This window comes from Monodon monoceros, unplaced genomic scaffold, assembly GCF_005190385.1.
Source record: "Monodon monoceros isolate NGI ecotype Baffin Bay Population unplaced genomic scaffold, NGI_Narwhal_1 Super_Scaffold_15, whole genome shotgun sequence".
NCBI lineage: Eukaryota > Metazoa > Chordata > Mammalia > Artiodactyla > Monodontidae > Monodon > Monodon monoceros.
The window spans coordinates 79,466,264-79,572,226 of record NW_021703771.1 but is presented as its reverse complement, the minus strand read 5'-3'; the positions used below and the strand labels follow the sequence as shown (position 1 = coordinate 79,572,226).

Here is a 105,963-nt window from a genome sequence, read left to right as displayed (position 1 = left end):
TGAGAGCATTGTGCTAAATTAAATAAGCCAGACAGAGAAAGACAAATACTGCATAGTATCACTTATATGTGGAATCTGGAAAAAAAAAAAAAAAAAAGTCAAACACATAGAAACAGAAAGAGTGGTTGCCAGGGCCTCGGTGAGGGGCGGGATGGGAAGTGGGGAGAGGTTCATAAAAGGGTACAAAAACTTTAAAGTTGAATAAGGTCTGAGGATCTAATGTAAAACATGGTGAAATGGTGGCTATTGTTGATAACACTACATTCTATTGTATAACTGAAATTAGCAGAGTATAAAACTTAAATGTTCTTATCAAAAAAAGAAAAAATGTGTGAGGTGATTGATGTGTTAGTTAACTAGATGGGAAGTATTCTTCCACAATATATACATATATCAAATCATCACAATGTACACTTTAAATATCTTAGTTTTATATACCTCAATGAAGCTAAATTTTTAAAAGTTTAATTAAAAAAATTTAACACATTGATAGCTTCTAAGAATTGTATTCTGTTTATTCTCCCTCAAGTCCATTTCTCCTCTATTTCAGGTAATTCATTACATTTCACTCAAGCAGGACCTTTTTCAGTAGTTTTGACTTCTCCTCCCCACATATGATTAATTACCAAATGCTGTCCACTCTACTCCAAAGGTCCCAGAATGCTTTTCCATTTCTACTGCTCAGACTCCAGTTCAGATTTTCACATTTGGCCTGGACTGTAATACCCTCCTAATTGGTTCCTCATCCTAATGATAAAACAGAACTGTAATTCAGTGAACACATTTTGAGTACTTACACACCAAGTGTTGCTTTATATAAGAATACAAGGTAGCTTTATTAGCCAAATTTCAGAGATAGAAAAACCAAGCATTAAAAAAAAATTCATAAAACTGGCCCAAAGTCTCAAAGCTAGTGAGAGTTAAGGTTAAACCCAGGTTTTATTTTAAAACCTATGCATGTGCATTGCAATATAGTCACAGAAAGTTTCACACATTAACTTTAAAAACTGACGAAAAGGGACTTCCCTGGTGGCACAGTGGTTAAGAATCCGCCTGCCAATGCAGGGGACACAGGTTCGAGCCCTGGTCTGGGAAGATCCCACATGCCGCGGAGCAACTAAGCCCGTGCGCCACAACTACTGAGCCTGCGCTCTAAAGTCTGCGAGCCACAGCTACTGAAGGCCGTGTGCCTAGAGCCTGTGCTCCGCCACAAGAGAAGCCACCGCAATGAGAAGCCCATGCACCACAACAAAGAATAGCCCCTGCTCGCTCCAACTAGAGAAAGCCCGCATGCAGCAACGAAGACCCAACACAGCCAAAAATAAATAAATAAATTTATAAAAATAAAAAAAGAATACAAGGTTGAAATATCTTCAGAAATAAGAAAATATTCAGTGACTTAGATTTTATAAAGTGCCAAAAACAGCTTCTCAAAAGAAGGCTGAAATTAGATTAGCTACATCCAAAGATAATTAGTGAACTGGAAGAGAGATCAGAAAAATTTATCCAGAATGCAGCACAGAGAGACAAAAAAGATGGAAAATACAGAAGACTAAGGATATTGTCAAGTAAGATGATAACAAATTCTATGTTTCATTTGAGTACCAAAAGGAGAAGAAAAAAGCATGTCCCAGAGGCAATATTTGAAGAGATAATGGTTAAAAAGTTTCCCAAACTGATGAAAGGCACAAATCCACAGATTCAAAAATTCAACTAATTCAAAGCAGAGCAAATAAAAATAAATTCACATCTATACACAGCACAGTGAAACGGCAGAAAAGCCAACACAAGAGGAAAACCTTAAAAGTAGTCAGAGTAAAAAAAGTGTAAAGGAATGACAGTTAAGATTGCTACTGTTGAGAAGTCATCAGTCAATGGAAGCTAGAAGAACACCTGCAGTATTGCCAAAAACCACTCCCACCCTAGAATAATACATTCAGTAAAAATAATAAGTCATTTAAAATATTAAAATAAAATAGATATTTTATATAAATTAAAACTGTACCACCAGCAGACCTTCATTAATGGAAATGTTAAGGGATGTACTTCAGGTAGAAGGTAAATGAATGATCTAGCCAGAGATGCTGAGATTCAAGAAATGTAGAGTGAAAAAAGAGGCAACTATTTGGATAAAATAAATGAACACTGATTGTATAAAACAATAATAATGTCTTGAGTAGGTGTTAAAATATGTAAAATTAAAATATACAGTAACTACAGTTGGGATGGTATAAATGGAGTTAAAGTTTTCCAAAGGCATCACATTATTCAGGAGGAAGGTAAAAATAATGATTAAATTCTGAAAGTATAATGTTAATAATATATGTTGTAATTTCTAAAATAACCAATAAAAATGTAACCAACAAAAATAGGGTATAATGACTTCCAAATTAGGAGAGGACAAAAAGAGGAATGACAAAAATTCAAAAGAAGGCATGAAAAGACGGGAAAAGAAACAAGAAACAGATAGTAAAAAGAGAAAGCGTAAGATTGGATGTTAAATTTAAGCCCCAATATAGCAATTATTACATTAAATGTAATGGACTAAATACCCTAGTTAGAAGATAAATATGCCAGGCTAGATAATAAAACAACACTCAGTTATATGCTGTTTATAAGAGACCATCTGAAGCATGAGGGCACCAAGAGATTCAAAATAAAAACTATAGACACAGTTTACTTTCCTGGTGAACTCTACCAAAAATTTAAGGAGGAAATAATTTCAATGTTATCATATTCTTTCAGTTAATAGAAAAGAGTGTACTCCCCAACTCTTGAGGTTAGTGTAACTTTGATACCTAAACCATACAAAGTCAGCAGAAAAAAGAGAAAGTTACAGGCCAATCTCAATAATATAGTTGCAAAAATCCTAAACAAAAATATTGACAAAGTGCAGCAATATTTTAAAAGGTAATCTGTCCAAGTTGGATTTATACCAAGAATGCAAGGTTGTTCAGCATTGGAGAATTGATCAGTGTAATTTGCCATATTAACAAACAAAAGGAGAAAAAAAATCAATCATTTCAGTACACGTAGAAAATGTCTTTGATAAAATTTAACCACCATTCATGAAAAAGATAAATTTAGTAATCCAGAAAGAGAACTTCCTTAATATAGTAAAGGGTGTCTAAAGAACAAAAAACAATAAACATCATACTTAATGGCAAAAATATTAACATTTTCTCTTAGAGAAGAAGAGTAACACAAGAACGCCTATTACCAATGTTTTTATTTAACGTTGTACTAAATGTCCTAGCCAGCTCTGTAAGGCGAGAAAAAGACATAAAAGTTACAAGGATGGGAAAGGAAGAAACAAAACTCATTATTTGCAGGTAACTGTCTACAAAGAAAATCCAAAGAATCCACATACACCATATTTTATCAATTTAAAGATACATTAAATACATTTAACATCTCTGTGGGTGGGCTACATCTCACAATAGTTGAGTCATAATTAAGTTGGAAGCCTTCTGGCTTAGTCTGTTCAGGCTGCTATAACAAACCACCACAGACTGGGTGGCTTATAAACAACAAACATTTATTTCTCACAGTTCTGGAGGCTGGAGGTCCAACAACAAGACAGCAGCATCGTCACGTTCTGGTGAGGGCCCTCTTCCTGTTTCACAGCTGGGACCTTCTCACTGTGTCCTCACATGGTGAAAGGGGTGAGGGATCTCATGGGGTCTCTTTTAATAAGAACACTAATCCCACTCCTTAGGGCTCTATCCTCATGACTTAGAACGTCCCAAAGGCTCCACCTCCTAATACTATCATCTTTAGGGGTTAAGTTTTCAGCATATGAGTTTTGGGAGGAAACAAACATTCAGACCATAGCCCTTTCTTAAGACCTATGTGGGAAAAGAATCCAAAAAAAGAGTGGATATATGTATAACTCATTCACTTTGCTATACAGGAGAAACTAACACAACACTGTAAAACAACTATACTCCAATAAAAATTTAAAAAAATAGCATGTAAATGTGTATCTCATAATTGATGGTATATTGAAATACAGTAAATTGTTAGATTTTTATGACAGTTTATATAAAAGCAAGGTTGTTTGATGCAGTCAATACACAAACTTTTATATTTAAGTATACTAGCAAAAAATAGCAAATGAATTTTAAAGTAAGAATTATTGTTAACTGTTAGATAAAACCATGGTATTAAGGTTATAAAAGAAAATGTTATTTAGAGGTAAGAAAGTATTTAGGAGTCAAATATCATGATAGCAGAATTTTTAAAAAAATTTCAGCAAAGGAAAAAAATAAACCAAATATAGCAAAATGTTAAATTACTATTAAATCCTGGTGATGGATATATGAGAGTTCAAATTATTCACTCTGATTTCATGTATGTTTGAAAAATTTTATAAGTTAAAAACTTTGAGAAACATTAATGAAATACTTAAGTGGAGAAATATACCATGTTCTTAGATTGAAGGGTCAATACTGTAAAGATGTCCATTCTATTTCATGAAGTCCCAGTAAAAAATTCCAATAGGTTTTAGTTTTTAAATAGGACTTGATGAATTGATTCCAAAATTTTTATATGAAAATGCTAAGGATCAAGAATAGAAGGGCTTGTTTTACCAGATATCAAAGAAATAATACAACATGATATTGACACAGAGATTGACAGGTAGACCAGTGGCACAAGAACAGAGAGCCCAGGAAGCAGAGACTCTGTAATGGCAGTGTGAGCAGCTAAGGAAACCTCTCCCCCAGAGAAAGAGATCTATTAAACTAGTCAAGGGTAGCAAAGGCAATCATTCAAATGTCTAAAGATTGATCAAAAGACTTACAACAAATTGAGAAGCCTTTTATTCAACAAAATCTAAGGATTCTCAGTAAGAACAATGGGAGGCCGCTGTATTAGAGTTAGAACTAGAGCCTGCACCCCTCCCCTGACAGAAGTGCCTTCCAGAAAGACCTGTTCCGTTGGGGGACGGTGGAACGAACACGTTGTATGTCACACACCACACACTTTTTTCCCCTACAACTAAAAAACATTTTTATTTTGTATTCATGAAACCACTAGAAAACTCAATCCGGCACGTGACCATGGAGCAAAAACCTCAATAAATTTCAGAAAGCAGATGTTTATCTAGGCCATGTTCTCAGGTCATAATCCAATAAAATTAGGAGGAAACAATTTTAAAATGCCAAACAAACTCTTAACTATCGGAAAATTGCACAGTCTCCCTTGAATCAAAGAGAAACTAAAAGCAAATTACAGTCTAGAGATTAATGAAAAAGACTATTTCATGCTAATATGTGTAGGGTGCAGTTAAAGTTACAACCAGGGGAAAATATATAACTTTAAATGTCTTTATTGTTAAGCAAGACTAAAAATAATGAAACCCAGTGCTAGCTTTAATTAAGCAATTAGGAAAATAACAAAACTAAACAAAAAGTAGAAAAGGATGCAAATTAAAGATAAGCTGAAGTTAATGAAAAATGTTTTAAAAACCGACATAACAAAATAAACAATATAAAGGATATACAAATACCAATGCTGTTATTTGAAAATGTCAATAAAAACTGGGTAACACCTAGAGAAACCCAATTAAGAAGGAGAGAGCAATGGTTTGTTATTTAATAAATGGTATAGTATAACTATCACTGAGGAGGATGTTGGACCGCCCTCTGGACTCTGACCCTCCGTGACAGGCTGCATCCCCTGTACGGACACCATTCCTCTGAAATTCTTTTCCACCGGCTCATTCTTTCCATGTACATAAATCTACTTTGCTACATGTCATATTCTTAATCCTCTTCTCTCAAATCTCCCCTGGCCCTCTGTTCACAAGTAATCACTCTCTCATTTGTACTCTCCTACCTCATCGAGATAGAGCTGATTATATAACTGCAAACAGTTTGCCCTGTATGAGAATGAGTTTCAATCCATGACCTTGGGAAAGGAAGGTACTGTAACCAGCCCTTTCCTTCTTCCCCATCCAAGTCCCAGGCACTCAGATTAAATGAATTCAATATAGTCCTTACTGGTCAGGAAGGACTGGGCATCTTTATGATGTGGAGATTGTCAGTATATTCTTATTCCTGAAAGGCATCAGAGAATATTTATGACCTAAATTTTGTCTATTAATTAGCTAAGGACAAACCTAGACAGAACTGGAAGATTGTTTACTCCTTTCTCCAGTCTTCTATGAAGTAATGTACTCAAGCCACCCCAGCAATCTAAGTTTGCTATAAGATCCTATAGAAAATGAATCCCAGCATCTCTCAACATTATAGCACAAAGTTATTATATATGTTATGGCTGTGGTCCCTGCTAGCAGCCTTCAACTCATAAATTCTGAACCAAATTATTACTTTTATGTTGCTTCAACTTAATTTGATGGTTGAAAAAAGAAACAAAACCAAAAACTCAGAGGAATAACTAGTAAATTGCATTTCATCCAGAATAAAAGGCTAGCCAAGGAAGATATCCCAAGGTTCTCTTCATATCTGAAAAGAAATAAGCCACATTAAAAAAAAAAAGATAGAACATTTAATAAGTTTTTTCTTTACAATTTCAGTACAAATTATCACTTCAAATAAACATTAGGGTTTTTATTCATTGCTAGTCATCCAGTAAGATCCAATAAGTAATTTCTGCAGTCCTTTCTAATAGAATTACTTCATTATAAAGCAAATGTTTTAATACATTACCTTGCTCATACACAGGTCAGGAGAATTTTAAGTGTCGTGAACTTCAACAACTTTAAACTTTTACAGGACTTTCTTGGGCAGATGTCCTTGTTTCAATAATTTACTGGAACAAATTTTTTTAAATTGGCAAGAAGTCCAGGAAGATTATACTGTAAAAAGGGAATCTAATTGGGGTCAGGGAGACAATGCCGAATTGTAAAGTCTGTGCCTAAAATACTGTGGTGAACTGTAACACCTTACACAACAGTAATGAAATGAACTGCAAGGTCACAATAAAACGGCTGGTGTGGGAACATCAAAGAAAGATTAAAAATAAAAACCACGGAATGAAATCCCCAGGATGGCAGCTGCTCATTGTCGAGATTATTCAACCAACTCTACTGCTAACCTAGGAAAGATACCCACTGTTAAGCACTGATTTAAAAAATAAGGCAATTCCAATTGTCCTTTTTTTAAAAAAAAAAAAGTGAATGTTAGTACAAGAACCTTACATATTATCAACTCAAAATCCAGTCTCTGTTATTCATTAAACCTCAACAGCCATGAGCAAATAATATTCATTTCTTAATGTTAAACTACTTATAATTTTTCCTGTGACCTGCCTCAATACAGTTCTGTGTGTTAATACTTACTGTCAGATTCTTAACAACTATTTGTGTGATGAACACCTATCTGAAATGAAATTCTGTTCAGTGTAGCATTTATTGGCTATTCACTATCTAGAACAAAGAAGAAACCTGAAAATTAACCACTGGAAGCAACTTTTGTGGTGCTTACTTTCCCCCTGCTTTTCTGACTCACTGTTACATAGATATGCCTTCAAATTCACCTCCTTTTTAGTAGGAAAAGAGGTTATGGAGAAAAGAGTGTTTAAATTAAGAAATCTTCAGTTCCATTCCCAACTATGCCCTTTAGAAATGACGCGAATCCTGGTAAATGATTTACCTTTCCAGAGCCTCTTACCCATCTTGCTTCCTTTCTCCTCCTAACGCTTTCAAGGATCACGCTGTTTACTTCTTGCATTTCTCAGAGAGGTAAAAATGATATAAAGCATGTAAGTGCTAGAGAAGCTGTCCCAATCAGCTAAGGCTAAAAACACCATCTTTTACTACTGGTTAACTACTCGTGTTATCTATTTATCTCTATGGGTCACTAATATCTTTTTCTTTTATTAGTTTTCAGATGAAATGAGATACAGTTCTGTTTTCGTATAATCTGTAATGTATCTTGATAGTAGCAATGAGAGTTAATTCTGAAATCCCAGAGGTCTGATCAGTAAAAGGAGCCTGCCTGCCATCCTAACCATTAGCTTTGAGTACAGGAATTCGCTGGTCACATTAGGGATAACACAGAACCATTGCTGTATGATTCTATGACATGAAAGACTCCTAAACATAGTATGTGGCACACTGAGATTTTGCCAGTAAATTTCTTATCAGCAAAATTATGATATCTGCTCCAAATGAGTTCTAGGCCTTGTAACATTCTTTTAAAAATGTAAAGCAGTATGGTGATGTCTTTTTTAAAGACTGAATAGGTAAGAAGTGGTGTTGGAAACGTAGAGGAAAACAAAACCTAATAAAAATGTAGATAAGCTAACTCAGAATATCCTGAGGTTTCTTATATATGGGGACACGTGGTAACTTTCCTTCCTGAAGCCACAGCTAGGTAGACCAGACTAAAACAGATATTCTTCAAATTATAATAATGAAAATCAGTACTCGTATGTACCAGTATGAGTTTTCACATTTTGTGCTTTTTCTGAATATGGAATATAAGGAGAAAAAGAAAGCCATGAGGTTTTATTTAATAGGGAACAGACAGTGTGTAAAAACTGGTAGCACACCAGAGCTCAGGACTGTAGCAATTTACGGGACATGCAAAGTCTAAGACATGGTACAGGAGACTTAGGCAGTTGGAGCTCAGGTGAAGCTAATGGTATATGCTCCGGAACCAAAGCAGGGAATGACACCATCTCCCCCAGGACGCCCACATAATCACGGCTAATATACACGTACATAAATAAACACAGGGGCTCCCAGGAATGTACAGTCTAATCTTTTGGTTGACCTATTTGCTGCTTCCTACTCTGATATCTTTTTTAACCTGGTGTCGGCGGCCAGGTACAGCTCTTAATGGTCCCAACCACCTTTTAGTGGAATCCTTACATTATGCATCAACCTTCAGGTGGGTCACCAAAAGGTTATTCCAAGTCTGTAAAATACAAACAATATTTAAAAACAAACTCACCACATACAAACATAACTTGAACAACCGTTTAAAATTCAATGGGAGGGAACCTCTTGAGCATTATCGGCTAGATTCTCTTTCCTAAAATCCGTATACTGAATCTACCCGGAGGTTTCTCACACCCTGAGAGGAAACTTAACATGCTCAAGTCTGGAATAAAACATATTTTGGTGGCTGAATAATAATCTTACTGAATAAGAGACGCAATTTTTGTAAACTACACAAGAGTATCAATGTTTTTTCAGTGTGCCTTTAACTAGATGTCTCTTTCAACTGGGGAGTTGAGACCAATGGGCTTTCCCCTGTTAAGGTGAGGCCAGGGGGAGAAGGCACACATCCTGTGGGAGAGCTGCTGTCGGAGTTTCCCAGTCATGATTTCGCCAGTGGGTCAAACACCTGCAGCACCGTCCTCTTGTCCTTGTCACTGGTTGTCACCCAGTGACCGAAGTCTTTTTCTCTGTGCTCCAGTGGCGGCTCCTGGGCAGGTGAGGCACTGACTTGCTGGGGGGCTGCGTGTGCTCTTCCGAGGTTCCTGTTCCCTGAGTCCAGGGGGTCAGGGCTCTTGGGAAGCCAGGAATTATTCAACAGGTTACGGTGGTGGAGAAGGCTCCAGAAGGGGTCCTGATAATCACCGAGGAGGGGGGCGGCCTCCGACTTCGTGTCCTTGGTGCCATCAGCCTCAGGGCTTGCAGGTGATGAAGGGCCAAGGAAAGGCGGCTGGGGGAAGAGCGCGCCCCCAGCAGGCAGGGGTGCGGGCGGACAGTCGCTGCTGGGGCTGCTGCAGGGGGGCCCCTGGAGAAGCTGATCGTTGCTCTGCAGCACCTGCAGGTGCAAGGCCGCCGGCGCCGACTTCTTCCTCCGAGGGGGCACCTGGGGCACGAGGGGCGGGGCCTCCGGAGGGGGCGGGGCGGCCGCGGTCGGGGCCTCGTCCGGCGCTGGCTTCCTGGAGGCAGCGGCACCTTTCCCGGGCTGAAGTGTTCTCGGTTTGGGAACGGGAGGGGCTGTTGCTAGAGGAGGGGTGTCAAGGTTCGTCTCCGGGGGCCCGATTGTAAAATGGACAGCTTGATGCCCAAACTGTTCTTCTGGTGACGCGGGCTAAGAAAAGGCACGACAAAGAGCGTCAATAAGCAGCCCGCCCCCGGGAGCTGGGAATCAGAGCACACAGACGCTGTCCACAGGCGAACAGAGCAGGGGACAAGCGGACATTCTAGCAAATTCGGGATTTGAGAATGTCTGGGATGCGGGAGTGTGACCAGGCAGGAAGGAGCATGGGAGAAACACACGTATCAAGGAGGACCAGCAGGTCCGATGAAATATGAGTGGGAGCTTTCAAACCAGGGCCACCGTGAACAATCTGAAACAAGTTTCTGTTACCTAGGAAACGGGGTGATGCTCTTCCTTTATTAACAGCGAACCTCTCTGAAAACTTTTCTTCGAGGCCGCAGCTTTGATAATTCAGTCTGTACCATACTAAGATGAAGTAGCTTATGTCACGGCATTAAGCTAACAGAAGGACTAATGGGTATACTTGCTCCTTGAATCTTTGATATTTAAGTATAGAAGAATGGAAAATTTCATACAGGAACTTCACTTCCTTGGTTCTGACTCAAAAGGATCACAAAGAAAACAACTGCATGAGGCCAGAGGAAGCTTTTGTACACACACGGCTGTCGGTAGCTTAAGCATCCACATTTCCGTAGTTCCGCTGGTTCTTTAGAAAACCAGCTGCAGACACAACCCTTTCTCCGACGGCCTTTAACTGCAGCTCCTGTGCAGTGGGTGGGGAAACTGAATCCGTTTCTACCCCTGGCTTTGAAGACAAAGCGAGAATAGAGAAGAGGAGGAAAGAGGCGTGCTGTGCAAGGAGGCGTGGAAAATAGGCAGATGCACGGGCAGACGCGCGACAGCGAGCAATCCAGAAAACACAGAGCAGGCTCTGTAAGAACCACGCGCCCAAACCACGCTCATGCTTTCTACAGGTGGCAAAGCAGCCATTCTGTAATGACCAGCTGAGGGATTACCGGGTGTCCGTGACTAGCACACTGAGCTCACACGGAAGATCCAGATGCCTCTAGAGGTGCCAGTCTTTGGGCTGCTACTGTCCTGACAAACTCATGTCTTTGAAGCAGCAAGCAAGGCTGAGAAGCTTGAGAGCGAGAGCAAAAAACAATCTGCAAGAAAAGTGGCAAGAAAAGCTGTCGAGCCTCCAGGGTCCGGGGCCGCACAAGCGCTTGTCAACATGGCCAATCCAGGAACCAGTGATTGTTTTTCTAATGCAAATAAAAGTCTGTACAAGTCAAACCGATGGCATAGGACACAGACCACACACCAATGGGAATCACTGGGACACTTGGAATAAAGCACCCCACGGTGGTTCGGTTTGGGAACTGAAATGGAACATTTGGGCAGCGCGATACCGCCAAGCTGTTCCTGTCTTGGTGAGAAATTCCCAATGTTTCTGCTCAGCTTGAGCCAAGAAGCAGCAGGAATGCGAAGAAGAAAGCGATTGCTGGGCATTTTCCTCAAGGATGGATCTGTGTCTGGGACTCATGAACATGTATAAAGAGACCAGACCCATCGGAGACGGAATTCTTATCTAACAAGACATTTGAACAACCCAGGAGCAACAGGCTTGTGCAACCAGGTTCTTACCTTTCCTGTCCTCCTCAAGGTTGGCTTCTTGATGGCAGGAACTCTGGGTGCGGGCCGACGGGGCAGGAGTGGGGCCACCCCCGCTGTGGGCTCTGGTTTGGAAGATCCCTGGTCCGTCAAGGCTGTGGCGTTTAGGGCTTCTCCCGGGGTGCCTGAAACATACAATTGCACGGCTAAAGTGTAAAGGACAAGGCATCGAATTATCCTTATTCTAAGGCTAATTTACTAATGCAATGTATTTCTTTGCTATCTAAAAATAAATCTTTCAAGGTTGTCAGGACCAACCAGCTAGGTTTGGCCCCCAGCTTCTCATTCCCACCTTCTCAACAGGGATGGTGATGTAGGGTCTGTGGAGGGGAGGAGCAGTGAGGCCCTGACATCACGTGCAAAGTTTAACGTGTCCCTGTGTTTCTCAGGGTAGATGATGCAAAACTCAAAATCTCAGCAGGGCCCATGACCAAGAAAATGTTAAGTTGGGACCCTGGGTACATTTCAAACCTCAAACCTCTGCATCTATAGACTTTAAAAAAAAAACAAAAAACCTTTACTGCAATATAATTCACATACCGTAAAATCTACGCTTTTTAAGGATATAATTTGGTGGTTATTAGTGTAGTCACAAAGTTGTACAACTATCACCACTATCTAATCACCGGAATATCTTCCATCACCCCAAAAAGAAACCCCGCACATTCCCATAGCAGTCACTCCCCACACCCTCCTCTCTCCAGCCTCTGGAAACCACTATAACTTTCTCTCTGTATAGATTTGACTACTCTGGACACTGAACATAAATGGAATCACACAATACGTGGCCTTTTGTGTTTGGTTTCTTTCACTTAGCACACTATTTTCATGATTCACCCATGATATAGCATGTGTTAGTACTTCATTCTTTTTCTGGCTGAATAATATTCCATGGTATGGATATACCCCATTTTATCCATCATCAGTTGATGGACACTTGGGTTGTTACATCCATGCAATTTGAGTTATTGTTTTTAATAAAAAAGAAACCACGGTGTTATCCTACAACAGTGTTTCTCAATCTCTTAATCCATGCCCTCCTTAAATGTTGTTTGGGAATTCCAAATAAACTAGATACCTGCGCTATAAGCAAATCAGGCAACTGTAACTGCACCTGGCTTTTCAGAGGGCATAATTTTCCCTCTGCAAAAGAGATTCTAGTATAAAATCGCAACAAAAAACCAAAAAATGTTAATAACCAGTGATTTTGAATGCACAGAGGAGACTCCAAGTTAAAACATGGTTAACATGGGTTAGGTGAAGTAACAGCAACAAAAAATTAACAGGCAGTATGGCAGAGAAGAGGTCCCTGCCTGACAGTGTCCCTGCCTGAGAGAATCTACAATTGCTGGCGATTTAAAAAAACAGATGTTTTGCCTGAAAGAGGACGCCTACCTACCTGTCTCTTTTTACAGAGCCAGCAGAATGAGTTAGTGCCTGGGGCACCAACCTCTTTTAAAACTCCTTTTTGTTTATTTCAGTCTCTCCTTGTTTATTTCAGTCTCTCCCTCAAGTGCTGCCTAATAATCTTGGGATTATTTTTACATACTTACTGAATTTTAAATATATAGTTTTAAATGGACAATAAGTCTTAGTAGCTGAATTTTATAAAATGTTGCTCAAGGGTACTTTCATTGAATACTGCCTCCAGAAAAAAGAGTGTTTTTCTCTTCTAGGCCCCTTTTAGTAGCAAGATGAAAAGAAAAGCAGAATTGGCAGGAGAGCCCCAGGGGAACACCCACCTCCTCTGGCTTCCAGGAGACATCGGATTGCTGCTTCCGCCTCCTGAGCGTTGGTAGTTTTGATCTGCTTGACGTTATAAGGCTTACTTATCCCAGTCCTAGCTTTGGGCTTGAGGACAAAATCAGGAAAAAAAGCATATTAGCACAGGTAGGAAACAGCCTCACCTGGTGAGTTCTCTGCCTACCGATCTGTACAGGAGCGTGAAGTTGACAGAGCTCCCTCAGACGGTGATTAAAACACAACTTCAACCCAAACCGCACCCCTCAAGCCTCTTCCCCCAACTCCCCCGCCCAGCACTCACATATCAAGCGTGGGGGGAACACAATAAAGTTTAGGCGACCCTCGTCTCCTAAACTGGACGATTCCAGGATTTTGCAACGTGAACAAACCATCCTCTATCCTTATTTCAATAATCAGGTAAAAGCCAGAAAACACAGTCAGAAGCTACTCCTTCCATGGTCCAGCAGAGTCATTAAAACACTTTTCCAGATGTTTTCTCAAAAGTGCTCTTTCTACCTCTTCGCTTTTCTGCCGCCTCTTAACTGAGACCTCTGGGTCGCCTTTGATAACCTGCTTTCATTACTACAAACCACTGAGGTCGAGTCAACCGCCTACTCCTGCAGTGACCGTGACCATCGGCTGGCCCAGCTCTACACACTCTCCGGGGACACGTTAGCTTCCACCCAGCCCCCCCCGCTGCACCTCCCCCCTCCCTCACCTCTAGTCCATTGACCTTCACCTACCGTCTTCTTTAGGTCTCACAGCCACCCTCCAGAACTCTACACAACTGTTATGATTAGTAATGTCCCTACTGCGTTATTTAGGCCCCATTAGATCTCTTTTTAGCCTCTTCTCTCAAGACAACTGATCTGAACTTCTCTTATTTCCCCTTCTGTCAGCCCCTGCTCTATACACCAAGGTCAAAGGCAAGCATCGGAGGGGAGAGAAGCAGGTGGGTCTGGAAACCAACAGTCCCTCCCTGAAGGGGCACTTGGGAGTTTTCATCAAACGTGATTTTCTCTCTCATGCTCTGTATGACCATTTAAAAACCCTATAAAGGGCCTGGTACCAAGTTATGGGGCTTGGGGATGAATGGTGGACAGGCAGAGGGTTAAAGAGACAGACATATATATATTCACTGAAAAGAGGTGATCCTGCATAATGTTAGGGGCTAAGGATGAATCACGGGGCAAATCTCTTGGGTTTGAAATGCTGACCCTTTTCGCTATGATGTGAATACAGGAGAACTCACTGCTTGCTGAGGTGCTCCTGGCAGAAGTTTTGCTGTCTGCAAAATCGAATACTGCCCATGGGTGCCAGAGGAGATGGACACATCCGAGGCTGACTTTTTCACCATTAGACCAGCTGTAAAGACCAAGGAGGGCAGAGTCTCAATCTCAGTGAAGTCGCAGCTGCTTCGATGCAAATTCCCAGCCAACTGAGAGCAAGGTCACAGTTAGGGTCTGAGTACATCCATGGCCTTTGGGGATTCAGAGGCGCTACTCAGTTTCTCTTGTGATTCTCTAATAACTTGGGCTTATTAATGTAGATTCTCTGGAGAAGCACTGTTTGAATGAAAATTTTAATCTAACATCCTGGAGGAGTTAAATCTGATATAAACTCTGATCCATCATTTTTAAGTCGTTTAAAATACACTACTATTATTAGGACCAAATTTTTAAAAGACTTTGTGGGCAAAATCTAACAAAAAAAATCCCAAAGCAGGGGAATAAGCTAAATAATACCTGCAGCCATTAACAAGTCATGTTTCAGAACAACAGTTAATTCAGAGACATTAGATGAAACACAAATGACCAAACAAAATGGACACTAATTCTGTAAAAAAAAAAAATGAAAAATTGTGTATAGAGGACTTCCCTGGTGGTGCAGTGGTTGAGAGTCTGCCTGCCAATGCAGGGTACACGGGTTCAAGCCCTGCTCCGGAAGATCCCACATGCCGCAGAGCAACGAAGCCCGTGCGCCACAACTACTGAGCCCGCGCGTCTAGAGCCCGTGCTCTGCAACAAGAGAAGCCACCGCAATGAGAAGCCCGCGCACCGCAACAAACAGTAGCCCCTGCTCACCGCAACCAGAGAAAGCCCACGCGCAGCAACAAAGAGCCAACGCAGCCAGAAATTAATTAATTAATTTTTAAAAATTGTGTGTAGATATAGATATATCTAATTGGAAAAAGGATGGAAATCTTTTGGTTAACAACTATTATCTCTAGGTAAGTAAAATTAAAACTTTTATTGTTTAGATTTATCTCTTTGTAAATCTCTACAATAATATGACATAAATTTGTTTTTTATTTATTTAATATTTTCTTTTCTGAGTATCAACTCAGAAAAGTAAAAAAATACGCTTAACGAGTCATGTGTTTCTGGCTTGCCGTTGATTACTATCGTGATGTAAGCCAAGATGAACCCAACTCTGAAAGTACAGTCTTAGAAAAATGTTTACTGTCACACTGGGGGGGCGGGGGAGGGGGAGAAGTGAACAGTGGAGGTAAACAGAAACTGATCAAAAGCATGACATGACTATTTCAGATTGCCAAGGAATGTCTCAGGGACAAAGCACTGCTTTTTTTGAGGAGCCAGGAAGAAAAGTGCTATCCTGAGACCCGGCTAGGAAGTGCTGCTCTCAGTAGGCTCGGGCTCACAGACGGGACGCTCCTGCTTAGAGGTGGGCGTGTGGTCACCTTATAGGTCAGAGCACCTGGGCTTGAGTCCTCATATGCAGAGAGACGGTGGGCAGCAGTCCAGGAGAGAAGACGCGGAAAGAAGCCATGGCGGGTGGCGGAGGAAGGAGCTCAAAATGTCCCTAGCTTGTCTGTGGCCCCAATTTTTCCATCCCATAAGGTTTCAAACTGAAAGCAGCTTAAAGCAAAAGCACAGCTACGGGAGGACGAAGAACAGCTTTATAAAGGACTCACGTGATTTGCCGTGAGAAACATAGCTATCTCTGATATCAAACTTGCCATGGATTTAAGACAAAAAGGAGCCCGAGAAGGGGAAAAAAGCACTGTGGAAACTCAAAGGCTAGATTTAGAGCCGTTTGTGCAGTAGCAGGAAGTACGCAATTATTCCCAGCAGGCATTGTGGTGAGCGGAAAGCAAGCGAAGTCTTACTTGGAGGGGGGGGTCTCTGCGGTGGGTGAGGTGCCCGAGGCCTACTGGGAACCGACAGAGACCGACTTGGAGAGCGGTGGCGGAAGTCCCCAACTGCTTCCAGCTCCTGCGTTAACACCACCAGGTCAGCATCATCTGGAGGACATGGCAGGGCGTGAGTCAGATGAGTCAGACTCAGGTCTGCAGGGACCCGGCAGTGGCAGGAACTCCTCCCACAGGACAGCTTCAGGGTCCCTCTCTGCTGGCATGGGGGACGGGGGGAGGGTACCCAATGCCTGCTTGGAACATTCAGTGAACCGTGGACAAGGTGTGCTGTCCAGACACGAGAGACACTGAAATATTTTCAAGTGTAGGCATGCTTCCTTCTGAAATAATCCACGAGACTTCCACACAGAGTAGACACTTGAAAACCAGAGCCCCTCACTCTTAATACCTCATTCTGAAACAGGACAAGAGTTCTGGACTTGAGAATATTTTCACTTCTCTGCCAGCAGGGCAGCCTGCCAATCCCTTGCCAAGGCCCAGCATGGAGTGGCCCTGCTCATTCAAGCCCCAAATCCTACAGCCCATGCCAGCTACTGCCCAAGCATTCGCCGTCCTGACTCGCCCTGCAAAATCCTTCTAAGGCTAAGAGGGGTGTGGGGAGGTGACGGCTTCTGTTTTATTACACGTACATTTGTTACATTTAAATTCAGGACGATTGTAGGTCTTCTCTCCCACACTACAACACACTCTGATTCATTTTATTTTGGCTTATACACCCCATCCCTCAAATCCAATACGCAACCTCATGTGTCTCTGGCGTTCTGTTGGGGACAGGCAGGATTTCTCCTTCTGAAGGGAGTGCCTGAACGCCCTATAGCACTGAGATGTTCCCTTGACGTCCACCAGGGGGCAAGGCTGCTCACATGTGAGAGCCCCATGCTGCTCTATTAATTCTTCATTCCAAGGGGCGCATCTGCCCAGCCCTTGAGAGGATGCCTGAATGATGGCCACCCTGGAGAAGAGGACTGCTTCTTGTCTCAAGAGCACATCCCTCCGGCCACTTTGACTCCAGGGCAGGAGCCCTCTGGACGTGCAATGTGCAGAACCCCCTGCATTTGCTGATGGACCCAGCCCCCAAACCTGGATATGTGTTCCCAATCACCTGCGGAGCTTCATGAGTTGCCAGATTTCCAGGGTCCCAGCCCACACCTGCCAAACCCACATCTCTGTGACGGGGCTCAGCAACTTGTTAAGTTTAAAAGCCCCCTCTGGTTCAATGCAGCCAGGCTACTGACCGGGTTTGGGACCAAATACAGTCAAAAAGGCTTGGGGGGTTCTTTGTACCTGTCCCAGTGAAGTACCTTTCCTGGGAAGCATCTTACTGTCAACTCTGTTCTCTGTTCTCAGCCACAGCTCAAAGGGTCCTGACACGTGGCTAAGCCCCTGCACCTGCTCTCCTCCAAGGGGGAGACACAATGTCCAGCAGCTGGAAGGCACTCGTGGCTGTGGCTGAAACCGAGCTGAAGAGTCTGACGTGGAATATGAACTACTCTAATGACCTAGGGACCTGGAGTTCGATCCCAATGCCTTTCAGTCCCTCTTAAGTCTAAAATGACATAATGATGCTAAGGTGTACTATTACTGTATAATAATATAATGTTATATGAATATAACCAGACACCAGCAACTCAGGACATAGATATTGAATATGCCTCTTACGGGATTGAATCAGAAAAGTTTTGGAGAGGGAAAAAGAATCACAAACGTAAAACCGGTTCAGAGCTACGACAACTTAAATTGCACAGAGGAAACTAATGATCATGAATCCGGTACGCTATGGGGTACCAGTTGTTGGAAAAAAATTAAATCACTAGAGGAAATCAGTGTGGCGGCAGCTGGATTCCTTCTCAGAGCCCAGTTTTCACCCCTTGCTGTGACCTCTTTTACCCCTTTGTTCGTGGGCCATGCATACTTGATGGCGGCATTATGAGATGTCTGGCTGCTGAGACAGTGATCGCTACACCAGAGGTGATTTAGAAAAGGAAGGTCCAAGCTACCTCTGTAGGTTGGATGCTGCTTCTTTTTGGTGAGTGCCGGTGACCGGCTGGGAGGCGCCACTGCCACGGAGCTGGGGGCGTCGGCGAGCTCGTCTCCGCCCGCTTCACTATCTGAGACCACGGGCTGGCTCAGCTCATCCACCAAATAGTCCTCGTCGTCTTCGAGAATATCCCCTTGGAGAAGGAAATGTCACAGCAAACAGTTAGGGGGAAAGGGCCTAGTCTTTTATCTGTGGGTCTGTTTCAACACCGAGGCCTATGGCTTGCGTCAGGACACCTGAGGCCTAGCTGCCCGCGGCCCAGGGCACCCACGTGGCAGCAGGGCTGGGACCCCAGTTCCACGGATGCCTGAGACACAGGACAAGCCCACAGCCCTGACATCTCCAGACTGTCTTCAGTGTAATTTTAGACGCCTCCCATCTTACTTGTCATTGCGTGCACCACTCCTACGTGTGAATGCCACCCAGCTCTGGCATGGAGACTCAGCCTGAACTTAAGCATCCTCTCGGACCTTCCCGAGGGCGGGTCTTAGAACGGATCCTGGGGCTCTCGTGTCGGCTGCTGGGAGAACGTCTCGCCTGCCCGCCTCACCCCACGCACCGGGAAGTCCTGACTCACCTTCTGACTCATAGTCCAGACTCGTGAAGTCGAAGTTTTCCTCCAGCAGACAGGAGTTGGCGGTGGGGGACGCGGCGGCCACGCTGTCTCGCTTTCCAATGATCTCCTCTTGCAAACCTTGCAGCCAGTCCTTGGTCTTCGGTCGAATCTTCACAGCTCTGCCTTTCACCTGTGAGGACAGAGAGGCCGCCTGTGAATGAGCGCAGACGTCAGACCCTCTGACCCCAAAGTGCTTCTCGCTCCAACGCATGCATCGGGAGCCTGGCCCACCTTCACTTTTGCCAAGGAAGGCCGAGGGTCTAGACCTCAGGCAGGCCCAGCACAGCTCACGTTTGGCCCGAAGAAAAGTTGAACTGTCACTTTTCATTCCACGTGAACTTAAAACCAGGATATTATCAAAACGGAAACTACCTATGAGCTGCATGTCCCAAACCACGTGCTCTGAAGAGAAGGCTCACAACACTCCCATGGGAGGGTGCGAGCGCAGACAGACCCAGTAACACGGCGGGGCTGTGCTCCCAAACCTGCTCTTTCTCCCCAGTTCTGCGAGGAGCCAGGGCTGGAGAGTAGACACCTCGCCGAAGCTACCAGAATCAGATGCCGGCATGAAGAGGCCCAGCTCCCGCCCTCCTGTGGCGTCTACACCCGCAGACCCGGCCACGTGAAAGCACAAGAAGGACACGGGGACAAGCAGCCCCGCTCCCCGGGTGACCAAGCACAACTCACCTTCATTCCGTCCACATCCAGGACGCTGAGCGCCGAGTGACTGTCTGCAAAAGTCACCAGCATCTGCCCTTGGTTGATCCTGGGAGAAATGAGATTTGCCAGGTCAGCCCCGGGAGCGCGCCCTCCAGCGAGGCACGCACCAGCCCCGCCATGCGCGCACCAGCCCCGCCATGCGCGCACCAGCCCCACCATGCGCGCGTCCCTACCTGACAAGCAGGATCGTCCCGTAACTGCCCAAGGTCTGCATGAGCTCCGTGCGCACGTCCTCGGGAAATTCGTTTTTCTCTTCGGAGGTTGGCGACTGAAGGTTGACGACGACGGTGGCGTCCCTGGGGCCCTGGAAAGAGGACACTTCCTGGAACACCCTGTCCCGAGCACCCACATCGACTTCTTGCACTTCCACCTCCACGATGGCCAGCACGGGTCTGCGTCAGACACGGAGGGAAGACGGGTCACCGTTAACTCGGGACAAGACATCCCCCAGCCCCGGCTCCGTCCCGACGCCACTGTCAACAGTAAACCTACACCATGACACAGCCTGTGTACGTGGCCCCCTCCCCATGCCACGGTCCCCGGAACTAAGCTCTCCGGTCCCGGGGTTTCAGTCTGTCTTTCCCCAACCTTATTCTCTCGGCATTTCTATCTAAGGATGATGTGAGAGAAAACCACACCGGCCATGAGCAAAGCTTCTTTACGTGCAACTCCAGGACTGCCGAGAATGCAGAGAAGAGGGGATTCTCCCTGGGCTAGGGGTTCAAGCTTTTTGGGGGGCTGTTTGGCAACTTGTGTTAGGAAACTCAAAAATGTTCATCTTTCGACCAACGACTCTCAATTCTAGAACTTTGTTCTAAGGAAATGACCAGACGGTCAGACAAAGATTTATACACGAGGTTGATCATTACAGCACTGCCGATGGAAGGGACAAAGGGGAAACAATCTAACTGTCCCAGGATAGGGAATGCGTTAGGTTGCAATGCAGCCACACGACCATATGCCATGCACTCATTACGAATAATGTTGTAGAAATCTATCTGACATACACAGAAAAACAGATCAGCAGGAAATAATGCAAACCTTGTTGTAATTTTTATACAGGGATGGGTTTACTCTACAAAAAATTTAGAAAATCCTTTCTTACGAAGATTATGTAATCTTATTGAAGACGTTTACAATATTAGGTGGAAACAAAGCATAATACAAAATAGCATAGAATATGGTGGCAACCTTTAAAACCAGGGAACATTGAAAAAATTAAGAGATATGGGTGGTAAATCAGTCGTATCCCCCCAAATTCATATTACTATTATTAGATTTTTTTTTTGCCTCTAGAAGCAAGAAAAAAGAAGACGGAGAAAAATCTGACACAGGAATATGGCTGAGGGTTTTTTTAAAACTTTTTGTGGGAGAAAAACTTTCCCGAGGAGCCTCATGTGTTAGAAGCGGAGCATCTCTGATGAAAGTGGGTACGGACACGGGAAGGCAGCCTCACTGACTCAGCAATGAAAAGGGACCAGTTACTGACACACCAGCAACTGGAAGAAGCTCCAGAGAAAAAAGCCGGTCCCCCAATTCTGCTCCATTTTATAACATTCTTGAAATGACAAAATGCTGGAAAAGGAGAAAAGACGAGTGGTTGACAGGGGTTAGGAAGGAGTGTGGGAGGGAGGGAAACGAGGGTCCCCGTGGTGACAGACGTTCTGTCCCGACCATATCGAAGTCAACGTCTGGGTGTGACGCTGCGCTGTAGATTACAGGGTCTTACCGCTGTGGGGAGCTGGGTAAAGTGTGCACAGGATCCCTACATTATTCCCTATAACTGCATGCGAGTCTGTAACTACCTCACAGTCAAAAGCTTAATTAAAAAAATTAATGTAGCAAGTAAGAAAGCAGATGCTAACAGTTCACATAACATAGTCCTCATTTTCTCATCCACATTTAAACATCTACAAGCTTGCGTGCACATGGGCACACACTACACACAGGTTAATGTTTCGGTGCAAAATGTACGTGGAAAATGCACTGGAAAGACACATAACGAACTGTCACCAGACATGGTCTCAGGGCATGGGACTATGGATGATTTGTCTGTGTATATTTCCCCTAATTGTCAAGAACCAAGATGTTCTGGTTTTGTAATTAGAAAAATCAATAAATGTCTAAGATGTGTCTCAAACCAGGATGCTCAGATCCGCACTGCCCAGTCTTCCCAGCTAAGTAAATGCTACTTCATCCTTGTAGCTGCTCAGGCCAAAAACTCTGGAGTCAATCCTCACCTCGTCTCTCTCACACCCCACATCCACTCCATCAGCCAGTTCTGCTGGCTCCACTTTCAAAACCTATCCAGAACCCACCACTGCTCACCATGGCAACCCACGACCACCCTGGCCCAAAGCCACCCCATCCCTAGCTTCCTCCCTGCCTCCCTCCTTCCATGCTGGCCCCGCTGGAGTTTCTTCAGGTGACTCTGTTCTAACCTGGCCACACAATGCCACCGCGCTCAGAGTGAAGCCCAATGTCCTTTTCATGGCCCACAGGGTTCCACGCAGGCTGACTCTTGTTCATCTCACCTCGTTTCCTATGACTCTTCCCCTCACTCTTCTCTCTCCAGCCTCTCTCTTCTCCGAACTCCTAAATGTTCACTCCACACTCCCGCTCTGGAATGCTCTCTCCCTGATACCCACATGGCTCCCACTCTCATTTCCTTCAGGTCTCGGCTCCAAGGTCACCAGAGGCACCTTCCCTGAACACTGGGTATGTAATAGCACCAACCCCTTGACTGACCCCGGCCACTACTGTTTTTTTTCATTCATGGCACTTCTGTTTCTTGTCTGTCTGTCCTCACTAGAAAATTCCTTGAGAGCATGGTATCATCTGTTTTGTTCACTGCTTTTCCTCAGTGCCAGGAACAGGGCCTATATATCAATATAAGGCCCCCCAATAAATACTGGTTAAATGAATGCTTCTAAATATACTCACTGAACTAGCAAACCTGAAAGTCATACATCTGTAGACTTCCCCACGCTCATTTCTAGGTATGTATTTGCAACAGCAGCTTTCTCAAGAAATCAGAAGCATGGAAAGATTTCGACCTAGTGACTGACCAACTGCTCACCACCAACTCTCCTTCTTAATTTCTTTCCTTGTAAAAGTTGAAAGTGACATGATAGTTTTGGCAGCAGCCTTGGGAAGGTCAAATGCCATCTTCTGTCTTTAAAGACGTTCTACAAGAATAACCTCCCTCTGTGGCCAGTCCCGGTGCATGCCGAGCTGACAGACCTCTGCTGCTGTGTTCCATCCTTAATCCACAAGGCACTAGGGCCAAAGCAACAGCTCAGAGCATCCAAAACCCTGAATGCAACACTGTAAAACCCTATGGTGTTTGTAACAATGAAACATTGGAAAAAATATTCATCGGTAGATGAATGGGCAAATCGCGTGGATATATTTAGTGGAATACCGGACAGCGGTTACAAATGGAAGAGTCAGATCTCTACTAATGACGTGACTGTATCTCAAAAATGGTAAGTAACAAAAAAAGCAAGTTGCACAATGACATAATGTATCAGAATTTAAAAGACATAAAATACCACAGGTTGTGTCTTCGCAATTTTCATAATAGATGTTACCTGTGACATGGAGCAGTGACAAAGTGTTAACAGTGATTAATTCTTAGTGGCAAGTACACAGCTACTTGTCATACTGTTCTTTGCTCTTTACTGTGTGTCACACACGCACACACACGCATTCGGATAGGGAAGGCAGGTCCGTTCTCTGCGGGGAGCAGCTGACCCCGCCTTCCTCAGCAGAGGATGTGCCCAGGGCAGCCAGGACCATACCTGTGGTCAGACGCTTGCAGCTCTGCTCGGCCGTAATACTTGAGGGCACCAGGAGACCAGGCGTGTCCGACTTTGGTGTCAGCGTCCAGATCATTGTCTAGAAGGTTGAGTTCTCCAGCTACTCACGGGGATTCCAATCAAGAGACACACATACAACACAAAATTGTATCAACATTCGTGAGTGCCGATTACAGACACGTGCACCAGGGAGCCGCGTCATGGACCACCTCCTGTCTCAGACTCAGTCGTTCTAACCCCCTGGGCTTGAAACCCTGTCAAAGTGGCCTTGGGGCCTGGGGTAAAAACTCCTCCCCAGCGGGCCAACTGGGTGAGAACACAGAAACCGCTGCTGCGGGGATTTTGCCTCAGGCCCATGGGAAACAGGAGATGTGCAGCTCTTTGTACAGCAGGAGATGCAGAGACTAAGAACCTGAAGGCATCCAGCCTCTTGCACAGATGTCCACAAAAGTGATCTGAACAAAAACGCGTCTTCTCAATCTGCAGGTGAGATTTCGGGGCCTTGAAATCTCAGCATCCGTCTCCCCAGAAAAGCTTAGTTGTTTATGTATTAGTTTATAGGCATTCGAATTTTAAACAAACTGCACCTCCTAGCTGGGTATCAATAATTGTTCAAAACATGATAGACCACTAATTGATTAAAAAACAAAACCTCTCATCTTTCCTGTGTCTCGCTCATATTTGATTTGGAATTGGGGCTTTAAGCAGATAGAGTTCGGCTGAACAAAATGGGCTGGAGAAAAGGCATGAGTGTGAGAGGCAGAAGCGCCAGAGAGGAAGAGCTGTAGCCTCTCCTCACCCCTGCCGGGAACAAAAGGTGGCAGGGTGGTGTAGGGGGACAGCCGTGAGGCAGGGATTGGGGGGGACAGCTGTGAGGCAGGGTTTGGGGGAGCCAGGAGCAACTCCCAAAGCTTAGGGCTAACATCTGGGATGACTTTTGAGTAGTTCTGGGTTATCCAGAGAATTGTTATTTATATAACAAAGAGCGCTGGACTAAAGAAAAGTGATCTTCCTTCTATGGTACTGATCACTTGCCCTCTTCCAGCTCTGAAAGCGCACACATCTCAGGCACCTGTTCTGTCAAAAGGATGCCTCTTCCTCCACCACAGGACCCTGTCCGTCCAGGCCGGGGTGCGGCATTTGTCACTTGTGTCGTAGGCAGCAGAGCCAACGTCATACTTGTAGGTGGGTCCAAAGTCAATGGTGCCTTCATGAAAGTCTTTAAAAATCTGTTGGGAGAAGTCACAGGACCCTCTTAGTTCTCCTAGATCATGTACATTACATGCAAATAGAAGGCACGTTCCAGAGTGTTTTTTATTCCTGAAGTAACAGAAGCTACATCATATTTGCAAATATGTCAAAAACTGGACATATGTGTGTCTTTTAATTGGCAAAAAAAATGATGATTATCACTTTGTTCTGCTGACTTACACACCACTGGGTCTCCCACCACCTCAGCACCCGATCTGTCACACGCCTGCTTGTCAACGCCCGGGTGACACTGACAGGCACAGGCCGAGGGGAACGCCTGGCCCAGCCCCGGCAAGGCCTTGATCCATATTTGTTAACAAAACCAATTGGGTAAAAAGCAGCCCAGAACTGAAGTCCGGCCCTCCTCCGTCTTCACTTAGCCCTGGTCCAGCCCTGATGCTGCGGGAAGACCCAGGAACAGACATTCACTCAGCGTCCGAGGGGAAGTGTGAGGAGAATATTGGCAGGAGGAAGGGAGAGAGACCCTTTGCAGGAAGGAGTGGCATGGCTACTCTGCCCTCTGGCCACCCCCAGCGACCCGTGTCACTGAGGGGGGACGACAGAAAACCTCGAGGAACATCCAGGTCTCACTGCAGGAGGAGCCTTAACCTCCCTGCCTGCACCATCTAACCCGCTGCATTTTCACCAGGTAGATGGAACTTAGCTGTGCCTCCCTCCCCTCAGCCTGTCCTGCTAGGAAGCAAACAGGCACCAAAACAACAAACAGTTTCAGGTGGGAGAGAAGATAAGTTTTGAGTCATGTGGAGGCCAGCCAGTGTGACCCTGAAGAACTGAGGACAGATTCTAGAGTTGAATCTTCCCTATTACATCATGGCCTAAGGAGGCGCTAAAAGACCACACCAGGTCAGGGAGGGGAAGTCTCATGGGAAGCGTGGCAGTCTTGGGCTCTGTCATGCCTCTGTTTACTGACTGTGTGACCTTGGACACGGTGTTTGACCTTGGCCTCAGTCTTCTTATCTATAAAATGGGTGTGATACCTAATCTGTAGGATGGTCTTGAGCATTATGTGTACAAATTGGTGCGTAAAGTGTATTAGATCTTGTTAGTGTATTAAATTAACTTATTTGTTAGTATGTTCACTAACAAGAAACAGAGATATCACCAAAATAAAATGTTTTGAGCAGAATCTAGCGTGTCACTTGCTGGTTTAGTGTACCTGACACACAGCCGTCCCTATGAGCATCACCCTGAGTACAGGGCACGTGGACTGCGTACATCACACCCACCAGCCTCACCGGCCATGTGCTCAGATGCTGACATGGGGCTGTCTGAAGCAGCTTGGACTCAAACTGAGCACAGCTGGACCAGGGCTCGGCTTGTGCGAAGGAGGAAGGGACAGCTGGCCCCCACTCCAACCACAGAGCTTGGGCAGAGAGGCTCCTGTCACCCTGAGCTCCTGTGGTGGCTTACGTGTGTCCAGTGTCCTTTCATAGAGCAATGGCCCCTCTGGGCATGAGAAGACACAGACCCTGACCGTGGCCACCGAAAGGAGGAACAGGACGTGAGTGTGGATGGACACTCACGTTTCTCTAACTTCTTACGCCAGACACCTTTTTTTACCATTATCAGAATCAGTTAAATTCACGCATGAAGCTTAATTCGCGAATGCTAGCGTGTACATTTAGCAGAAGCTATTCCATGTTGGAGCAGGTGTTAAAAACTATTTTAAAAGCACAACTTACTTTTCCACTTGATTTCTGTAGCTGTAGCTGATCAAATTCCAGGAGCTTCTTCCAGTCTTGGCGTTTAACAAAATAGAAGACTTCTTCGTAAGTGAGATCAATGCGGTAGTTGAAATCGCCGCACCAAAACACGTAATCGTGAGAAAAAATGTTTCTTCCCTAAGTCATAAACAAACAAAAAAAAATGCTGATTCGGCCCATTGCAAGGAAGGTGGGAGAAGGGAGAAAAATAAACTCACCGTACAGATGATAGCAGATGTGTTTTTCTTAAAATGTTACTTAAGAAGAAAAGTCTGCTAGAGCATCTCATTTTTCACTAATCCCATAAACTTACTGAGGGACTTTCACATGGCTTAATTTTCAAATTTTAAATAGTGTTTTCGAGTGGTTTGGAGAAAGCTCCAACTCTAACAGAGGAAGCATGACTACCAACATTGGTATTTACTCTGCCGAGTGGATCTCAGCCATCAGGATGTACCCCTGCTTTGTTATGTCTGTATCCTAAGACGAATTGCCCAAACATTCAGTGTTACGAGAATGAGGTTTAAGAAAATAAGCATAAATGCTCAGGACACGCAACTTCGTGAAACCTGGTCGATTTCATACACTTTCATCCTGTGACCCTCCACCTCTCTCTCTCCCCCTCCCCCATCTTGCCCAGGGCAGCCCTGGACAGCTGTGGCATCTTCCCCTCCCTTCCCCAGGAATCACAACAACAGTAGCAGCACGATATCAGCTGTCTACAATGCTGGGCTCTGTTCTGGGGCGCACTGTTCTCCCAGCAGCCCTGTGAAGCACACACTAATGGCTCTCTTACAGATTAAAAAAAGAAGTTCAGAACCTTTGCTGAAGGTTACACGGCTAAGTACATGATAAAGATAAGACATGAACTCAGATCTGCCAAGCTCCAAAATCTGTTTCCGCTATACAAATGTTGGAATTATCACAGCCAAATAAAATAAATGTGCAGAGCATCACTGCCTTATAGAACACTCTGTAGCGATGGAAGTGTTCTCTACCCGTGCTGTGCAGAACAGGAGCCACCAGCCACATCTAGCCATCGAACACTTGAAATGTGGCCAGTGTGACCGACGGATTTTTAGTTTTATTTAATGTTAGTTATTTTACATTTAAATAGCTACTTGTGGCTAGTGGCTACTCTACTGAACAGGTACAGAGTATTAACTTATAGGTACCGTCAATATTTCTGTTGAAAAAAGCTATAGTATAAACTCTTTTTAATTATTTTAAATGTGTCCCATGTTTGCTACTTTGAAACAGCACTTTTTAAGTGAGAAGGGTTGGACTTTTCTTTTTTAACCACATAGACCCAGAAAGAAAATATTAGCCCTACATAATCTGGAAAACTACAATTGCAAATTTCCCAACTCATTTATTTTATAATCCAAGAAATAAAACCTCCAAGAAGGATTACAGCACTTCTTAATGAAAACTAAGGAATTTTTGCCTTGAGGGCAGTCCAGCGAACAGGGTGTCAGTTTTAAGGGATCTGGCCTCACATAGAAGAGCTCCGTGACCCAGCCAACCTTGTCTCAGGCACGGGCAGGATGTGTGGCAGGAACAGCTAAAGTCTACCCTCACTGCTGGGAAAAAGGTGTCTGCACCAGGGTGAAGGTGTGCGGGACCATCATCTTTGCACAGAAAGGAAAAACATTCAAATCTGAATTCAAAAAGATCCCCCATCTTCAGAATGAAAGCCTCTGGACCACCACTAGAGGGCGGCACGACGCATGGTATTGGCAACCGCGAGACCGTACCGGGACCCAGAGCTCCTGAGTCAAGAATTCACTGGTTTCAAAAACGTGTATTCTCTTCTGAGCCACAACAGAATGTATGTGTGAGTCTCAAGAAAACCTAGTCTTTTACTGGTTGGATTCAAATGTTCTTCACCAACTTGGACAAAGCGTGGACGCACTGGTTTTCTTTCCCCATTGCATACAGTTGAATTAGAATAAGAAAACGCAGGGCACGTCGGGACATGCAGGAAACGCACAGAGATACAGGAGGCAGAACACTCCTGGGCCGGACTCCCTGCTCACCGCTACTGCAGCACCCCTGGTCATCTCCCTGCCACCAGTGCTGAGCCCCCGGGGGCAGGGACCCTCCTACGGTCGCATCGCCACCGCCTGCCCATATCAGCAGCTCAGAATACCGTGTGTGGGGCGGACCCGAGCAGGGGCCTCGCTGCTCACCATCGGGAAGCTCAGCCTCTGGGTGATCTCCCTGTAGTCCTCGTTCCTCTCCTTCACCTGGGACTGCCCGGCCGTCAGGTGGCTGCAGACGAAGCAGAAGTTGCTGCTGTGGAACTGGAAGCGGATGGCCACGGCGCCCTTGTTCCCCGCCTTTCCCCCCATGCCCGTCTTCACTGTGTCAATCGCCACGTCCCTGGAACAGAGAATGCACACGCGGGGGGCCTCTCAGTGGCTCCGAAGGCAAAGCATGAGCAGCTTTGCTACAGAGAAGATCCGGGCGGCAGCGCGAGGCTTGCGGATCTGAGAGCCTCAAAGGCCTCGGCTCAGAGGCTGGCTCATCCCATCTTCAGCGGCCAGGCCGCACAGGGACAGCGCGACTGCCATCAGCTCCGCATCACTCCTGACCCTCCTCTCATCGTGGGCAGCTGCCCCGTGGGAGGGGCTGGAGCATCCTCTCCACGGCCCCAGCTCCGAGGTGCTCACATGAGCACCCCACAAAGCAGCGGAATCACCTCCACCCCGGCCCTCCGCTGCCGGTCTCGCTGCTGCGGTAGAAGCAGCATGGAGTTCCCCGCCCCCAACCCCATCCCACACGGCTCTTCTGCAAAGTACAGGGGGTGCCATCAGGTAATCAACACATTTGAAAAAACAGGAACCATCCAGTTCTCTATGCTGGGCTGGGCGGTGGTTTCCAAGCAGACGCCTGGCATTAAAATGCCAGCTTACAACGCACACAGGTGAGTGCGTAGGTCCACGGGACCAGGGGCCGAAGCAACTGTCACCCAACAGACAAGGGATGGGGATAACCTGCCACAGTGTGCGAGCCTGAGGCTAAAGGGACACAGGTGTTGGGACCTTAGCTGGCACCTGGGAAATCCGGAGCCCCTCGGCATCACTCCCTTTCTCATGTTGTATCTCTGACCTCGACCCTAACCTCTCCTCTACTCTGACCGTAACTGACTTTTACCCACTCACTGTGGACACTGCCAGACTGTCGCAGCAAACAGTTGGGGCACAAAGACTTTAACATTTCCCAGAGGCCACAGAAGAGGATTATGAGCACAGAGCACAGTCTTGCTCTCCAAGTATCTCTCTGTCTGGTGCAGGCAAAGACAAAGACCAGAGGACGTTCCAACAACATGAATGAGACCAGGGAGCAATGCGTGCTCCTCCCAAACCTTAAAATCCCCATGCACGCACACACACACAGACACGCGCACACACACACACAGACGGGCTTTCCTAAAAGACACGCTTTTCCTAAGCTTTTCCCCTTTCTGACATTCACAAAACTGTCACTTTGGAGACCCAATAATGGGGTGACAGTGGTAGAGGCTTTCTGCCCACACATCTTATTTAGAATTCTTTTAAAAAGAGACAAAAGAATTGGCATTTCCTGATGAGTTACCCAGCTCTTGGTCAGAGGTTTCCTGTCTAACATTTCAGCAAGGAATCCCCTTCCTTGTGCAAAACTGAGCCTGGGTAACAACGATCATGAAACAGTCTTTCTAAAAGGGTCCAGCTTCCTGAGCTAGAAGGTTCCCACTGTGGCTTTTTAAATGCTAGACAATATTCTATTCGCTTGGTTTTTCCTTGGGGGTTTTGTTACATTTATCTAAAATAATGGCAGGTCCTGATTCCTGTTGCAGGAAGGGGGTGGGGGGAAGGAAGTCAGAATCAAACAATCCTGTGTTCCCCCAGATGTTCGTAAGCGAAATGTTCTTACCTGATGAAGGGGACGTGGTACGGACGTACAAAGATATAAAGACAGATGCCCACCAGCTGTGCCGAAGTCAAGAGAATGTACCTATGAGAGCGTGAGATGGCTTTCTGAAGCTGCTCACCCCACATCTTCCTGTTGGTGGTACTGGAGAAAAGAAGGATGCTGTTCAGTGTGAGCTGGAAGCAGGCTCTCCCACCTATAAACTCCTCTAGCCCTTAGTTGGGTCTTTATTGACGTCATGCTGCCTGCGCTCCTGCACTAGTGCCATGTGAGCCTTAATTCCTGCAATGGGCTATCCGCATAGTTCTGGTTGTGTTGTACACTTCAAACATGTGCCCCCCCAACCCCTGCCCCCTGAACCCCAGCACAGGGCCTTGCTCGTAAGACCTCCATAGAACCAGGTTTTATTATTTGTTCAGAAAGTACCTTGAAACGGACTAGGAAAGAAAGAGTCCTGCTGACCTCACACCAAATGTTAAATCCAGTGGTTTTCTTTCCTTTGTTTCTTTCTTACACTCACACACAGGAAACGTGAGTCAGCCCCCGCCCAGCCCGGCCCATGCCCTCGGGGCTCACACATGCCAGCTCGCAGCGTGAATCAGCCTGGACACGTGGCCGAGGCAGCAGCACCCATGGAGTACTGAGCCTATCCCACCCTTCCTTCTATTTCCTTCATCAGCAAAGAGAGAGGAAGGGAGAGGCGTATGTCCGTGAGGTCGTGGTGGGAGCACAGTCAGAATGCAGAGGCTCCCGGCTCAGGATCCCACCCCACCGTGCCTGGCCGCCTACCTGGCATTGACGATATTCCCTGCGCTCAGTTCCACCATCTCTTCAAACCCCACGGCAAATATGTCAGCTGGGCTGCTGCCAGCTGCAGAGCAAGCAGAAGACGAGGGAAGTCAGACCCACGGAGGCCTGTGCTGGCCCACGGCCTGGGTGACCCCTCCAGACCCTGTGGTGAGCTCCACGCGCCAACCTCCTTCCAGCTCCCACTGTGCCCACGGCTCTTCCCTGGCTACATCCTGGGCGTGTCACTAACCTCCCCAAACTCTGCTGCTTGCTCTGCAAAAGGGACGGTAGTGGCCACCTCGCAGGGTGGTCGTAAGGCGTAAATCAGAGAGCACGTGTAGAGTGCCTGGACCGATAACTTCCACACGCAGCAGGCACCGCCCCCCCCCAACCAGACCCTAAGTTGCCAGGGGGCAGAACTGGCTCATACTTGTTTGTGTCCCTCAGTGCTTTTCACAGCGCTGGGCCAGCCTTGCTGGGATCATGTCTGACCGTGGTCCTGTCCCAGGGCACTGTTGTCCTGGTGGTCAGAGAAGGGGACATCCAGCCCTGCTTGGGACCCACTCTGATGAAATCTGCCCCAGAAATGCCTGGTTTACAGGAAGCACAGCGAGCAGAAGTGTTGCTCATCCGTTCTCTCTTTGTCCCCTTTAACAGGGAGTCTTAGGTTAATAGAAGCCCCGCAGCCACCTGCTGCCTGCCTCCCGGTGTGTCCTGACGCTCAGCTGCCTGAGGCATCCCAGTGACTCGGAACAAGGCCCTTGAGCTATGCTGCCCCCAAGCCCCTGCCACATGCGGACAGCGCACAGAGGGCGGGGACGGGGCTCTGGACAGCTGTCGATCAAGGTACGTAAGCAGAGCTGACCCCGCCCTCCACCGCACATCAACAGGCAGGGAACCGGACCACAAGTCTTTCCAGAGTCCAAGCGAGTGGGAGAAAGCGAAACCCCTACGTAAATGCTGACTGGAGATAAAGTACATGTTCGAATCCTGAGACCTCAGGCCATTAAACGTTACCTTGCACGGTATAAGACAAAAGGTGAGGTGTCAACCTTGGAATTGTTTTATTCTTAAAAGTTACACAGGGAACTCCCTGGCAGTCCAGTGGTTAGGACTCCACACTTTCGCTGCCAAGGGCCTGGGTTCGATCCCTGGTCGGGGAACTAAGATCCCGCAAGCCGCGGCCAAAAAAAAAAAACCAACCGTGTCTGTGATCTAACCTTCCACAGAGCTTTCTATACATTCCAAGGAGCGAGAAGGCCAAATACCCAACTTGCCAAGTCCACCTGCGGACGAGGCGAGACGGCGGCCGGGGGTCTGCACCTGTCGCCCTGTCCCGGCCACACTCACCCTGGGATCCAGAGACTCCGGAAGACACGGGCGCGTCCAGCAGCCACTCAGCCAGCTCGGCAGTGCCCAGCAGGTTGCTCCTGAACTGCTTCCCTCCATTCACGTTCCAGGTGCCCACGGCGACGCGCACCGGCTTGAAATTCGTGAACTCCGACTGGCGCTCCGACATGGCTTGCAGGATCCTGGGAGTCACTGTTGGGGGCACAGAAAGGCCATGTTTGCACCCCACCCACCTCCCCCAGAAACATGGCCAGGCTCTCTGTCACGGGGGATGCACGATCCCATCTATATGGACCAATGGATGCTCCTTATAAAGGTGCTAAGAGGCTAAAAACCACCCACGAACACTCTCCTGTGGCACTTCTGCCATAATGTCCCCTCCGCACCCTTCTCCCAACAGAGCCACAGAGGCCGTGACATCAGATCACAGGGAATCTCATCCTCGACGGTCACGCCACGATCCCGTGGGAATTTAATCAAGGGGACACTGCAACCTTCCATATTAAATATATACACACGGAACTTTAAGGGTCTGACACCCAACTTTGCATTTTCCACCTACCAATCGCATGCCTGAAGTGTTTTGTTTTACCTCAGACTTAAGCCTTTAAAAAATCATTACTCTGAGCCAAGTCCATCCTCTTAGATAGCCGAAGCACAGTCCATTTTTTAAACTGGGGACTTGGCCCAAATATCCATCAGGTTTACTTTGCTGTGAAACCAGCCTCACTGCACTGCTCAGGGCTTCTTTCCACACGTATTGAGCTGCCTTGTTTCCAGGCTGACACAGGTGTCACCTTGGCTACCAGGAGCCAGACAGGAGTTCCCCCGGTGATGGAAGAAACAAAGTAGAAAAGGGGTGTGAAGTCATATTAAGCACGGACAAACTAATTTTTCAAAAACACCAAAAACTTCTAAACCAAGAGTTATACATTCTTCTAAGGAAAAATGCTGGGTCTCCCCTTCCAGGCTCTACGGGATAAGATGCCACTAAAATTTCCCCAAAGAAACCTCTAGCTCACTTATATGTGGAATCTTACACACACACACACACACACACACACAGTGAACTCATAGATACAGGGAACAGTTGTCAGAGGTTGGGGTGTGGGTGTGGCGAGGTGGGTGAAGGCGGTCAAAAGGTAGAAACTTCCTGTTAAATAAGTCCTGGGGATATAATGTACAGCGTGGTGACTACAGTTAACAATACTGTGTTGTATATTTGAAAGGTGCTAAGAGAGTAGCTCTCAAAAGTTCTCATCACAAGAGAAAGAACTGTAACTATGTGGTGATGATGTTAACCAGACTTACTGTGCTAATGATTTTGCAACATATACAAATATCAAATCATTATGTTGTATACCTGAAGCTAATGTAATGCTATATATCAAATATATCTCAAGTAAAGAAGAAAGAAAAAAAGAAACCTCTAGCTATTGAGGGAATCATGACAGTCCTGCCCCTGAGAGTGGAAGGTGTCCTCATCCCTGGGAGAGTTCTACAGGGTCCTGGGGCCAGAACAGAAGCAGGAGGCCACCCTCATGGAAGACTCCCCACAAATGATACCTGGCAATGGGACCAAGAATGTTTTCAAGCTGAGAAAGATTCCTCGATGGGTTAACATTCAAAGACACGGACAGTCTGAGAACAGCCAAGGATCAGATCCGAGCACAGAAGCTCCCTCCCGCTGCCCCGCAGCTCAGGGGGGCGCCTGCCACCCACCACCTGGGATGACGTGAGGGGTGGGAAGGCTGGCTAGCACCCCCCAACCACCGCCCTCTGGATGGCAGGGCAGAGCGGGAGCCCCTCACCCAGCAGGGCCTGGTTGTCCAGCAGCATCCTTCCTTTGTCCGCAGACTCTTCAGCGTAGACGTCCCCGACCAGCAGCAGCTTGATGGCCTCCTGCTTCACCCCGTCAAAGAAGTTGGACTGGATTGTGCGAGACACAGACCGGGCCCCGTCCTTCAGCTTCCCCACCTGCCACGGGCCGGACGACAGGCCGTGAGAGGGGCCCGCACGGGCACCACCCGCCCCCCGCCCCCGCGGCCTGCCCTTACCTTGGCCTTCCCTTCCAGGGCCCGGCTGCCCGTGAACATCTTGCTCAGGCTGTGCCCGTTCAGAGACCACATGGCTTTGAAGGACTCCACGAAGCGGTCGGCAATGGGCTTTGAATTCAGCCCTAGGCTCTCAAGCTGCAGGTGGAGGACCTGGGAGAGGAGGGGACAGTGGTCACCAACTTCTCACCCGGAAGCTGCCCCACAGACGCCCAGGGGACACCGCCAGGTGCCATCCCCGTGAGTTCCTACTCAGAGGGTTGCTGTGGGTGACTCTGTGCCCCCCAGAGGACAAGGCACCCTTGCAGCAGAGAATGGGGCTTCTACAGTTCACCCAACTTTATCTACACTTCACCCAGCCCTCCTCTGACACCCTCCCCCTCCCTCCCCCATACTACCCGCAAAACAGGACAGCAAGGGATGGACGGCAGGCAGCGCGGACCCCACTCCTCCTCTCAGCGGTCAGCCAGGAGAGGCCACCCAGGCAGCAGACCACAGGCTTCAAACTCCCCCCAGGCTTCAAACCCAGCCTCATCTCAGGCGGTCCCACCCTGCCTTCCTCTAAGGGAACGCTCACAATAATCACTACCCACGGCTACCATTTCTCCTTTGGGCCATGGTAGCACCTTTGGGCCACCATGTCCGGGGTGCATTCCAAAGCGTGTGTGAAAGCGTGCCTGTGATAGGCCAAAGGCATCTCACGGCATCGGCAAGCCAGCTACCCGGGGAGACCTCTCTCTAGATGCCAGACACGTTCACTGTCCCCTCCCCACAGTGGGAACGTCAGCCCAGTGAGGCCTCCCTCATCTTGCCGACAAGGGTGCTGAGCCCAGCCCATCCCCCTGAAGGCACAGGACAGGACACAGATGGCCCGAGAGACAGACCTCGAGGGCGATGAAGCTCTGCACCGTGTTGGTTCGGTCCAGGCAGTCGAGACAGTTCATCCGCAAAGTGCCTTTCTGAAAACTTCGGGAAACAACACACACAAGTTACAAGTTCTGCTGGAAGGAGCACTGCCCGTGGCACAACGGCCCATCTGACTGCAGGCCCCCAAGGAGCCTCGTCCCGAGAAAGAACCCCTCACCTCCTCCCTGGTAGGCCGCCTGCCAACTAGAGCCCACCCGGGCAGCCCAAAGCCACCAGAGTTACTCAGCCCGGTGGGTCCTAAGCTGTTTGTCTTTCCCACGGAAACCCCAGCGGGGGCTCCCCAACGGTACACGGCGCGGTGGGTCCCAGCACTGCTGGAGGGGTGGCCGAGTCCAGAGCGCGCTCTCGGCAGCCTGCACACCAGGGCCGTCACAAAGACAATCAAATCTCGTTGTCACCCTAGTTATGTTCTAGAAAGTTGCGTGAACCGTTAGCGAATTGAACTGTTAACAAAGCAGCAGGCGCGGAGCCACTGTTCCTGGGGGGCTATGTTCCCGTGAGCCTCTACTCGCGTATTTTCATCGACTAATCAATACATAACCTTGTTTTATGTGTGTCTCTGTTTAAAGACACCTAATTTAATATATATTGTTGATTCATCCACAATCAAGTCTCCCTCAGGCAATCGGGTTTATGCCAGCTGCCCCCCTTCACTCTTGCTAATTTTCATCACAGTTCAGATGGTAAGTTATAAGGTCACCATGGCTCCACCGTTTAACCCGGTCCCCGCCATCAGTACATTTTGCCAGAAAACCATGATTTCTCATCTGCTCACAAAATTCACAAGCATCTCCGATTGTGGGAAGGGGAAGGAGAAGGCCAGAACCCAAGGTGCCCGATATCACTGAGCCCGCGGCCCCAGAAACTGCAAGTGTAGGAGCGGCGAGGGAGGGCGCGCTCCCGGCAGAGCCCCTGCCACTTGGCAGCTAGCCCGGCGGGACGACAAGATGCAGGTGAGACTCACCGTGGACTTACATTCTTGCCCCTGGCAAACACATCAAAGTCATCCCAGTGCAGCTTCAACTGTGGCCTCAGCAGGTTCTCCAATTTCTCTAGCTTCCCGCCTTTGGCAAACTGATGGAAGTCAAAGTTGATCATAGGCGTGTCGCCGGCGTGGCAAGAAGCCCAGAGCAGCTTCTGAAAGGGGAAGGAAGGGAGAGGGTGGCAGGGCATCTGAGCGGCCAACTGTGTCACTCGACACGGTGCAGGGCTTAGCTTGAAGGCTCACGGTGGACCCTGTGGTTTACCAGCCCCGACCCGGAAAGGGCAGCACAGAACAAAGGCCCTGGGGACAAAACCACAAAGAGCATCTTGCCTGCAGAAGGGCACAAGGTCCACCTTGGACAAAAGACAGCCAGAGTGGGTGTGGCTCCCCGGGGCAGCCCAGGGCCCTGCACCAACATCACCTCCCAGAGGGCTCTCTGGAGGATGCCCACGGGCACACCAGGTACAGGGCAGGACAGCAGGCTGCGGAGCTCATAATCCAGCTCCTGTTGCCATGGTAGCCAGTCCCACCCCGACAAGGCAAGACTCCGGGAGGGTGTGCTCAGAGGCGGCCAAGTCCCTCGGCAAGTCCTCCAGGCCGCCCAGTGAGGGGAGGTGCAGCCCAGTGAAACTCCAGGGTGGGGGAGACAGGGGCTCAGGGCCCACTCGGGCCCGGGTCCAGCACGTGAGCTGGACTGAAGGCGGAGCCAGACGTGAGGAAGCACGGCCGGTGGGTGCCTGACAGGCATGGTGCCCTGGCAGAGGTCTGCCTTCCACACCAGAAGCCTCAGCCAGCAACTCCTCAGCACCCTCACCAGGCAGCCCCGGGGCAAAGGATGAACCACTGCCTTCCCAGGGCACCCAGCCTCGGACTGCCAACCACACCCTCCTGTGCGGCTTCAGGTCAGACTTGTCCAGCACTTGCCCAGCCAGAGACGAGTGACTCTGAAGGACTAGAAGGGCTTCAGGCCATCTGGTCCCGAGGACTCTGAGCGCCCGTCCCTCCTACGCTAGAACGCAAGTCAACGCGCAGCTGCCGTCATCAAGAAGGTCTTGCTGGGAAGTAGTCGGCCAAGCTGAAGCATTCACACTCGGTGGCTTCACGATCTGGAGCAAGTGCTTGGCCCCCTGTGGCCTGATAACCACGGGTCACAGGCCGGCTGCCTGTGCGTGGACCTCAGTGTGGCAGAGCTGACAGGCTGAGGGAGCTCCTTCTATGTGATACCCCAGTTGGGACCATGACCCAGGTCTCTCCAGGTAAGGTCCACCTCTTACCTCCTACCTGCCCAGGGGTCTGGTCTCCCCTGCTGGGCCAGAGGCCTGCAGTCATCTCCTGCCTTTCCAGCGCAGGGGCCCACCAGCTGATGGGGGCGTGCTGAGGACACCTTCTCCCCAAAATCAAGGCATAAAGGGGAAAAATTCTTGAGGGTTTTTTTTTTTTTTTCCCTTCTTCTTCCTTAAAATAAACTGCCCACACGGCTGCCAAGATGGGTGGCAGTGGAGATACTTCGCGAGCTTGTTGCCAATAGCAACAAACCAAACAGGAAAAGCAGGTCTGGCCAAGTGAAACTGGCCACCAGCAAGTCTCAGCTCCAAGCACATGGCTTCCCTAAACAGAGGGAAATAAGCACCCAGCTGGATTCAGCTTCTACTGGCCAGGGGCCAGGACCACAGGGAACACTCTTCCCGTGAAGTGAGGTGTGACTTCAGACTCTCTCCATAAGGGGCTTCCTTGAGCTCTGAACAACCACAGGGTTTTTTTCCCATTCAGCAGGGAACATGGGCTGCTGGGAAAGGACTGTGGAGACCCACAGCCCACAGCTTATTCTGCAGCTTGGCCTACAGTAGACCGAATACACGTGGGAGCACTGGGAACGGAGAGATGCAGGCGAGGTGGGCGGAGTCTTTTGCTCACGGCTCCCTCCCCGCCCAGGGTTTCTCCATGCATCTCCCTTGAACGTGTGCCAGAAGCCGCGGGGAGCCCACGGAAAGCTGGACACAGGAAGCAGCTTTCAGGGGCAGCCCACACAAGGATGGATGACTTGAAGGCTCCATGTTCACTGGAGGAAATTATGTAGGGTTGCTTGCTTTAAAGTGAGCAGGGGCTCTGAAGAGCCACTTAGGCACAAGTGCCCTGCGGGTGTCTGTGTGAACGTGCCACAAGGTGCTGGCCAGCAGCTAGGCCAGACCAACAAGGGAAGAGGGAACTCTGGCTCCCCGAGCAGGTCAGGGATGCGTGGGGTGAAGCCCAAACATACGTGTGCACGTGCATGCATGTGTGCGTTCACGCGTGTGTGTGTCCGTCCAAGAGAGCCAGGGAAAGGCCTGGCCATCCTGAGTGGTCGATGCCCCAGTGGGGAGCAGTGGAGGAAATGCAGCTGGAGATGGGAGATGCTCTGTTTTCATTTTGAGCAAATTCTCCCAACCATTGCTTTACAAAAATTAAACTGCATTTGTCAGTAGCCCAAATCACCTAATGTTGAAGCTCTGATGGAGAAAGCCTCCCCCAACGTGGGGAGAGCAGGGCTGCTGTCCCCAGTCCCCACGGAAGCCCACCCTGAGCAGGGGCCCCTCGGCTCCCTCATTCCCTGCCCCCCCAGGCGGGGAAGCCAGTTACCTTGAAGGCTCTGTTGAGCACCTCCTCTCCGCCTCTGCTCCCCAGCAGGTTCACGACCACTTGCTTCCCATATTGCTCCTTGAGAAGCACCATGTGCCTGCAACAGAGCAGGGCCACGCGTGATGCCATGTCCCCGCGACACACGCTGACGGTCCCGCCCTTGAGGGGACCTGCCAGGCACTGGAGGTCCTGGACGAGCTGTTCCCCACGAAAGGCACTGGCCAAGAGTACACAGCACACCAGACTTCTCAACACACGTGGTATCAGGTGGAGGATACGCTGGACTTTCTGTAAAGTCCTCCATTAAACCCAGAACAGCTAATCTGGCCTTTCATTAACAGAGCCTTATAAATGTGACGTGCGTATCTCTGAAGTTAATCCACTTCACTTGGTACCTTCTCAGAACTAGAAAAACTGCTAGGAGAGGCATCAACCTCAGGGTCCAATTTTTTCATCTAAGTGCTGCATTTCATGATGTTTAACCTCAACCAGAAGGTATAATGAAATTTCGGTCTTTAGGAAAATTCTTTGTATACCAGAGACTATTTTTAAATACATATATTGAAATAGCAGGGAGAGACTCTAATATTTGTCTTTTACCAGCAGCTTTTGAAAAGTAACTTTATAATTTTAATACTGTTAGAAATATTTAAATGTAGTTTTTTAAAAAAGGGGAAATGCAAACAGCAAATGTAAAATTAATTTAATACTGCAATCTTAACATCTAACACGAGAAAAAAAATAACACACCACAATGTTAAGAGTGGTAGAATTTTATGTGATTTTAAGTTCTTTCCTTCTTTAAACATTTTTTGTATTTTCCAAATTTCTACAATAATATGTTTGTCTCATAAATGGAATTTTTTAAAGTTAATTATCACAAAAGAACCATTTTTAGCCCAATAAGAGAAAAAGGGACTCTCTTACTAACTTGGAGGGGCAGCACTGCGTAGAGGAATGTGGATCCTGAAGTGGGCAGTTTATGTCCCTCTGCAGACAGCTGAAGACGAGGCGCCGAGGGCTCCGCCCCCATGAAGAGGAATTCTCCCAGGGCCATGCTCCTGGCAGCCCTGCCCTGTCTGCAGTCCCTCCCAGGGGGAGGATGCAGGGCTGGATCAAATCTGGGAGATCAGGGCCTCCTCACAGCCAGTAGGCTGTGCACGGCCCCTGGAGCCATGCTACGTGGAAGCCCCGGGGGAAGGTGCGGAAGAAACAACATGTGTGGCCTGGCCCCTCTGGGCTCTTTTGGTTCCGCCTCCCCAGAGAAGGTGCATCCTGGCCTGAGGTCTGACAGGTGCAGACAGAGCAGGCCCTGCTCAGGTGGGGAGTCTGAGCTGCTCAGCGCTGAGTGTGCCCTGTGTGTAACATGCTAATTAGGGGGGCTGGTGTCACCAATCTTAAGGTAAATAAGAAGGCTGCAAGCAAATTAAAAGTCCAAATGAAGCTTCGGCTAGAATGATTCAAACATTTTTAAAATTTACTTTGAGGACTTCCCTGGTGGCGCAGTGGTTAAGAATCCGCCTGCCAATGCAGGGGACACGGGTTCGAGCCCTGGTCCGGGAAGATCCCACATGCTGCGGAGCAACTAAGCCCATGCGCCACAACTACTGAGCCTGCGCTCTAGAGCCCACAAGCCACAACTACTGAAGCCCGCGCACCTAGAGCCCGTGCTCCGCAGCAAGAGAAGCCACCGCAATGGGAAGCCCGCACACCGCAACGAAGAGCAGCCCCCACTCGCCTCAACAAGAGAAAGCCGCGCGCAGCAATGAAGACCCAACGCATCCAAAAGTAAATAATAAAGTAAATTAAAAAAAAATTACTTTGAGAAGTATGTTATACCCATTAATATTATTTTAAAATTAACATTTAGAGTAAAAAAAACAAATATTTTAAAAAGCTATTGACTATTTCAAGTACAAATTACCAAGAGTTCAGGTTAGCGATGGCTTTTCTTAAGTGAGTTGTAAAACAGTAAGTGTGTAATGATCCAATTTGTGTTTTAAAAAATGAACTATGGGGACTTTCCTAGTGGCGCATTGGTTAAGAATCTGCCTGCCAATGCAGGGGACACGGGTTCGAGCCCTGGTCCGGGAAGATCGCACATACCGTGGAGTGACTAAGCCCGTGCGTCACGACTACTGAGCCTGCGAGCCACAACTACTGAGCCCACACGCCACAACTACTGAAGCCCGTGCGCCTTGAGCCTGTGTTCCGCAACAAGAGAAGCCACCGCAATGAGAAGCCCGCGCATCGCGACGAAGAGTAGCCCCTGCTCGCCGCAACTAGAGAAAGCCCACGCGCAGCAACGAAGACCCAATGAAGCAAAAAAAAAAAGAACTATGTATAAGTCAGAATATTCTCTAGAACGATATACAGAAAACTAACTAACAGTGGGAATTGGGAGTTAGGGTACTTCTACGTCTTCCTTTATACCTTTCCACACTGTGACTTTTTAAAGCCTGGGAATATGTTACCTTAAAAACACAAACAAACCAGCTTAGAAATATCCTATAGTTTAGATGATCCCTTATTAACCAGGACAAATGGATAAAGCTTCAATGCAGAAGGAACTGATAAGATAAAATAATTGCAAAGTGTTACCTGAGCATTTATGAATGAACCTTTAGGGAAAACTGAAAGCAAGTAAACATTCCAAAAGCTGCCTTTTTGTATAAAGAACCAAAGTAAAAAGCAGATTCAGATTCCAGATTTGGGGTCTCCCATTTCCCACGGCACCCTGGCTCCTGTCCTGCTGTCTGCTGGGAGGAAGGACAACAGACTTAGGATACGGCCGGGCGACCCTACCTGTCGAAAGCAGGGGCGTTGGCTTCCAGGCCTCTGTTGAGTCTCAGATGATGGGAACCCACCTAAATCAAAGAGAAAGGACACCGGTGACTCCTCCCGCCCTGTGAACCCAGTATGCGATGGCCTTCCCACTCGCCCTCTTGCTGCCAGCCAGGCCACAAGTAGGAGCCACTCGGCCCCTCCATGGCCCATGTACAGCTCAGGACGGCCGGGCCCTGAACGCAGGTCCTGCAGCCTGCGTCTGGCTCTGCTTCAGCCCCGTCCTAACTGCAGCATGGACCACGCCGGCTGGGGTCTTCTGCAAACAGAAGACAAACTTCAGGGTAAGACCATGAGGCCCACATCAGATCCACAAACCCTTCTGTGGTGCAGAGGTGAGGCTAAGCCAACCGGGAGAAAGAAACCGCTTCCAGCCTCTTCTGCAACTCCAGGGATCTTGACTGTCCCTAAAATCTGAGCTGTCACGACTACCTGCAAACGACCTTGCCTTATTGTTTAGAACTACCTATTTAACACTGGAAGCTTAAAAAACAAACTTAAAACTACTTATTGTTATTGCCTGAGGGGACTCTCTCTGGACAGATCTGGGACAATCTGAACATCGAATAATGTAAGGACATAGGGAGGGTGGGAGGGACGGAGACGCAAGAGGGAAGAGATACGGGGACATATGTATAACTGATTCACTTTGTTATAAAGCAGAAACTAACACACCATTGTAAAGCAATTATGCTCCAATAAAGATGTTAAAAAATAAATAAATAATGTAAGGACAGCAGTGGATTATAACCTGATGAATAAAATAGGAATCCATGAATCTATACAGATGAGAGCTGGATGGATGGGTGGATGAGTGGATGGACAGATGGATGGGTGGGCAGGTACATGGGTAGGTGGCTGCCTGGGTAGATGGCTAGCCGGGGGGCGCGTGTGGGACAGGGAGAAGAGAGGGTTCTTCCTTACGGAAAATACCAACTGACAAACATGGAGGGAGTGGTGGAAAATCATCATCTTATATCAATCATAGTAAAAATTATTCAGCAAAAATCATCCATTGGCCATAAATCTTGGGGGAAAATTTGATGAGGGGTAGGGTACTTGCATGGTCTTAAAGTGTCTCCATAAATCACCTGTTAGTTGAAAAGTAAAACATATTGGGCTTCCCTGGTGGCGCAGCGGTTGAGAGTCCGCCTGCCGATGCAGGGGACACGGGTTCGTGCCCCGGTCTGGGAAGATCCCACGTGCCGCGGAGTGGCTGGGCCCGTGAACCATGGCTGCTGAGCCTGTGCTCCGCAATGGGAGAGGCCACAGAGGTGAGAGGCCCGCGTACCGCAAAAAAAAAAAAAAATCATATTGGGCTTCCCTGGTGGCGCAGTGGCTGAGAGTCCACCTGCCGATGCAGGGGACACAGGTTCCTGCCCCGGTCCGGGAAGATCCCACATGCCGCGGAGCGGCTGGGCCCGTGAGCCATGGCCGCTGAGCCTGCGTGTCCGGAGCCTGTGCTCCGCAAGGGAGAGACCACAACAGTGAGAGGCCCGCGTACCACAAACAACAACAACAACAACAACACATATTAAGCATAAGGGGAGAAACTGAAGAACACCTTGCCCAAGTTTTCAAAAGTAACATCACTAATGAGGGGCAGAGGGACACTGGGGTCTTCCAGATGGGAAGGACCTCTGAGAAGGACACGGTCGATCGGCGTTCTGGCCAGGGATCAGTACCCCGAGCCTGGTCATAATGAAATACCAGGAAACTCCCAAATGAGGAACATTCAATTTACAGAAAAAGAAGACCTACATTCTCCAAAAACATCAGCTTCAGGAAAGACAGAAAGGCAGAGGAACTGGTCCAGATTAAAGGAGACTGGAAATGTGAGAACTAAATGCAGGATGTGATGCTGGCCTGGATCCTGGACTGAAGGGGGAAAGGAGCCACGATGGACACTAATTACTGAGAAAATTGATAAACCTGGAATATGGGCTGCAGATCTGATTGAAGTCCTGTGTCCACGTTAAATTTCCTGAATATGTACCTACCCTGCGGTGATGTAAGAGAATATATTTGCTCCTTGGGAAAATACCCTGAAACATTAAAAAGTAAATAGACTAAACAGATGTATGCAACCTACTCTCAAGTGATTCAGAAAGAAATAAAGCATAGGTGTGTGTGGCAAGATGTTAACATTTAGTGAATCCGGGTAATGATGTGTAAGGGTCCCTTCCGCTGTTCTTACAACTTTTCTGTAGGTCTGGAATTATTTCAAGATAAAAAGTTTCTTCAAATGTACTGCTCGGTTTTGCTTGGTGTCGAAGGTTATAAAAGTGGTGTCCTTGGGTTCATCCATATCATCAGATGTAGATATTACTGAACACGTGAGAAGCATTATTTTACGACCCTTAACATCGCAGCTGTTTGCTGTCCCTCTCCATACGTGAGGAAAGTACCCGTCTAGAAAACTAGTGTCTCAGCAACAGATTTAGAAATTACTGGGATTAGGTTTGTCCACATAAATGACTCTACAAATAAAGTCTGTAGTCCCTTTTGGTCCTAAGAAACGTTGGTCACGAAGGAAACGAGCCAGTAAAATAAGGCATCGAAAAGGAGGCATCTTGCTCTTAACTGTGGGTGTTCCTAAGAAAGGCTCAACCCAAACACCTTCATTTTGTGTGTATTCTGCCCTCCTTTCCTGATGGCCTTTGACACCTGGCTGACGAAATGCCAGTTACTTAACCCCCAAAACCATCACAGCCCCTGAGTTCCCAGAAGACGGTCATGTCCTGCACCCAAGGCAAGTCAGCTCCTGTCTTTCTTCTGAACTTACAAGGAAGGTGCCGGCGGAAAGCGAGTCCATGCTCCTCCAGCCACCCTCTGAGGGGACCCTGAGCCCCGAGGGCCACATGCTCCACGTCTGCCTGTCAGTAACCGCAAGAAATCCCCCCTGGCTTCAGGGAGAAGCTACGGCTGTTTTTAGACTCACTCCCATGGGAGCAAGTAAGAGAATCAGAAAATGGTTCAGGGCTCAGAAGCTTCATCTCTGCCTCTAAACTTCCCCTGGGATAAAAATTACCTAAGTCCCGTTACGAACTGCATAACCCGTGCAGGCCTGAGTTAGTGAGCCTGACACCTCGGGTCCACATGGCACTGGGTGCTATGGAGATGGCAAAGGGACGGGAGACCCTGAATTCCCGTCCCTGGCTGACTACCACCAACTGGGTCGCTGTGCAAAGACCCTGAAACACACGTAAGTGTTTCTAACGAGTCTGCACGACTGCATCTGCAGGACTCCGGGAAGCTGGGGGCCAGTCAGGAAGCAGCAGCCCACAGCAGGAGAGGACACGGCCCAGCCCCGGGACAGGGCACGGCCCTTCGGATGCCTCGGCCCTTTCTCCCTCACCCAGACTCTCGGTGTGGACAGGGCAAGGAAGGACCCTTGTAGGCATGTTCCCATCCCCACAGCAGTCAGTCCAACGCCACTGCTGATGACACGAAGGGCACCACCCACAGTGAATGACCAGGGCCGTAAATGGGCAGAAAGGATCCCTGACTCCAGTGGTTCTCAAACTGTGGTCCCCGGACCGGCAGCATCAGTGTGCCCTGAGAGCTTGTTAGAAATGCAGATTTGAGGGCCCACCTCAGACCTACTGAATGAAGGTCTCTGGGGGTGGGGCCAGGAACCTGTGCTTTAACAAGTCCCCAGGTGACTCCTGCACAAGGTGGCTCACATATGCACACACGCCCCCCATGCTACAGTCTGAGAGGTGCTGGTTTCTACCTAATCATCGTCGTCATTCCCTTTTTGCTGGGGGTTTGAATGCCTGGGAGGGGACAAGGCAGCGGGACAAGAGCAGCCCGGGGGTCTGTGTCTACACCCGCACACAGGGCACCCTGCCCACAGCCATGTCCCCCCGCCTCCTAAGTGGACGGGGCGTGGGCAGAAGGGGGGCCTCGGACACTCTCCGGGAGGTCATTCGTCCATCAGCTCGACAACCCGTTAGTCCAGCTGCCTAAGGCTGCACGTCCCGACACTGACCTGAATCTCTCCTCTCTGGTGTCACCTAGTCCTGAGGCCACAGTCTGTCAGAGACTCAGGGAGCAGCTTCACGCGGGGCTGAAATGAAACCACTGCTGGCTCCGGCACACAGGAACTGACCGCGCTGCTTTTTTTAGTCTCCCTCCTCCCCCGGCCAGGTGGACACTTGGCCACTCACTTCTGTCTGGTCCCTAAAGTCAGAGGTTCAATCCCAAAGATTCCAGGCTGAGCCTGGAGTGGTTGGAAGAATAATGCCTGGCTGAGTCCACAGAGAGCCTCCCTGAGCACTTGAGAGGGTCCCAGGGCCACAGATGGCATCTCTGAACCTCTCCCTCCCCCTCCACGGCCTCCCCTAGTTAAAGCCGCCAGCATCTCTCATCTGGATCCATGCCACCGTCCTACCTGGTATCCTTACCTTTCATCTTCTTCCTCCAAACTCCAAAGCTTACTTAGGCCTCATCACCCACCCCTTGAACCCTTTAGCACAGCGTCCAGAGCGTGCAGAGCCAGCTCCTTCCGGCTCACAAGCCACGGTATGCACACCTCTTCCCAGCTCTGAGTTCAAGCTGTTGGCTTGAAATCAGCTCTGATGGGAGTATTTACACCACAGAAATGGGCAAATGCTACAAACCAAAACTTCTCCCTCCTGGCCCCAAAATAACTGTTTTACCAGCATAACCTTGAGTGATTCCCAAGCCTTCTGCACACTGGAGTCATCTAAGGGTCTTCAAAACAGTACTGATGCCTGCTCCCACCTGCAGATGTGCTGATGTAACTGGGATGGCATGCTCCCCGAGCGCCAGGAATTTTATGAGCTGCCCAGGTGATTCTAACGTGCAGCAGTTTGGGCACTACCGGGGTAAAAGTCAAACTCCTTAGCGTAACATACAAAGCCCATGTTCATCTGGGCCTCGCCAGCCTCTCTAGTCTCACCTTTCACCACGACCCCTGTCCCCCATGCCCGGGCTGCAGGGAGCAGAGCCAGCACAGGTCCCCAGATGTGCTCTGACGTAGCGGTTGCAACACCTGCATCCGTGGTTCCCTCTGCAGGCTGCCTTCCTGGCGTGGGTGATTCCACCCAATCCCTCTCAGGTCAGTTCAGACACCCAGCCCTGCAGCCTGAGTGGACTGTCCGTCCCCAGAGCCGCCACAGGGATCTCAGCCTTCCTCTCTCCCAGCTCTATTCGTACAACACTGTTATGTCCTGTCACCTCCACCCCGAAGTCGGGGGCGACATCTGATGTCAGGTGCCTGCACGTACCAGGGGCTTGATGAGTGTCTGTGGGATGAATAAATGGCTTCCCCCGGGGTGTGTATGAGGGCTGGGAAGTGGAAGAGCCTAGGAGACTGGTGCTTGTGCCGCACATGAATGCAAAAATGTGAGGACACTGTCGCTACACCGCATGGTGTCCTCATGGGGCCTTCACGGGAAACTCCTACTCCGCTTGCAGGACGCAAAGAGCCGTGCTTCTCCTGATGCAAACGCAACTTGTGCTTTTTGTCTCTTAGATGCTATAACTTACGTTATTAACACCATTAACAGCCACCATTTTTAGTACTTTTTAGATTCTAGATACTGAGCTAAATTCTAATACATCCTATGATATTTAATCTTCTCCATAACCCTAGGAGATTGTTATCGTCAATCCCATTTTACAGAAGAGTAAACTAAGGCTATTTATAATCTATTATAGGCTGTTAATAATCTATTAACAAGATAAAGATGAACTGCTAAAGGTACATGGTTGCTGGAAACGCAGTCAGGATCCAGGAGTTTGTAATGAAGGCGCTATGCCCGTGATAACGTGCAGACAAATCGTCATCCCACGGTCCTCTCTGCGCACCTCCGTGCCCCAACCCCGGCGGGGCTCATCCATTCCCTTGGGGTAACTGCAAAAGGGCGAAGGCGCAACACTGCAACTTAAAAAGCAAGCTATCTACCCCCAAATCTTTGCACTTTTCATCTAACCTAAGTGAAGAAGGAGGGGGAATTTTTCAAAATAGAGAAAAACAACCAGGATTGATCATCAGGCTTGCTATTGATAGTTCGGGTAGGGTGACTGAAAGTTGCCCTCCTGTGCCCTAGGAAGATGACCTCATCTCTCTTTGATGATGGATTGTATTTAGAGGATAAACACGGGTATTAAACCCAAAGGTTAGCAAATCCTTAAGATTCATGAACGCTAAAGCCTTTTGAAACTTATTTTGAAGAAACCATGGAGGCTGTGGAAGAGGCTTAACAAGTGTTATGAGTCTAAAAGATGCTACAGCTACAGAAAAGCAGGCCACCCAAGGTCCATGGATGCTGACCCAAGTCAGAGTGGGGGACAGTTGTTCCAATGCAGGGTCAGGCTGTGTCTGGAACACCAGAGGAGTCAAGCTGGAGACCAAAATTAAAGAGGGGACTGACAAGTTTTGTCTTGTTTTTAGAAGAGGGAGACCAGAGTGTGGAGAGTCCTAGAAATAAGACAGAAATGGCCAAAGGAAGGCCCTGGAGAAGACGAAATGGAGAAAGGGGGAACCACGAAGGTTCCTGAAGGTCTGAGAATTCAGACTTTGTGTGGCACGTCCCCTGGAACACCCTGTAGCGACAGACTGTGTGCAAAGCAAGGAGAAACTAGCTAATAATAATAATAATGGAGCCATCCCAAACTGCGTGAGAGGGTAAAACAGATGAATTTCAAAGGGTCCTTCCCAAATTCTAATACTCTATCATGACCACCTCCCAGTTTTGGGGTTTCTTACAAATCAAAGGAAAACTCCAAATCTAAAGAAAATCAAGTTTCAAAACCCCTTTGAGCATGTCCAGAATAGGCAAATTATAGAGACAGAAAGTAGAACAGTTGCCCAGGCCTTGGAGAGGGAATGGGGAGTGACCACTGATGGGTCCATGGTTTTCTTAGTGGTGATGAAAGTGTTCTAAAATTAGGTTATGGTGATGGTTACACAACTCTGTGAATGCATTAAAAACCATAGTATTGTACACTTTATATGGGTGAGCTTTATGTATGCAAATTATATCTCAATAGAGCTGTTTAAAAACAAAGCTCTCTTGGGATGGCCTCCAGAGGAGATCTCCACCCATCCTCAGGGGTGCACCTCTGCCACCACTTAATGCCATCAGCTGTGGCACACGTCTTAGCTGTTCCTTTCTCGTGGAAACACTGAATGTTAATTGAGCTTTTGCCCACAGAACTGAGACACTCATCCACCCGTCTCACCTAAGGGCTGACAAGGTTCCTTTCCACGGCTTCCAACTGCACGATGACAGCATGAGGACAAAGTGCCCATGGCTGAGGCTGGGTCAAGTCAAGGGCGGGTGAGACCCAGCGCGTCAAACACTCCAAGAGCCTGGCAGGTGGCCCTGGGCCTCTCTAGCCACCGGCTGGTGACCCAGCCACCGTCACACAGAGCTCTCGGGAAGGAGAGCCAAGGCGACGCAGGCCCGGGCACAGTGGTCTCCTGAGGGCACCCACGTCCCCTCCAGCCAGGCAGGAAGACCGGGATCGGTGTGGAGGAATCAGGTCCCCTCGGCCGTGACCCTCCCAGGTAGGAAAGCAGTGTGCCCCTCCACTGACAACAGACGTGCTCTTGGACCCACACCCTGAACTCGTCCCAGGAGACAGAAGGCCAAATACCTCTGGCACCGGCCAGTGCCCTGTTGGGACGGCAAGGAGTATTTTTAGAAATCACATGAAAGCTCCGTGCAGTTCGCACGCGGTCCCACAACAAGCACCTCCAAACGCCGGACCTGCCACACGGCCGCTGGGGCCCCCAAAACCTTTCAAAGCTTTCCAGGAGAGTCGCAACTCTCTAAAGACATCTTAGGGGGCCTTCCCTGGTGGCGCAGTGGTTGAGAGCCCGCCTGCCGATGCAGGGGACACGGGTTCGTGCCCCGGTCCGGGAAGATCCCACATGCCGTGGAGCGGCTGGGCCCGTGAGCCATGGCCGCTGAGCCTGCGCGTCCGGAGCCTGTGCTCCGCGACGGGAGAGGCCACAACAGTGAGAGGCCCACGTACCGCAAAAAGAGAAAAAGACATCTTAGGCCACGCTCTCAACACACTGAACTTGGGTCTAAGTGAAGGTAACTGCAATCACACGATGTGGTCCACTTACCACAAAGACCTTCCACCTCACCAGTGTCATCAGTGAGCTCGAGATCGGAAAATCACACAACGTATATGTCTCTGTGTACGACACCACACACACACGCGCGCGCACACACACACACGTGCACGCTCACACAGACGTGCACACACACTGTGACCACTCAGCTCAATCCAACTGGGCTGGGGAAAAAGACCAGAAACTGCCATGAAAGAAATATGACTAAAAGAAACAACTCACAGCCGTTTAGAAGAGAAGAGTGCGCGAACACTGACACACGGGACAGGCTCTTTATTACCTACCTGAAGCCCTGGCTGCTCCCAGAACAGCGGAACGGAGCCCCTGATCTGAACAAAAGACGACACTCCATCACCCGTGTAAATCATCTGTGGCACAAGGAGACAGAAAGGGAAGGTATTCTTCAATGAAACCGACTGTCCTGGGGCCGGGTAACGGGATCCGCTGCTGAGACCCGACACCAGCCAGAGCGAAGGGCGACAGCGGGCTTGAGCGCCCTCTGCCCCTCTCCCAGCCTGGCCGAGCCGCTCCCCGCCCCGCGGGCCGGCCGGCGCTCACAGGCTTGCTCCGCTGCCCCCCAGCCTCCGAGGAGGAGGGTGCGGGTGGATGGAAATCCCACAACCTGAGCGACCTCCCCGAAAAGCCCAGCAGTCCCCTCCCCACCAATTTTAGGAACAGAGGCAAATGGGCTCTGGGATTTAACTAAGACCTTCCTGGGAGCCCTCTACTGTCACCCTGTCAACTGGCGAAGTAGCAGACAGCAACTGGAAAGGGACTGGAGGAAATGAAATGAACCAGCTGTAGCCCAAAGCCCTAGTTAGCTGCACTAGTCGGTCCTGCACTTGACAATGCAAGTCAAGACTTGACCTGAACTCACAGTTGGTCCTGGCCCTACACCACTGTGTTCTTGAACGTGTCAGGGAGTCCACACACACACACACACACACAGCCTCCACAAACTTCCAGGGTGACAGCACCTGCACAGACACAGACCATCCTTCACAAGTTAAGGAATGTATCTCCTTCCTACCCAACACACAGTTCTTCCAGGCTGTACCAACCCCTCACCCATCTACAGGCCCTTACTGATGCTCTAGTGCCAGGGAGGTCTAAAGGGACAAAAAGTACAGTCCCCAGCATCACGAGGGTGAGGGCTGCAGCAGCTATCGGATGCTGCCCTTTATCTGAGTAACTCTACCCTGGCCTGGCAGGGCTGGCCTCAGGCGATGCTACTGGCCCTTTCCATTTCTTAGCGGCCTGCTCCCTTACAGGGTAGCTTTCCATGCGGCTAGATCACGCTCAGATCACACATGCATTAGTAATTCTGCAGTGGAGGACCTGAATATTAGACCTGAAGGTTCCCTGAACTTCAGGAATTACATGAGCCTGGGAGTAATAATGTTGAGCTGAAACTCTATCCTTTAATCTCCAAAGGAAAAAAATGTACTGGGTGAAGAACTCGTCTGTTTTTAGATACTGATCACCAGCAAATTGGTTACGCTCCATTATTCCACTGACAAAAGCAGAAGAAAGTAGCGGTTATTTAAGCTACTGCAGGGAGCACAGGCTACAGCGAGATTAAAGGTATACAGCCTCTCTGCCTGTGTCCAGATTGCTGAGAGTCACCAATTCAGACAGTATCTCTATGTAAAGACAACTCATAACAGTGCCCAGGACCTGACGGAAGCTAAGGAACGATTACCCTTCACTTTACTTAATAAGTGCTAAAGGCACTACTTCCGGCATTAGACCACGCCCCTCTTGAGCTGGAACTTAACACAGAACCAGCTTTAGAAAAACACCGACAAGCAGTCCCAGCACTCCGGACCCCACCCCCGGGGCAGAAAGAAAAGATGCCTCCAAATTTCTCTATTCCTCCTCCCACATGAAAATATTCTAGTTCTGTGCCCACCCTATCATCAGGAACACCCACCTCTTTGTTCCCAAGGTGGTAGGACAAACCCCATCATCACACAGTAGTGATGGATTTAAAGTGCTTTCCTTTCTGGGCGAAAGAGCACAGGTTTTAAAACTAGTGGGAGCTTCAACACCTGGCCTGACCTCACAGAGGTAGTTTTAACAGAGGGCACTTGGGGGCCCTGGGGGAGGAGAGACAGGATGGAGAGTGAACGCAGGTCAGCACGTGAGCTCTGGGACACCACCGACCCGGGTCCCACTCCCCTCTGCCCAGCGGGGTGACCCAGGCTCTGTTCCTTAACCACCTCCTGCCTCGGTTTCCCTCTCTCAACGGAGTTAGCGTCACCTGATCACAGAGGGGTGACGTGCCGTGAAGCAAAGGAGGGAGCGTTCTGGGGCCCAGGGCGGTCACTCCTTCCCGTTCAGGTCGGAAGCCTCCTGCCCCACAGAACATGGGAACAGGGTTCAGGCCGCGGGCAGGAGAGGGAATCTAGGAGGGGACAGACAGAGGTGGGAGGGAAACGCAGAGCAGGAGGGGCTTCAGGAAGGGGGAGCCACCGTGGCGTGTGGCTCGAGGCCAGGCCTGGCACCGAGCGCGCCCCTTTCACAGAGTGGGGGAACAGCAGCCCAACAACCGTAACGAGAAAGGGACAAAGCAGGAAGCCTCGCCACTGGATAGAGACACTTTTCTCCAAAAGGCTTTTTGCTGAACTTCTGGTCCAGGATGAGGTGTTTGCAAACCAATTCCTTCCAGGTCTGCATTCTCGGGAGGACACTCACGGTCATCCTAACCTCCCTGATGAATCAGTGGCCTTATCTTCAGTAGCCAAATCGTTATCTTTTGTTTTGGGTAAATGAGGGGACTTTCTGTGCCGCGAGTCATGGCGGCAGAGCGGGCCCACCAGGTGGGACTCCCAGCAGAGCCGAAAAGACTGCAGACTCCGCCCAGGGAGACCAAGATGCCGTCCACACCTGCGCACACATGCATCTACACAACACAAATGTGCACACAACATATACGTGTGTGCACACGAGCAAATACACAACACACATATGCCTGCATGCCCACACAAAACCCCCTACCCACAAACGTGCACACATACACAGCCTGCCTTGGAGGAGAAAGACTGTTCTCTTAGGGAAAAACATAAAAGCAAGGCAGGAGTGGATGGTTTGAAAACACCTCCCTTTTCTGGCTCCCTGAGAGTTAGCCTCCACATCAGGGATCCAGCCTGCTCCGTCTCGCGCCATCGCTGGTCTGAATGACAGAGGCAAGCAGCCCGTCAGCCGCCCTCGTGCCTCTGCTACAGGACCTCCCCTCCCCAGTGGCTAAGGTCTCAGTCCCTTAGAAGAGGGCACAGGCCGGAGGTGACCTGCAGGCAACACAAGAGGGGCCAAGCTGCCCCAGCCAATGCTCCTTCCTGCCGCGGGCTCAGTGCCAATGTCCTCAAGTTGCTGCCTGCGCCCTCAGGTGCAGACATGATGAGGTTTCAGATCCTGCCATTTCTCTAAATGCCAGGTCACGAAGCAGGCGATGCCTTGTGTCTCCCTCTCCCTCCGTGGTTCCCCACCTCCCAGGGTCCTCGTCCAAGACTCCCCACCTCCCAGCGCCCTCCTCCAAGACTCCCCACCTCCCAGCGCCCTCCTCCAAGACTCCCCACCTCCCAGCGCCCTCGTCCAAGACTCCCCACCTCCCAGCGTCCTCCTCCAAGACTCCCCACCTCCCAGGGTCCTCCTCCAAGACTCCCCACCTCCCAGGGTCCTCCTCCAAGACTCCCCGCCTTGCAGGGTCCTCCGCTAGCACACAGGCCTCTCCCTGCCCTCACTTGCTCTGCTGTCTTTCCTTCTTCTCTCCAGGTAGGAGGCTCACAGCTGAGCACTGACCACTCACCGTGGGAGGCACCCCCGAGGGCCAGCTGGTCTGTCTCCTCCCTGCTGTGCCCCCACCCAGCAGGCTCCCGATCAGACTCAGCCGAGGGGCTCAGGACGTGCATCTGTGTTGCCGACGAGGACACCCCTGTATCGGCTCTGGGAAATGACCCCTCCCCTGGGGTCACCTTCTCCTCCACACACCAGGGCGGTCACGCTGTTTGGGGGCCCTGCTGGTGTGACTCGTCCGGCTCCTCCCTCCTGTGGTGGAGAGCACGGGGTCCCTGGGGAGCAGACTGAAACACACGCGCCCCACGAGAAACTGCTTTGGGTGCAAGCCCACGACCTCCTGCCCCACGTGTGCCTGTGAAAACGAAATCACCGTGGGGCTCACTTGCAGCCTCTGGGTCCCGGCAGGACAGCAGCTGGTGATGTCTGGCTGACTGTCAGCTCACCCGCTGCTCCTGGGAGCAAGGTCGGGGCGAGGGCCTCATCCAGAGAGCAGCCCGGAGGAAGAAAGGGAGGAAAAGCACAAACCCGGAAGCCCACAAAGCTCACAGGAGCCAAGAAAACCCTTCCCGCGCCCAAGAAGGGAGGCAGGTGCCGGCAATTTAAGTAACAGGGTGGGCTGCAGGAGTGGGGGGCAGGGCGCTGCGGGCTCTAAGGCCTCGCGGGCCGGCCGCACGCTGCTGGAGGGGACAGGGTCCCTGCCTCCGAGCACGTACACGGGGCAGGCAGGAGACAAGCACAAGTCACCAGGCACACTTAGAACAACCAGAGCAGAGGCCCAACCCTAGTCTGTAGAAAAATGAGAAGAGCAAGGACAATAGGGAGATTGTTCATAAAGCTAAACGCGCTGCATTGAAATAACAGTCCTGACCTGTTAAGGTCAGGTTATGTCCTTGTGTTGGATTGAATTGTGGCCCCCCTCAAAAAGATATGTTGAAGGGGCTTCCCTGGTGGCACAGTGGTTGGGAGTCCGCCTGCCGATGCAGGGGACGCGGGTTTGTGCCCCGGTCCGGGAAGATCCCACGTGCCGCGGAGCGGCTGGGCCCGTGAGCCATGGCCGCTGAGCCTGCGCGTCCGGAGCCTGTGCTCCGCAACGGGAGAGGCCACAACAGTGAGAGGCCCGCGTACTGCAAAAAAAGATATGTTGAAGGCCTAACCCCCAGCACCTGGGAATGTGACCTTACTTGGAGATAAGAGCCATTCCAGATGCAATTAGTTAAGAAAGGTCAGGTTGGAGTAGGCTGGGCCCTCAATCCAATATGCCTGGTGTCCTTATGTAAAGGGGAGAAACACACACACAAAGGGAGAAGATGCCACGTGGTGCTGGAGCCAGAAGGGAGTGACCACCGGGCGTCAGAAGCTGCCAGTGGGAAGGCTCCTCCCCCAGAGGCTTCAGAAGGAGCGCGGCGGTGCGCACGCCCTGATCTCGGGCTCTGGCCGCCAGGACTGGGAGACAATACATTTCAGTCCTTTTTCAGCACGTCCCCACTCCCACCATTTGCGGTGCTCGTTACAGCAGTTCCAGGAAACCACTACGCCTTCTTACATTTTCAGTGTTAAAATGTCTTACCGTTTAGGAACAGACAGTGATAAGGAGGGCAGTTGCTTTATCAATGACTTACTTGGCAAGACACAGTAGATGGGACCCCAATTTTTAAAAAACTGGTTGAAATCCAAAAAAATCTAAGGGGCACTAAACAAGGTACTCTCTGCCCGAGGGCGGGATGGGGAACGGGGCGAAGGCTGAACCGCAGGGGCTCGCTCCAGGGCTGCCCGCTGGAAACCTAAATCCCGCTCAGTTACCAGGTTCAGGGTCTCTGGTATTTTGATTTGTCCAAAAATGCTTTGCATCTTTGGCCCCCACTTCCCAGCACAGCGCTCAGCCTGTGGCAGGTGAAAAGTAATTAAGATCTGTGGAATGAATTGAACGGTGCAAAGACTAATGACACAAGGGTAAAGACCGGGATGGAACACCGTGAGGAAGGCCCCCATCTGGGGGCCTCGTTTTCTCTGTCATTTTTAACCAGGTGTTTATTTACCAGCCGCGTCTATGTCCAGGAGAGCTGAAGTCACAGGCAAGAAATTGCCCCTCTGCTCATCTTCAGGCTGCTGACTGGCATCCCCCTACCCAGCATCTGACCCCAAGAGGACCCTCCCCGCTCTGTGCCCTCCGAAAGCCCAGGCAGGTCCAGCTCACACACGGAAGGCAAGTGCTCAAATCTGTGCTGAATTAAACTGGCTAAAGTCCTGGTAGGAAACACCTGTCGCAGCTGCAGCCGTAAGAGGGGATGCAAAGTCCCATCACCACTAAATAAACACGGGCTGCTTGCAGCTTGACACCCACGGCAATACTACATCTGTGCCTTTCATGGGCTATCCTTTGATTTATTCTATCTGTTAGTCTACACGGTGGTATTATCCTACTGTGTAGGATAACATCGCATGTTCGCAAAAAAATCGCCTGTTAGCAAAAAAATAATAATAAATAAAGCAGCTGTAAGAAAGCATCTCTGGGAATGAGAACAGAATTTAGGGGGGAAAAAGTCAATGAGAAATTAAGCAGAAGGTTCTATTCCACGGAGCTGAAAGCAACTGCTTCCTCACATGCAGATTTCACAACTCCCAGCTGCTAAGACTTGCTTCCAGGAGGAAGCTTCAGTGGATCTAGAATGAAAACTAACTTCCTTCTCTCATCCTGCCATTATTCAGCTACTTACTTTTGTCTTAAAAAGATTTTCAAACCCTATTGGTTCATTTGTCAGCTGCTCTCTGAATAACCGCCACCCTTCATGATATCACGGCAAAAATTCCTTCTTTTTAGCTGAAAATACCCCTGGGTAAGCAACACTTTTCCAGCGTGAGAAGAGAATCAAAAAAGATACAGCATGCAGGGACTTCCCTGGTGGCGCAGTGGTTAAGAATCCGCCTGCCAATGCAGGGGACACGGGTTCGAGCCCTGGTCCGGGAAGATCCCACATGCCGCGGAGCAACTAAGCCCGCGAGCCAAAAACTACTGAGCCCGTGTGCCACAACTACTGAAGCCCACGCGCCTAGAGCCCGTGCTCCACAACAAGAAAAGCCACCGCCATGAGAAGCCCGCGCACCACGACGAAGAGTAGCCCCCGCTCGCCACAACTAGAGAAGGCCCGCACACAGCAACGAGGACCCAACGCGGCCAAAAATACATAAATAAGTAAATAAATAAATGTATTAAAAGAAAAGATACAGCATGCAAACCCGAGGCCACATTTGCAAACAGAGCCCCAGGGACACATTCTGTGCTCCTGGGAGAGCGAGGAGCCACGTTCATGAGAAAACGCCTCCAGCACCCCCGCCTCCAACGGAAACAAGTTTGCACAGGTTCCTCTGCTCTGAACCAGCGGGGGCCACGGGCCGGCCTGGGCACTGACCTGCTCCGTCTCCACGAAGTTGGACACATGGCCGTCGTCGTTCACGCCTCGGGTGTGGAAACGAGCACCGGCGCGCTCGCAGCTGATGCGGGAGACGAGGCAGGCCTTGGCCTGCTTGTGAGAGGCGTACACCGTGCGGACGGCCACCACCCCGCAGATGACCTTCAGCAGCCAGTCACAGCAGCGCACCTGGTGCTGCCTCAGGGGCACGTGCAGCAGCTGGTTCCTGCAAAACAGAGCCCCACAGTGGTTCAGGCCGCCTCACATCCTCGAGGGAACACCGTGCCCAAAGCAAGTCGGGGAGGTGCCCAGGGGCTGCCTTCCCACACTGCACACTCCCCACGAACTCCACACTCGGGACACACAGCCCGGGACGTGCGTGTGCCTCAGAGACACCCCAAACGGCAGGGCCACGGAGACACGTGCAGCAGGAAAGGGCTAGGAGTCCTTTCCTGAAGCTACTCCCAGGCGTATCAGTGAATGGAATCCAGGTGCAGGTGTGAGTCAGTCACAGGCCTTTCAGGGAATCTCAGAGAAGACTCTGTTTACACTGATGGCCTCTGCGGCTTTTGATAATAAATCCCATCGGTAAAAATTTAATCATGCTTTATGACGGCAGGATAGTGATAAATAATAAAATGACAGGTCATAAAAATAATTAAATATATGCATGCTTACATGCTTGCTTAAATTATCTTTACATCCCACAAGGTGAATGTAATGAGGGCATTACAAAGCAATGGATAACAAATAAACTGGATGAGATGAACATAAAACCTAATGAAAGTTCTAGTACTTCCTCCCCATACCCAGTGGATTGTTCTGGGTCTCTGGCATCCACGATGATAATCATGGGGATAAAGGCCAACTTTTATCAAGGGCACCGAGCACCGTTCTAAGTGCTTCGGGACGGATCAACTCACTTCATCCTTGAAACAGCCCTGTGTACCAGGTGTTATCATTCACCCCATTTTACAGATGAAGAAACTGAGGCACAGAAGAGAAGTACTCGCCCAAGGTCACGGTGCCAGGAAGCGGTAGCATGGAGTTGGAGCTGTGCTCTTCACCCCGAGCCTCTCCTGCTGAAGGCCCTACCTTGACAGCTGCACCTGTGCATGGCCACACCCTGCTCTCATCTCTCACTCGCTCGGCCTCCCCAGCGCCCACTGGAGCTTACCGAGCAGGTAAGTGGTTGCTCTGAGAAGTGGGGCTCGGAGGGCGTGCACGGGCCTCAGGCTTCTTCCGGGCTCCACACGGTTCACCCAGGGGACCCAAGCAGTGCCGTTCTGAGGCCCCTAACACGCTCCCCAGGAGGCAGGAACCACCACAGGGTAGCAAGCTAATCTAGGTCACAATGCCCTATTTGTTTAAAAAAGGCAGCACTATTCCTGCCTTAAGCAGGTCTCTCCTTTCTGGAGAAGTGTGCCGTGAGCTCTGACGTCTCAGGCGGCTTCTCTAAGTGGCAAGAGGCAGCCACTCCCTGCTCTCAGGCCAGCCTCCCCGACGTGACCGCGTGGGCACTAAGAGACACCCCCCGCCCCAGGAGCAGGGCCATGCCTGACCTCTCACACCAGGGCGCTGGTCTGCCTAAAGAATGATGAGCATGAAGCATTACTTTACAAAAACACCTTCCCCTCTTCTGAAACCCTCTCTAAAATTCAGATGATAAACCATCTTCGGTCATCCCCGTATGAAATCAGCATCAAAGGAAGGCCTCCAGAATATTCCAGGGTCTTCCAGCCACACGGCTATGGCTGCCATCAGTCACTAGGGGTCAGGAGAAGGAACCGTTTGCCAAACAGATAGCTCTAAATAATCCTGTCTGTAGTCACACTGGCCTGACCCCCTGTGGGAGGACAGCTCATATCCTTGAAGGAAGAAACCCAAACCTACAAAGGAAAACAGCCTGCGTCTCCTTCCAGGACTGGATGGTACTAGGAAGCAACGATCGGTGGGGAACAGTAACCAGCCCAGAAAAATGCCTTCACCCTGCTGTACACCAGCCACGTTCAGCGCTGACCCCCATCTGACACCAGATGTGGGTTCAGACCTTGAACACCGCACCCAAAATGGTGGGTTCAGGCCATCAAGCCCGTGACCACGCAAGCTGGGGCTGACTCAGCTGTGGTCAGCTCCGTGGGTGCCGCCCTGAACCCAAACACCACGCCCTGGAGTGTGGGATGGCCCAGCAGCCTAGCACCTCCAGAGCCCAAGACAGTCTAGTGTCCACTTGGGGCCTCCCCCTCCCCAAGCCCCTCTCCTCCTTCACTCTGTGATTCTATGCGTTGTCTTCTTTGTGGATCTCAAATCTCCAACCACAGAGCTGGCATCAGGAGGCCTGGAAAGAGCAGGTACAAAGGGCAGTCCAGATTCTCCAGGCACCCAACAAATGTTACAGCCTCTGAGACCTCTAGCCTCGGCTCATCAGACAGTCCCAGCTGAAAAGGAGCCCCCGGCCTAACAAACACCCCTCATAACCCACAGCCCCTGTGTCCCTGAGCTTAGCTGCCTTCAGGGGCACGTGCACCTGCAAAATGGAACCAGTGATTCACAGACACACCATCCCCTGGACCTGTTACTCAGAGTGTGGTCCTCAAACCAGCAGCAATGGCGTCACCATTGGCTCCTTGCTAGAAATGCCGAGTCTCGGGCCCCAGCCCAGCCCTGCTCAGTCAAAATCTGCATTTTAACAAGATCAGCAGGAGATTCACACGCTTGAAGTCTGAGCATGCTACTGCCCCCCAAACTCAACAAAACCAGAGAACCTAAGAAGATTTGGTGGGGCAGGGAGTATGGGGACACATGGAAGGATATGGTGAACCCTCTTTCTCCAAATGGAAGTCAGGAACTCACTTGTGGGAGTCCCAAGCACCAAGCAAAGTACACTTATCTGGTGATGGAAACCTATGACCTCCTCTGTTTGGGTAAAGGAGGGATGGATAAATAAAGGGCACAAAGAAGCCTCATCCGTCCTGACTCAGGGCTAGAAACTGGGGTAGCCCCAAAGGCCACCGCTGGAATCGAGGAACGCCTCATTATGTGAGGTGTACTGGAACAATTTCTACAGCAGGATTTTCATCACTTTTGCTTCTGACTCTCATCTCCTGGTAAATCTGAGGGGAACAGCTCCATTGCATGTGAATCGCTGTACCCCCCTGGCTCTTTCACAGGACTGGGGGAGGGTCATGACCCCTGGAGCCCAGAAAGGGAGATAATTGACATATTTATAGGGTCATCCGCACTGGCTAGTCCCTGAAGGAGCGCCCAGATGACCCTAAACATACAGAAACCCAACCACTTTTGCCTGGGCTTCAGGTCTGTCTTACACTACTGCACACCACCTTGGCAGGATGACTCAGTTTTGCCGTTGATACAACTGGTTTGGTTTCGTGATTAACAGCATGGGATCTGGAGACAGATGCCTGGGTTCAAATTCCCTCTGTTATTCAAGCCTCAGTCTCCTTACCTGTAAAGTGAGGATAACAGACCCTACTTCATTGGTTACTATGTGGATTATGTGAGTTATGACCCCCAGAGAACTTAGAACAGTGCTTTATAAATGTCGGTGGTAAATGTCTGTACACTGGAGGATAACCAGGAGAACTGAGGGGACCAGGGGCCAGGGAAGCACTGAGCACAGGCCCAGGCACTTGGGAGAAACCGGGAGATGCTGCCACTTGTGCTCTTTACTTATGGAGCAGATTTTCCTTCCTAAGTCTGCATTAAACCATGTTGAGCACCCTCCCTGACCCCTGGTGGGGAGTGGGGCTTGTTTGCCTCTCATTGTGTGGAGTGTGAGCGGGCACAGATCACAGCTCTCACAGGTGACCCACGTGCCGGGGATGATGCAAAGTGGAGATCAAGGACAGAGGCGCCCATCGGAGCCCGCCCTCCATGTAAGCTGTGGGCAGGAGAGCCCGGGCCCCAGGGCCTCACCAGAAGAAGGAGTTGCCCCACTCAGAGCTGTCATCGCCCTGCTTCTGTGCCCGGACAGTGAGGTCGAAGCAAGACCCATCACTGGGCCACGAGAAGTAGAAGACCCCTGAGTTGAGGATCTTCCTCAAGGCTGTGAGGCGGTCCTCCTCCTTGGCCTCTTCCTGAAGTGGGTAAAAGTCGGTGGCGGTGATTTTGTAGATTTCGGCCTCTGGAATTCTGCCCACAGATGTGCAGCCCGTCACCAAAACCAGGAAGCTCAGGGAGGTGCCACCTGGAAGGGAGTGAGACATGGGGGCTGAGGATCACGGGCGGCAGAGCGGCTGGCGGTGACGCGGGTGATGGGCAGCCGGGCTTTCAGCTGCAACCACGCAACTTCCTGTTCTCGCCTTTGCATCCCCCAGACCTCGCCTTCCTAAACTCCATGGCTCAGGGGTACGCCCTGTCACCTGAGCCCGAAGCCTGGAGCCATGGTTCCAGAGCCCAGTCCCTGTCCAGCAGCGGCAGTGTCACCTGCAGCCTGTTAGAAATGTGAATTCTCGGCACCACCCAGGCCTCTGGGGCCGGGCCAGCAGGCTGCGCTTACCAAGCCCAGGTGGTCCTGCTGCCCTCCGGAGTCTAAGGATATGCCTGCCTGGAGCCTTCCCAGCCCCACACCTCAAGCCTCTCAAATCCACCCTCCCCACGAATCCTCAGGGCCCCAGCCGGACTCAGTCCTCCAAGCTCCATCGCTGGAGCGGCCTCCCAAACCCGCTTGATCGCAGACCTCCCTCCTTTGCTGAAATCCTTCCAGGCTCCCACTTGCCCACAGGGCTGAAGTGGGAACATCTGGGAGGTCCGAGCCACTCCTGCCCACCTCCTGCCCCTTCCCACACACAGTGCCCAGGGTCCAGCAGCTTTTACAGGCCGTCTCTGCAGCTCCTCAAATGCGCCCTTGCACCCCTGGGCCTCTGCCAGAGAGGCCTTCCTCAACTCCCTCCCCAGTCACCTTCCCACCCTCAGCCTCTAGACCAGCAAGAGCCTTCCCAACGCCTCTACCCAGCCCCCTTCCCAGGAGAACTCCTCTCCACCCTTCTGGGGTCAGGTCGGCAGCGCCTCCTCCAGGGAGGCTTCCCTGCTCTCCCAAGACACTGCTGGGTGTCCCTTCTAAGGGCTAAGTGGTAGCCCTCGTCACACACAAAGCTAACAGCCTCCTTCCCTGCGTGTGTCCCCCAGTAGACTGGGGGTTCCTTAGGGGCAGGGCTCTGTTTGGTTGTCATATCCCAGCATCCTGGCATTGCATACGGCAAGTGTTTGATGAACACTTCCTAAATAGGCCAATGAGAGAGCAGCTCGAGCCTCCCCTCCCCCGGTGAAAGGTTACCCCAACCAGTGCGGACCCCACTGCCAGGAGGAGGACACACCCCTCTCCGGGGATGCCACCACACCATCCACGGCTGTCTTCCGTTCCAAGGCAATGCTTTACTCTGGGGACAGTGGGGACACTGCCCCATAGTCCCCTTTTTCAGGAGAAGGCCCAGGAGATAACTTGGGTAACTAGCCTTTAGGGGCTGGTGTGATTCTGGTCCAGAGCACACTCCTCCCATCCTACTGAGGTTTAAAGGACCCGATCCCACCAAGATCTACTCCAAATGTTCAGTGGTCATTATCCGGAGCAATGGTGGTCAGCGTCCTTAGATCTCTGGACACTTTGCTAAGACCCCTAAGACTGCCAATTCCACTGCTCACTTATGCTAGGCTCCTTCCTCACACTGAATGAGAAAAAGAGTCCTGCTGGGGGTCGGGTAACATCCGGTTTTTATTAAAGAGCCCTTCATTTGATAAATAGGTCACCACTCGTACCAGGCCTACCGGGGGTTGGGGGTCACATACAATAGGCAACCATACTGGCTCGTATCCCACGTCTCCAGTCACATGATCAGGAAATCATTTTGAAACAAGAATAAGGCAGTTATGTTGTGGACAGTGCCAGGTGTCAGGGGGCTGAGTTTCTTAAGCAGAACAGGCGTCGTTTCTGGAAGACAGGTGGGGTTTATGTGGGGTTGACATCCTCAAATTTCAGCCTCACAAATACAAAACCTACCCCAGCCTGTGCTAGAACCAATGCCCATGCATCCCATCTGCCTCTTCCGATGGGCTCAGCACGGGGTGAAGCAGAGTTCGAGAGCTGTCCCCTTGCAGTGGCCAGAGGACAGCCTGGTGGTCTAGGCTGTGAGCCCAAGATCAGACTCTGGAGGTGGTGGGCTCCAGGGGAGGCGTGGAAAATTCTACTTTACATCTCTCCATCCGAGTCATGAAGTGGGTTTCTGGCACCACTCCCTCAACAGCCTCTGCGTCGGGGGACCGAGTCCCTGGCAAGAGTTCCAGGGTGCTCCGAAGACAGCACGCACTTCCTGCGCAGGGCAGTGGCCCGGGGGAGGCGTGGGGCGGGCGTGCAACTGCAGGCGTGAAAAGGCTCTTGAAATATATGAGAGCGAAGGGAAGGGGCCGCCACCACCGAGGCATCGGGCTCCCGAGTCCTGGGACGAGGGGCTCAGGAGAGGGTGAAGAATAAGAAGAGCTACCACGTGGGAGCACGCTGGAAGCAGATACTTTAGTGACAGTTAATCCTCAGGGCGATGCTTACCGTGCGCCGGGCACCATTCCACACACTTCCTCCCAGCACCCCCATTAGGGAGGTACCATTTTTAGCCCCATTCAAAGGAAGGGAGACAGAGGCACAGGGAGGGTGAGTAGCCTGCCCGAGGTGGCACAGCGGGGAGGTGGGATTCGAATCCACTTTCTGGCTATCCCACCCGGGCAAGTGAGTCAAGCCAAGTCTGGTTCCAGAGCCGGTGCTCTTAACCGTGTCCTTGCAGAAGTATGGCCAACCTGCCTAACAGCGCCGCTATCTGACACAAGAGACTGTCCCTGGGGAGCTGAATCACCCGCCCGGTGCACAGCTGGTCTGTGTTGGACCAAGATGCAAACGTGGGTCTCCCCTTGGCCCAGGCTCCACCTGGCCATAAGGTCCAGCGGCCTTCAACAACTTCGGCTGTTGTCTCTCTAAGAACTGTGGTTGACCAATGCACCTCTCGCTCATTTTCAAATTGACACCAGAAGGGTTCACTATTAGTTTAAGTGGTTGTGAGTGATATATTTTCCATCATGTGCTAAATGCTGACATGTAAAACCATTGTGGGCCTCTTTACCAGCATCCGGTGGAATCTAGACGGTGATTCATACTCACATCATCTATTGTTTAAAGGAATCCATGAACAAGATCTTCTTTAACAGACGGGATTTTCCCTCCTATTTCCAGTCCACTCTCCCCGCAGAACTTCATCCTAATGTCACATTTTGTGCTTCACCTGACCATATTGTACAGCAATTTGATTCTGCAGCTCCACGTCTCCAAACAGAGTGGCTTCTGGCTTGAGTTATCACTCAGGCAATGATTTTTAGTACACGATTGGTCAAACGAGGTAAACGAAACATTTTTGTTAAATAATTGTTTAACAGAAAAAGTAAAGATTTGTCGGAAAGGCTTCTCTTAATGGGATGGATGGGACTTACCGTTCACGGATAAATATTATTTATTGATGGAATGAAACTGTCAATAGATTCTATATCAAGTCTAGTTCTATCTTCCACTTTTATAAGTGTAAACACTAAGAGACCTCGTTCACATTAATAAATAGGTGGGAACAGAAAGAGCTTCATTACAGAAATGTCACTCAACCCTTCAAAATCCTTCTGAGCTACACGTTAAAAAAAATCACAATACTCTATCAACAAAATCACTGTTAATGCTGTCAGCTGATGCCCCAATTACTTCCATTTTGTGGAAGGCAAACAACTGACTATCACCTGGCTTGTCGACAAACCTGCTACCTTGTCACTGAGGTGACTGGCTTCCTCAACTGCTGACAGTATCCTGAACTGTCCCTGTGTTTGGCACCCTAGAGGCATTTACTTCCGAAGCAGCTCACCACGGTGAGATTCCGTGCAGGGGAAAGGTAAGACAGCAGACGGGTGGCCGTGGATGGAACAGAGAGGGTGAGAAACCGGCCCCTCATCACAGGACATGTTTAGGCAAACCGATTCCTGGAAGGAGTGGAGGGCTTGGAAGCTGTTCTCAGATCTAACCATGTCCTGCACCGTGGACAGTCTCTGTGACCCCCAGAAGAACAGCCCTAGGCCTCCGTCCCTGCAGGAGGGGGGCCTGCCTGGCCTGCTCAGCCTGGCAGGGGTCACTCCAGCCCTGGCATCACCCTGTCTACCCATCTGTGTAACAGCCCCCGTGCTCTCATGCACTGCAGGAGACAGGGGTTGGGGGTGGTACCGTGAGGATGCTGTTAGCCTGTGATCCCACACAGAAGGCGTCTCTAGGGATAAAAGTGAGGCCGGTGGGACGTGCCACCCGCCCCCCCCCCCCACCGCCGCCGACCCCGGCGTGTGAGAAATCCCCTCTGCCGTCACCTTGAGCACGGGATCCAAGCTGTGTTTCCAGTAACCCAGGATCAATTTTCTCACGGCCCAGAAGTAAACTGGACCTGGGACGGGGGTGGCGATGTCTCAGAAGTCATTAGTCAAGGCTGAGTCCAGGGGCTTGAAACCAGTTAGGGCCTTGTAGCAAGGCGAAGACAAAAGCCAAGCTTGCCTTGGCCTCAGAAGACGGGGCTCTGGGCTCTGCATGCCTCCAATGGCCTCTGGGGCCTCAGACAAGCCCCAGGCCCTCTCTGGGCACCAGATGGGCTCCCCGTCCCTTCCAGCTCCAACACTCTGGTTCCAGTGCTCTGGCCCAAGCAAGACCACGCCTGGGTGAGAGGTTGCCGGCCAGAGTCAGGCGAGGAGGGGGTGAGGGCAAGAAATGGGTCACAGGCCAAAACGACACGCCGCGACCAGGAGAGGTCACGGCCGCACACAGAGGCAGCCTGAGTGTACAGCGTGGGGCAACGGAACGCAACCAACTCGACATGTACACTTGTTCCCGGCGACAGGGCTTCAGTCTGGGAAGATGAAAAACGTTCAAGAGACGGATGGTGGTGATGGTTGCACAACAGTGTGAATGTCCTCCATGCCACTGACCTGTGTGCTTAAAACTGCTTAAAATGGTAAACTTTATCTTATGTATATTTTCCCACAATTTTAAAAAGCCTCCAAAACCTCAATATCAATGTAGAAATCCTCTCCCTCAAAGCCCAGCTCCAAGTCAGAGCTTCCCAGGAGAAACCCCGACCCCTGCAGTGCCAGGGTCCGAGTCTCATCTGTGGCCACCTGTCGTCCATCATCTGGCTGGGAAGGGCGGGCGCTGGAGTCCCGATGAGTCAGGGGCAGACACAATGGTTCATTCAGGGACAATGCTGGGCATTTTCTGTGTTGGGTTTTCTCTGTGTTTGCTCGGCCTCGGAGTTCTCTCCCCGGCCAGGTGCGTACTGATCTCAACCCTGGGTGCCTACAAACTGTCTTACCTACTCGTCTGCTGGTAGAGGATACTCTCAGATCCGTGAACATGGGACTCAGGGAGCCTAGGCTTCCCCAGCTGTGAAGTGATGAGCTGCGGCCAGAGGAGCCTGGAGCTCCCGCCCCTACCCCTTACCAACGAGCTCAGAATTCTAATTATCTGTATCCACCTGCTCACCTCAAGTACCTCTTTATCCTTCCCTGCCAAGAAGATGAGAGCAGTGAAGGCAGCGGTGCGCTGGCAGCTTTCACCAGCTCCCGGGAGCCAGCTGAGCACATCACAGTCCAATTCCACACTGGCCTGAAGTCAGCCGCGGTGGGTGCATTTACACCACAGAAATTGGCAAACGCGACCTGTCAGGGAGTTCTCCCCAGAGAGATGGAAGTCAAACAGTGGAGAGCACACCACTGGGTGTAAGTATTAAAATAAATTATTACAACTGATGGCCATCCCCTTTCAAGACTTGCTGGAGGACACTGCCTTCCCCGAATCTCAAAGGCTCAGAGACTCAAAATTCCCTCTCCAGAGACGTTCCATTCTGCGGTGACTGCCCAGAGAAGTCAGCCCTCGACTGGCCTGGGCAGACTAACCACGACCAGGAAGGAGTCCCCGACCTGAAGGCACTCAGCCTGGGCCACATACCTAGTTCTCCCAGAAAGACCCACCCCCTGCAGGACAGCCTCCCCCAACACTCAGTACCCAAGTTCAGTCCACGTTCATTCTCTCATGTAAGCCCCTTCAGAACTATGTAAGATAGACTTGAGGCAGTTTTCCTGCTTTTAGAGGAAATTAGAGATTAAATTAACTCGGGTCAGTCTGTTGAGAAGCCGAAACTAGATTTGAGGAGGGCTGTCTGGCGGAAGGTTTACAGGACTGGCATGTACAGTTTCACAGGCTGTGCACTGCACAACTCCAGGAGACGCAATTCATTAGAGACCTCAATTTCTTCAACCCCTGAGGCTATGAAATAGGGAGGCCTTGAGAGCTTAGGTGAAAAGGGAGTTAAATCCCTATAATCATTGGGATAAATTCTTTCCATAACTATACTCTCACTTTCTATGCTTTGTACTGTGTATGTGTCAGGAAGTCCAGCTCCGGGGCTTATTGTGGGGGCTCCACCCGCTTCCTGCTGCCATTTCAGAGAGGAAGGAGGGACTTTGGCTCTCGAAAATCTACGAACCTGTGTATGTTTCTTAATTTCTAACATAAAAGGCTGTTTTCACTGAGGTAGATTGAAACTGAACAACTGCCCCAAGTTAAGAGCCTGAGGGCGGCCGACTCCCACCAGGGCTGGTTGTCTCCCTAGCAAATGAAAGTTGGAATTTCACTCTTGTGCTGCTGACACCCTCCACAGGTGGGAAAAACAAAACAGACCATAGTCCTGGGGTGGGGACGTGCAGTGGGAAAAGAAATTCAAGTTAAAGCCAAACACTCCTCAGTGTAGCCAAAGGGAATTTGAAAAACTCAATGACAAGGCCCAATGCTTCCATCCTTCAGATACCCTGGGCACTTTCAGAAATGCGTTGAGAAAGGCCAAATAATCCTGACATTCCAGAAGTCAAACGCATTCTCACCATGCTCAGGGAGCCTGGTGGGCAGGGCTGAGGGTATTCAGAGGACACCAGAAATGGGGGCTGGGGACCAGAGACTGTGCTCACTCACCCCTCAGGGGAGGGTGGAGGGCTGCAGGCGGGGAGGGCTGCAGGCGGGGAGGATGGCCTTCTCCAGGGCAGCTTTAGGAGTTGGTCACCTCTCTCCACTCCCTGCCCCGGGCACTCCCTGCTGGGCACCCGCAGACACCCTGGCTCACTCTGACAATGTCTCTGGGGGCTGCCACCCTTCCCAGTTAGGACCAGTTCCCTGGACCTGACCTCAAATCATAGCCCAGGAAGAAAAGCTTTGCCCTGGGATGTGGGGAAGGTACTGCCTTCCTGGCCTTGAAATCTCAGCCTTTCTGTTCCTTCCAGGACAGAACAGCCTAGTGGTTGAAGGAAGCCGCTGTAGCCAGAAAGCAAGAGTTTAGACCCCAGTCGCCACTTGAGGACTGCCCGACTTCGGGCTAGTGACATATGAGAAATGGACCATTAATTTATGTACAAGAAGAATGTTGCCAAGTATAACTAGGATGCCAACAACTGTAACATATCTTAAATGTCCAGGTGTTGTAATATAAAAACTGTGTCACAGCACAGATGAAATACAACGCTTAAGCTCTCTGTCAGTCACAGTCCCAACCTCACAGGTTGTTGGGAGAGCTGAGTTAATAAATTTAAACACTTAAAACAGTGCTAGCACAGAGTAAGCACCATGTAAGGTTAGCTGTCATCCTCATATCCTCATGACTGAGGAAAGGCCACAGGAATTTTTCATAACCTCAGAAAAAAAACTGCTGCAGGGGGAAAAAATCTACAGAAACCCTTGGCAGGCAGCACATCTTCACGAAAAAAGCAAGGGTCTGGAGGCAGGTAGATCCAGGTTTGAATCCTACCTAAGCTTCTTAGGCAAGCTCCTTTTACCCTCTGAGTCTGTTTCCTTTACTGGAAACGAGGATAAAGATACCGTATCACGCTGACTTGTTTTTAGGATTAAAGAATCTAATGTATACTTAGCCATTGGCACAAAACAGACATTGAATAAGTGCATTTTGTCACGAGGGTACTGAATGCTTTTCCTAAACACTGTTGGGAGATGATCAATGTCATCATCATAGTTCAGAAAATAACATCCCACTAAAGAAAAGACCAGAAAAGTAACGGCAAACAACAGGGCTGTTCCGTCAGCTTTCAAAATCCTCAATCCAGGAAAACAGCGGCTCCGTGGATGTGGAGATGCACGCGCTCAGCTCGGGAAGAGCCTGCGTTTGGTGAACTCATAGCCTCTTCTGGTCTTGGCCCCATAAGTCCTCGGAGACACTCAGCTGCAAATGAGGCAGCCGAGAGGGGAGGAAGGGCACGGGGGCTGCAGCCCCAGAAGTGCACCAGGGCTCCCAAGAGGTCCAAGAGGTCCAAGAGGTCCCACACGGAGGCGGTGGCACCCCACCCCAGCCTACGGCTCCGCCCCTCGAGTATCACGCCGAGCAGGAGGCCCACTTGCTCCTGTAATTCTCTGGCCCTTCTAGTCACTACACAGCCCAGCTCTGAAGCTCTTTCCGTTGCTCTCGCTCACACCCACCCTTGGTGCCCGACGGTCAGGTGCTGGTGGCTTTTCTCTCCTAGCCAACAACGCGCCGTCCCAGCTCCTCTCCCTCAAGACACACCCAGCAAGTCCAGGGGCTCCGGGCCTCTGACCGCCACCCCATCTGGAACACAGATCTCTTGTAAACAACAAACAAGCCCCTGGGTTGAGCCCTCCACCTCCAGACCAGGCTGGAAAACCTTAGATCCCGATGGGCACGCGATGAAGGTGAGCTTCCTCTGCATCCAGGGCACGAAGCACCACTGGCAGGACCAGGCTGCGCTCACCTGGACCTCCTGCCCAGAGGAGCTGGCTCAGCGAAAGAAACATTTTAAAGGATGATGACAGTTAAAATAGAACGCCTAAATCCCACAGTCTTTCCACACTAACATAAGAGAGGCTCTGCCCGGCACCAGAAATCTATCTAGCCAGGGGGGTCTGACAACTGCTGCCCCTCGGAGTGGGTACTCACCGGACTTCAACCTGAGCTCCCCCAGGCAGCCATAAGCATCAGTGAGCTTTCCATACTGGCCTTTAATGACCTCCTTTTCTTCTGGAGCTGGGGAAGAAACACAGCACAGACAGCATCAGCTGAGCCTCCTGTTGGAGTTCATTCACTGCAGCTCCCAATGCAGCTCCCACCCACTCGGAAAAGAAAACGCAGAGACAATAGCTCGGCCCCAAGTAATATTTGTGGAGGTCTGAGGATCAGCAAATCACCGAGCTGCAGTAACTCAGACCTTCCCACCAAAAGCTTGCTCTCTGGAAGCTCCGGCAGCTGCCTGCGGGCTGGAGAGGCAGAGGGGAGTCCCCGGCTGGCAGACGTGAGTGTGAGGGTTCGAGCCCGGGGCCAGCTGCTGCAGGCCAGCCCCGTCCCTCTGCGCCGCGGTCCACGTGCTCAGGAACAGCAGTGAGTCATCGCTCCCTGATGGGGAGGACCGTCCTTCTTAACTATCGTCCACTGGAGGCTGCGTCGTTCAAGTGCCCACCTGCCCCCAGGGACCGGCTAACACCTGGGGGCTAAGCGGGGGCCCTGGGGCCAGTGAACCCCAAGGCAGGCTGATGAACAGAGGCCCCGGCTCTTCAGCAGTTACTGGGAACGCCCAGGGCGAGACCCAGCCTGGTGCAAAACCGAAGGCAGAAAAACTGACAGAGAGAAAGGCTGTTAGAAGCAGGGAGCCCTTGACCTTGACGGGGATGCCACAGACGCAGCTGGAGATGCCATTGGCTGTTACAGGGGCCAGGCCTTTGTACCTCTTTCTCAGAAGAATGTTTCTAAATGCACAGAACAAAACATAAACATGCGTGAATCCTCAAATAAGGACCTGGCAATACCATTAGGGAGACTTACTAAGAAAGCGGTTACTCAGCCTCAAGTGAATTCATCTACTGAGTTGGCCAAAAAGTCCGTTCGGGTTTTTCCATAACATCTTATGAAAAACCCGAACGGACTTTTTGGCCAATCCAATAATACAAGGGCTCTCCATCTGGGGAGACAGAGGAAGGCCTGGGCAGATACCGGAGCTTCACGGATCGCTTTTGGGGGAATCCGTATGATCTCTAAAATTGTACGCAAAAGTTTTGATGTATATTTTTATGAGGCTAAGATCCATAATTTTCATCAGAATCTCCAAGGAGTTATATGGTTAAAAACCAGTTTAATAAATGACATTTTCCTCCAACAGTCGTGTGAATTTTTCTAATTGATTAGGTTTTTTTTTTTGGTGGGGGGGATCAGGGAGAAGAATAACCTGAAGGTAACTACCATAGCCCTGCCGACTCCATCGACTTGCCTCAGAGGATGTGGGACAGCTGGGAGGCGGTGGAATGATGTATTAGTCTCCACCGCCGCGGTAACAAATGACCCACCACATACTCAATGGCCCAAGACAACACAAATTTGTGATCTTATAATTCTGCTTGTCCGAAGTCTCTGAAATGGGTTTCACCGGGTTAAAATCAAGATGTCAAAAGGATGGGGTTGCCTCTGGAGGCCCTAGAAGAGAAGCCATCCCCCTGCCTTTTGCAGCTTCTAGAGTCCCCTGCAGTCCTTGGCTACTGGCTGCTTCCTTACTCTCCAAAGCCAGCAATCGCATCACTCTGATATCTGCTTCCATCTTCATACCTCATTCTCTCTCCTTCTCCTGCCTCCCTCTTCCATCTGTTAAGGACCGTCGTGAGTACCCTGGGCCCCCAGATGACCCCAAACAATCTCCCATCTCAAGGCCCTTAACGTAATCACATCTGCAAAGCCCCTTCTGCCACGTGTGGTAACATTCACGGGAACTGGGGATTAGGGTGTGGACATCTGAGGGGCCCCAGATGGATACAACCCAGTTCCTGGAGCCTCTCCATCCCCGAGTCTGCTCTCTGCCCAGGGTGGTGACAAACCCGCCATTAAGGGACGGGCCCTGGGCCCTGTGCCATGGAGCCCTCCTGGGAGTGGCCTGCTCCCTGCTCTAGGACACGTGAAGCCCTAGGACAGGTAAAGCCTGTGAAATCCCAACCCCACAGGTGGAAGCGAACTGCCCCTCGCAGGCCCTGTTCGGGGCCACGCATGGTGTCTCCCAGTCTAACCAGGGAGAGGCCTGGTCCTCACCTCGGGGGACAAGTTGCTCAATGCAAGAGAATAATTCTGACACGAAAAAGTCATATTTTAACCCTCAGAGCTTTACAAAGCCTTTGAACAGAACCCTGAAGCCGGAGTATCATCTGGGTCTCACTTTGCTGACCCTGAAACATGGTGGTCTTTGTGCGTTCGTGCACCTCTGCAAATAGTCCCGACCGAATAAACAAAACCCCGGGAAAATGCCAGCCAAAGTTAATGTGGTCAAATCCACACTTCAGAGGTGGGAACAGGGCTTCAGGAGAAGCCGTGGAAACAGACTGACCCCTTGCCCTGCTGGATCCCAGAGGACAAGCCCGCCCCCGCGCTGGGAAAATTAAACAAACACAAACAAAAAAGACTTTTCATCCTATTTTAAAAACAAAGAAGCACAACGCCACCAGGCCACTTTGTCCCATTCAAATCCTGTAAATGATTGACTCCTGAATATATAATCAACACCATTATCCCCGACGTTCACACGTGGTTCACACGGCAGGTCATGACCTTAGTGCACGTGACAGTCCCGGGAGATGCTTTTGCTCCACCACAAACAGACTGACGGTAAACAAACCAGGTGGCCTAAAACATCGAAACTTTCTCAGCTCTCGGTTCTGGAGCCTGGAGGTCTGGAAGCAAGGTGTCAGCGGGCCACACTTCCTCTGGAGGCCCCAGGGAAGGGTCCTCCCGCCTTGTCCTGGCTTGTGGCGGTGGCCATCAATCTTGGCCTTCCTCGGCTTGCAGCTGCGTCACTCCAACCCCTGCCTGCATCGTCACGTGGCTGTCTTCTCCCTGTGTGGCTCTGTGTCTCTCTCCTCTTGTGAGGACACCCATCACACCGGATTTGGGGCCCCCCTCCAGGATGACCTCAATTCAACCTAACTAATTACACCTGCAATGACCCTATTTCCAAATAAGGTCACATTCCGGGGTACCCTCTTAAAGCCCAGACTCCCGGCAAACCGTCTCTCCTTTTCTCCACGCCCTCCTCTCCGAGGTCCCTTCTGACCCCTGCAACGTGGAAGCAGGATGCGTCCCATCCCTGTGACACAGGCCCCCTTGCGGCCCTCACAGCCCCACCTGCAGCACTCCCGGAGGCCTGGCCTCCCGGGCAGCCTCTTCTAAAACTGCCCAACATGCCGCCTGCCCCAAATAACTGTTTCCTCACTTAGTGTCGAAGGAAGAAGAAATCCATTTTGCTCTTCAAAAGGGAGCTCACAAATCAAATACATACAAGCCTCAGGCAGGTAATGAATGAATGAAGCTGCTGCGACCAGGGGACACACGCCCCTTCTGATGAGGGCACACGGTCCGTTCCCACCCTTTTACCCCAGGAGGACAGGCCAGCACAGTGCCAGCAAGCCTCCAGTTTTTCAAGAGAAATAGGATACTTCTGATTTTTCAGTGTTGGCAACCAGTCCAGATTTATTTTAAGCATCGTGTGGGCTGCACACCTCTGCAGACCGTATTTGATCTGCCCGTTGGCAACTTCTGTCCTTCCTTACTTAATGTCTCAAAAATAGACTATGTCTGTCTTCCACACTTTTTTGCATTTCCGGTAGGTTTTTCCATGTGAGAACGTTTTTGCTTCCCCCGCCCACATCCCCCCTCCCCGCCCCCACATTGGCCATGACTTTCCAGAAAGTCCTCTCGTTTACACTCCCACCCTCATCCTCGTCCACCTCTTGCCCGGGGATTCAGCCGTTCATTCAGTGGGCATGTATCTGAGAGCCAAAAGCGGCTGGCACTGTCCCAGGCACAGGGACCCAGCAGGGATCCAAACAGATCCCAACCCACCTACGCCAGAGTCAGCTGAGGCAGACACTGGGCAGTGGCAAAGAAGGGACACATGTCATGAACGGATGAGTGATGACAGTGGAGGCCAACCCGGTGGGGCTGGGAGCCGGGAGCCGTGGCACTGACGAGGCCGCCACAAAGGTGGTGGAGCGGCAGCACCTACCCGGTGCCAGGAACCACACAAGCTTCCTGCCAAGGGGGACAGATCAGATCCGTAGCACAATACAGACAGTGATGTGAGCTAAGGAGAAGAAGTGAGCAGGGAAGAGGGGCAGGAAGTGGGGGGAGTGTGAACTTTTACAGTGGGGTCTGACAAGGCCTCACTGCAGGGGCGACCTTTGAAAGTAGATGAAGGAAAAGAGAGAGGTGGCTGAGTGGACAGTCGGGGAGCACTATGGGTCCGGAAGAGCACATGCAAAGGTCCTGAGGCAGAAGCATTCTTGGCATATGCAAGGGTTAGCGAGGTCAGCGTGTCTGATAGAGGAAATGGAGTCGGGGACACATTGCAAAGTGCTTTCTAGGTGATGAAGAGACTTGGGGTTTCACTCTGAGTGAGAGGGAAGCATTGCAGGGTTTTGAGGATCACTCCGGCTGTCCTGTTGAAAACAGATCCTAGAGGGGCAAAGGAAAGGCAAGGAGACCAGTTAGGAGGCCCTACAACGATTGAGGCAAGAGAGGATGCTTGGACCAGGGTGGTAGGACTAGAGGTGCTGGGAAACGGTCAAATTCTGGTAACACGCGCACGTGCATGCACACACACACACTTTTTTATTATTGAAACTTCCAAAGAAGAGCAGACTAGTGTAATAAACCCTACGTACCCAACAGCTCCGACTGCTATCAATTCACGCCCAACCTTACTTCATTCATACCCATCACCCACTCTCCTACACCTCAGATCAGTCTCCTAGTGTGGGCCTCAGACAATAAGCATCAATCAGTGTCAGGAATAAAAACTATGGGACCCCATCCCGGCCCTACTGAATCAGAAACTCTGGCCTTAAGACCCAGAAATCTGTGTTTTCACAAGTCCTCTGGGTGAGAATCACTGCCCCAGATTATTCCAAGTAAATCACAGACTTCACGTCGTTTTATCTATAAATATTTCTGTACGAATTTCTAAAAGAAAAGGGTTCTTTTTAAAAAGGGAGCACAATACCATGATCAAATCTAAAAAAAAAAATGTAACCGTAACTCCTTAACATCATCAAACACCTGCAGATGCTCTGCAGGCAGAGCCAGAGGGTCTGTGGACAGACCGCACATGGGGCATGAGAGCAAGGCAGGGTTCAAGGATGGCGCCAAGTCCTGCTCCCGAACAACTGACAGGATGGCATGGCCATGACCCCCGGTGTCTGTGAAGACAGACGGGCCCGGTCTTGGAAAGGCATTGGGAGCTCAGTTCAGACAGGCCCCAGATTTCGAGGATGGAGTCATGCCATCTGGAGTTACACGGAGACATCGGCTGAAGATACAAACTGGATGCCCCCAGCAAACAGAAGGTACTTAAAATCATGAGAGTGGGGGAGATGGTCTGGGGAGTGCGTGGAGGGGACAGCATGTTTAAAGGCTGGGGAGACGGAGGAGGAGAAGCCAAAAATGGGCTTCCCTGGTGACGCATGGTTAAGAATCCACCTGCCAAGGGCTTCCCTGGTGACACATGGTTAAGAATCCGCCTGCCAATGCAGGGGACACGGGTCCGAGCCCTGGTCCGGGAAGATCCCACATGCCGCGGAGCAGCTGGGCCCGTGCGCTCCAACTACTAAGCCTGCGTGTCACAAGTACTGAAGCATGCGCACCACAACTACTGAAGCCCACACGCCTACAGCCCGTGCTCCGCAACAAGAGAAGCCACCGCAGTGAGAAGCACGCGTACCACAATGAAGAGTAGCCCCCGCTCGCTGCAACCAGAGAAAGCCCGCGCGCGGCAACGAAGACCCAACGCAGCCAAAAATAAATAAATTAAATAAATATTTTTTTAAAAAATCATTTGTATTAAAAAATATATATATATATATATATATATATATATATATATATATATATATAAGAAGCCAAAAAGATATAAGAAAAGCCAGCAGTGTGTGGTGTCAGGAGCCCGGAGGACAGTGCTGACAGGGGCCATGAAGGGTCAGTGAGGTTGGATGCTGCCCTGAGTCCCGTCCCACCAGGACTGAGCATTCATCACTCTAGGTACACACAGGTGAACCAGGAAAGAGCAGTTTCCGAAAAGTTGAGGGACAAAAACCTGAATGGAGAGGAAGAGGAAAAACAGAGACCGTGAGTAGAGACAATTCCTTGAGGAACTCACGTGTGTGTGTGTGTGTGTGTGTGTGTGTGTGTGTGTGTGTGTGTGTAGAAATGGGAGGCTGTAGAGCGGGAAGTGGGGTCTAAAGATTTCCCGAAGGTTTGCACACTGGTAGAACTGATGCAAGGGAGGTAACAGCTGCTGGAGGAGGAGAGAGAGGGGACCCGCCAGCAGTGCCCTGGACTGGCGATGTGTGAATGGGGGCTGCCTTAACACAGAGTCCATCCACTTAACAGGAGAGAAGGAGGACACAGGGACAGATACGGTGGGTGGGTGAGGCAGAGCTGCAGGGGGAGGTGTGCAGGAGCTGTCTGGGGACGCAGGAGGGTGAACGGGATATAGGAGCATCACTGAAGGGCCTGGGGACCCTGAAGGGGCAATGAGACCCGGCGGTGTGGTAGTGGGTTGTCTCCAGAAACTTCCAGCCACACAGAGGCAGGTACAGGTGAGGAGGACCTACCCAGTGGCTTACCAGGTGAGTAACGAGCAAGAGAGGGACAGGGGTGGGAGGGAGAGGGCAGGGGTGGTGTGTGAAGGGAGGAGAGGCGTGGGGGTTGGGAAGCGACTGGAAAAGGCGGCACGTTCACCTTCTGCACTGTTGGTGGGAATGTAAGTTGGTGCAGCCACTATGGAAAACAGTGTGGAGGTTCCTCAAAAGGCTAAAAATAGAGCTACTATATGATCCAGCGATCCTACTCCTGGGCATATATCCTGACAAAACTCTAATTTGAAAAGATATATGCACCCCAATGTTCATAGCAGCACTGTCTGCGATAGCCAAGACATGGAAGCAAGCTAAATGTCCATCGACAGATGAATGGATAAAGATGTGGTACACACACACACACACACACACACACACACACAAATGGAATACTACTCAGCCATAAAAAGGAATGAAATAATGTCATTTTCAGCAACATGGATGGTGGATTGGGAGTTTGGGGTTAGCAGATGCAAACTATTATATAGAGAATGGTTAAACAACAAGGTCCTACCGTATAGTACAGGGAACTATATTCGATATCCTATGATAAACCATAATGGAAAAGAATATGAAAAAGAATGCATGTATATGTAAAACAACATTTTAAAAGAGGTGGCAGGTTCACGGGATCGCAGTCCCAGTGGGGTCAAGGTGGTTGGAATTGGGGAAGTGAGGGATGAGCTGGAAAGATGAAGGTGGAGGATGAAAAGTGGGATGTCTGACACAGAGGGTGGATGGAGTGTCTGGGCCGACAGGGAAGAAGGTAAAACCGTCAAGGAACCAGGCGATTTCAAGGAGGGCCAGGGGGCAACAAGGCTCCTTGGTGTGCATGGACAAAGGGTCAACAGAGCCTGCAAGAGAGTTTGACCCTAGATTAACCTCCAAGTCCTGTTTCCCTGGTAACCTGATAAACCCTGTCTACAATACTAGATGAGATGGCTTATGATAAAAATAGACCTGTCTGGTAGCAGGCACTGGACCGGGAGGAACCACAGGTGACCAGAACAACGATGAGGCCACAGGAGACTCTTAGATGGAGCTGTCCTTTGAGGTAACCTGGAAGCTCAGCTGACCACCGACACTAGATCCTATCGGGGAGTGATGCTTCTCAGCAAGACAGCCCTGGCATCCACACCTCCCCAGCGTCCACGCCCCGTGAGTGACCTTACAGAGCTGCTGTGAGGATGACTCCAGAGAGGAACGCTCCGTGCAGCCCCACCAGCGAGCTCTGGTTCCTGTCCTGGATGCCAAGTGGGGTGCTGACAGTTTGGATGTTTCGATGGGCCTAGGAAGACCTCCTGGTGGGCGCTGGACATGATATTCTTAGTTGACAGCTTTTATGGTGGAGGGAAGGAGGATGGCCTGGAGGTGGCAAAGAGGAGCCTGGGGGGACACGCATCCCACCCCCGGGTCCAGTGGGCCAAGAGGAGTGGAAGAGAAAGGGCTCCACTGCAGGGGGGACAGTGCTTGCCCCAAAGCAGAGCAAAGCTGGCCCGGGATTCTGGTTCTCAGGACAGACCTCTGTCATCAGACAGAGCTGGGGGGGCCGGGGCAGGTCTTGTGGGAGCCACAGGCTGCAGCGAGCGTCTGCTCTACTCCAGGCCAAGCAGGCCGCGTTCCTGGTCAGCAGGCCAGCAGTCTGGATCAATAATCAAACCAACCACGTGTGCTTCTTTCTTCCATAATATTTTCCACAATAACACCCCTTAAGGAAATTCCATCAAAGCCCAGCCCACAGGTCAGAAAAATAAGTAGGTCAATTTAACAACGCAGACGGTCCAAGTCTGAGGTACCATTTGTGGCTGCGTTCTTGTGCCCGACCTTACACCAGCTTCTTCTATTTCAAGGTCTCAAGAGGACAGAATCATCAAGATCAAGGTCAACGACTTCTTCATGTGCTAATTCTGAGCTCAGCTCAGACTGGCTTGTGGCTGTTCCTTCCAGAGTTATCAGTTGGGAGCTAAAGCAGATCTCCAGAAAGACAATGGTTTTCCTCCGGCAGGCGGGCTGGTGGATGGAGGCTGCTGGAGGGTTGCTAAGCAACGTGGAAATCAAAACACCAGCCTGAAACAGAAGCTTGAGAGCCCAGACAAAAGCCAACTGGGCAGACACATCAGTCCCGCTAAGAAACCTTCCTGCTCTCCCCACCACCTCTCCCTCTCCCAAAAGTCCAAGCCATGTGAAGGGCGGGTTGGGGAGTGCACCCTGAAAACACGACCTAAGCAGAAGCACTGTCTCCCAGCAAGGCTGTGCATACGTGCGCCACCCAGCCAGAGAAAGTAAGAGGACAATGTATGGTCTCCTGCGGCCACAGCTGGAGAAGCAGCTGGATAAACTCCCCTCCCTGCACCAAGGTCAGCAGTGGCTGAGGTGACCAGCCTGGAAGAGGAGGCCGGCTCCTCGGACAAGAGGGCTTGAGTGCTGGGCTGGACACTGAGCCTTTAGAGTTGAGTCTTTTTTTCCCTAAAGAGAAGGGATCCGGGCCTTTAAAACATACTGACACAGGGCTTCCCTGGTGGCACAGTGGTTGAGAGTCCGCCTGCCGATGCAGGGGACACAGGTTCGTGCCCCGGTCTGGGAAGATCCCACATGCTGCGGAGCGGCTGGGCCCGTGAGCCATGGCCGCTGGGCCTGCGCGTCCGGAGCCTGTGCTCCGCAACAAGAGAGGCCACAACAGTGAGAGGCCCGCGTACCGCAAAAAAAAAAAAAAAAAAAGAGCATCAATTACCCGCTTTTCCTTTTCCACAAATGCATGCAAGCTATCTTTAGACATGGGGGAGAGGTAGATCCTTCAGGGCAGAGTTCACGGGCTGACCAGAGACCTCACTCCTGGGCCTTCTGTCCCCCTCCCAGGCCCCCACAGTGACTCTCCCCCGGGGCAAGTCCCGACGTGTCACTCCCTCCTATAACAAACCATTCAGTGTGCTTCCCTTGACTAACAACTTAGACCCAAGGCCTGGGCTGGGTGCTGAAGGTTCCACTCCCAGCTACTTTCCCAGTTTCTTCTCTAACTGACCAGCCCAGCCAGTTGCTGAGTATTTTCCCCTTTTCTTCCTTACTCAGGAAGAAGTACTTCCTTACTCTACCTGAGTGCCCCTCCCAGCCCTGCTACGACCCCACTGGAGTGCCTTGTCCCTCACCGAGAAGCCCTGTTTCCATGCATGTACACACACAGACACACACACACACCCTTACCTTTAGAAACCTTGTCGTGCGATCCACATACACCTTCTAATGCTACATGAGGTGCAAGGAGGGAGGGGGAGAGAAGGGGAAAGTCACACCCTTTCACACTTCAATCCCATCACTCAACACGGACGCTAGATGCCTACTGTGTGCCAGGCACTGGGGGAAGAAGCAGTGAGGCAGGAATATGACCAGGAGGAGAAGCATCCTTCAGGAAGCAGGTGTGATCACCTGGGTGATGCTAAGGGCAGACCTGCGTGGGATCCGGCAAGGTAGCCATCTCTGGTGACCCTGATGGAGGGCTTCAGAGTACCAAAGGGCGAGCACCAAAGCCTGGCTGAAACTGCGTCACAGAGAGTGGGAGGAGGGAGAGCGGAGACAGCCCCTTCACGTGGGGGGACGGAGCAGAGAAAGGAGGCGGGGCGTTGGGGTCGAGAGAGGGTGTTCTAAACATGAACCATCTGTTGGTGTACCGGTGGAAATGATCCAGCTAGGAAGGGAAGGGAGGAAGCGGGGGACCAGAGTCTTCAGAGGTGAGAGGGGACGGGAGCAGAGCAAAGGAGGAAGAGAAGGGGTACAGAGGGCACGCGCCCTAACAGAGGGGGGCGGCGCCGCCGACGCGGGGCAGGCGAAGGAGGTGACTGGGTTTGTCAGAGTTCTGTTTTAGTTACTTTCATTCTCTCAGTGAAACAGGGAGTGAAATTAGTGGAGAGGGACAAGGTGTTGAAGGCCTGAGATGAGAAACAGTCATCCCGGAGGGCGGAAGAGAAACCTGGCTAGGCAGATGCAACCAGGCCACCGAACCAGCACTGGAGACCCTTAGGAAGTTGTGACAGACAGATCAGTGTGGTCGGGTTTTCCTCCAGCTGCGTCCAGCAACATGAGGGTGTTCTCGTAGTAGGGGGAGGGGACTAACTCAGGGCCAGGGGTTTTGCCTGGCAAGTATGAAGGAGAGAGTGGCTGAAAGAGGGGAGAGCGTGTGCAAGAGGAATGATCAGCATGGATGGGAATCGAAGCAGGACAAGGAGGCAAGAGAGGCTGTGAGGGGAGGGAAGGTGCTGGGAAGGGTCGCGGGCCACAGACTCAAGGTCTGAGTAGGGGTCCTGAGCGGGTTAGGAGGGCAGAAGGTGGCGGAGAGGACGCTTGATGCTGCACTTCCAGGGCAGTATAACGACTGGTGATGAGAAGGCCGGCAGCGTGAAGGGGGATGGAAGGAAAGACTTGGCAGTGAGGAGGTGAGAGCAGCTAATGGGCACGACCACAGCTAGGATGGGACAGGAGAGGTGGCGGAAGAGCTGGGTGAGCCAGGAGCCCAGCCCTCTATGAATGGGAGCATGGCCGAGAGGCAGGCAGTCTTCCAGGTAGGGATAGGGCCCTGCGGGGGAGCAGCGGTGAGGAACACAGACAACGACCCCGCCTCCAGCAAGGCCGCCGGGTTTGGGGCAATGCACGAAGGTGAGGTCGGGACACAGTTCCAGGAGGCTGGGGTGAGAGTTGATGAACCTCCCCAAGGTCGATTACTACTCTCTATTTTAATGCACAATCCAGACAACAGTCGATAATTCATTTCTTACGCTTCCCTGATTTAAAGATTTTTTTGTTTGGTCAGGTTCATTAGGGATCTGACAGAGCAGTTTGTTCACCTGTGTTAGATGCTCAGAAACTGTCACCAGCGCTGCAGCCACGCTCTTTGGGGACCTCTGACCTCTGACAAACTCGGGAGCACAGAGGTCCAGGGAAGATGAGGGAAGTTCAACTCAGCGCAGACACGTTATTATCACTTTATTACCGACACCCCACCCATAGGTAATATCTGGGGGCGTAGTTTGTGACAGGTGTGGCCTCTTTCTCCATATACGTCTATTAACTAAACACACCTGCTTACTCACGAGGCCCCCACCCAACAACAACGGGAAACGGCACAGGTTTTTTTGTTTTTTTTAACAAAAGGGCGGAAGAAACCTTCTCAAATGAACCTAGTTACACTGTTTTGTTGATTTGGAAACTGTCTCCTCCAAACTACCCTCCAGCCAAAGGCTTTCTGTACCTGGAATTAGCTCTAGTCTCAAAACAGAGAAGCCTGTGGCTGGCTCAGAACCTGGCCTTAGAATCTTCATCCCCTCACAGCAGGGATTCCCCAAGTGGACCCTAGGGACACTGGTCACCGGCAGGTGTTGATGTATGTTCTGTGAACTAAAGGTCAAAGGTGTTTGGGGAAGGCAGGGCTGTCTCAGTAGGTGGCTTTACTGCAGGGCCTGGCCATCTTTCATATGATAACTCAATGCTGGACATCTCCAAGGGGTCCATGTCCAGACTCCCCCAGTCATTTGCCACAAAATCCTTTCTGGGGAAGTTTACCTTTACAGAATGCCTCTGAAGCCTGTCCCACACTCCTTCCAGGGGGCCAAGTCTGTCCTCCCCAACCCTGGCTTTTTTTGACAGGTGCCATACCTCTCACCAGCCCCAACCTCTGGCCATGGTGGCCCTGTTCTACTTACTGCCACTCCTGGCCCGGCCACAGCTGTTGTTCATGTCCCAAGCACCTGAGCCCTGCCCTGACGTTCCCAGCACTGAGCTGGGCTGGAACCTGGGCAGGTGTGTCCCCAGAGGACAAGTTAAATCTGGGCTTGTCTGGGAGCCCACGGGGCTGACCTGGGGAGCCAGTCATGAGAACCAAACATCTGCTGGGAGAGGGATGAGCCTAAGGGGACGGACGGACAGGTATGTGGGCACAGCTGCAGGCCAGGGGGGAGGGGTGGATAGGAGGGGTGATGCTGAGGAAGTACATTATCTGTCACCCGGGGCTTCCACTGAATCTCAGGAGGGAGAAGGCAAGAGAAGTGGAGCAAGAGAGAGAAAAGCACTCATCCATCTAACGCGGATGACGGCGCTCAGCAGAGCTGGCAGTGTCGGCTCCACTGCCTGGGCCATTGTATTTTTCCTCTTGAGAATTACTTAGTGTGGCTTTTGCCAATTTTTCTGTCGAATGATTGGTCCTTCTTCTTTGTGATCCGCAGGCGTGTTTTTATAGCACACAATGGTCATCAGTCCTGTATATGTCCCTGTATATGTTGCAAAGGGCTGTACATAGTTTCCTTCCAGCCTGCTGCTTGTCTTTTAACTATATTTATGGTGTCTTTTGATATCCCAGAGTTTAAAATGTTTCTGTAGTCAAATCTATCAGTCTGACACGGGGTAAAGGAGGAGGAGGGGGCCCTAGGGTGCCACCAACGCTGTTTCCAGATCTTCACACTGGTTATGCGACATGCTCACTTGGTGAAAATTCACAGAACTGTTCGCTCAGGATTTGCTTTCTGTATATGCTACACTTCAATAAAAAACAGTTCTTAAATCTCTCAGGTTATTTTTTCCTTTACGACTTCTGAGTTTTATGCTTTGCTTAGAAGGGCTTTCTGTACCATTACACTGTAGAAGCTTCTCCTATGTTTTTTTCTAAAACTTTAAAAGTGGGATTTCTTTACATTTAACTCTTAAGTACCTCTGGAATTTATATATGATTTAATGTAGGGCTCTAACTTAATTCGTGTCCACATGGGCTTAACAAAACCTTTTCCTGACTCTCCAGCTCTGGTTTCCTGGGAACCCCATAAAGGTAAAACATAAACCACATCACTAGATAACACTGCTTATGGTCAAAATGAACTTCATGAATGAGGAAGCCCCAATGGGGACCCCAGGTTTGGGGCTTCCTTAAGTGTGACACTTTTGTAGCCAAGCATGTCCCTTTGTGAACCCCGGAAACTATACCTATGGCAGTTTTATAAGGGATCCTAGCTCCTGCAGGCACGAGGCTGTAAGCTGGCGAGATGCTAGCTAGCGACAGACAGCTGTGTGAACAGTCACCTGCATGACCTGTGGCAAAGGCCACTCACTCCCTGGAAGAGGAACCGCCCGGCATGGACCTGTGGGCAAGCCCTTCTCCCTTCTGACCAGACAGCCAAGGCGGACCTGCTCTGAAATATCTGGCTGAACAAAGCAAGTGCCAAGTTGCACAAACACCCTTTACTGAGCGTCCACCTTTTCCCCCAATGATTTAAATTGCTACCTTAATAATAAATTAATTACTCTACTTACATGAGTCTGCTTTGAGCCCTCTCCTCTAGTCTACTGATTTTTGCCTATTAGATCATTGTTCAGGCTTTATAGCATGATTCACTGTCTAGTAGGTCAAGACTGTCCGGATCTTTTTCAAAATCTTCTTGGCTATTCTGGCCATTTCTTCATCATTTGGCAGTGTTTCCTGAGCCTCTCCTCACGTCAGACAGTGTTGAGAACACCCCCCACCCCCGTATTAGTTTCTTGGGGCTGCCGAACAAAATACCACAAGCTGGAGAATTAAAGCAACTCGCACTTGATTCATCAACTGCAAAGTCCAGCTGTGGGCAGGGCCAGGCTCCCTCTGGAGGCTCCAGGGAGGATCCTTCCTGCCTGTTCCCGCTTCTGGGAGCCCCAGGCATTCCTTGGCTGGTGGGAGCATCACTTCCATCTCCGCCTGTCTTCATGTGGCCATCTCCCCTCTGTGTGTGTGTGTCTTCACATGACATTCTCCCCTCTGTAAGTACCTGTCTCTGTGTCTCCTCTTCTTACAAGGACACCAGTCCTACAGGACTAAGGGCCCACCCTACTTCAGGATGACCTTAATCTTAATTCACACCTTAATTATGGCGACAAAGACCCTATTTCCAAGTAAGGTGACATTCAGTTAGAGGGGTTAGGACTTGAACATATCTTTCTGAGGCGGACAGTGCAACCTACAACATCCTGCTCCCAAGGAGCTGGCATGCTTAAGACCCAACAGATGTTGCAAGCAAATAAATAAGGTAATTTCAGTGACACGTGCTATAGAGACAAGAAAACAGGTGAGGGAACGGAGACAGTTGAGGCGTGGAGGCCATGGGCTGGTGCGGCTAAGGGTGGTCAGGAACGTCTTGCCAAAGTCACCGAGTTAGGCCTGAATGAGGACAAGGTGGCTAGGTAGAGGTCTGGGAAGGGCACTGCGGGCAGAGGGCACAGCCAGTGCAGAGACAGGAACCAGTCAGGGTCACTCAAGAAGAGTGAGCCCGGGAAATGGGGGGGGAGACAGGCTGGAGGAAGAGCCGGGGCAGAGGACACAGGCCGTGCAGGCTCGGTCAGGCCATTGTCTGGGGTCAAGGGGACGGCCCGGGAGTGGCAGCCAAGAGGCCACTTAGGAGGTGGCGTGTGGTCCAAGGGAGAGAAGCAGTGGCTGGACTAGTGCCGTAGCAACTGCAACAGGGAAACCGGTGGATTCAGACATATTTTGGAGGCAGTGGTCTGGACGTCCTGGTGGATTGGACGGAACTGAGGAGATGACAGGGATCTGGATGACTCACAGGTTCTGTCTGGAGCAACGGGCCCACCCACGGGGGGCTGCCATTACTCAAAACGGGAGGATTAAGATAAGCACAAGTTTAAGGCGGGGGGAGTCCCAGATATACTTCAAAGTCAGCCTGTTACGTTTTATATCAAACTCCTGTGGGGGCTTCCCTGGTGGTGCAGTGGTTAAGAATCCGTCTGCCAATGCAGGGGACACTGGTTCGATCCCTGGTCCGGGAAGATCCCACATGCCGTGGAGCAACTAAGCCCATGCACCACAACCACTGAGCCTGTGCTCTAGAGCCCGCAAGCCACAACTACTGAGCCCACGTGCCATAACTACTGAGCCTCTGCTCTAGAGCCCACGAGCCACGACTACTGAGCCCACGTGCCACGACTACTGAGCCCACGTGCCACAACTACTGAAGTCTGTGCGCCTAGAGCCCATGCTCTGCAACGAGAAGCCACCGCAATGAGAAGCCCACACACCGCAACGGTAGCCCCCACTCACCACAACCAGAGAAAGCCCACGTGCAGCAACAAAGACCCAATGCAGCCAAAAAGAAAATAAATAAGTAAATTTATATTAAAAAAAACCAAACACTCCTGTTGATTGCATTTTACTCATAGGTACTTGCATTTACAGATTTATTGAGAACATTTTTACAATGCTGATGTTCCTTTCCCAAGAATATGCTGTACCTTTCCACTTATTCAGTGCATCCATAAAGTTTTATAGCTTTACATATTTGATTATGTTTATTCCCAGAAACTGCTGTTACTGCGAGTGGCATCTGTTTCTCCTATTACGTACTCAACTGACTAATGACGGTATGTGGGAAAACTACCGATTTTCATCTGTTGAGCTTGGAAAGTAGCCCGTTTATTAATTCACTACGTCTAATGAACTATCACCTGCCTATCACCCAGCTCCAACAGGCATCAACATTTTCCCAATCTTATTTCACCTGTTGTGTCCCCACTGTGTGTGTGCACATAGAGTCCATCTGTCTGTCTCCTGGAGGGTTGCCACACAAGTGCCAGACGTGATATTGCTGCGCTCACAGAGACTTCAGGGACTGTCTCCTGGATCTCCTAAGTGCACAGTCTTATCACCCACGCCCAAAGACCTGAGAGTGTTCAGGAGAGGGGAAGACAGAAGCCGCAAGTGTGACGACTCTCCTGCAAGACCCAGGAGAGAGGAGAAGTCACAAAGTTCATCCTCTACAGCTCGCAAACTTTCCTCACAGGATCGCTCCTCAAGTTTTCGTTCTGGGTCTATTTTCTCTTGTAAGACAAAATTCTAATAAGCTCTCAGTAACCTAATTTTTCTAACAGCAAACTAACCCAGAAACCTAAAGGGGGAGCGCTGCTGAAATCAGACACACACCCAGAAACCCCTGAAGTCTGGAGCCATCCGTGTGCAGGCAGTGGTATTTCACTGCAGTTTCTCACTCCATATATGTGTCTTAGGTCATTTGTTCCAGTTCTGTGGCTGGACTAAAATTTTATCACTACCACACGAGTTAGAAAAGGCCATGACCTGTCCACCTTTTCCAGGGCAGTCTCCAGCTGGCATGGTGCCTTTCTGTGAATTAGTAAAAAGCGTCCCCTCTGGACAGATTCAGACCCACGGTCGCAGCTTGGAAAGCAGGGGAGCTTGGGAGGGGACAGGAGTTCAGCCCGCCTCTCCCAGCCCTCCCACCCCACCACCTCACCCCAGAAGCTGGCACGGAGGCCTGGACCTTCCCCTGTGTTCCCATCCCAGACTCCTGGGGTCTCTGCAAATGTCAATATTCTTAACACCCTAATGGACATCATACCTCTTTCCCTGTCAACGAACAGCAAAACTTCAAGAATAATAGCAATAAACTTCTGTTAGTTCTGGTTAAAATCAGTTTATACTATCAGACGAAATCTCTGAGTCCTCACTCCTCACTGTGTGTCCTGAGAAAGCAGAAAGTAGCCCTTAGAAATGGGAAGTGTAAGATTCTGTTTGTCCACTTCAGAGACCTACAGTTTCAACATGGAATTCCATTCCTACAGCTCTACTGCTGGCCCTCTTGTGTTACCCCCACAGATGTGCTCTGACCGTGGCTCTTGCCCCCTCGTCCAGCAGCATAGGGTCCTGGTCCACAGGCTCCTCCCCTCCTGGTCCACAGGCTCCTCCTCCCTGCTCCACAGGCTCCTCCCCTCCTGGTCCACAGGCTCCTCCTCCCTGCTCCACAGGCTCCTCCTCCCTGGTCCAAGGGGTCCTCCCCTCCTAGTGGTCCCAGTGAAAAGAGAAGCAGGTGCCACTAGGCAGATGGACATTGTTATAAGCGCCTGGCTCAGGCCTGAGTGGATGGCAAGTTATTTCCAGCCCTCGTGTTCCAATATTCCTTTCTCTATCCACACCATTTAAATGAAAACAAACAAGTCCATTGTTGACACAGGCTGTGAGGCGAGTGTCACGGTTCTGTTAAGCCGGAGCCTGTGCACTGCTACTGCAGCTGATAGCCTTCCATCATTCCCCTCCGCCAGCAGGATCCAGCTCAGCTCTGCCTGGTTGGCAAGCAGGAGCGGCAGAGGACTGTCTCTGATTAAAGAGTTTTTCCAACATACAATATTTATCAGCCACGGATAAGATTCACGGTGAAGCTAAGTCCATGCAATGCATAGGCAATCAACACAGACAAACAAGCTCACTCATCCCCAGACACACAACTTGCCCCACTCCAGTCCAGATTGTTAAAAAAAACGTTATTCAATACGAGGAAAGGTATGATTTTCAGAATGCCAGTGGATACTAATAAGAATCTGCTAAAAGAGCTACTCAGTTAGCATAGCTTAGTTTAATAAATACCGTGTGTTCCTAATTTAAGCTTAAATTGTTACGGCTTAAAATTTTTTTCTGGCTGGTTACAGTAAAGGGGCAGAATCAAGAGAGAGAATTTCATGCACTTTAATTAATTCATAAGTCTCCAATAAAAAATGTATAGCATCAGATCCCTAACTTTAGCTCGGACTTAGATCTGAGCCGTCTTAGGTTTTACTCTGCCAGGTCACTTCTCCTAAGATTCAAACTTCTGGGCAGTTTATAATTTTAACTAGGTGTGTGAAGCAGGGGTGTTGCCTATTTGCTTATGCTTAGTGTTTAACTTTTTGTTTTGTTCTTTTGAAGACACATGGAATCTGAGAGTAGGGAAAGAAGAGGTTGTCATGCATTTGTTTTCAGGTTAGGATTCTGAGGCCTGGGGGAATTAACTAAATTCCCCCAGATAAGGAAGAGCTTAAGGAGTCAGGGTTAGAATTCAGGTCTTCAGGAAAGGGAACAGATGAAGGGTTTGGAGGACTTATCACTAGAACATTCCAGGGTCAGACCTGAGGAAAGGAGTTTGCTTTTTCTGAGTACAGATTACTACCCCCTGTCAGGAATGTCAGTACAAGTTGAATACAAAAGGCAGCCGGCCAGCAGAGATAAGCTGTACATTATGCTCACCTTAAATGTGGCCATCTTCCTCGCTCTTGATGGGTGACCGGCCCATCCCAGTCCTCCGCTGGGTCTGAGCATCAGTCCTGAACACCCTGCCCTCTCCCTACCCCACCCCCAAATCCCACATCAACACGGTAAGTGGGAGAGCATTTGGTGGCCCAAGTTCTGCTCCATGAGACCTCACAGTGCTTTAAAGGGCATAGGAAAAGTCCCTCTTCCTTTCTTACCACGTGTTTTGCCCTGAGCATCACCTCAGCCCTTGTCAAAGAGCAGAAGTGGCAGAAGACGATGCCCTGTTCTCAGGGAGGATATGGTTCCAGTGAAACACACAAGAAAGAGTCGGAGAGTAGAGCACAAGGGTCCAGCAGGTGGGGCAGGGGGGAGGGCCCCATCACGCCCCAGCAGCCTGGGGAGGCGGGGTGGAGGGGCGGAAATGGGCACAGATGCAGGAACAGAATTAAGTACCAGCTCCCGTGATGTTACAGAAGCCTCGCCGGGAGAGTCCCATATCCTCAAAAAACTGCCTTAAAATTAAGTTCAGACTTCTGCATTCATACTTTGGAATTGCTCGCATGAACTGGGCCACCGGAAGGAGCTGTTCTGCCCGCCCTCCACAGCTAATATGCTCAGTGAATCCTCCCACCCGGAGTCATTTTCTGAACCAAGAAGCTATATAAGCAAACGGCAACCCTCCAGCTTCCTACGCCCCGAGTTCAGACTGCTGCCCCCCAGCACCCGGCCAGATGCATCCAGCCTTCCTGGACGGGGCCCTGTGCTCCACAACAGGTGCCCAGTGCCCACCTTGGGTGCAAAGCAGTCTATCCACCCACGTGGCAGAGCCGTCCTCAGGGCCCCAGAACAGAGGACAGGAAGATACAGGACAGGAAGTGTGCAGGGCGCCCAGCACACTCACCCAGGAACCTTTCCCCACTCCAAATCGAGGAGAGGTTCAGGACGACACCAACGTGTCATCTGTTTGACTGTCCTCACATTGAGATGCATGTCCTTGGGGAGCCTGGGGTCCACTGCCACCTCTACACCGAGAAACCCAGCACTTCCTTCAGAGCCTTGAGTCCTAACCAGGCTCTGTTCTAGGTGTCGGGACATCCACTCAGAAGGACAAGCCCCAGCACAAGCCTCAGCTCTGCTAGAACACAGGACTGAAGCCCACACATTTCTCTTGAAGATCTCCCCCTTGTAATATCACACGCACTGCTCGGAAAGTGGGTGACTGCTTCCCCAAGCCTGAACACCCCGCTATAAAAAGGTGTCAGATGGAAAGCCAGTCGGGATGCCACACTCACCGGGACCCCTTCTCTCCACTGACTACATGTGTGTTTTGAAACCCAAGATAAGCAGAGAGACAACAGGACACTGCTGGTGTTTTTCATACACACACTGAAATTTCCTTTTTTCTAAGCATGGGATTTTAGCAAACAGACTACTCTCTGGAGCCTCCTGGACTTGTTCAAATCACAGCTCGGCCACTAACTAGAAACAGAACCTCATGCAAGTTCTTACACTTCCCTGTGCCTCAGTTTCTCCAAGTGTAAATGGAGATGATTAGGACCTGCCTCTTTGTGAGGACTGAATAAGTCAATACATATAAACCACAAACAGTGCCGGGTGCGTGGTAAGCACAAGTGTTAGCTATTATGACCAAGTGAACCAAAGCTTACCTGACCAGCTGAAAATTCAAAACACTTTGCAATACATATCCTTGAAGCAAAATGAGTCCATGTGTGTATTTCCTGAGATAGTCTACCCATAGAATACTGGATCAAGGACGGGCATGTTTTTAAGGGTTTCATTAAAGTGTCCTCAATAATGACTTACATTTACATAACAGGGTCCCAGGTCTCCTTCCAGCAAGTCCTTGAAACAGGAAATGCCTGTAACTGGGCTGTTTTGTGTTGACTTTCGCTGAGAAGCCGCCATCTAGCAAAGCGCCCACTGTAACTGCAGCCTGGAGACGCCAGCACAGCGCTAGGGCCTCGCTTTCAAGCCCTCAGCTTACTTTGGTGCAAGCACCTTTGCCAGCCTGATTTGATTTTCCCCTGGAGATGGGCTGGCCACCACACCCTAATGATAGGGACCCCAATCTCATTCCCAGGTCTGAGCCTGGGGCAGTTTGCCAGGGCTTTAAGGACACTTTGAGCGGGGAAAGAAACATCATCCTCAGGTGAAAAGGTGACACCGTCCATCAACAGAAGCTGAGCAATCACAAAGGGGTGTCTGGGTGCCCAAGACCTAGGCACGCCTGGCCTGACACCTACAGGGTCTGAGCCGGGTACCATCGGAGCCCTGCACCCCCTGCGTGGAGCTATTTGTAAGGTTTCAACCAAGCACACAAACTGTTAAGTAAAATATGTTTTATTCTTTGGCTTGAGAAGGACACGCCCGGGACTAACTGGAAGGCCAGGCCCAGAATGCGCCCAGGAGGGAGAGCCGCCCCTAGCCTGGCCCCCTTTTCCTTCCACCGATCCCAGCCCCCTCTGGGCTTCATACCACCTTGTAGGGGCCTCGTGCACACACCTGAGGACACCCCAGCAAGTGTGCGTCCACTTCCACTCACATCCTGCACCCTTGCTACCCCTCCTCCAGACCTGGGTAGACACACCCACTGCACAGTCTGTCGGGGGCCCTGGGAGGAGACCACAGCAGGCTGGATGCAGGCTGGGCACCATTTATGCAGGAGATTCCAGGATCCTGTGTACCTGGACTGTGGTCCAGAGGTAGTCAGGGAGAGGGCCACAAACAGCACGGGACACGGCCCCTTGGCCCGACTCCCCATTCTGGTGAGAGGCACAGGGCAAGGCCCCCTCTTGCCGTGGTCTAGGGGCAGTACCTCCACTGGGTCCAGACCATCTCCTTCGAGCCTATCAATGCTGTCCCAAGGGGGGGGACACCCGGCTCTTCCAGGCTGTGGTTTACTCTTTCCGTGTGATCACTTCACTCTTAAAAATGTATCTTGGGGCTTCCCTGGTGGCGCAGTGGTTGAGAGTCCGCCTGCCGATGCAGGGGACACGGGTTCATGCCCCGGTCCAGGAGGATCCCACATGCCGCGGAGTGGCTGGGCCCGTGAGCCATGGCCGCTGAGCCTGCGCGTCCGGAGCCTGTGCTCCGCAACGGGAGAGGCCACGACAGTGAGAGGCCCGCGTACCGCAAAAAAAAAAAAAAAAATGTATCTTGGCCAGAATCTCAGAATCAATTCACACCACCATTTCTGTTGTTGGTCACATTTCAATCCATCAAGTAAATTTGAACTTACACACATACAAATGCAAGTCAGGAAGAAAAAAAAAAAAGCCAAACCAAATTAATTAAAACCTTGCTGGCAATACACCAACTAAATTTTAGGAAATTTATTTTTCATATAAAATACAGGGACGGGTGACATAGAATTGAACTGTACTGATAACCATCCACAGTGAGTGACAGGTACAGCAGATTCATTTTTCCTTCCACTTTTGTGTACATCTGAACATTTTCACAGTTAAAGGTTAAAGGAAAACTTTTGGAGCCACGCAGCCCAAAAAAGGAGCCTGGCGAGATCTGATATCACATTCCTCCTGGTGAGTTACAAAAAAAAAGCCAGGCAGAAGCACACTAGCTCAGTTTGCCACCTTGTCAACATTATGAGGAGCAAACCTACAACTGGGAAAGGCCTGTTCATGAGCCACGGACACAACAGGCCGCTGCGACCTGGGGTCACCACCCAGGTTTCCCAAGACCGGAGCCCGAAGCCCCCAGCAGGATTTTACCCAGGAGGATTCACTGGACTCTCTCAGATGCCCTTAGGCAGGTCAAACTTCAAGTCACTGACCGAATAAACCCAGGCCACGAAGCCTGACAAAGTGGCCAAGGTGGTAGTTTACACAGAGCCTTGCTCGGCTCCATGGCCACGTCTCCAAGTCAAACGAAACTTCACACTGTGGCCTCTCCCACAGCAGCTGGGAGAACCCAGGCCCGTGTTCACACAGGACCTCTTCCCCGAGAAGCTCAGATAATTTCGGGACACTCACTAATTAGCTTCATTAAGTCTCGCGGAGCCTCCTGCCCACCCCGCTCCCTGCTCCACAGCATGCACGGCTGAGGGTGGGAGAGGCAGGGCTGCACGACTCACACCCACGTGTAAACACACACGCACTCGCAGACCACCCTTCCCGGGGGGGCTGTCTGGAGAACACTGAACTTGGAGCATTGCTGCTGGCTCTAAAAATGGACGAAATGCATGAACAACAGGCACAGTTCCCTTCATCTGGTCTGCACGACGTCTAAAAGCGACAAGGAGAGAGAAGACGGCAAGCTCTTTTTGTCCCAGTACACAAATAAGAGAACATCTGTATGTTAACTGTGGACGGCAGACCCAGGGGAACTGTTACAGGCTCTGGCTTTGTATCTATACTTGAGATGCCTCCTACTGTTGAATCAGGTCATCGAGAAAACTTTATAAAAACTTTTGAAATTGGTGCCAACCTGTTTGGCTTTTCTGCCTCTGGAATTCCTGTTCCCGCTGATCCACATTAAAGATAGATTCTCAACCTAACTCTTTTAGAAGCTGGAACTTGGAAGTATTCCTCCAGCAAACCTCCTGCTGGCAGGCTGGGTGGCCGCCTAAGTCACGTTGGAATAGGACTAACCTAGAAATCGGCCAATCAACGATCATCAGTTTTTCCTAAACTCACCACCCAACCCAAGCTCCTATCTCAGCACTGCCTGAAAACATCAAGCAAAGGTGAGCCCCTTTCCATGGGAAGCCTTTTCAAGTTATGATCCTTACGGGTTGAAATGTGCCTTGAAGAGCTGTGCTTATGCCTGTTGGGCCCACCTAGCTCGCCTGCCAGTCCCCGTAAAAGCAGCGGCGTGCACCTGCCACACAGCTGCACAGAATTTAGGACCACTCAGGGGCCAGGGAGAAACCACTGCCCTCGACAGTGGGAATAAACCCTCGACTTAAGTCTGCTTGACCTCTCATTCCTCATTGGGGAGACCCATCCCAGGAAACCACGGCTGATGTGAAAAGAAAGTTGCCCCCAGCCTTGAACCTCATGGAATGGCCAGGGTTCCACTGCCAGCTTTGCCAGCTGCCAGAGGTGTACTGCCCCTCGCAAAAGTAGAGACTGCAACCTTCTGGGGGGAAAAAAATGAAAGCACTCTTAACCTTATCCAGAAAAGGAAAGCAAAAAGCTAGACCTTTAGAACACAGATGGGAATTTCAAGTTCAGAGCCGGTCTATCCAACTGAGATGTGTTTAGAATACTCTAAAAGTCTGAGACAACAGCTTTCTAGTAACAGAAGGCTCCTACAATCCTTCTCTGGACCAGCAACATCACCAAATGCTACAGCTGCCTTTTAAAAATAGTTTCACTTGAAGAGACCATTGTTTCGGAGTGCACGAGGACAGGGGATTCAGAGTACTGCCTAAACAAGCTCCAGAGACGGGCGCGAGCCGCGGCTAAAAGCGCGGACCCCAGAGGCAGGCATGAGACGCTAAGGCTGCTGCTGCCGCCACCAAGAAGCCTGTGTGCGAGCACAGGTCACTCTCCACACCTCCCCTCCCGGGAGCCTGTGCAGCCCGCCACTGCCAGGGTCCCGGGATCCAGGGACAACTGCCCACGGAGAACGCATGGCGCACCTCAGGCTGGTGCGACGTGCAGGCTCAGCCCGCATCCGAACCCCTCCCTCCCCCGGACCTGAGTGAGCCAGAGCGCCCGAATCAGCGGCTCCTTTAACCCCGTCCTGTCTGAGCCAAGAACAGACGCCCTCAGGTGACCTACACACAGAGGCGGGGCCAAATCCAAAGCTGAACCCCAGGAGCTCTGCAAACAAAGAAGAGAAAGGGAAATCTCTCCCAGCAGCCTCAGGAGCAGTGGCTTAAATCTCCACAATCAACTTGACGTACCCCGCATCTCTGGAATACCTGAAGAGACAATGAATCATCCCAAATTGAGGTGGTGGACTTTGGGAACAACTGTAGACTTAGGGTTTGCTTTCTGCATCTAATTTGTTTCTGGTTTTATGTTTATCGTAGTTTAGTATTTAGAGTTTATTATCATTGGTAGATTTGTTTATTGATTTGGTTGCTCTCTTCCTTTTAATATATATATATTTTTTACTTTTTCTCTTTTTGTGAGTGTGTATGTGTATGCTTCTTTATGTGATTTTGTCGGTATAGCCTTGCTTTTACCACTTGTCCTAGGTTCTGTCTGTCTGTCTGTTTTTTGGGTTTTTTTTAGTATAGTTTTTATCGCTTGTTACCATTGGTGGATTTGTTTTTTGGTTTGATGGCTCTTCTTTCTTTCTTTTTCTTTTTTTTAAATTACTTTAAAAAATTTTTATTTTTAATAATTTAAAAAATTTTTCATTTTAATAACTTTATTTATTTTCTTTTTTGTTTTCTCCCTTTTCTTCTGAGCTATGTGGCTGACAGGGTCTTGGTGCTCCAGCTGGGTGTCAGGCCTGTGCCTCTGAGGCAGGAGAGCCAAGTTCAGGACACTGGTCCACCAGAGACCTGCTGGCTCCACGTAATATCAAATGGTGAAAGCTCTCCAGAGATCTCCATCTCAATACTACGACCCAGCTCCACTCAACGACCAGCAAGCTACAGTGTTGGACACCCTATGCCAGACAATTAGCAAGACAGGAACACAACCCCACCCATTAGCAGAGAGGCTGCCTAAAATCATAATAAGGCCAGACACCCCAAGACACACCACCAGATGCGGTCCTGCCCACCAGTAAGACACGATCCAGCGTCATCCACCAGAACGCAGGCACCAGTCCTCTAAACCAGGAAGCCTACACAACCCACTGAACCAACCTTAGCCGCTGGGGGCAGACACCAAAAACAACGGGAACTACGAACCTGCAGCCTGCGAAAAGGAGACCACAAACACAGTAAGTTAAGCAAAATGAGAAGACAGACAAACACACAGCAGATGAAGGAGCAAGATGAAAACCCACCAGACCAAACAAATGCAGAGGAAATAGGCAGTCTACCTGAAAAAGAATTCAGAGTAATGATAGTAAAGATGATCCAAATTCTTGGAAACAGAATGGAGAAAACACAAGAAACATTTAACAAGGACCTAGAAGAACTATAAAGACCAAAACAAACAATAATGAACAACACAATAAATGGAATTAAAAATTCTCTAGAAGGAATCAACAGCAGAATAACTGAGGCAGAAGAACGGATAAGTGACGTGGAAGATAAAATAGTGGAAATAACTACCACAGAGCAGAATAAAGAAAAAAGAATGAAAAGAACTGAGGACAGTCTCAGAGACCTCTGGGACAACATTAAACACACCAACATTCGAGTTATAGGGGTCCCAGAAGAAGAAGAGAAAAAGAAAGGGACTGAGAAAATATTTGAAGAGATTATAGTTGAAAACCTCCCTAGTATGAGAAAGGAAATAGTCAGTCAAGTCCAGGAAATGCAGAGATTCCCATACAGGATAAATCCAAGGAGAAACACGCCAAGACACATGTTAATAAAACTATCAAAAATTAAATACAAAGAAAAAATATTAAAAGCAGCAAGGGAAAAACAAAAAAAAATAATAACATACAAGGGCATGCCCATAAGGTTAAGAGCTGATCTTTCAGCAGAAACTCTACAAGCTAGAAGGGAGTGGCGGAATATATTTAAAGTGATGAAAGGGAAAAACCTACAATCAAGATTACTCTACCCAGCAAGGATCTCAGTCAGATTCGATGGAGAAATTAAAACCTTTACAGACAAGCAAAAGCTAAGAGAGTTCAGCACCACCAAACCAGCTTTACAACAAATGCTAAAGGAACTTCTCTAGGCAGGAAACACCAGAAAAGGAAAAGACCTACAATAACAAACCCAAAACAATTAAGAAAATGATAATAGGAACATACATATCGATAACTACCTTAAATGTAAATGGATTAAATGTTCCAACCAAAAGACATAGACTGGTTGAACAGATACAAAAACAAGACCTGTATATACACTGTTTACAAGAGACCCACTTCAGAACCTAGGAACACATACAGACTGAAAGTGAGGGATGGAAAAAGATATTCCATGCAAATGGAAATCAAAAGAATGCTGGAGTAGCAATTCTCATATCAGACAACATAGACTTTAAAATAAAGACTATTACAAGAGACAGAGAAGGACACTACATAATGATCAAGGGATCAATTCAAGAAGAAGATATAACAATTGTAAATATTTACGCACCCAACATAAGAGCACCTCAATACATAAGGCAAATGCTAACAGCCATAAAAGGGGAAATCGACAGTGACACAATAATAGCAGGGGACTTTAACATCCCACTTTCACCAATGGACTGATCATCCAAAATGAAAATAAATAAGGAAACACAAGCTCTAAATGATACATTAAACAAGATGGACTTAATTGATATTTATAGGACATTCCATCTAAAAACAACAGAATACACTTTCTTCTCAAGTGCTCATGGAACATTCTCCAGGACAGATCAAGCCTTGGTAAATTTAAGAAAACTGAAATCGTATCAAGTACCTTTTCCGACCACTACGCTATGAGACTAGATATCAATTACAGGAAAAAAACTGTAAAAACTACAAACACATGGAGGCTAAACAACACACTACTAAATAACCAAGAGATCACTGAAGAAATCAAAGAGGAAATCAAAAAATACCTAGAAACAAATGACAATGAAAACACAATGACCCAAAACCTATGGGATGCAGCAAAAGCAGTTCTAAGAGAGAAGCTTATAGCAATACAATCCTACCTCAAGAAACAAAAAAATCTCAAATAAAAAACCTAACCTTATACCTAAAACAATTAGAGAAAAAAGAACAAAAAACCCCCAAAGTTAGCAGAAGGAAAGAAATCATAATGATCAGAGCAGAAATAAATGAAAAAGAAATGAAGGAAACAATAGCAAAGATCAATAAAACTAAAAGCTGGTTCTTTGAGAAGATAATCAAAATTGATAAACCATTAGCCAGACTCATCAAGAAAAAAAGGGAGAAGACTCAAATCAACAGAATTAGAAATGAAAAAGGAGAAGTAACAACTGACATTGCAGAAATACAAAGGATCATGAGAGATTACTATAGGCAACTACATGCCAATAAAATGGAAAACCTGGAAGAAATGGACAAATTCTTAGAAAAGCACAACCTTCCGAGATTGAACCAGGAAGAAATAGAAAATATAAACAGACCAATCACAAGCACTGAAATTGAGACTGTGATTAAAAATCTTCCAGCAAACAAAAGCCCAGGACCAGATGGCTTCACAGGCGAATTCTATCAAACATTTAGAGAAGAGCTAACACCTATCCTCCTCAAACTCTTCCAAAATATAGCACAGAGAGGAACACTCCCAAGCTCATTCTACGAGGCCACCATCACCCTGATACAAAAACCAGACAAGGATGTCACAAAGGAAGAAAACTACAGGCCAATATCACTGATGAACATACATGCAAAACTCCTCAACAAAATGCTAGCAAACAGAATCCAACAGCACATTAAAAGGATCATACAACATGATCAAGTGGGGTTTATCCCAGGAATGCAAGAATTCTTCAATATACGCAAATCAATGTGATAAACCATATTCACAAATTGAAGGAGAAAAACCATATGATCATCTCAGTAGATGCAGAAAAAGCTTTCAACAAAATTCAACACCCATTTATGATAAAAACTCTGCAGAAAGTAGGCATAGAGGGAACTTACCTCAACATAATAAAGGCCATATATGACAAATCCACAGCGAACATCGTTCACAATGGTGAAAAACTGAAACCATTTCCTCTAAGATCAGGAACAAGACAAGGTTGTCCACTCTCACCACTATTATTCAACATAGTTTTGGAAGTTTTAGCCACAGCAATCAGAGAAGAAAAAGAAATAAAAGGAATCCAAATCAGAAAAGAAGTAAAGCTGTCACTGTTTGCAGATGACATGATACTGTACATAGAGAATCCTAAAGATGCTAACAGAAAACTACTAGAACTAATCAATGAATTTGGTAAAGTAGCAGGATACAAAATTAATGCACAGAAATCTCTTGCATTCCTATACACTAATGATGAAAAATCTGAAAGAGAAATTAAGGAGACACTCCCATTTACCATTGCAACAACAAAAAAATAAAATGCCTAGGAATAAATCTACCTAAGGAGACAAAAGACCTATATGCAGAAAACTATAAGACACTGATGAAAGAAATTAAAGATAATGCAAACAGATGGAGAGCTATACCATGTTCTTGGATTGGAAGAATCAACATTGTGAAAATGACTATACTGCCCAAAGCAATCTACAGATTCAGTGTAATCCCTATCAAACTATCAATGGCATTTTTCATAGAACCAGAACAAAAAATTTCACAATTTGTATGGAAACACAAAAGACCCTGAATAGCCCAAGCAATCTGGAGAAGGAAAAACAGATCTGGAGGTATCAGGCTCCTAGACTTCAGACTACACTACAAAGCTACAGTAATCAAGACAGTATGGTACTGGCACAAAAACAGAAATATAGATCAATGGAACAGGATAGAAAGCCCAGAGATAAACCCATGTACTTATGGTCACCTTATTTTTGACAAAGGAAGCAAGAATATACAATGGAGAAAAGACAGCCTCTTCAATAAGTGGTGCGGGGAAAACTGGACAGCTACATGTAAAAGAATGAAATTAGAACACTCCCTAACACCATACACAAAAATGAACTCAAAATGGATTAAAGACCTAAATGTAAGGCCAGAAACTATAAAACTCTTAGAGGAAAACACAGGCAGAACACTGTATGACATAAATCACAGCAAGATGCTTTTTGACCCACCTCCTAGAGAAATGGAAATAAAAACAAAAATAAACAAATGGGACCTAATGAAACTGAAAAGCTTTTGCACAGCAAAGGAAACCATAAACAAGACAAAAAGACAACCCTCAGAATGGGAGAAAATATTTGCAAATGAAGCAACTGACAAAGGACTAATCTCCAAAATTTACAAGCAGCTCATGCAGCTCAATATCAAAAAAAAAACCAAACAACCCAATCCAAAAATGGGAAGACCTAAATAGACATTTCTCCAAAGAAGATATACAGACTGCCAACAAACACATGAAAGGATGCTCAACATCACTAATCATTAGAGAAATGCAAATCGAAACTACAATGAGGTATCACCTCACACCAGTCAGAATGGCCATCATCAAAAAATCTAGAAACAATAAATGCTGGAGAGGGTGTGGAGACAAGGGAGCCCTCCTGCACTGTTGGTGGGAATGTAAACTGACACAGCCACTATGGAGAACAGTATGGAGGTTCCTCAAAAAACTAAAAATAGAACTACCCTAAGACCCAGCAATCCCACTACTGGGCATATACCCTGAGAAAACCATAATTTAAGGAGTCATGTACCACAATGTTCACTGCAGCTCTATTTACAATAGCTAGGACATGGAAGCAACCTAAGTGTCCATCGACAGATGAATGGATAAAGAAGATGTGGCACATATATACACGGAATATTACTCAGCCATAAAAAGAAATGAAATTAAGTTATTTTTAGTGAGGTGGATGGACCTAGAGTCTGTCATACAGAGTGAAGTAAATCAGAAAGAGAAAAACAAATACCGTATGCTAACACATATATATGGAATCTAAAAACAAACAAACAAAAAAAAGGTTCTGAAGAACCAAGGGGCAGGACAGGAATAAAGACGCAGACATAGAGAACAGACTTGGGGACACGGGGAGGGGGAAGGGTAAGCTGGGACAAAGTGAGAGAGTGGCATATACATATATACACTACCAAATGTAAAACAGATAGCTAGTGGGAAGCAGCCGCATAGCACAGGGAGATTAGCTTGGTGCTTTGTGACCACCTAGAGGGGTGGGATAGGGAGGGTGGGGGGAAGAGGCAAGAGGGAGGAGATATGGGGATATAAATATATGTATAGCTGATTCACTTTGTTATAAAGCAGAAACTAACACACCATTGTAAAGCAATTATACTCCAATAAAGATGTTTTAAAAAATAAATAAAAATAGTTTCACTTAATTTAAGAAGACTTCACAAGTTAAGTATTCAGCCTAAAGTCTACTGAAAAATGAATGCTAGGTTAAGTGACAAATGTGGACTGCACGTGAGCTGAGGCCCATTCCTGTCATTACACCCTCTGTTCTAGAATCCAGATTATTGTAATCACCAACATAATATACATGATTTCAGCCCAAACCTAATTTCCAACGGAAAATATGCATTGCATTACTTTCATTAATCATTTTAAAATCTTCACTTTTGAAAAAATAAAGTCCTTTTATCCCAGTGGCTTGAAAGGAATTCAAATATATAGGAACCTTGCTTAAAGTTGCTGTCATCCAACTGAATAATATTTTAATCTCTTTGATGAAGCAGTAGTTTTGTACCATGCAATTTAATCTCTCAGCTCTGATATATGTGGTATGAAGCAGACATCTACAATGGAATGGAGATTTTTGTGGTTTTCTTTCAAGACCTTAGCAAATGACCAAACTTGGACTTTTCAGGACAGAGCACAAACTGGAATAATCTGATAATAATTTAATCCATGATTACTGCACACTTATGGTGCTGACAATACTGGAGATGTTGTTTTAGTAACCAAGTGACTGAAAACAAGCCAGATAACTATATGCTAATGAAATGATTAGGGAAGCAGAAATAGAAGAGATGGTCCTTCCAAGATGTATACCGAAGAATCTAATTGAAGAATTGATGCATACAATCTGAAAAAAAAGATGATTCAATTATAAAATGTGGTGGGCGTGAGTGCACAGGTCATCTACCTAAAGGACTGGTGATCCTCCTCTGAGCTTTGTTTAGCTACAAACAGGGGAGATGATGGACACCAGTTGTAAGCCTACTCTCTACTGTTCAGGTTGAAGTTCTAACAATTCTACCTGGTTTCGCTCCCTTTGTTACTTGGCCTTCATCATGAATGTTAGCCACAAAACAAGGTGATTCCAAGAAGCCGCACACCGTACAACAATACAGAAATAGTCACTGGAAGTCAGGTAGAGCTGTTTGTCACCTTGGGCAAGCACGTTTCTTAGCCTCTTCAGGCCTCAGTTTACTCCTCTGTAGTATGGGGATAATACTAGTCCTTTTGTAGAATTGTGAAAATTAAATGAGATGGTCTCTAAAGCCCTTGACACAATGTTAGTGTCAAGACTTCCTGGAGCTCATAGGTGAAATACATTGACTTGGCAACTGCCTAATGTCAAATACACCCAGCACTAGTTTTTTTTTTTTTTTTTTTTTTTGCCTCCAAGTTCTATACTTTGCAGTACTGATGCTTCTCAGCCAAGTATTTACATGAGGCAAAGGTGCCATCAGCGCTTTCTCCGGAGTCTATGTTACGGTGCTTTCGTCCCCATCCCCCCCGGGAGTGAAGGAGGCCATCACAAGGGAACGGGCATTCACTGGTTTCATCAACAGGTGCCAAGAAAAACAGCGCCAGGCACTTGGTCGGACCGCCTCCTAAGTCACCCTTCTTGGATGGTCTTGAATCTGTAACGGGTCCCAGGGGACCGCGGGGCAGAAGGGACCAGAGGCGGCTCTCTAAGAACGGACCCCGCCGGCAGGCGCGCAGACCGCGGACCCCTGTGGGCCGCCTGTGCACCCGGGAGCAGCCACACGTGTCTTTTGGCGTCCCCGGCGTCACTTCATTCAAACTGGCCTCCCGCCACCCTGCGCGTGCGACGCCCACGCCTCCGCCACCTCCGCGCCGCCCGGGACTGGTCACCTCGGGGACGGGAGGTGCCCGTTTGTCTAGGTCTCTGCAAAGGCAGGCGACCTTCCCTCCCGGCATTCTCCCCTGGACAGGGGACCAGGGCGCGGCCCGAGCCCCGGCGCCGTTGCGGAGTCGCCGGCCCGGAGCCCCGGGCGGCGCCGCCTGCCGCACTCACCGAGCGTGGCCACCGTGCCGGCCTCGAAGAGCAGGCAGTCCCCGCGGCCGCGTGCCTCCAGAAGGATGCTGCTCTCCCCCGAGGCCTCCAGCCGCCCGAGCAGCCGCAGCCCTTTGCTTAAAGCCATGGGCGCGCGGCCCGCCGCCGCGGCTCCCCGCGCTCCCGCAACTTCCAGGAGTTTCACTTCGCGCCCACGCCGCCGCCCGGCGCAGGCTCCTCCCCGGCTCCTCGGCTGCCTCCGCCCCGCCGCCTCCTCTGCGCCCGCGCGCGCCGCCCCAGGCAGGTGAGGGCGCGCGGTCGCCTCCCCGCCTCCCGGCCGGCTCCGCCGAGGCGCCGCGCTCCCCCCAGCGGCCAGGCAGTGGTGGGAGGCCTCCGGGCTCGCTCGGGGGCTAATCCGGGGCCCGGGTGCGGAGGGGAAGTCCCCCTGCCGTGGGCGGCAGTCAGGAAGGAGGATTCCACACATTCCTCGGCGCGGAGGAGGCTGCAGTCCGCCGGGCGCCCTAATGCGCCTGAAACGCTACAGGACGCCCGCGGCCTTATATGGGCAGCCGGGGCCTGGCCGGCGCCGCGAGACTGGAAACCACCGGGCCCTCCGCTGTCCTCCCTGGTCCTCCCAGTCCCGCTCGCGCCTCCCTCTCTCGTCTACTTCTGCGACCCTGGACGAGTCCCTGGCTCTCTGGGCCTCAGTAGCCCTACGGGTGAAGCGGGATTAGTAACTGTACCTACTTCGTAAAGTTGCGGTGAGGATGGAGTTAATTCGTGTAAAGGGCTTGGTGAGTGCCTGGCGAGTGGAAAGTGTTCCGTAAGTGTTGCCTTCTACTAGCTTTCTGTACGGAGGGTACTGCGGTCCACTGTCCCCCGCCCAGGTAGAATTTGGGAGGATCAAAGGTGTGTTTTCTCGGAGAGAACTGAGACCCTGATCTCTAGACCTGCCACTTACCGTGTGAGCTTGACTTCTCTGAGCCCGCTTTTCTCCTTTGTCGGATGGTGACCGGCACCTGCCCCACCGGCTTACAGGATGGGTGCGGAGGAGCCGAACGCTCGGGAGTAACGCGCAGGGCCAACTGTGAGACGCTGATGGGTGTGGGTGCGCCAGGGCGGGGCCCTTCCCTCTCCCTGCCCGCGCCCTTTCCCTCCATCTTGCAACCCCTCCTCCCACTCTGGTGAGTGTGTACAGTCCTTGACTTAAGGGTAGATACTACAACAAGCCAGTTTGTACTCAGACATGTGGACAGCAGCACATATCCGTGCATCCTCCACTGGAGTACGTGGACCTGGCAGCTAGGCAAGGCCCCTCTTGGCACTGGGTTTTAGCCAGGATGTCGGGACTGGTCTGCAGGGGAGGGGAGAGAGAAGGAAGGAGAGGGCTTCCCTGGAATCGCCCTTTGGGTGGGTTTGGGGGGCCTCGTTTCCTTCTCCTGTAAGGGATGTGTATGGATGGCCCTGAGACCTCCATCAGGATGTTCCCATCAGGCCCCACATCCAGTTGGTTCCTCTCACACCCATTCTGCTCATATGGAGAAGGCTGTGGGTTAAGCCGTTTGTCTCTCGGGCAAGTTCCAGAAGGAGCAGAGCCCCCAGTTGGCAAGCAGGATGGTGGAGCCCTTGCAGAACACTCAAGAATGACCAGGAATGCTTCCTATCTGTGCCAGGGCGCGCGTGGTCCACGCCGAGCGGCCGAGACGCCTCGGCTGCGCCTTCAGGATGACGGAGTGGGAGACAGCTGCACCTGCAGAAGAGACCCCCGACATCAAGCTCTTTGGGAAGTGGAGCACCGATAATGTGCAGATCCATGGCATTTCCCTGCAGGATTACATCGCAGTGAAGGAGAAGTATGCCAAATACCTGCCCCACAGTGCAGGGCACTACATGGCCAAGTGCTTCCACAAGGCACAGTGCTCCATCGTGGAGCGCCTCACCAACTCCATGATGATGCATGGCTGCAACAATGGCAAGAAGCTCATGACTGTGCGCATCGTCAAGCACGCCTTTGAGATCATCCATCTGCTCACAGGCGAGAACCCCCTGCAGGTCCTGGTGAATGCCATCATCAACAGTGGCCCCCGGGAGGACTCGACCCGCATTGGGCGAGCTGGAACAATGAGGCGGCAGGCCGTGGACGTGTCCCCGCTGCGCCGTGTGAATCAGGCCATCTGGCTGCTGTGCACAGGTGCCCGTGAGGCCACCTTCCGGAACATCAAGACCATTGCCGAGTGCCTGGCAGACGAGCTCATCAGTGCCGCCAAGGGCTCCTCCAACTCCTACACTATCAGGAAGAAGGATGAGCTGGAACGTGTGGCCAAGTTCAACCGCTGACTGCCTGACCACAGCTACAATAAACCTGTTTTCCCTTTGGGGTGGCCCCCCCCTAAAAAAAAAAAAAGAATGACCAGGAACCACCAGACATTCCATCCTCTGTGGATACCCTCTCAGGGAGTGATTTGGGAAATAAAGGAAATGTGAAAAACAGCAGAGATTCAAGTCAGTCCTGAGCCTTCTGCCCCCTTGTCACAAATTCAATTATGTGGTGGATATCCCGGGTATGATGTTCATACGCTATCCAAACATTTGTAAAATGGAGACATTATTTCCTCCTGAGAACAGTGTGCCCATTAAATGAGGCAGAGTAGCCTTTGGCCCACTTTTTCTTTCCTTTTAGATGCAAAGCTCACTTCTTCCAGGAAGCCTTCCTGGGATGCTGAGGTTCCAGACAACAGTGTTTATGCACCCTCAGATTCACAGGTGTGCA

The 105,963-nt window shown here is 49.7% G+C and overlaps 2 protein-coding genes across 2 annotated transcripts; one reads left to right on the top strand and one right to left on the bottom strand.

Annotated features, from left to right (window-relative positions):
* Positions 1–6,433: 6,433 nt before the first annotated feature.
* SYNJ2 (synaptojanin 2) lies at positions 6,434–103,389 on the bottom strand. The gene is made up of 27 exons (XM_029224317.1): positions 103,215–103,389; positions 70,521–70,607; positions 61,432–61,702; positions 57,496–57,721; positions 50,575–50,658; positions 42,133–42,194; positions 39,328–39,424; positions 36,691–36,863; positions 35,684–35,765; positions 34,803–34,952; positions 34,557–34,722; positions 32,746–32,937; positions 31,396–31,477; positions 30,610–30,750; positions 28,884–29,076; positions 26,671–26,829; positions 24,789–24,945; positions 23,699–23,816; positions 20,069–20,287; positions 19,863–19,941; positions 19,137–19,305; positions 18,519–18,692; positions 16,477–16,611; positions 14,599–14,711; positions 13,346–13,454; positions 11,577–11,728; positions 6,434–10,019 (listed from the first exon to the last, which is right to left on the bottom strand). The coding sequence occupies exons 1-27, from the start codon at positions 103,339–103,341 to the stop codon at positions 9,294–9,296; spliced, it is 4,443 nt and encodes a 1,480-aa protein (XP_029080150.1). The 5' UTR covers positions 103,342–103,389; the 3' UTR covers positions 6,434–9,293.
* A 339-nt stretch (positions 103,390–103,728) lies between these two features.
* Positions 103,729–105,762, top strand: LOC114896116 (40S ribosomal protein S5-like). The gene is made up of 2 exons (XM_029224000.1): positions 103,729–104,016; positions 104,867–105,762. Exons 1-2 carry the CDS (start codon positions 103,961–103,963, stop codon positions 105,528–105,530), a joined length of 720 nt encoding a protein of 239 aa, XP_029079833.1. The 5' UTR covers positions 103,729–103,960; the 3' UTR covers positions 105,531–105,762.
* Positions 105,763–105,963: the final 201 nt, after the last annotated feature.

Coding starts and splice junctions, on each gene's coding strand:
- SYNJ2 (XM_029224317.1), bottom strand. CDS start 103,341: ATGGCTTTAAGCAAAGGGCTGCGGCTGCTCGGGCGGCTGGAGGCCTCG. Junction 29,077..30,609: donor TACCACGTCCCCTTCATCAG/GTAAGAACATTT, acceptor TCTCTGTTCCAG/GGACGTGGCGATTGACACAG. Junction 19,942..20,068: donor GGGACGATCCTGCTTGTCAG/GTAGGGACGCGC, acceptor CATTTCTCCCAG/GATCAACCAAGGGCAGATGC.
- LOC114896116 (XM_029224000.1), top strand. CDS start 103,961: ATGGAGTTAATTCGTGTAAAGGGCTTGGTGAGTGCCTGGCGAGTGGAA. Junction 104,017..104,866: donor TGGCGAGTGGAAAGTGTTCC/GTAAGTGTTGCC, acceptor TATCTGTGCCAG/GGCGCGCGTGGTCCACGCCG.